We start from the raw sequence: 144,179 nt of genomic DNA, 5'->3' as shown, positions 1-144,179 counted from the left end.
CCAAAGTTAAATCTAGAATCGGCTTCCCATTTTGCAACAAAGCCTCCTTCAGTCATGCTGCCAAACATGCACTTGTAAAACGGACTATTTACCGATCCTTGACTTCGGCAATGTAATTTTACAAAATAGCCTCCAACACTCTACTCAGAAAATTGGATGCAGTCTATCACAGTGCCATCCGTTTGTCACCAAAGCCCCATATACTACCCACCATTGCAACCTGTATGCTCTCGTTGGCTGGTCCTCGCTTCTTATTCGTCGCCAAACCCACTGGCTCCAGGTCATCTATAAGTCTTTGCTCGGTAAAGCTCTTTCTTATCCCAGCTCACTGGTCACCCACCCGTAGCATACACTCCAGCAGGTATATTTCACTGGTCATCCCCAAGCCACCATCTTAGCCAGGTAGCAGTTGTAAATGAGAACTTGTTCTCAACTGGCCTACCTGGTTAAATAAAGTTGAAATAAAAAAGTGTTGCAGTCATTTCAGTTTCTGTAGTATAGTGTATAGTGTTGAGTCGTCACCATACATAGACATACTGGCTTTACTCAAAACCAATGGCATGTCGGTAGTAAAGATTGAGAAAGGTAAGGGACCTAAACAGTTACCCTGGGGAATTCCTGATTCTACCAGGATTATGTTTGAGAGACTTCCATTAACCTCTCTGGGATATGTGGGATGCTAGTGTCCCACCTGGCCAAAAGCCAGGGAAAATGCAGAGCACCAAATTCAAATAAATTACTATAAAGATCAAACTTTCATTAAATCACACATGCAAGATATCAAATTAAAGCTAGACTTGTTGTGAATCCAGCCAACATGTCAGATTTCAAAAATGTTTTTTGTCGAAAGCAAACGATGCTATTATCTGAGGATAGCACCTCCGTAAACAAAGAGAGAAACCATATTTCAACCTTGCAGGCGCGACACAAAACTCAGAAATAAAAGCATAATTCATGCCTTACCTTTGACAAGCTTCTTTTGTTGGCACTCCAATATGTCCCATAAACATCACAAATGGTCCTTTTGTTCGATTAATTCCGTCGATATATATCCAAAATGTCAATTTATTTGGCGTGTTTGATCCAGTAAAACACCGGTTCCAACTTGCTCAACGTGACTGTAAAATATCTCAAAAGTTACCTGTAAACTTTGCTAAAACATTTCAAACTTCTTTTGAAATACAACTTTAGGTATGTTTTAACGTAAATAATCGAAAAAAATTGAAGACAGGATGATCTGTGTTCAATACAGGAAGAAAACAAACTGAAGCATGCTTTCTGGTCATGGGCCTCTATCTAACAGTAAACTTCAAGTGACCCTCGTTCAAGATGGCTGTATTTCTTCATTACACAAAGGAATAACCTCAACCAATTTCTAAAGGCTGTTGACATCCAGTGGAAGTGATAGGAACTGCAAGAAGGTCCCTTAAATCTGGATTCCCAATGAAAACCCATTGAAAAGTGAGTGACCTGGGGCCTCCCGGGTGGCGCAGTGGAGCTGTACTGCAGCGCCAGCTGTGCCATCAGAGTCCCTGGGTTCGCGCCCAGGCTATGCCCGGCCGCGACCGGGAGGTCCGTGGGGCGACGCACAATTGGCCTAGCGTCGCCCGGGTTAGGGAGGGCTTGGTCGGTAGGGGTGTCCTTGTCTCATCGCGCACCAGCGACTCTTGGTGGCCAGGTGCATGGTGTTTCCTCCAGCGCATTGGTGTGGCTGGCTTCCGGGTTGGATGCACGCTGTGTTAATAAGCAGTGCGGCTTGGTTGGGTTGTGTATCGGAGGACGCATGACTTTCAACCTTCGTCTCTCCTGAGCCCGTACGGGAGTTGTAGCGATGAGACAAGATAGTAGCTACTACAACAATTGGATACCACGAAATTGGGGAGAAAAAGGGGTAAAATTCACACAAAAAAAAGAAAAGAGAGTGACCTCAAAAAAATAATCTGAATGGTTTGTCCTCTGGGTTTCGCCTGCTAAATAAGTTCTGTCACAGACATGATTCATACAGTTTTATGGATGTGGAGCGTTTGCTAAACTTGCCAATGAAAAAATCATAAGTATTTTGCAATATCAGTGGGTTTTGTGATGAATGAGCAATCTGATTCAATGAATGATGGAGCCGAGTTAGCCTTTTTCCACAAAATTTCATTTAAGGTGCTCCAAAGCTATTTTACTATCATTATTTAAATCTTTTGTTTTTGTTTCATAGAATAGTTTATATTTCTTATTCTTTAGTTCAGTCGCATGATTTCCCTCTCAATCATAAAATTGTTCAATTCCTCATGATAGTTTCGCATTTATAACTTTCTCACTCATTATTATTCACGACACAATACGTTATTTACCATTAATTTCTATTGTGCACAAAATAATCTAAAACACAACCAAAACAAACAGCAAATGCATCCCAAAAAATTGTAGAGTCACAAGCATGATGTAGTGCTTGATGTAGTGCTTGATTGTGCTATGAATATGGGACCAAACACTTAACCTTTTACCACTTTAATACACATGTAAGTGAATTTGTCCCAAAACTTTTGTTCCCTTAAAATGGGGCGACTATGTACAAAACGTGCTGTAATTTCTAAATGGTTCACTCGATATGGATGAAACGCCTACTATTTAGAATGCAAGTAACAGTTATTCAGACATGGCCATGCTCAACTCCTCTCTATTGGGCCTTGCTGTGCCTCTACACATTGTTGGACCATACTCTGTCATATAGTCTGCTACATTAGCTTGTAACACTGTTCACTACATTAGACTAACTGACAATAACACATGGCTGAAGTCTACATCATCTCATTTTACAGTACACTCCATTAGGCCCCATTAACTTCCATTAGCCGTGTGTGTGTATGTGTGTGTCTGTGTGTGTGTGTGCCCGGTCTGTGGGTGTTCTTCCACCAGCGTAATGTGTCCTGCTCATTGATGGCCATGAGAGTGTTTTGAAGATCATTATACACGGCATTCACACTGGGAGAAAGAAGGAAAGAGGGGGAGAGAGAAAGATAGAAAAGGGAGGGAGAGAGGGGTAATGAGAGATCAGGGCATGTAAGAGATGAGATAAAGAAAGAACACCCATATCTGCACACACCCTTCTAGCAACAGTCTGACAAGAGGTGTAGCCTACCTCTCATTATTAGTGACGTCAGTAGCGGGTCACTGCTGATCCTTTTCCTCTCCTCCTGCTGTGATTGGTCAATGTAGTGAGGGGTGTAGCGTGTCACCTACAGAGCATTCTCAAAGTGGGCTCACACCATTGGAGCAAGAGTTACACATTATTACACACTCCCACATACATAGTAGATAAAGGCAAGTTTCCAGTAGAACTGCCTTACCCCTATTTCTTGAACTGCATTGTTGGTTAAGGGCTTGTAAGTAAGCATTTTACGGTAAGGTTGAATACCTTTTGTATTCGGCGTATGTGACAAATAAGAACGCACTTGCCAGTTCACACAACATGGCTTACTTCAATGAAGATCCAGAGACACAAGTGATTGTAGATTCTAGTCCAGTGGGGTTAGGGGCTCTTGAGTAAGAAGCAAAAAGATGGTTCACACAGGCCAGTGTACTATACTAGCCGTGCTCTCACAGATGTAGCACAACGCTATTCTCAGACTGAAAGAGAGGACCTCACCATAGTCTGGATGTGCAAGAATTTATGTGTTTCATATGGCAAAGACGTTGTAATGGTAACTGGCCACAAACCCTTAGATTCAATTTAAACCACCAGCGAGGATGGAGAGATGGTCACTGAGAATGCAGCCTTACAGATTCAAGGTTGTATGCAAGCCTGGGCCTCAGAATGCAGCCAACTCACTGTCACGGTTGACTCTGAACCCTCCGGCATCTCTACACTACGGGGACCACCACATCTACTACGTACCCAAACAGCATCTCCACACTACGAAGACATACATCTAGTACAAACACGCAGTGCCATGTGCATTCACCCCATGAGAGCTGGAATAAATGTCAGCAAAGGACCAGATTCTCATGCCAATGGCAAAGTTGAAAGAGAACAGGACTCTTATCAAAGCAATCCACGCTGCTCAATGAGAAGGGAAGGATTGGAGCACAGAACTACAAACGTTTCTTATGGCCTACAGGAGTACGCCACACTCAGTCACAAGCCGCAGTCCAGCTGAACTTTTGTTCAACCACCAAATTAGAACCACACTGCCAGAGCTGTCAGCCGACATGCAGTCAGGAGCTGAACCACACGACAATGTCATGACCATCTCTCCATTCTCCAGTCGGCTGCATTCTGAGGCCCAGGCTTGTATACAACCTTGAATCTGTAAGGCTGCATTCTCAGTGACCATCTCTCCATCCTCGCTGGTGGTTTGGATTTTGGAGAATAAATTGAATCTAAGGGCTTGCGGTCAGTTACACGGCTTGCTGATGCTGAAAGGAAGGAAAAGGGCCGACAGATTTAGGAGAGCAACTGGGAGCACAATCCAGCAAAGTGACATGGTTCAGCTACAGCAACCGAAGCAGAACAAGTTGTCAACTACCTTCGAACCAGAGCCATACACTGTGGGCAGGAAGGGGAACTCTGTTGTCCTGAAAAGGAATAGCAAGAGGGCCATGCGACATGTTTATTTTGTAAAACTGTGGATACAACCACAGTCAGGACAATGGACTACAAGTGACACAGACACTGACTGGGCAGAACCTGACACACTGCTTAGACAAGTGCCTGCACCTGACGAGGCCTTCAACTACAGCCTTGATCCTGAAGACTCAGACAACAAGCTATGCATCTGAAGGACTATGTTAGACGTTGCCATAATAGGGCAAAATAATCTCCGGCAGAGTCTCAATGGCAGGTCAGTCTACCCCTAGCCATTACAGAAAAGTTCTGGCAAGAATTCTTGTCAAATAAACATTGTCAACAAAATAGTTCCATAAATGTAACCAGTATATCATGGTTGGTGGTTTATAGAAAGTAAAAGTAGACATTATAGTATGTTGTTTTAGAAGAAATTTAAATACTGTATGTGAGAGAGAGTTTATTTTGAATACTAGATAATGTTTTGTTACATTATAATGAATAGATCTACAGTTTGGAGATGTGTTATTAATAATGTTTAGTCAAACATCTAAGAAGAGGAGGGATGTAGTGTATTAGCGACACCTGGTGGTGCAATACCAGGGAGGCACTATGAAGCACATGAGGACGGATGGAGGCTATGCTTGGAGTATGCAGTTGGATGGGTTTTGAGATGAATAATGAACAGGTCAATGATTCCCATGAGTCTGAGTCAAATCGATACATTACACATAGGACTGGATGGTTCAAATACTAACATTAAATGTGAGGTGGTGGTGGTCTAGGCGAAGAGGCAGGAGCCTGCAGTGGAGGAGTGGCTGTGGATGTTGAGGTGGTGCCCATGTCAGACAATGCCCGAGGGCCTGAAAGAGCCGAGTAGATAGCAGCTGAGCTAGACTGCTCTGCCCTCCCTACAGACACTGGTAGAAGCAGCAACAACAACAGATCCAGGAATAGGTGAGAAATGAATGAGGGAGGACGATATAAAGAGAGAGACATACATGGACAGGTACTGTACTGTACTACAACAAGCAGGCTTAACATCCCCTCCCCAAAACACACACACCCACACACACAGACATGCATTTACTTATTTACACAAGGCTCATTCCATGGGAAACTAAATGTGTAAACGTATTTGATCAGGCCCTCTTTTGAGAAAATGTTTGAAGTTGACAGTCAGTCTGCAACTACCAGAAGATGGTCCTATCTTCTTTCATCCCATCCTGACTGATGTAACATGCCTGAACCACTACTACTTTAATTATATTATTTGAATAGTGAAATCTATTTAAATTCCCATCGATGGTCACGAGTTGTGGTCAGTAGTAGTGGTTCAGTAGTTGTGGTCAGTAGTTGTGTGTTTGTGGCCACTAGCTGTGGTCAGCAGTTGTGTGGTTGTGGTCAGAAGTTGTGGTCATGGTCAATAGTTGTGTGGTTGTTGTCAGTACTTGTATGGTTGTGGTCAGCAGTTGTTTTGTTGTAGTTACTAGGTGTTGTAAGCAGTTGTTTGGTTGTGGTCTGTAGATGAGTGGTCAGTAGTTGTGTGGTCAAAAGTTGTTCTGTGGTTGTGGTTACTAGATGTTGTAAGCAGTTGTGTGGTTGCGGTCAGAATTTGTGTGGTTGTGGTCAACAGTTGAATGGTCAGTAGGTGTTTTATCATAAGTTGTGTGGTTGTGGTCAATAGTTGTGTGGTTGTAATCACTAGATGTGGTAAGAAGTTGTATGGTTGTGGTCAGTAGATGTTTTGTCATTCGTTTTGTGGTTGTGGTCAGCAGTTGTATTGTTGTTGTCACTAGATGTGGTAAGAAGTGTGGTTGTGATCAGTCGTTGTGTGGTTGTGGTCAGAAAGTGTGTTTGTGGTCAGCACAGCTGGATGGTCAGTAGGTGTTTTATCAAAAGTTGTGTGGTCGTGGTTAGTAGTTGTGTGGTCGTGGTCCGAAGTTGTGTGGTTGTGGTCAGAAGTTGTGGTTGTTGTCAGTTGTTATGGTCACTAGATGTGGTAACAAGTTGTGTAGATGTGGTCAGAAGTTGTGTGGTTGTGGTCAGAAGTTGCGTGGTCAGTAGTGTTTTATCATTAGTTGTGTGGTTGTGGTCAGCAGTTGTATTGTTGTGGTCACTAGATGTGGTAAGAAGTGTGTTTGTGGTCAGTAGTTGTGGTCAGCAATTGAATGGTCAGAAGGTGTTTTATCATAAGTTGTGTGGTTGTGATCAGTAGTTGTGTGGTTGTGGTCCGAAGTTGTGTGGTTGTGGTCAGAAGTTGTGTGGCAGTGGTCAGTTGTTTTGTGGTTGTGGTCAGTTATTTTGGTCAGCAGTTCTGTAGTTGTGTGGTTTAGCTGTTGTGTGGTCAATATGTGTGGTTGTGATCAGTAATTTGGGTGACTATCTTCACCCTCACATTTTTTGCCCTCTTTTTTTTCATTTTTTTTTCATTTAATCTTTATTTAACCAGGTAAGCTAGTTGAGAACAAGTTCTCATTTGCAACTGCGACCTGGCCAAGATAAAGCATAGCAGTTCGGCACATACAACAACAGAGTTACACATGGAATGAACAAAACATAGTCAATAATACAGTAGGAAAAAAAAGAAAAGTCTATATACAGTGAGCACAAATAAGGTCAAATAAGGGAGTTAAGGCAATAAATGGGCCATGGTGGCGAAGGTTATTACAATATGGAAATTAAACACTGGAATGGTAGATGTGCAAAAGATGGATGTGCAAGTAGAGATACTGTTGTGCAAAAGGAGCTAAATAAATAAATACAGTATGGGAATGAGTTAGATAGATGGGCTGCATACAGATGGGCTATGAACAGGTGCAGTGATCTGTGAGCTGCTCTGATAGCTGGTTCTTAAAGCTAGTGAGAGAGATGGGAATCTCCAGCTTCAGTGATTTTTGCAGTTCGTTCCAGTCAGTGGCAGCAGAGAACTGGAAGGAAAGGCGACCAAAGTAGGAATTGGCTTTGGGGGTGACCAGTGAGATATACCTGCTGGAGCGTGTGCTACGAGTGGGTGCTGCTATGGTGACCAGCGAGCTATGAGATGGTGGGGCTTTACCTAGCAGAGACTTGTAGATAACCTGTAGCCAGTGGGTTTGACGACGAGTATGAAGCGAGGGCCAGCCAACGAGAGCGTACAGGTCGCAGTGGTGGGTAGTATATGGGGCTTTGGTGACAAAACGGATGGCACTGTGATAGACTACATCCAGTTTGCTGAGTAGAGTGTTGGATGCTATTTTATAGATGACATCCCAGAAGTCAAGGATCGTTAGGATGGTCAGTTTTATGAGGGTATGTTTGGCAGTATGAGTGAAGGAAGCTTTTGCGAAATAGGAAGCCGATTCTAGATAAAATTTTTGATTGGAGATGCTTAATGTGAGTCTGGAAGGAGAGTTTACAGTCTAGCCAGGCACCTAGGTATTTGTAGTTATCCACGTATTCTAAGTCCGAGCCATCCAGAGTAGTGATGCTGGATGGGCGGCAGGTGCGGGCAATGATCGGTTGAATAGCATGTATTTCGTTTTATTTGTGTTAAAGAGCAGTTGGAGGCCATGGAAGGAGAGTTGTATGGCATTGAAGCTCGTCTGGAGGTTAGTTAACACAGTGCTCAAAGAAGGGCCAGAAGTATACAGAATGGTGTCGTCTGCGTAGAGGTGGATTAGAGAATCACCAGCAGCAAGAGCGACATCATTGATGTATACAGAGAAGAGAGTCGGCCCGAGAATTGAACCCTGTGGCACCCCCATAGAGACTGCCAGAGGTCCGGACAACAGGCCCGCTGATTTGACACACTGAGCTCTATCAGAGAAGTAGTTGGTGAACCAGGCGAGGCAATCATTTGAGAAACCAAGGCTTTTGAGTCTGCCAATGTGGTGATTGACAGAGTCTAAAGCCTTGGCCAGCTCAATGAATACAGCACAGTAATGTCTCTTGTCGATGGCGGTTATGATATCGTTAAGGACCTTGAGCGTGGCTGAGGTGCACCCATGACCAGCTCGGAAACCAGATTGCATAGCGGAGAAGGTACGATGTGATTCAAAATGGTCAGTAATCTGTTAACTTGGCTTTCGAAGACCTTAGAGATGCAGGGTAGGATAGATATAGATCTTTAGCAGTTTGGGTCGAGAGAGTCTCCCCCTTTGAAGAGGGGGATGACCGCGGCAGCTTTCCAATCTTTGGGAATCTCAGACGATACGAAAGAGGTTGAACAGGCTAGTAATAGGGGTTGCAACAATTTTGGCAGATAATTTAAGAAAGAGAGGGTCCAGATTGTCTAGCCCGGCTGATTTGTAGGGGTCCAGATTTTGCAGCTCTTTCAGAACATCAGATATCTGGATATGGGTGAAGGAGAAAGGGTGGGAGCTTGGGCGGGCAGTTGGAAGTGATGATGTCAAAATGGGGAGCTTTAGAATGTTTTTAGAAAAAAGTAGAAAATATATCAATCTTGTATACAAGCAACTCGAGTGAGACCATGTTTTAAAGTTTGTACTGCGTTTCTAGCTTAAACGGTGTAGGAGGAGTAGCGTGCTGAAGAAGAAAAATAAGTAGTAGTTGTAGTAGGTTGAATATCTAAGCTGAGGCTTTTGCCGGGCAAGCCCCACAATTATTCCTTGTATAAATTGTAGCTAACTACATATTTTTTATCTCCTCAAACTCCTCAGCCGGCCATGACCGGGAGACCCATGAGGCGGCGCGCAATTGGCCCAGCGTCGTCCAGGTTAGGGGTGGGTTTGGCCGGCACGATAGACGGCCTTGTACCATCGCGCTCCAGCAATTTCTTGTGGTGGGCCACACACCTGCAAGCAGACTTCGGTTGCCAGCTGGGCCGTGTTTCCTCTGACACATTGGTGCTTGTGGGTTAAGCGAGCAATGTGTCAAGAATCAGTGCGAATTGGCAGGGTTGTGTTTCAGAGAACACTTAGCTCTCGACCTTCACCTCTATAGTGGAGTTGCAGCGATGGGACAAGACTGTAACTACCAATTGGGGAGAAAAAAGGGGTTAAAAAAATAAATAATAATGCAGTCCATACCATTCCCTCCCCGTGCGTTGACTTGTGGGACTCAAATCACAATTTACTACACTACTAAGTGTAGCCTACTGATTTTTTGTTGTTGTTGCCACATATACATTTCGCTGTTGTACAAAACCATTTGGGATTTGAGATCAAATTCATGAGGCAGCAGAAGAGAATGTCACTATTCTTTATTCATAAATAATTGGTTTTCTCCGTTTTAAAGATGAAAGCACTTTGTCTTTTTACAACAACTTGTTAACATTCCAACTAGATAGAATGCCATCCTTGACTTTGTCATTACCCACCTAGAGGACTTTTATAGTACCCCTACAACAATGTCACCTTTGGGTCTCAGTGATCATAATATTGTAGTTATCACACCCAAGTCTCATTTTGTCACTAACGCAACCAGGAAGAAAAATTAAACCAATGAAAGAGTCAAGCAGTAGAGCATTTAGTCAGTGGCTTTCCCTCCATAAATGGTTGGAAGTAACAAACGTGGAGAACACACTGCCAATGCTATAAATTAAAAGTTCTCTGTCACCTCACCACTAAACCTGTCAGACCTACCTGCATTCTTGCCAGCTATGCCATTCTCTACTGATGAATCATGGCAAATGCACAAGAGACTACTCTCTTGTGATCCTGACCTCATCTGTGGCAGATTCATTAGGGAATGTGCAGTTGAATCTCTAAACTATCTTACCTAGCTAAGATTCTAGAATCACTGGCTATGCTCTTTTCTGCCTGAGAATTGTATTTTAAATGTGCATCAATCAGGTTTTAGGCCAGGGTAAAGCACTGTTACTGCAACCTCAGTGGTTGTAAATTATATTGTCAACTCTTTGGATGATTAAATTAAATGTGCTGCTTTGTGGACCTGTCAAAAGCTTTTGATACAGTTGAACATGTTATTTTATTGAGTAAGTTGTGCTCAATATGCCTGAGCTCTGACGCCTGTTCATGGTTTCATGATGATCTTAGTCACAGAACTCAGGCCATTGTGATTGATGTGGTTAAGTCTGAATTTCTTGAAGTACATAAAGGTGTTCCACAGGGGTCGATACTTGGACCTGTTCTTTGACTGTTAATATAAATGCTGTTGGTCAATCTGCAAAAATGGTTTACATTTCATCTATATCCTGATGGTACTATTATATACGCAATTGCCCCGACTGCTGACCTGGCTATGACAAGGCTAGAGCCCGATATTGCAGTTGTGCAGGAAGCCCTTACTGATTTAGAACTCATTATAACTCATTACATTATATAGGCAAAACTAAATACATGTTGTTTCCAAGTTCTCATAAGGTTGTCTCAGATGGATTGCACCTTCAGATGGTTCTATAATTGAACGAGTCCCTGTATACAAATACCTTGGTATTTGGTTTGACAATGATTTATTGTGTAAAAAAACAGAAGACTGAGCTTGTTAACTTCTTGGTGACGGGGGCAGTATCGAGTAGCTTGGATGAATAAGGTGCCCAGAGTAAACTGCCTGCTACTCTGTCCCAGATTCTAATATATGCATATCATTAGTAGTATTGCATAGAAAACACTCTGAAGTTTCTAAAACTGTTTGAATGATGTCTGTGAGTATAACATAACTCATATGGCAGGCGAAAACTTGAGACAAATCCAACCAGGAAGTGGGAAATCTGAGGTTTGTGGTTTCGTTTAAGTGATTGCCTATCCAATATGCTGTGTCTTTCGGGCCAGATTTGACATGTTTGACATGTTTCTGTGGACATTATGGAAACTATTTGGAATTTTCATTTGCGTTGTCGTGACCGCTCTTTCCTGTGGATTTCAGAACATAACGCGGCAAACAAACGGAGGTATTTTAGATATAAAATTACAAAAGGAACGTTTGTTGTGTAACTGGGAGTCTCGTGAGTGAAAACATCCGAAGATCATCAAAGGTAAACGATTAATTTGATTGCTTTTCTGATTTTCGTGACCAAGCTTCCTGATGCTTAGTGTACTTAATGTTTTGTCGTGCGATCGATAAATTTACACAAACGCTTGGATTGCTTTCGCTGTAAAGCATCATTTCAAGATCTCACACGACAGGTGCATTAACAAAAGGCTAAGCTGTGTTTTCCTATATTGCACTTGTGATTTCATGAATATAAATATTTATAGTAATATTTATTGAATGTAGCGCTATGCTATTCAGCGGTTGTTGATGACACTTATCCCATTAGTGGGATTGCAGCCATAACAAGTTAAGAGCTTTGCACACGTGGATTGTACAATATTTGCCCATTATTATTTGTAAAATTCTTCAAGCTCTGTCAAGATGATCATTGCTAGACAGCCATTTTCAAGTCTTGCCATATATTTTCAAACCGATGTAAATCAAACCTGTTTCTAGGCCACTCAGGAACCTTAATTTTGTCTTGTTAAGCAACATGTCTAGATTTGGCCTTGTGTTTTCGGTTATTGTCCTAGTGAAAGGTGGATTTGTCTCTAAATGTCTGTTGGAAAGCAGACTGGACCTTACAGATAGTGCAAAACTGAAAGCGCAAACCACCGCATCTACCTATGGCAAGGTGACTGGGAATATGGTTGATTACAAACAGTGTAACTTTTCCCTCCGTATAGCAATCAAACAGGCAAAATAGCAGTACAGAGACAAAGTGGAGACGAAATTCAACGGCTCAGACACGAGATGTATGTGGCAGGGTCTACAGACAATCACGGATTACAAAGGGAAAACCAGCCACATCGCAGACACCAACGTCTTGCTCCCGGATAAGCTAAACACCTTCTATGCCCGCTTTGAGGATAACACAGTGCCATCGATGCAGTCCGCTGCCAAGGACTGTGGGCTCTCGTTCTCCATGGCCGACGTGAGTAAGACATTTAAGCGTGTTACCCCTCACAAGGCAGCCGGCCCAGACGGTATTCCTAGCAGCGTCCTCAGATCATTCGCAGACCAACTGGCTGGGATGTTTACGGACATATTCAATCTCTCCCTATCCCAGTCTGCTGTCCTCACTTGCTTCAAGATGTCCACCATTGTTCCTGTACCCAAGAAAGCAAAAGTAACTGATTTAAATGACTATCACCCCAAAACACTCACTTCTGTCATCATGAACTGCTTTGAGAGGCTAGTTAAGGATCATATCACCTCCACCTTACCTGACACACAATACCCACTTCAATTTACATAACGCCCCAATAGATCCACAGATGATGTAATCGCCATTGCCCTATTCCATCTGGACAAGAGGAATACCCATGTAAGAATGCTATTTATTGACTATAGTTCTGAATTCAACACCATAGTACCCTCCATGCTTATCATTAAGGTCGAGGCCCTGGGTCTGAACCCCGCCCTGTGCAACTGGGTTCTGGACTTCCTGACGGGCCGCTCAAGGAGGTGAAGGTAGGAAACAACACCTCCACTACACTGATCCTCAACACTGGGGTCTCACCAGGGTGTGTGCTCAGCCCCCTTCTGTACTCCCTGTTCACCCATGACTGCGTGGCCACGCATGCCTCAAACTCAATCATCAAGCTTGCAGACGACAACTGTAGTAGGACAGATTATCAACAACGAGAAATCAGCCTACAGGAAGGAGGTGAGGGCCCTGGTGGAGTGGTGCCAGGAAAATAACCTCTCTCTTAATGTCAAACAAAGGAGATGATCATGGACTTCAGGAGAAAACAGAGAGAGCAAGCCCCTATTCACATTGACGTGACCGCAGTGGAGAAAGTGAAAAGCTTCAAGTTCTTCGGCGCACACATAACTGACAATCTGAAATGGTCCACCCACACAGACAGTGTGGTGAAGAAGGTGCAACAGTGTCTTTTCAACCTCAGAAGGCTGAAGAAATTTGTCTTGGCCCCTAAGACCCTCACAAACCTTTACAGATCCACAATTGAGAGCATCCTGTTGGGCAGTATCACGCCTGGTACGGCAATTGCACCGGGGGCACACTGGTGAAATCCCTGAGAAATGTCTTCCTCTCCAGCAACTGAGTTCGGAAGGACTGGATAGTGACAGTAATGAATTACTTCACCATGCATTTAAAAAAATATATATATATTTACAAATTTACCAATTGGCACCTTTCTTTGAGAGGCACTGAAAAACCTCCCTGGTCTTTGTGGTTGAATCTGTGCTTGAAATTCACTTCTCGATTGAGGGACCTTACAGATATGAATAAACACTGTGCTGCCCACTTCATTGACCTGTCCAAGGCTTTCAACACTGTGGATCACACCTTACTTATTCAGAAACCCTACGATTGGCTTAGATCTGGCTGCTTGTAGCTGGTTTGAGAATTATTTAAAAGACAGAACACAGTGTGTATTTACTGACGGCGTTAAATCAGGATGTCTAGACATTTCTAGACATTTTGTGTAGTGCACCAGTTACTCCTGCAGCGATGCACCCCCACAACATGATGCTACCACCCCCGTGCTTCATGGTTGGGATGGTATTCTTCAGCTTGCAAGCCTCCCCTTTTTCCTCCAAACATAACGACGGTCATTATGGCCAAACAGTTATTTTTGTTTCATCAGATAAGAGGACATTTCTCCAAAACAGTACGATCTTTCTCCCCATGTGCAGTTGCAAACCATAGTCTGGCTTTTTCATGGCGGTTTTGGAGCAGTGGCTTCTTCCTTGCTGAGCGGTCTTTCAGGTTATGTCAATATAGAACTCATTTTACTGTGGATATAGATAATTTTGTACCTGTTTCCCCCAGCATCTTCACAAGGTCCTTTGCTGTTGTTCTGGGATTGATTTGCACTTTTTGCACCAAAGTAAGTTCATCTCTAAGAGACAGAACGCATCTCCTTCCTTAGCGGTATGATGGCTGCGTGGTTCCATGGTGTTTATACTTGCATTGTTTGTTTGTACAAATGAATGTGGTACCTTCAGGTGTTTGGAAATTGCTCCCAAGGACGAACCAGACTTGTGGAGGTCTAAAAGAAAATTCTGAGGTCTTGGCTGATTTCTTTTGATTTTCCCATGATGTCAAGCAAGAGGCACTGAGTTTGAAGGTAGGCCTTGAAATACATCCACAGGTACACCTCCAATTGACTCAAATGATGTCAATTAGCCTATCAGAAGCTTCTAAAGTCATGACATCATTTTCTGGATTTTTCCAAGCTGTTTAAAGGCACATTCAACTTAGTGGATGTAAACCTCTGACCCACTGGAATTGTAATACAGTGAATTATAAGTGAAACAATCTGTCTGTAAACAACTGTTAGAAAAATGACTTGTGTCATGCACACAGTAGATGTCCTAACCGACTTGCCAAACCTTTAGTTTAACAAGAAATGTGTTTGAGTGGTTGAAAAACGAGTTTTAATGACTCCAACCTAAGTGTATGTAAACTTCCGACTTCAACTGTACCAAAAGTACTTTCAGAACTAGGATAAACTGCCTTTAATTTTCATGCTCCGCAGAAATGGAAAATGCTGCAAAATGAGCTCAAGCTTAAACGCCTTGTGCCTTTAAATTAATTTAAAGCATTGATGTAGGATTTGCTTAAGGAGGAATATGCTTGTTGTATTTGCCTGCGTTGGAGTGCTTGGATGTTTTTGTTGTGTTTTGTGCGCTGAGACTTTTAATAATGTAAACAGGGCACACTTGTAAAAGAGAATGTTTTTCCCCCTGACTATAAAGGTAAATAGAAAAATTGTGTAGCCAGCGGCGTAGCGCAGTTTTGCATGACATCACTGATAAGGGAATTTATATGTTTAAAGTAATAAGAAAATCTGAATGACATTTAAGAGTAATAACTAAAGTATTTCACCCTAATAGTTACAGAAGTGTAGAAAATGTATTTAGACATAATACTAGAATATTGTGAGACAGTGGGAACATTGTGTTTGTGTGTGATGAAGAGGAACTGACAACATGTTTTGGTAATGTGAGACCAAGGACAGGAGATAAAGTTCCTCCACCCAGGGAGGAACAGATGCGCTTGTAGACTTGTCGGAGCTTGTAGGAGTTATATAAAAGGCTGTGCGCATTATATGATTTTTAGAACGTTCTCGTGAATAAAGGATCATACCTTTTGCATAAGCTGAGTCTTTGCCTAATTATTATCAAACCCAGGGTCTTACAAACCTCGGGAATTGGTCAAAGCTTAATTGATTGTTAGTTATTATCATTGGGATTGAAAATTCTCATGACAATCACCCATGTTGATGGTGTACTGTATGTAATTATGTTTTATTTGATAATCATACTGTAAATATGGCATTATTATACATAGTAGAAGTGGACACCATATAGGGTTGAATACTCTACAATACACATTCGCCACACACAGAGAAAGAGAGAGATTAGAGTAATAATCTTTTATTTGTGATCTCTCTGTATGTGTGTGTGTGTGTGTGTGTGTGTGTGTGTGTGTGTGTGTGTCCTTTGAGAGTGATGAGGATATGTATCTGACCATCTGTCAGATTGCAGCATATGGCTGAGCTGGTGGGAGATTTGGAGTGAAAAATTAGATTATGCTTGGGATCCAAATCTTCCTGGAAATCACACTACTGTGAGCGAGACAGTCAGTTAGAGTAGAGAATATGCATTAGTGAAATACTCAGTGGCAGCAAAATGGCGCCCAACCTTTAAGTTGGACTAGTTTGCCATCCATAATTATGTAAACAACTCTCCCACTCATAGGGCAGTTCACTTACAAGGACAGCCTACACCAGGGCCTCTCTATAGGAACACTGGTTACGACTGACTGACATTATGTAAAAATGCAGGAAGTTGTTCCTCCCTCACACATATAAGTAGGCAATAGCATAGTAGGCTGTGAGGCGCTCTGCATTCCTCCTTTTTATCTCTCTCTCTGAGTAGGCAGAGGCGTGGTGACAAGCCCCCCCACGCAGACAGACAGACACACACACACGCACTCTAGAATTGCCATTACCTCTTTCACCAAAGATGTTCAGTTTACTCACTTTACTAAACCAGTACATCAATGATATTTAACTATTTTGCTTGTTTCTGTATTGATAACTTTCTTATTACTTATACTTCAACATTCAAATAAAATAATTCACCAAATATGATGAAGGGCACAGAAGTTTTTTATGATGAAGCAGCATACATGTAGACGTGTTCCAGATCTAAAGGCACATTCAAAAGTAAAGTGGTCTGAATACTTTCCGAATGCACTTGCTGACAGAGCACACAGCCACACAGAGCACACAGCCATGCAATCTCCATAGAAAACATTGGTAGTATAATGGCCTTACTGAGGAGCTCAGTGACCTTCAATGTGACACCGTCATAGGATGCCACCTTTCCAACAAGTAAGTAAATCAAATATCTGCCCTGCTAGAGCTGCCCCGGTCAACTTTAACTGCTGTTATTGCAACACTCACCACCCAGTTCCAAACTGAATCTGGAAGCAACGTCAGCACATTAACTGTTCGTCAGGAGCTTTATGAAATGGGTTTCCATGGCCGAGCAGCCGCACACAAGCCTACGATCTCCATGTGCAATGCCAAGCGTCTGCTGGAGTGATGTAATTGGAGCAATGGAAATGCGTTCTCTGCGGTGATGAATCACACTTTACCATCTGGCTCTCTGACGGATGAATCTTCAGTTCAGCACTTCAGTTAGTGCTAAATATGGCTGCTAGAATCCTGACTAGAACCCCAACATTTGATCATATTACTCCAGTGCTAGCCCCCCTACACTGGCTTCCTGTCAAGGCAAGGGCTGATTTCAAGGTTTTACTGCTAACCTACAAAGCATTACATGGACTTGCTCCTACCTATCGCTCTGATTTGGTCCTGCCGTACATACCTACACGTACGCTACGGTCACAAGACAGGCCTCCTAATTGTCCCTAGAATTTCTAAGCAAACAGCTGGAGGCAGGGCTTTCTCCTATAGAGCTCAATTTTTATGGAATGGTCTGCCTACCCATGTGAGAGACGTAAACTCGGTCTCAACCTTTAAGTTTTTACTGAAGACTCATCTCTTCAGTGGGTCATATGATTGAGTGTAGTCTGGTCCAGGAGTGTGAAAGTGAACGGAAAGGCTCTGGAGCAACAAACCGCCCTTGCTGTCTCTGCCTGGCCGGTTCCCCTCTTTCCACTGGGATTCTCTGCCTCTAACCCTATTACAGGGGCTGAGTCACTGGCTTACTAGGGCTCTTTCATACCGCCCCTAGTGCGTCACTTGAGTGGGATGAGTCACTGATGTGATCTTCCTGTCTGGGTTGGCGCCCCCTCTTGGGTTGTGCCGTGGCAGAGATCTTTGTGGGCTGTACTCGGCCTTGTCTCAGGATGGTAAGTTGGTGGTTGAAGATATCCCTCTAGTGGTGTGGGGGCTGTGCTTTGGCAAAGTGGGTGGGGTTATATCCTTCCTGTTTGGCCCTGTCCGGGGGTGTCATCAGATGGGGCCACAGTGTCTCCTGAACCCTCCTGTCTCCGCCTCCAGTATTTATGCTGCAGTAGTTTGTGTCAGGGGGCTAGGGTCAGTTTGTTATATCTGTAGTACTTCTCCTGTCCTATCTGATGTCCTGTGTGAATTTAAGTATTCTCTCTTTCTTTCTCTCTCTCTCGGAGGACCTGAGCCCTAGGACCATGCCTCAGGACTACCTGACATGACTCCTTGCTGTCCCCAGTCCACCTGGCCGTGCTGCTGCTCCAGTTTCAACTGTTCTGCCTGTGATAATTATTATTTGACCATGCTGGTCATTTATGAACATTTGAACATCTTGGCCATGTTCTGTTACAATCTCCACCCGGCACAGCCAGAAGAGGACTGGCCACCCCACATAGCCTGGTTCCTCTCTAGGTTTCTTCCTAGGTTTTGGCCTTTCTAGGGTGTTTTTCCTAGCCACCGTGCTTCTACACCTGCATTGCTTGTTGTTTGGGGTTTTAGGCTGGGTTTCTGTACAGCACTTTGAGATATCAGCTGATGTACGAAGGGCTATATAAATACATTTGATTTGATTTTGATTTGAATCTAGGTTTGGAGGATGCCAGGAGACTGCAACCTGCCCCAATGCATTGTGCCAACTGCAAAGTTTGGTAAAGGAGGAATAATGGACTGGGGCTGTTTTTCATAGTTCAGGCAAGGCCCCTTAGATCAAGTGAAGGTAAATCTTAATGCTACAGAATACAATCACATTGTAGACAAATCTGTGCTTCCAACGTTGTGGCAACAGTTGGGGAAGGCCCTTTCCTATTTAAGCATGACAATGCCCCCATGCACAAAGTGAGCACAAATAACCCATCACAAATCACCCAGAAAAACAGTTACATTCCTCCACAAATAAGTCCCCGATCAATACTTTAAAAAATGCCAGAACAGCACCAGAATATCAGAATGAAATCTATTTAGAATTTTGTTCCAGCAATACAGTGCAATAAAATGAAAATCAGATTTACCTAGCTTGGTGGAGACCTTAAGAAACTCAAGAGTTAACCAATCCTGTTCGGCAACTTAGGTGTCTGTACTTCAACAGCATAGTTAGATAGGACAGACTTGTAAACAAAAAGGGAGGAATGTAGAGATCTAAGGGTCTTTATCGAAGTCCAGCCAACCTTTTGATTACAGGATGCAGTGATCAGTATCAAAATTGTCACCAGTAACAAAATGAAGGGTACTATTTTAGATGGCATCCAAAGGTTTAAGAGTAGTAAAAGCTGTACTTTGTATTTGTATTCATATGGATCCCCTTAATCCCCTACTCCGGCAGTTATACAAACACTACAATATATTCATAACTGATTTCACAACACACTGTGTGCGCCCTCAGGCCCCTACTCCACCACCACATACAGTGGGGAGAACAAGTATTTGATACACTGCCGATTTTGCAGGTTTTCCTAGTTACAAAGCATGTAGAGGTCTGCAATTTTTATCATAGGTACACTTCAACTGTGAGAGACGGAATCTAAAACAAAAATCCAGAAAATCACATTGTATGATTTTTAAGTAATTAATTAGCATTTTATTGCATGACATAAGTATTTGACACATCAGAAAAGCCAAACTTAATATTTGGTACAGAAATCTTTGTTTGCAATTACAGAGATCATACGTTTCCTGTAGTTCTTGACCATGTTTGCACACACTGCAGCAGGAACTTTGGCCCACTCCTCCATACAGACCTTCTCCAGATCCTTCAGATTTCGGGGCTGTCGCTGGGCAATACGGACTTTCAGCTCCCTCCAAAGATTTTCTATTGGGTTCAGGTCTGGAGACTGGCTGGGCCACTCCAGGACCTTGAGATGCTTCTTACAGAGCCACTCCTTAGTTGCACTGGCTGTGTGTTTCAGGTCATTGTCATGCTGGAAGACCCAACCACGACCGATCTTCAATGCTCTTACTGAGGGAAGGAGGTTGTTGGCCAAGATCTCGAGATACATGGCCCCATCCATCCTCCCCTCAATACGGTGCAGTTGTCCTGTCCCCTTTGCAGAAAAGCATCCCCAAAGTATGATGTTTCCACCTCCATGCTTCACGGTTGGGATGGTGTTCTTGGGGTTGTACTCATCCTTCTTCTTCCTCCAAACACGGCGAGTGGAGTTTAGACCAAAAACCTCTATTTTTGTCTCATCAGACCACATGACCTTCTCCCATTCCTCCACTGGATCAACCAGATGGTCATTGGCAAACTTCAGACGGGCCTGGACATGCGCTGGCTTGAGCAGGGTGACCTTGCGTGCGCTGCAGGATTTTAATCCATGACGGCATAGTGTGTTACTAATGGTTTTCTTTGAGACTGTGGTCCCAGCTCTCTTCAGGTCATTGACTAGGTCCTGCCGTGTAGTTCTGGGCTGATCCCTCACCTTCCTCATGATCATTGATGCCCCACTAGGTGAAATCTTGCATGGAGCCCCAGACCGAGGTTGATTGACTGTCATATTGAACCTCTTCCATTTTCTAATAATTGCGCCAACAGTTGTTGCCTTCTCACCAAGCTGCTTGCATTGTCCTGTAGCCCATCCCAGCCTTGTGCAGGTATACAATTGTGTCCCTGATGTCCTTACACAGCTCTCTGTTCTTGGCCATTGTGGAGAGGTTGGAGTCTGTTAACGAGTTCAAACCGGTGCAGTTAATACAGGTAATGAGTGGAGAACAGGAGGACTTAAAGAAAAACTAACAGATCTGTGAGAGCCGGAATTCTTACTGGTTGGTAGGTGATCAAATACTTATGACATGCAATAAAATGCGAATGAATTACTTAAAAATCATACAATGTCATTTTCTGGATTTTTGTTTTATATTCTGTCTCTCATAGTTGAAGTGTACCTATGATAAAAAATTACAGACCTCTTCATGCTTTGTAAGTAGGAAAACCTGCAAAATCGGGAGTGTCTCAAATACTTGTTCTCCCCACTGTATCTACAACATAAAATCAATGTGTACTTGTGTGTATAGTGCGTTAGTTATCATGTGTGTGTATGCATGTGTCTGTGCCAATATTTGTGTTGCTTCACAGTCCCCACTGTTCAATAAGGTGTCTTTTTTATCTGATTCTACTGCTTGCATCAGTTACCTGATGTGGAATAGAGTTCCATGTAGTCATGTCTCTATGTAGTACTGTGCATCTTCCATATACTGTTCTGGACTTGGGGACTGTGAAGAGACCTCTGGTGGCATGTCTTGTGGAGTACGCATGGGTGTCTGAACTGTGTGCTAGTCGTTTAATCTCTCTGGGATATTCGGGACGGTAGCATCCCACCTCAACAACAGCCAGTGAAAGTGCAGGGTGCCAAATTTAAAACAACAGAAATCCCATAATAAAACTTCCTCAAACATACAAGTATTTCACACCATTTTAAAGATAAACTTGTTGTAAATCCAGCCACAGTTTCCGATTACAAAAAGGCTGTACAACGAAAGCACACCAAACGATTGTTAGGTCAGTACCTAACAGAGAGGAGTCACAAAAAGCAGAAATAGCAATAAAATGAATCACTAACCTTTGATCTTCATCAGATGACACTCATAGGACTTCATGTTACACAATACATGTATGTTTTGTTCGATAAAGTTCATATTTATATCCAAAAATCTCTGTTTACATTGGCGCGTTACGTTCAGTAGTTCCAAAACATCCGGTGATTTTGCAGAGAGCCACATCAATTTACAGAAATACTCATAATAAACATTGCTAAAAGATACAAGTATTATGCATGGAATTTTAGATACACTTCTCCTTAATGCAACCGCTGTGTCAGATTTCAAAAAAGCATCTAAAAAAACAAAACGAGCCATACAGGTATCCGCCATGTTGTGGAGTCAACAAAGTCAGAAATAGCATTATAAATATACACTTACCTTTGATGATCTTCATCAGAATGCACTCCCAGGAATCCCAGTTCCACAATACATTTTTGCTCTGTTTGATAAAGTCCATCATTTATGTCCAAATACCTTATTTTTTTTAGTTTTTTTGCCCAGTAATCCAAATTTATTAGGCACGACCAGACAAATTCAAAAAGTTCCATTACAGTCTGTAGAAGCATGTAAAATGATTAATTAATTAATGAATTAATCTTTAGGATGTTTTTATCATAAATCTTCAATAATGTTTCAACTGGAGAATTTGTCTGTAGAAATGCAATGGAATGCAAGCTCTCTCATGTGAACTCTCACGTGAACACACGTGGTCAGCTCATGGCACTCTGGCAGACATCTGACTCATTCAGCTCATTCAGCTCCCATTCCCCCCTCCTTCACAGTAGAAGTATCAAACAAGGTTCTAAAGACTGTTGACATCTAGTGGAAGTCTTAGGAAGTGCAATCTGACCCCATAGACACTGTATATTCGATAGGCAAAGAGTTGAAAAACTACAAACCTCAGATTTCCCACTTCCTGGTTGGATTTTTCCCAGGTTTTTGCCTGCCAAATGAGTTCTGTTATACTCACAGACATCATTCAAACAGTTTAGAAACTCTTAGAAACTTCAAGAGTGTTTTCTATCCAAATCTACTAATTATATGCATATTGTAGCTTTTAGGACTGAGTAGCAGGCAGTTTACTCTGGGCACCTTTTTATCTAGCTACTCAATACTGCCCCCTTGCCCCAAAGAAGTTAAACAGACAGCACAGTGCTATCAACATGTCAATACCTCTCACAAATACAAGTAGTGATGGAGTTAATCTCTCCTCCACTTTCAGCCAGGACAGATTGACATGCATATTATTAATGTTTGCTCTCTGTGAACATCCAAGGGCAAGCCATGCTGCCCTGTTCTGAGCCAATTGCAATTTTCCCTCTTTGTGGCACCTGACCACACGACTGAACAGTAGTCTAGGTGTGACAAAACTAGGGCCTGTAGGACCTGCCTTGTTGATAGTGCTGTTAATAAGTTAGAGTATCGCTTTATTATGGACAGACGTCTCCCCATCTTAGCTACTGTTGTATCAGTATGTTTTGACTATGACAGTTTACAACCCAGGGTTACTCCAAGCAGTTAGTCGCCTCAAAATGCTCATTTCTACATTATTTTACAAGATTTAGGGTTTAGTAAATGATTTGTCCCAAATACAATGCTTTTAGTTTTTGCAATATTTAGAACTAAAACGTATTCCTTGCCACCCATTCTGAAACTAACTGCAGCTATTTGTTAAGTGTTGCAGTCATTTCAGTCGCTGTAGTAGCTGATGTGTATAGTGTTGAGTCATCTGCATACATAGACACACTGGCTTTACTCAAAGGCGTTCGTAAAGATTGAAAAAAGTAAGAGGCCTAGACAGCTGCCATGGGGATTTTCTGATTCTACCTGTTTTAATGTTAGCGAGCTTCCATTAAAGAACACCCTCTGTGTTTCGTTAGACAGGTAAAATCTTTATCCACAATATAGCAGAGGATGTAAAGCCAAAACACATTCTTTTTCAGCAACAGACTATGATCGATAATGTCAATTACCAAACTGAAGTCTAACAAATCAATTTCTCTCAGCCAATCAGTAATTTGTGAAAGTGCTGTGTTTGTTGAATGTCTTTCCCTATAAGCACCCTGAAAGTCTGTTGTCAATTTGTTTACTGTAAAATAGCATTGTATGTGGTCAAATATTTTTTTCCAAAGCTTTACTAAGGGTTGGTAACAGGCTGATTGGTCAGCTATTTGAACCAGTAAAGGGGTCTTTACTATTTAATATATATATATATTTCACCTTTATTTAACCAGGTAGGCTAGTTGAGAACAAGTTCTCATTTACAACTGCGACCTGGCCAAGATAAAGCAAAGCAGTGCGACACAAACAAATGCTGGTCAAATGCTGGTCATGGCTCACATCAACACCATCATCCCAGAAACCCTGGCCCCACTCCAATTCACATACCGCCCCAACAGATCCACATACCATACCGCCCCTATTACACTCCACACTGTCCTTTCCCACCTGGACAAAAGGAACACCTACATGAGAATGCTGTTCATTGACTACAGCTCAGATTTCAACACCATAGTGCCCTCCAAGCTCATTACTAAGCTAAGGACCCTGGGACTGAACACCTCCCTCTGCTATTGGATCCTGGACTTCCTGACGGGCCGCCCCCAGGTGGTGAGGGTAGGCAACAACACATCTGCCACGCTGACCCTCAACATGGGGGCCCCTCAGGGTTCGTGCTTAGTCCCCTCCTGTACTCCCTGTTCACCCACAACTGTGTGGCTGTGCACCACTCCAACACGATCATTAAAACTTCTTATGGCTGCAATCCAGTTAGCGGGATCGATATGACAACAGCCAGTGAAAGTGCAGGGCCCCAAATTCAAAGCAACAAATCTCATAATTAAAATTCCTCAAACATACATGTATTTTATACCGTTTTAAAGGTAATCTTGTTGTTAATCCCACCACAGTGTCCGATTTCAAATATGCTTTACAGCGAAAGAGCCACAAACGATTATGTTAGGTCACCACCAAGCCACAGAATAAACACAGCCATTTTTCCAGCCAAAGATAGGAGTCACAAAAAGCACAAATAGAGGTAAAATTAATCACTAACCTTTGATGATCTTCATCAGATGACACTCATATGACCTCATGTATGTTTGTTTGATAAAGTTCATATTTATATTTAAAAAATCTGAGTTTACATTGGCGCGTTACGTTCACTAATTCCAAAAACATCCAGTGATTTTGCATAGCCACATTGATTCAACAGAAATAGTCATCATACATGTAGATGATAATATAAGTTATACGCATGGAATTATAGATATATAGATATACCCCTCTTTAATGCAACCGCTGTGTCAGATTTAAAAAAAACTGTAGTTTTCAGAAGTTTTAAGTTTTCCGACGACACAAGGGTGGTAGTAGGCCTAATCGATGACGATGAGACAGCCTATAGGGAGGAGGTCAGAGCCCTGGCTGTGTGGTGCCAGCACAACAACCTCTCCCTCAATATGGGCAAGACAAAGGAGCTTATCGTGAACTACAGGAAACGGAGGGCCAAACACGTCCCCATTCACATCGATGGGCTGTAGTGGAGCAAGTAGAGAGCTTCAAGATCCTCGGTGTACATATCACTAAGGACCTATCATAGTTCAAACACACCAACACAGTCGTGAAGAGGGCACGGCAATGCCTATTGTAATGGTCTGTGTGTAGCTGGTGCAGATGAGTCAGGCGCAGGACAGCAGGGATGAGTAACACAAGTAACTTTACTCAAATATTCCAATAAATGGACCGAACATACATAAAACAATAACGCACAAAAAACATGGGAAAAATAAATAATGAACATGTAATTGGGGAATTGAAATCAGGAGTTTAAAACAAAGACAAAACTAATGGAAAATGAAAAGTGGATCGGCGATGGCTAGAAGGCCCGAACAAGGAGCCTGAGAGGGACCGACTTCAGAGGAAGTTGTGACACCTATTCGCCCTCGGGAGGCTGAAAAGATTTGGCATGGGCCCTCAGATCCAAAGGTTTTACAGCTGTACAACTGAGAGCATCTTGATTGGCTGCATCACTGCTTGGTGTCAGAGGAAGGCCCAACAAATGGTCAGACTCCAGCCACCAAAGGCATAGACTGTTCTCTCTGCTCTTGCACGGCAAGCGGTACTGGAGCACCAAGTCTGGGACCAAATGGTACCCGAACAGCTTCTACTCTCAAGCCATAAGACTGATGAACAGTTAATCAAATGGCTACCTGGACAATTTACATTGACCCACTTTTTTATTTATCTTAATTGTTTTGCACTGACTCCCTTGCACTCGCTCTATGTACACTCAGTAAACTCTACCCACACTCTCACACATACTACACTGACACACACACACACAATACATATGGATGCCACACACACACTAACACACTTTCACACTTCACATACGCTGCTGCTACTCTATCTATTATATATCCTGATTGCCTAGTCAATTTTACCCCTACCCACATGTACGCACAAGTATTTAAAATTTGTGTGACTTTCCTCGTCTATCAGTGTCTCCGTGTTTTGTTACTTGTCATGTTTAGTGTTTTTTATGTGGATCCCAGGAAGAGTAGCTGATGCTTCTGCATAAGCTAATGGGGATCCAAATAAACAGCACAGTTGTCACTGTATGACTTACTGTACAGCTGAAACAATGACACTGGGTTGGGGAATCAGAAGTTCTTGAACTGATACTGTACAATAAACACACAGAGATGGACATGCTACTCAACTGCAACTTGTTACAAAGCAGAGCTTCATGACAAGCGTGTGAGCGGAAATCAAAAACTGATGCTAATATTGCCTGGAACATTAAACATCACTGGGAGACTGAACACACCTCAGTTCTCCTGCTGGAGGCTGTTTTATGCTGTTTGTGGAACACAACAGAGATGGAACACAACTCAGCCACTGTCAACAATTATGTGCTGGTTATTGATCCAAACTGAACTACCATATTCAGTTAAGGACTAATATCTTTCCCAGACACTTCTGCCCCATGCTCAGAAGGTTTGGTGGGTAAAACGTGGCCTTCCAATAGAACATGTCTAATCACTCACCTCCCTTCAAACCTCCCTCCAAGCACATCATATGTCTGATGAACGGTGCGACGCCTCGCAGTTGCATGATTCGCCAAGATCAAATGTGACTCGTTTCAGGAAACTAGGCATATGTCGAGCGTCACCAGTTCACAGGAGAGAAATTGGAACGTAAACATTCATTTTTTTAATGGCGCATGCACACGGTCGCCAGGTGTACGGTGTTTCCTCCGACACATTGGTGAGGCTGGCTTCAGGGTTAAGTGGTCGTTATGTCAAGAGGCAGTGTGGCTTGGTTGGGTCGTGTTTCAGAGAACGCATGGCTCTCGACCTTTGCCTCTCCTGAGTCCGTTCGGGAGTTGCAGCGATGAGACAAGACTGTAACTACCAATTGGCTACCATGAAATTGGGGAGAAAAAAGGGGTAAAATTAAAGAAAAAAAAGTGTCAGCATGGCACGATCGTCCTCCAGAAAGTAGTCCATCACAACTTTTTACCACTGACCTTTGTCGATAGTGCCTGATAAATTCAGGGCAGCAATGTTATAGACACAAGATGCTACAACACCGAACAAACTAATTTCTCGGCATGTCCAGCCCACTCATTATCTCAGCCAATCATGGTTAGCGGGAAGGTTCCTGACTTTTTCTTTTTCTTTGGCTAAACCAACTAGGCTCTTTATTTAGCAACTTTATTACATCTTTCTTCTTTATCTTCATCATTCAGTTAATTCAAATTCAATTGTGAAGTCGTGTACAATCACCAGTTTCTATTTGGTTTATATAAATTGACAGCATTCATTTTGTGATGTCATGAAATACTGTAACTTGGAAAGTATATTCCCTTTATCTGTCAAGTTTCCATCCAATACGTTGTGCATATAATATAAAAAATGCTTAAAGTATTTTTGATTAAGATAGGAATGTGATTTTAGGAGGTATAAGAGAATCTATCTCCTATATACTGTGCATTAGTAAGTAGTCATGCCCCAAGTGAGGTCGGAGAGCGTGTCAGACGGACGGAGCCGTCCCCTTCGCCCAGAGTGCATAAAAAGCCTTGGTAACAAAATGAACAATAGACCAGGAAACATGAGGCGGGAGCTAAATGTTTGGAATGGTTGGAACTTTGAAACTCAACATGAGAGATGGCAAGCTGCAGCTCATGTCTATTGTGGTCTGAATCCTGACTATCAACACGAGAGGAAGACAAACTCCCCTCTAAGACAATCACTGGTACAAATGATTAGCTGTCCTGAGTAAAATATCTCAAACTCTTCAAACCATCCTACTACCCTTGTCAAATCACTGTAGTACACTACTCTCATCACCCCACTAGAACCATTGGCACGGCTGGCTTATCTTCAAATAAGCAACTTCAAGAGCGAATGGAACAGAGTGAAATCTGTAGTTCTGCTCAGGACTACACGATGGAGAAGGACACCCACACATAAATACATTCATGATTTCTTGTTCCAAACAGGTGGTGGTTGGTGTGCCAACGATATGATTAATGTGAGAATAATTCTGAAATGTATCGAAGATAAGTGTATTTTTCTCTCTCCCTCTCTCCATGTGGTTGGGTAAATGCCATATTGTGTCAGTCCGCTAGGGACCTTTGTCTCAGGTATTAAGTGTGTATGTTATCCTGTTTTCTTATTTTAGTTAGATAGTAAATAAATAATTAAACCAATAGGTGTAGTGCTGAATCATGAGAAAGGCTGTTTTTTTTTACAGATGCATGAGGTTATGAGTGTTCAGAATGATGATATGATAAGAAGTACTGATTAATAAGATGACTGTTTATTGATGAAATAGATATATACCTTTTATAGTTTAATTCGGGAGATGGCAACTCTTTAAACAACCTTCTGTGGTACCCAAATCCTAATGAGTTAATTGTTACATGATTAATTTAGTCGGGTAACAAAACATAATTAGTGGATGAAATAAAAAAGTCAGATTTAGTGAAAGTAAAGTCATGACACTGTACTGTATACCTTTGACTCGCAGCTCTGGGTAAAGTTGACTATTGGCTCAAATCTGGGATCAGCTTACTCTTTCCAAATCCGAATATGCACAATTAGAGGGGAACACAAAACTGACCATAGATCAGTGTCTTGGAGCAACTTCATCCTACTCCACCTGGACTCTCACACGGGTCCTGGATTTTGATTGGTCAGTCACTTCAGAAGTGCAACATATTGCAGTTAGAGAATGAATGATAAACAAATCTCAACAATAAATACATCCATGTGATTGACCTAAACGGTCAAATTGTCTTTATTTGAACATTTAATGGTTTCACATTTATATAGCAATAGTTTTTCAAAAAATAACTTTTTTGCCTTTTCTCTGTTTTTCATATGTATTCAAAGCATAATAAAACCTTGTATTACCGAGTACTGAAGTTGCCTCTCTTTCTGTGAAAAATATAAATTGTGACATGTTTTATTATTTTAGCCTAGTTAATTAATTTAAGTATTTTAAAATTCCATTCATGGTGTTTTGTGTATTTTACTTATGTGTTGAATTTCCTGACATTCTGTGCAATTTTGTCAACGTATAATGAAGGTATGCTTCTGCAAACAGTATCACTACCTCCACCAGAGAAATACAAATTGACTCCATGGCAGTTATAGCCAGACCAATGAGAGCTATTATGTGTTTATAAAAGAAGCTACACAGTTTAGTCCATCAGCTGTTTTGAAAAATGAAACCCAACAATTTCCCAGTAGTCCATTCTCATGTCCATGGTTCTGTAAATGAAAGAAACAAACCCCTGAAATCTAAACCCAACATATTTCTGAACATGACCTAGTGAGCATACAATGTCATAATGATGTAATGGTTGTGGTTGAAGTCTGTTTTTTTTATGTCAGATATCCAAATGTCTCAAGATGTCTTTTTCACGACCAATTGAATAAGTCTGGAAAAAGGCTGGACATTTTCTGAAATATGTATACAACAACCAGAATATGTCAGCCTGATGTCATTTCAACCAATGTGTCACATTGCAAAGCTGGTCAGTCTAGAAACTATTTTAAGAACTTTACTTAAACAGTGATCCCTTCCTGTAGTATTATTATTACAAAATGGTGATTACAAAACTTTTGAAATAGTGTCAAAGCTCTGAATTCTCCATACAATTTGGCAAATTCATCTCCACCACAACCACATATTGCATCACAATTGCGTCATCACACCAGCAGTACACCCTAGCATCATTATCCAAAACCGGAGGTACATCTAATTAAATAGCCTCCTCAATTTTGTTCAAAAATACTTAAATAATCCAAAATATTGCCAGCTTTCTCACAGCTTTAAATACACTCATACTTAAGTACCATAAGTTACAAAATAGGAAAACAAATTCTTATATCCTCTGCATTATCTCAGCAAAGCATTTCATTTTCATCATTCATCTCAAAATTAAGATATTGATTTCTGTAATCCAAAAACATACAGCAAAGCAACAGAAAATTATTTTTCAGATTTAACCAACTTTCTGTTTACACCCGAGCCCAAGTATAAAGTTATATTATACAGTATGTCTTATTTAATATACATAATATATACTGAATATAAAAATATATATAAACTAAGGACAGTTATTTTGTATTCATCGCAATCCAGGTCCATGGTGAAGAACTGCCCACGTGAAAAAATACTATGTGTACTATGGTATAACAATACTATAGTATTCACTGTAGTGTTTTTTGCAAATTGTAGTATACTGTAGTATCTATTGCAGTGTTTCTGCAGACATTACTGTAGTATTTATTATAGCATTTTTGTTTTATTATCTTTGACATTGAAGTGAAGGCTTTCTCCTTGAGAAAACCTACTGGAGAAATACTAACATTTTCCATAGCCTGACTGGCAGGCAGGCAGGTCTGCACAGAAAGTTCACCGCTCCTGCTGTTTTCTATACCCTGTAGTGAACGCATACTTGACATGTAGGTTTCTCATTTATGGGTAGCACAATTTGGGATATGGGGTTGGGGAATGGGCAGATATATGCTAATTATATACTACAGTATTTAATTAGTAGTATCTATATCAGGGGTGGGCAATTCCAGTCCCCGAGGGCCTGATTGGTGTCACAGTTTTGCCCCAGCTAACACACCTGACTCCAATAATCACCTAATCATGATCTTCAGTTTAGAATACAATTTGATTAGTCAGCTGTGTTTGCTAGGGATGGAGAAAAAGTGTGACACCAATCAGGCCATCGAGGACAGGATTTGCCCACCCCTGATCTATATAGTATATACTACAGTGTTTTTTTGCAGATAATACTATATTATACTACAACATTCTATAGCAGAGGAGGCTGGTGGGAGGAGCTATAAGAGGATCGGCTCATTGCAATGGCTGGAATGGAATAAATAAAATGGTTTCAAACAGCAAACATACGGAAACCACATGTTTGACTCTGTTCCATTTACTCCATTGCAGCCATTAAAATGAGCTCGTCCTCCTATAGCCCTCCCACCAGCCTCATCAGTTCTATAGTATGTAAAGTCCTACACATGATCAAGGGATACTACAGTGTGTAGTATAATATTCTACAGTATACAACAGTTTACTACATAATTCTATTGTAAGTACGGTAGTATTCTATAGTAAACCATAGTATTTTTTAATGTGGGTGTACCCAGTGTTTCTGAGACCAAAGAGTTTTAGGGTGCATCTCTTCCCCTTATTCCCCTTAAAGTGCAGTAGAGACACATGAATGGTACAGTTTTTCTTCTTTCCTTGCACATATGGCATTTATGCTTTGAGCCATATTATTATCTTTCATTTTAAAGTGCCGATGCATAAATGTCATACTATGCTTTTTTTATTGAAGAGTTACATAAATATACAACTATCTATCTTTCTAACTACCTATGTCTTTCTATGTATCTTTTAATAAGTAAAGCACTATATGAGGAATAGAGTGTCATTTGAGGTGCAGTCTTGGTGTCCGAGTCAGACCACTGAGTTGAATACCTGATTGTTAGATTAAAGTGTCTGTCATCCAGAGAATGTCTGGTTTTGCTCAGTGTGTATACAGACCTCTTTGTGCATGTGTCTCTCTAGACACATACACACACTCCAACACACTCAAGCAGTGTAGAGTTCAGAACCCATTCAGTAACACACACATTGCCCCAAGCTTTGCAGGAAGATAAGGTCAGTTCTCTGTTCAGGAGGAAGTAAGGGTGGATTCAGAATGTGTAAGATTTTAAAACATTTAAACATCTTTCAAATGAACAGGGCTAACTCTGAACTGCTTGAAACCTTCTGAAACGTTTCACCAAACCCCAGGTCCAATGTTTCCTCAAATTTTGGGGGGCACTGAGCAAATTTTAGGTCTTGTGAGCTGAAAATTGAACATTGTGAGAATTCTGTGCAATTTACAGTGTGCATTTACAGTGAACACTGAGGCTGTACCCTTACAGTTTTAGAAAGTAGCCAATAGGCTATTATGGCTATTTGAACTTAATGGTAGGCCTACCAACACAACCAATGGAGAAAATCCCATAACATTTTCACATGGAAATAGCTTTTGTTTTCTATGCGCTACAGTAGCCTATATGTGTTGTTCAATGCAGGCCTACACTTTGAGGCTTTTAAAAACGTTTTTACATTGACATTAATCAATTATTTTTTACTTGGTCTGTAACACCATGGGCCAAAAAGGTGATTGCATTGTGTTGTATGATGGAAGAAACCATTTCACAAAATAAAATGAATTACTATTACCATACAGAGAATTAGACAATATAGGCTACCCCTCTGTCTATTGGCCTATTTGCATATTCAAGCCTGACTCAAAATACTTTGCTCTTTAATTAAGACAAAAGCTTCTTATCTGACTTGCCTTTCAACAAGTGCTTGAAATGTAGCCTACAAGGTTTGTGCTCTTGTAGGAAGCAGTAACTCCCCATTGCTGACCTATACTTATCTGTAACTGGTCTAATAACTAACTATCAAAGAATATCAACAAATGTGCACTTGCACGGCTCTGCACTCTGATCTGAAATCATCTGAAAAGCGTATTCACTTGGTGATTGAAAGATGCTTGTGGGCTACCCCAGACAATATAATTCTACTCCGTTGTGCCCTGGCCTTGCCTACAACACAATCACAGATTCAATCTTGCAGAGTTTGATTTGTTTTGTTGCATTGAAAAGGGTGTGATATAATGTTGATTGAATCACAGGAAAGACGTTGATCTATATAGGGCGAACTCAATCTCTCGAGTGAATTTCAATCTCTTGCATCTCTGAGCACAGCATGGCATTTCTTCTGCGCTGCAGTCCTGGAGGAAGTGCGTGCAGTTTAGAGGGAACATTCCCCAGGTCTCTGGGGTTGGGCTGGTGGAATAAGAAGTGAGAAATCAACCAGTTGGGCTGGTGGAATAAGAAGTGAGGAATAAACCATAAAGACATTTCCCAGTCAAGAGTCAGTTTCCCAACTCTGAAACAGAGAGGTGCTGGGGCTGCCTTAATTGGCTTCATCTGCACCCAGGGAGCAGTTGTTGTTGGGGCTTAACTGCCTTGCTCAAGGACAGAACAGCAGATATTTCCACCTTGCCGGCTCAGGGATTCTAACCAATAACCTTTCGGTTACTAGCCTAATGCTCTTAAGCGCTAGGCAACCTGGAGTTCTAAATAAAGCATGACCAATGCTTCTGGAAGATTCTCTTGTCATAGTATACTATACTATTTTCATATTGCGAAGGTTCAGTCATACTCATGAAGACTTGAACATCAATGTAAACAGTACTCGAATTTACAGCAGCCTTTGTAAATCCTAGGCCAAGGTGTGTGTTTGTGTGTTGGACATGACTCCTGCTTCTGCTCTGTGGGTTTCAGTGGTTGATTTAGGGCTCTCCTGTAGTTCTGTGATTTTCAATAGCTCAGCGTGTTGTAATATGGTGCTGGCAACCTTAGATTTGTGGGTTTTATTTCTGCATGGGCCAGATACTGAATACTGTATATGAATTAACTGTAAAGCCGTATTCCTGTGAGTCTACCAGAAAGGGTTGCTGTTCTGTCAGTCTGCAAAGGATGTCGTTGCTCAGACATATGTTCAGAGAGTCCGCATGGGGCACCTGTTCTGTGTGTTCAACAGCTGAGGGCAGTGTGGCAGCAGCTGCAGGAGGTTATTTTGGAAGGAGAGGGTGCAGTTACAATACACCTAGGAGCCAATAAGGGGTGCTGTTCTATGTCATCAGCACTGGGTTATGTTGTTGTGTGGGTCTGGCAGCAGTGTATATTATTGTTCTATGGGTCTGGCAGAAGGTGAGAGTGCTGTTCTGTATGTCTAACATTAAGGGGCGCTGTGAGCCAGTGAGTTCTATAGGAGCCATGTAAATCATGTGGTGTATCTGTGTGTGTAGTTCTCTGACTCTGCCAGTAGGGGTCAGTGTGTCTGTGTAATTCAGTGTGTTGGTAGGTGGTGTGTGATTAACTAGCTGCCCTCTATGAGCTTGGCCAAGCTGTCCCTGAGCTCTGTCAGCTCAAATATCTTCCCATCCAGCATCTCCAGTAGGGTCCTTAGGCTCTTCCTGAAGTTCTCCTGCTCTTCCTGACTTTCTTCCAATCGCTGCTCAGCTCCCAGGAGCTGCTCCTCTAACACTCGCCCATGCAGCTCCGTCTCCTGTGGAGGGAAGAGAGGGGGGAGTGAGCAAGTCTCAAGTCACAAGGCCCAAGTATCAAGTCGAGTCCCAAGTAGAATGGGTCGAGATATATGTTGTTCAACAACAAATATTTTTCTATTTATTGAGGCTACAAGACAGCCCTTTTCACATTTTGATTATGTAATAATTAATTTGGGAAAAAAAGCTTCATAAGTAAACAGTTCATATTCTTGATCACCAAAATTTTGGGGAGCTGGAGATGCATATTAATTTATGGCAGTCCTCTCTCCCTACAATTTCACTTTTGCGCTGCACCCAATCCTATAGCATTTCAGCAAATCAGCAATTTGTTCAGTGGTTTTCAAACTTTTTGACCCGTGACCACCAAAAAAGAGTGATTCAAAGCTTGTGACCCTGCGCACGTGCACGTGTGCACAATCGCTGCGCAAATGTAGGCTATCATTACAGCCATAAACGGTGACAGATTTTCACAACGCAAGAATCAGAAATAAACTGTGTTTTTCACCTGCATTTTGAGCTGAAAGTCATTCATGTTAGCAGTCAATATCAATTAGGGATATCATGTCACATTGTCACTTCTCTGGAGTCCAGAGCAAGCAGGATCATACGTGACTTGTTTCGGGAAACTAGGGGTACTATGCATCACTACCTAACAGGAGATGCATTTTGCATATTTAATCATATTTAGTTTTGGGCGGAAATTCCTTCTGGAACATGTGAACTTTCATGTGTCTTAATAGCAAACTTGTATGCCATCTGTAAATACGAATAAAATTGTTAATTTACCAGTCTAGTTGGTTTAGCCATTGGAAAAAGACTGGAACCTTCCGACTAGCCATGATTGGCTGAGATAATGGATGGGCTGGACATTCCGAGAGATGACTTTGGATTGGTCTGCCATGTGGCACATGTCTGTCTATAATATGAGCTGAACAGTATGTGTAGGTAATCCTTTTTAACGCCACTTTTTTGAAAGATATCACGTAGTAGAACTGCAAAAGTTGCTCTTCACTTTCTGGAGGACCGAGTTTTGAAATCAGTGGAATTACAGTATGATAGTTAAGGATATAATTCTGCCATTTGATTGCAAATATACAGAGGGAGTCGAAAAGAGAACACACAGAAGGCTGTTGTATAGGTCACACATGGCATCCGTGACAGAGAGGGAGAAGTGTCCAACCATGTATACAGGTAAGATAGTCTAGCTTGCTACATTTTCAGATAGATTTAAGAAAGTCATTTTCCTTTCAAGTTAAAGCGCACCGTTAGCTAGCTATCATTATCTGACAGCCTCGCTAACTAACGTTACGTGTATGATCTGTGTAGTAATATTATTCGTATCTCAGAGCCACTTTATGAGTTGGGATTATGGTTAATTGTTTAGCTAGCTACTTACATGTCTAAACAAAATACTCCATTATGCAAGTAACTATTTCACTACATCTTCTGTATATGTGTATGTGACAAATAAACTTAGATTTAATTTGATATATTATGTGTTTACCAGAGACAGTAATGTGAAGAACATGACCTGCATCAAAGTCAAATTAGGATATAACGGGTGTGTTCATAAATTCAAACTGCAGTGCCAGAGTGCGCTCAGAGTGTGCTCTGGGCATTCGTAAATTCAGAGCATTGTCAGATTGTCCATTTGTAAATTCAGAGCATTTCGCACTTTGTTTAGAGTGACACTGGATGCTCTGGCCAATGATTAGGCAACTTCCAGATACAACTGAGAGAACACCTCACTCTGACCATTTTACTCGCACTAGCAGAGCTGGTTAGGCTGTTTTCATGTTATCCAGACCTTTGGTGAATAACTGTGCTGCTGGCAACAATTTAATTACACTTTTTTTGCCAACTTTTACTGACACCCTGGCCATATTAAACAGGTGTTGAGCGTTCGCAAATGTATCAGTTATTCTGCGGAGTATGTAGCCAGAGCAAATTTTCGAACACTAGGCCATTGAGACAGTGTTCAAGTTCTAAAATTCTCTAGTAGTGTCACGGCCGTCAAAGGAAGTGGACCAAAGCGCAGCGTTGTGAGCACACATATTCCTTTTATTTAGGATGATGCCGACAAAAACAATAAACAATACAAAACAGCCGTGAAGCTTAAGGGCTATGTGCCACAAACAAAGTTAACTATCCACCAAGACTGGTGGGAAAAGGGCTGCCTAAATATGGTTCCCAATCAGAGACAACGATAGACAGCTGTCCCTGATTGTTTTGGCCGGGTATGGTTCTCAAAGAAATACAAAACATAGAAAAATGAACATAGAATGCCCACCCAAATCACACCCTGACCAAACCAAAATAGAGACATAAAAAGCTCTCTATGGTCAGGGCGTGACAAGTAGAACGCCCTGCTTTTATTTTGTCATGGCTCGCCATTAACTAAATAACGATCTTGTTGTGAGTTTATCTTCCTGTAATAATGAAGACAAATGAGCTAAAGTGAAGACATTGTTAGCTATATATGGTCATTATATGAACTGATAGCAAGCTCTAGCTAACTAGCTAGAAATGAACTAAAACATTGTTTAGAAAGTTACATTTAGTTGCCTAGTTTGCTAGATTGACATATACTAAATTCATTTTTAAACGGTTGGGTTTATTGGTGTTAAAATACACTAGTTATGCTATTTTGTACACTAGGCTGCTGATGTCATGAAGCCTGTATTTTTTGTGATTCTACTTTTTCATAACGACAACACAAATTTGAAGGCGGATGACAATGTTCATGATGTCACTGCGACAACTAAACTCAGAAAAAAAAGAAATGTCCTCTCACTGTCAACTGCGTTTATTTTCAGCAAACTTAACATGTGTAAATATTTGTATGAACATAACAGGATTCAACAACTGAGACATAAACTGAACAAGTTCCAGACATGTGACTGAGTAATGCGTCCCTGAACAAAGGGGGGGATCAAAATCAAAAGTAACAGTGAATATCTGGTGTGGCCACCAGCTGCATTAAGTACTGCAGTGCATCTCCTCCTCATGGACTGCACCAGATTTGCCAGTTCTTGCTGTGAGATGTTACCCCACTCTTCCACCAAGGCACCTGCAAGTTCCTGGACATTTCTGGGGGAATGGCCCTAGCCCTCACCCTCCGATCCAACAGGTCCCAGATGTGCTCAATGGGATTGAGATCCTGGCTCTTCGCTGGCCATGGCAGAACACTGACATTTTTGTCTTGCAGGAAATCACGCACGAACGAGCAGTATGGCTGATGGCATTATCATGCTGGAGGGTCATGTCAGGATGAGCCTGCAGGAAGGGTACCACATGAGGGAGGAGGATGTCTTCCCAGTAACACACAGTGATGAGATTGCCTGCAATGACAACAAGCCTAGTCCAATGATGCTGTGACACACCGCCCCAGACCATGACGGACCCTCCAAATTGATCCCTCTCCAGTGTACAGGCCTCGGTGTCACGCTCATTCCTTCGATGATAAACGCAAATCCGACCATCATCCCTGGTGAGACAAAACCGCAACTCGTCAGTGAAGAGCACTTTTTGCCAGTCCTGTCTGGTCCAGCAACGGAGGGTTTGTGCCCATAGGCAATGTTGTTGCCAGTGATGTCTGGTGAGGACCTGCCTTACAACAGGCCTACAAGCCCTCAGTCCAGCCTCTCTCAGCCTATTGCGGACAGTCTGAGTGCTGATGGAGGGATTGTGCGTTCCTGATGTAACTCGGGAAGTTGTTGTTGCCATCCTGTACCTGTCCCGCAGGTGTGATGTTCGGATGTAACGATCCTGTGCAGGTGTTGCTACACGTGGTCTGCCACTGCAAGGACGATCAGCTGTCCATCCTGTCTCCCTGTAGCGCTGTCTTAGGCATCTCACAGTACGGACATTGCAATTTATTGGCCCTGCAGTCCACACGCCTACTTGCCTAAGGCATGTTCATGCAGATGAGCAGGGAACCTGGGCATCTTTCTTTTGGTGTTTTTCAAAGTCAGTAGAAAGGCCTCTCTTCATAACTGTGACCTAAATTGCCTACCATCTGTAACCTTTCCAAAAGTGCATGTTCATTAATTGTTTATGTTTCATTGAACAAGCATGGGAAACAGTGTATAAACCTTTTAGATGATCTGTGAAGTGATTTGGATTTTTACAAATTATCTTTTAAAGACAGGTTCTTGAAAAAGGGCCATTCCTTTTTTTTGCTGAGTTTATAAACCAGCCTATAGTCTTTAAATCTTTGGCTGTTTAGTACATAGCCACACATTACATGGACTCACAGAAGTTTGCTTTATTCACTGCTTTAGCACATTCTGCCGACCCAGATGTCTTAGCCGTGTCTGAATCCTGGCTTAGGAAAACCACCAAAACCCCTGAAATTTCCATCCCTAACTATAACATTTTCCGCCAAGATAGAACTGCCAAAGGGGGCGGCATTGCAATCTACTGCAGCGTTAGCCTGCAGAGTTCTGTCTTCCTATCCAGGTCTATACCAAAACAATTTAAGCTTCTACTTCTAAAAATGCACCTTTCCAGAAACAAGTCTCTCATCGTTTCCGCTTGCTATAGACCACTCTCTGCCCCCAGCTATGCCCTGGACACCATATGTGAATTGATTGCCCCCCATCTGTCTTCTGAGTTCATGCTGCTAGGTGACCTAAACTGGGACATGCTTAACACCCCGGCCATCCTACAATCTAAACTTCATGCCCTCAATCTCACATAAATTATCAATGAACCTACCAGGTACAACCCCAAATCCGTAAACACGGGCACCCTCATAGATATCATCCTAACTAACTTGCCCTCCAAATAAACCTCTGCTGTTTTCCACCAAGATCTCAGTGATCACTGCCTCATTGCCTGCATTCGTAATGGGCCTAGTGTCAAACGTCCACCACTCATCACTGTCAAACGCTCCCGAAAAAACTTCAGCGAACAGGCCTTTCTAATCGACCTGGCCGGGGTATCCTGGAATGACATTGACCTCATCCCGTCAGTAGAGGATGCCTGGTTATTCTTTAAAAATGCATGCTCCATTAAAAAAATGTAGAACCAGGAACAGGTATAGCACTTGGTTCACTCCAGACCTGTCTGCCCTTGACCAGCACAAAAGCACCCTGTGGCGTTCTGCATTAGCATCGAATAGCCCCCGTGATATGCAACTTTTCAGGGAAGTTAGGAACCAATATACACAGGCAGTTAGGAAAGCTAAGGCTATCTATTTCAAAAAGAGATTTGCGTCCTGTAGTACAAACTCAAAAAAGTTCTGGGACACTGTAAAGTCCATGGAGAACAAGATCACCTCCTACCAGCTGCCCACTGCACTGAGGCTAGGGAATACTGTTACTACCGATAAATCCACAATATTTGAGAATTTCAATAAGCATCTCTACGGCTGGCCATGCTTTCCACTTGGCTACCCCTATCCCGGTCAACAGTCCTGCACTCCCCACAGCAACTTGCCCAAACCTCCCCTACTTCTCCTTCACCGAAATCCAGATAGCTGATGTTCTGAAAGAGCTGCAAAATCTGGACCCCTACAAATCAGCCGGGCTAGACAATCTGGACCCTCTTTCTAAAATGATCTGCCGAAATTGTTGCAACCCCTATTACTAGTCTGTTCAACCTCTCTTTTGTATTGTCTGAGATTCCCATAGATTGGAAAGCTGTCGCGGTCATATCCCTCTTCAAAGGGGAAGACAATCTAGACCCAAACTGCTTCAGACCTAAATCTATTCTACCCTGCCTTTCTAAGGTCTTTGAAAGGTAAGTTAACCTCTTGATAAACAAATTACCGACCATTTCAAATCTCACCATACATTGTCCGCTATGCAATCTGGTTTCAAAGCTGGTCATGGGAGCACCTCAGCCACGCTCAAGATCCTAAACGATATCATAACCGCCATCGATAAGAGACATTACTGTGCAGCCGTATTCATAGACCTGGCTAAGGCTTTCGACTCTGTCAATTGCAACATTCTTATTGGCAGACTCAACAGCCTTGGTTTCTTAAATGAGTGCCTCGCTTGGTTCACCAACTACTTCTCCGATAAAGTTCAGTATGTCAAATCGGCGGGCCTGTTATCCGGACCTCTGGCAGTCTCTATGGGGGTGCCACGGGGTTTAATTCTTGGGCAGACTCACTTCTCTGTTTATATCCATGATGTCGCTCTCGCTGCTGGTGACTATTTGATCCACCTCCACGCAGACGACACCATTCTGTATAGCTCTGACCCTTCTTTGCACACTGTGTTAACTAACCTCCAGATGAGCTTCAATGCCATACAACTCTCCTTCCGTGGCCTCCAACTGCTCTTAAATGCAAGTAAAACTAAATGCAGGCTCTTCAACCGTTCGCTGCCCGCACCTGCCCGGCCGTCCAGCATCACTACTCTGACCGGTTTTGACTTAGAATATGTGGACAACTACAAATACCTAGGTGTCTGGATAGACTGTAAACTCTCCTTCCAGACTCACATTAAACATCTCCAATCCAAATTTAAATCTAGAATCAGCTTCCTATTTCACAAACAAAGCATCCTTCACTCATGCCGCCAAACATACCCTTGTAAAACTGACCATCTTACCGGTCCTCGACTTCGGCAATGTAATTTACAAAATAGCCTTCAACACTCTACTCAACAAATTGGATGCAGTCTATCACAGTGCCATCCGTTTTGTCACAAAAGCCCCATATACTACCCACCACTGCAACCTGTATTCTCTCGTTGGCTGGCCCTCGCTTCATACTCGTCGCCAAACCCACTGGCTCCAGGTCATCTACAAGTCTCTGCTAGGTAAAGCACCACCTTATCACAGCTCACTGGTCACCATAGCAGCACCCACCCATAGCACGCGATCCAGCAGGTATATCTCACTGGTCACCCCCAAAGCCAATTATTCCTTTGATCGCCTCTCCTTCCAGTTCTCTGCGGCCAATAACTGGAACAAACTGCAAAAATCTCTGAAGCTGGAGACTCTTACCTCCCTCACTAGCTCACAGCAGCTCACAGATCACTGCACCTGTACATAGCTCATCTGTAAATAGCCCATCCAATCTACCTCATCCCCATACTGTATTTATTTATTTATCTTGCTCCTTTGCACCCCAGTATCTACTTGCACATTCATCTTCTGCACACCCTACCATTCCAGTGTGTAATAGCTATATTGTAATTACTTTGCCACCATGGCCTATTTATTGCAGCTTTATGCAGCGGAGGTTGCAGGATCAGATGGAAAGCATGATCTGTCTCTAGCCTTTTTCTTCCTCACAAATATAGAATTAATTTGCCAGAATATGTTACATCGTCATCCCATAAGTATTGAAGGTACTGCATTGTTACAGCTAACTTTAGACATATAGCCAGTACCAATGAGGTATAACATTATAACTGACCCAAACACCTAGGCCTATCTGAAATATAAAAATGATCAACGAAATCACCAGGTAGCCTATTGTTGTGGCAAAGATGTGTTTATACAGATTGCTAAACGGTACTTTATATGGATAATATTAAAAAAGAGCTTGTCACGTCTACTCCGGCGCGCGACACACTGGAATACTAACCACTGGTCCTGGGATTCATCATCATGCACACCTGGCATCCTTCATTATGCGTACCTGCAGATCATCATGATTAACACCTAGACACCATTACCGTCCTCATTACCTCCCTTTATATGTCCCTCCATTATGTTCATTTTCCAGTTGATATTGTTTCCTGTCATCTCGCCACTGTCACGCTGTCTTGTTTCATGTTTTTTTATGAATTGTTTCACTGTAACGGTTCTCTTGGGGTGAAGTAGAGGCGGACCAAAATACAGCGTGGTTGTTCTTCATTGTACTTTAATAAAGAAACTGTACATGAATAAACTAACAAAACAACAAACGTGGAAAACCAAAAACAGCCCTGTCTGGTGCAAAACACAGAGACAGGAACAATCACCCACAAACACACAGTGAAACCCAGGCTACCTAAATATGGTTCCCAATCAGAGACAATGACTAACACCTGCCTCTGATTGAGAACCATATCAGGCCAGACATAGAAATAGACAAACAAGACATCCAACATAGAATGCCCACTCATATCACACCCTGACCAACCAAAACATAGAAACATACAAAGCAAACTATGGTCAGGGTGTGTGACATTCACCTGCACCTGCTTCTCGACTCACAGGGGAGAATGAATAGATGAACAATCAGATCAGTAGCAATTTACATCCAATCAAAGGTTGAATGAACTCACATTTGAATGAACTGCAGTTTACCACAGTGCACTTTGTTTTTATCATGGGTGAAAGGTTTTGCACTAATCACTGCTTCCTTTATCATAAAGTAGGATAGTCCTGTTTGATGTTGCATAGGTGAAAACTTTGCATCCTGTTAATTTATAAAGCCTTTTTGCAAAAACTCCTGCATTACTTAACATTGCTACTACTAACATTGCTACTACTAACGTACGAGATACCATACCCAGTCGCAGGGAAACTATCCGCCGCCATTGTCGCAACCCCTATTACCAGCCTGTTCAACCTCTTTCATATCGTCTGAGATCCCCAAGGACTGGAAAGCTGCCGCAGTCATCCCGCTCTTCAAAGGGGGAGACACCCTGGACCCAAACTGTTACAGACTTATATCCATCCTGCCCTGCCTATCTAAGGTCTTCGAAAGCCAAGTCAACAAACAGGTCACTGACCATCTCGAATCCCACCGTACCTTCTCCGCTGTGCAATCTGGTTTCCGAGCCGGTCACGGGTGCACCTCAGCCATACTCAAGGTACTAAACGATATCATAACCGCCATCGATAAAAGACAGTACTGTGCAGCCGTCTTCATCGACCTTGCCAAGGCTTTCGACTCTGTCAATCACCATATTCTTATCGGCAGACTCAGTAGCCTCGGTTTTTCGGATGACTGCCTTGCCTGGTTCACCAATTACTTTGCAGACAGAGTTCAGTGTGTCAAATCGGAGGGCATGCTGTCCGGTCCTCTGGCAGTCTCTATGGGGTGCCACAGGGTTCAATTCTCGGGCCGACTCTTTTCTCTGTATATATCAATGATGTTGCTCTTGCTGCGGGCGATTCCCTGATCCACCTCTATGCAGACGACACCATTCTATATACTTTCGGCCCGTCATTGGACACTGTGCTATCTAACCTCTAAACGAGCTTCAATGCCATACAACACTCCTTCCGTGGCCTCCAACTGCTCTTAAACGCTAGTAAAACCAAATGCATGCTTTTCATCCGATCGCTGCCTGCACCCGCATGCCCGACTAGCATCACCACCCTGGATGGTTCCGACCTTGAATATGTGGACATCTATAAGTACCTAGGTGTCTGGCTAGACTGCAAACTCTCCTTCCAGACTCATATCAAACATCTCCAATCGAAAATCAAATCAAGAGTCGGCTTTCTATTCCGCAACAAAGCCTCCTTCACTCACGCCGCCAAGCTTACCCTAGTAAAACTGACTATCCTACCGATCCTCGACTTCGGCGATGTCATCTACAAAATGGCTTCCAACACTCTACTCAGCAAACTGGATGCAGTCTATCACAGTGCCATCCGTTTTGTCACTAAAGCACCTTATACCACCCACCACTGCGACTTGTATGCTCTAGTCGGCTGGCCCTCGCTACATATTCGTCGCCAGACCCACTGGCTCCAGGTCATCTACAAGTCCATGCTAGGTAAAGCTCCGCCTTATCTCAGTTCACTGGTCAAGATGGCAACACCCATCCGTAGCACGCGCTCCAGCAGGTGTATCTCACTGATCATCCCTAAAGCCAACACCTAATTTGGCCGCCTTTCGTTCCAGTACTCTGCTGCCTGTGACTGGAACGAATTTCAAAAATCGCTGAAGTTGGAGACTTTTATCTCCCTCACCAACTTCAAACATCAGCTATCTGAGCAGCTAACCGATCTCTGCAGCTGTACATAGTCTATTGGTAAATAGCCCACCCATTTTCACCTACCTCATCCCCATACTGTTTTTATTTATTTACTTTTCTGCTCTTTTGCACACCAATATCTCTACCTGTACATGACCATCTGATCATTTATCACTCCAGTGTTAATCTGCAAAATTGTAATCATTCGCCTACCTCCTCATGCCTTTTGCACACAATGTATATAGACCCCCCCCCTTTTTTTTCTACTGTGTTATTGACTTGTTAATTGTTTACTCCATGTGTAACTCTGTGTTGTCTGTTCACACTGCTATGCTTTATCTTGGCCAGGTCGCAGTTGCAAATGAGAACTTGTTCTCAACTAGCCTACCTGGTTAAATAAAGGTTAAATTAAAAAATTTAAAAAAATAAAAGGGATGGCTAATACTTGAAATTCCGTCTGTTACTTTAGCTAAAAGGGTCATTCCACAAAAATAGTGCCTTTTGCGTCCCTTTGATATTTTAAGTAGACATGCACCAATATGGATTTTCAAAAGCCTGTTATATTAAATTAAGTGCCTTTTAATATAGACCACATGAGTCAATAAATCAAGATTATTTATATGAATAAAGACTTCCTAAAGTGCCAAGACTTTATATATGTCCCTCTGTGCAATTCTCGTTTGTGATTTTAACCCACTTAACCACAATATTTCTCCATGTTAAAGCACTAATTATTTTGTTTCTTTGACAGTCATTTCTGAAGATGATTATTTATGTGGTTAGTGATTCATTTACGTCTATCCTTAATTTTAAGGTCAACCCTGTTACGTGAACTGAACTCTCATTTTAATATGAAACTATTCATTTTTAAAATTGAAGCTAAAAGTCTAATCATAGTGTAAAAGCAGGTGGGCTGGTTCTTCTCTTTTTCTGGTGTTTTGTGAGTGGGTTGAGCATAACACGTCAACCCTGTTACCCATAGATACAGGCAAAAAATGTTTGAACATATACATTGTTTTTGTGAACCCTGTATTCAATTGCTGAAATGTTCAACCCTGTTACGGTCAACTCTGTTACTTTACAGCTGGATGCATTGGTGCCCTTTGGGCAATTCAGATTTTTGGTTGAAGACCTCTTTACATAGGAATGTGATTGTTTTTCATGATTGTGTTTTGTATTTTCTATGCTCCTATACTGCCTTGATTGTGTAATTGTTGTGTAATTGTTGAGATGCAGGGATCCCTTGCAAAAGAGACCTTGGTCTCAATGGGACTACTGTTACAATATAGGTTAATGGTTAAGGGCTTGATTCAATCCGTAGCGCTGAAGATCCGCATCATACGGTTGAAATTTAAAGGTCATTTTTCGATTGAGCCGACATATGCAGCGCTTACCGTGAATGCAGTCTCTGCAAACGCAGTAAACATGCCTTTGTATGGCAATCATGCAACAACGCAGCTCTTACACGCTACGGATTGAATTGATCCCTAATTACAAAACATACTGTGCAAATCAGAAGATAGGTAGAGAGAGTTGTAATGAGAGAAAATTGTTATTATATATGGGGTAGTTTAGTGTATGCACATAGATAGACAGCACACTACCACATCCACACCTCATCCCTATGTGGCAGTAGCATAGATTTATGTTTTTTAAGGCTAGTGTAAGGATATATTAAGTATGTTCACATTGGAGTTATTAACTTTAAAAAAGTAAGATGTGTTTTCAAAGCTTGTTAAATTAGCTACAGCTAGCTCTGGTCCAGGGTGTTATGGGCTGCTTACTGATGTGAAACATAAACAAATGCACATTGGTGCTGTTGTGTTCCTAACAGTTCGATTGTAAAGTTGCTATTTTTCCAAATAATTATCATCCATCATCCACAACTTGTGTTGTGAAATCTGTTGTGAATGTATTGTAATGTTTAAAAAATTGTATAACTGCCTTCATTTTGCTGGACCCCATGAAGAGTAGCTGCTGCCTTGGCTAAAGCAACTGGTACAATGTACTCACCTGTAGTTTCTGTGTCAAGGAGTGTCTCTGCTCTAGCAGCTCGTTAGCGTTCTCCACTTCCTCTTTCAACCGCTCCATTTCCTGTGGGTGAGACAGGGAGTTTCAGAGAATCAAGATACACATGGTTACAGATTGTTATTTGCATTGCAGTGCATTCGGAAAGTATTCAGACCCCTTCCCTGTCAAGGTGTGTCTAAAGGCGAAGTCAGGTGCAGGAGAGCAGAGTATTATAAATAAAGTGCACTTTATTAAAGTTCCAAAACGGGAGCACAACAAAACAAACGCGCTCAAAAACACAGAACAATAAAGTAAACCATCGAATTACACACAACACATGATGGGAAATATAGAGTTAAATACAATTAGATTGATTGGGGAAATGAAAACCAGGTGTGTATGAAAACCAGACAAGACAAATGGATATATATAAAATGCAGCGGCGATGGCTAGAAAGCCAGTGACGTAGATCGCCGAACGAACAAGGAGAGGAGCCGACTTTAGTGGAAGTGACATTCCCTTTTCCTATATTATGTTACGTTACAACCTTAAATAAAATGTATTACATTTTTTTTAAATCCTCATCCATCTACACACAATACCGCATATTGACAAAGCGAAAGCAGTTTTTTTTAAATGTTTGCAAATGTATTATAAATAGAAATACCTTATTGACATACAGTGGGGCAAAAAAGTATTTAGTTTAGCCACCAATTGTGCAAGTTCTCCCACTTAAAAAGATGAGAGAGGCCTGTAATTTTCATCATAGGTACACTTCAACTATGACAGACAAAATGAGAGAAAAAAATCCAGAAAATCACATTGTAGGATTTCTAATGAATTTATTTGCAAATTCAGACCCTTTGCTATGAAACTCAAAATGTCCATTGAACATTCTGAGATGTCTCTACAACTTGATTGGAGTCCACCTGTGGTAAATTCAATTGATTGGGCATGATTTGGAAAGACACACACCTGTCTACAGTGGGCTCCAAAATTACTGGCACTTCATAAACAATATTTAAAAGAAATATAAACAACACAATTATAGAGATAAACAAAAAATACCAACATGTGAGAAATACTGTACTTTATTAATGTTTCAATGGAACACACCAAAATCCTTTATTGATTCAATTAAAAATCAATGTCTGGAGTGGGGATAAAATGGCGCCTGAGAGAGAACACTGTTTTTCAGCTCCCGTGGCATTTGTTAATTTCTCTTTTTATATTCATTTTCTAGCTTGAAAAAGTGGTAGAATTTGCTAAATAAGTTATCCTACAGTGAGTCTTCACGGCTATTTCTCAAAGATTTCCGACAACATGACCAGCAGAACTACTAAGAACTCGACCAAAACCACCACCCCTGTAGATGTGCGGGAGGAGCTAGCTAACTTTAGCGAAGCTAACACCATTGCGGATCCAGGCACAATGGACCTGGTGATTCAAAGTCTTACGGATAACATTACTAAAGTGATCGATGTTAAGATAGGAACGGTCTTGGAAGCAATAGCAGGCCATTCAGCTGAACTACAGAGGGTTGTCAAGCGTGTGGATGAGGTGGAAGGAAGAATTGCTATTGTGGAAACTTCAACTACATCAATGGACACTAAGATAAAGGCACTTGAGAAACAGGTGCGCAAAATAGCGGAGTACATTGACCACTTGGATAATCAAGGACGCAGATGCAATATTCGTGTTGTGGGACTCCCGGAAAGTTCTAAAGGGACACGTTCAGTAAATATTTTATGGCTACCTACAAATGGACACTAAGGCTGGTCTTGTGAAGCTGGACAGAGCCCATCGCTCTCAAGCACCGATACCCAGTCCCAACCAGCGCTCACGGCCAGTGGTTATAAAGTTCCACAACTTCACCGACAAGCAACGCGTCATGGATGCGGCCAGACGTATCGGTTCTGATGGTAGTCAAGGTCCAAGGTTCTCATTCTTCAATGATTATTCCACAGCGGTTATACGAAGACGCAAGGCATTTGATGAGGTGAAGGATCGAATCAAGAAAATGAAGATGGACAACGCACTGCTGTACCCGGCCACATTGAAGATTATGGTCAACGGATCGCCTAAAAAACTACACACCTGAAGAGGCTTCTGCGTTTATTGACTCTCTCAGGTAAATAACTTTAAGCTGCACCTCCGCAGCATTGGATAACTTTTTTATTTGAATCTGATCATGAAGCAGTGATGTGAGTTCTCAAGTTCTCCTGTTCAGTAATAGGGGAAGAGGCATTGCCGTGCCCTCTTCACGACTGCGTTGGTGTGTGTGGACCATGATAGATCATTAGTGATGTGGACACCAAGGAACATGAAGCTCTTGACCCGCTCCACTACAGCCATGTCAATGTGAATGGGGGCGTGCTTGGCCCTCTGTTTCCTGTAGCCCATGATCAGTTCCTTGGTCTTGTTGACATTGGGGGAGAAGTTGTTGTCCTGGCATCACACTGTCAGGCCTACCAGCATCGTGTACTCAGCAAACTTAATGATAGTGTTGGAGTCGTGCACGGCCACGCAGTCGTGGATGACCAGGAAGTACAGGAGGAGACTAAGAATGCACCCCTGAGGGGCCCCCGTATTGAAAGGATATGTTGCCTACCCCTCACCACTTGGGGGTGGCCTGTTAGGAAGTCCAAGATACAGTTGCAGAGGGAGGTTGTCAGTCCCAGGGTCCTTACTTCAGTGATGAGCTTGGAGGGCACTATGGTGTTGAATGCTGTGCTGTAGTCAATGAACAGCATTCTGACATAGGTGTTCCTTTTGTCCAGGTGGTAGAGGGCAGTGTGAAGTAAAATAGAGATTTCGTCATCTGTGGATCTGTTTGGACGGTATGCAAATTGGAATGGGTACTGGGTTTCTGGAATGATTGTGTTGATGTGAGCCATGACCAGACTTTAAAAGCTATTTCTTACTACAGATGTGAGTGCTTAAGGGCTATAATCATTGAGACCGGTTACAGTACCTTGGTGTTCTTGGGCACAGGGACTAGGGTGGTCTACTTGAAACATGTAGGTATTAGAGACTGGGTCAAGGAGAGGTTGAAAATGTCAGTGTAGACACTTGCCAGCTGGTCAGCATATAATCTGAGCACATCTCCTGATAGTACGTGAATGTTGACCTGTTTAAAGGTCTTACATCGGCTATGGAGAGCATGATCCCAAGGTCATCCAGGACAGCTGGTGCTCTCATGCATTGTTCAGTGTTGGTTGCCTCGAAGCGAGCAAAGAATGCATTTAGCTCTTCTGGTAGGCTCGCGTCACTGGGCAGCTTGCGGCTGGGTTTCCTTTTGTAATCCGTGATAGTTTGCAAGACATGCCATTGCCTGTTTTCATTGCTCCGAGGTCATAGTCCGAATTAGTGTTCTCCGCCTTGAAAGAGGAAGCTCAAGCTCTTAGCTCAGTGCAGATGTTGCTTGTAATTCATGACTTCTGGTTGGGATACAGTGCCTTCAATAAGTCATCTTTTTATAAATATATATATTTAACCCTTATTTTACCAGGTAAGTTGATTGAGAACACATTCTCATTTACAGCAATGGGAATTAGTTACAGGAGAGATGAGGGGGGATAAAAATAAAAGCATTGTGTTTGGGGCAAATCCAACACATCACTGATTACCACTCTTCATATTTTCAAGCATGGTGGTGGCTGCATCATGTTATGGGTATGCTTGTCATTGGCAAGGACTAGGGAGTTTTTTAGGATAAAAAGAAACGGAATACAGATATAAGCACAGGCAAAATCCTAGAGAAAAACCTGATTCAGTCTGCTTTCCAACAGACACTAGGAGACTAATTCAACTTTCAGCAGGACAATAATCTAAAACACAAGGCCAAATCTACACCGGAGTTGCTTACCAAGACAAAATGTAATGTTCCTGAGATTGCCTAGTTCCAGTTTTGGCTTAAATCGTCTTGAAAATATACTTCAAGTTTTGCTGTCTAGCAATTATGAACAATCAACGTGACAGAGCTTAAAGGATTTTAAAAAGACAAATGGGCAAATATTGTACAATCGAGGTGTGCAAAGCTCTTAAAGCCCAAAAGACTCACAGCTGTTATTGCGGCCAAAGATGCTTCTAAAACATATTGACTCAAGGGGTGTAAACACACACGTAAATGAGACATTTCTGTATTTCATGTTGAATACATTTGCAAACATTTCTAAAACACGTTTTTGTTTTGTCATTATGGGCTATTGTGTGTAGATGGGTGAGAAAAACAATGAATTCAATCCATTTTGAATGTAACACAACAAAATGTGGAATACGTCAGGAGGTATTCATACTTTCTGAAGGCACTACAGGCAGTACCAGATTAATGTGCAGGAGTACGAGGTATTTGAGGTAGATATGTACATAAAGGCAGGGTAAAGTGACTAGGCATCATGATAGATAATAATAGTAGTAAAATAAAGAACAGAGTAGCATCGGCAAATGATGAGTGTAAAAGTGTGTGTGTATGTGCATTTTGAGTGTGTGTGTGTGTTGTGTCGGTATGCGTGTGTGTGTATCAATACAGTAACATGAGATCTGTATGTAAAATATTTACATTTTATAATTTGAGTCATTTAGCAGATGCACTTATCCATAGTGACTTTAGTCCATTCATCTTAAGGTCGCTAGGTTAGACAACCAGATATCACAGTCAAATATATAGGATACGAACATTCCATTCTAGCTAAACAATAAATATATAGCATTTTGCAACAAAACCCATTTTAATTCATACTAAAATGTATGAATAAGCAAATTTGAGAACAGTCATATTTTACACACTGATGAAGGTACCCATAAATATTTTCTGATTAAAAAACACAAATGTGAAAAATTGGTGAATATAGCATTGAACGTTACCCTGCTTATAAATATCTGGGTATCTGGATTGTCGACAATCTTCCAAAAATCATATTGATGGGTTAGTTAAAAGTTAAGAATTATAATGAGCTTCATTAAATAGTAGAAAACAAATTGTTCAGTTGACATTCCGGCTTTACACTATATCGTCTATATGAATGCAGCTACCACTGTATTGAAGGCAATGGACCCAGTGTGTCATAGCACACCAAGCTTTAATGCAGGCGATAGGTTCAGTACACATCACTGCATTCTGTATCAGAAAGTAGGTTGGCCATCTCCAGTCTCATAGATCAATGCCCTGCTCTCTTTTTGTTTATAAAGCCCTCTTGTGCAAACTTTCACCTTACCTTACCTTACCTTTCACCTCACCAGACACGATCAGAGGGATGGCTAATGCTAGATGTCACAATGATCACTATAGGTAAATCTGCATTCAGTTATTTTACAACCTATGTATGGAATGATATGCAGAGCTCTCTGCACCTTGATGCTCTGGTGCCTCTAGAGCAGTTCAAGTTGTTAATAACCTTTTGTGACTAGGTGCCAGTATTTTCATTTTTTGAGAAAAAAAACGTTCCCGTAGTAAATGGGATATTTTGTAAGGACAAGATGCTACAATATGCATATAATTGACAGCTTAGGATAGAAAACACTCTAAAGTTTCCAAAACTGTAAAAATATTGTCTGTGAGTATAACAGAACTGATGTTGCAGGCGAAAGCCTGAGAAAAATCCAAACCGGAAGTGCCTCATGTTTTGAAAGCGCTGCGTTCCAATGCGTCCCTATTGAGCGGTGAATGGGTTATCAACCAGATTACTCTTTATCCGTATTCCCGAAGGTGTCTACAGCATTGTGACGTAGTTATACACATTTATGTTGAAGAATACCCGTAGGCGGCGACATTGCGCAAGTGGTCACCTGATGCTCCCAGAGAGATTCTTGCGTAAAATAGGAACATTTGCTATCTAACTGGGAGTTACGATTTCATTTGATTGCTTTTCTGATTTCCGTGACCAAGTTACCTGCTGCTAGCTGGACAAAATGCTATCGATAAAAATGCTATCGATAAACTTACACAAATGCTTGTCTAGCTTTGGCTGTAAAGCATATTTTGAAAATCTGAGATGATAGGGTGATTAACAAAAGGCTAAGCTGTGTCTCAATATATTTAAATTGTGATTTTCATGAATAGGAATATTTTCTAGTAATATTTATGTCCGTTGCGTTATGCTAATTAGTGTCAGATGATGACAAAGGTCCCGTTCACGGGATGGGGTGTCACTAGAGGTTAATTGAGGACCTCTAACCTCTTTGTTAGGGAATGTGTTTGCTTCTTAAATTGCTTGTAGTATTGTACGCTCTCATTATGTTTAATGGTTGAATGTTGTAAATGTTGTAAATTGTGTTCATGCAGAGCTCCCTTGGAAAAGAAGCCTTGGTCCCAATGGGACTCCATGCTAAAATAAAGATCAAATAAAATAGGTGTCTCCAAATATGTCACACACGTACCTCTTCTTTATCCTTCAGAGTGCTTTCCAGTTCCTCAATGGTCTGGTTTAGCTCCATCTTCTGGGAATTGATCACAGGGGTCTGGGTGTTCTGGCACTCTAGCTCAGTCACCTAGACACACATGCACGCGCACACACACAGACAAAATAAATCAGAAATAAGATACACACATAAACTGAACAAATACCATTCCCATCTCCCATCTCTCTCCCATGTCTTCTGCCTCCTCACCCGTTTGTGGAGTCTCTCGGCCTCCTCCTGGTAGGCAGCCAGTTGTTGTTTCCACTGTTTTACGTTAGCTGTGGACTCCAGCAGAGTGGCTGTTAGCTTAGCATTGTTCCCCTTTAGAGCTGATAGCTCTGCCTCCCAGTGCTTATTGATGGAGGGGCTGGGAAAGAGGACACATTAACATGATTACTTTATAAGAACAGAACAAAAGGTAACATACTACAGTGGGGCAAAAAAGTATTTAGTCAGCCACCAATTGTGCATGTTCTCCCACTTAAAAAGATGAGAGAGGCCTGTAATTTTCATCATAGGTTCACTTCAACCATGACAGACAAAATGAGAAAAAAAAGAATTCACATTCTTTGTTGCTGATTTGTCCTGATTCCAAACAGCTTTCCACTGTGGATGTGATATTATGCTGGAATTGTAGGCTAGGGTTACAATTCAGTTTGTGATAGAAGTCACCTTTAGATAGTTGTCGGCGACATTCATTCATAGTCACATTTGTTTTGTATACAAATTCCTCCTCCTTTGTCACATTTTTTGGGGGATATTTGAATTATATTTTCTATGAACAAGTCTTATAAATTAATATATTATTTATACAGTACACCCAATATGTTCCCCCTGTTGATGATGCTTATTGTGCACTATGGTTGAACCAAAAGATTACATGTAACAAAAATGTAATGAAATTGTAAACAATTAAATATATATGTGAAATGTAATTAAACAATATTGTATATTGATGCTAATCTTATGCTAATGCTAGCAATAGCCTAATATATTCAATATGCTGTAAACTATTGTCTTTTAACAGTTCCACTCAATTCATTCTAATCAACCTAATAATTATGACACACCTCTCACTATTGTCATTGGTTGCACTAATTGCACTGTTTTGTCTACATAACCTGGTTCAAGCATTCATGACATTACCCTGAAGAAGGCACAGTGACGCTGAAACTTTGGTGGTTCACCCAATAAATTACTGGGAGTTTATACATAGAGTGTGCAACCAGCGTTGTTTTATAGCTTACAGTTTGTTCACCATTAGTCAGCACCTCTACACTAAATCATTTTCTCTGGATGTGGGCCAGCTCATGCTCTTTATTGGTTTATAAACGTATGATGGTATACTACGTTAACGCTATATGTATGGGCCATTTTGTTACTTGGTAGCTACTAGCAGCAGACCCTATGTTGTGGATAATCTACAGCTATTTTGGACTGTCCATACTGTAACGTTAACATTAGTTAGGCTTCACTAACTAGCGTTACTGTTTTAGGTGGAGCTATTCTTCGCTACTTTTCAAATGAATAATACATAATATTTCACATATCATCTTGATAGATATGACTTTTGTTGTGATATTTCACATAACATCTTGCAAGATATGCCTTTTGTTTTGAGAAATGGCAGAGAGAAGGCATGAGACACTTTGTTTTGTTAAGTGTCGCTTAGGTTAGACTGCTCCCTTTAAAGCAGTCTTAGAGGACTGTTTGACCTATGATGCCCTGACAGATTCGGGTTTGACTCCCTCATATCTCAAAATCCAGTAGTCCACCTTTCTTTTATCTATTTCAAGCAATTCCTTTGGCTCCACAACTTTTTATTTTTCCCAAAGATCAGAAAGATAAAAACAACCTAACTACAGTTGAAGTCGGATGTTTACATACACTTAGATTGGAGTCATTAAAACTTGTTTTCAACCACTCCACAAATGTCTTGTTAACAAACTATAGTTTTCGCAAGTTTGTTAGGACATCCACTTTGTGCATGACACAAGTCATTTTTCCAAAAATTGTTTACAGGTTATTTCACTTACAAACAATAGTACGCAAGTATAAACACCATGGGACCACGCAGCTGTCATACCTCTCAGGAAGGAGATGCGTTCTGTCTCCTAGAGATGAACGTACTTTGGTGTGAAAAGTGCAAATCAATCCCAGAACAACAGCAAAGGACGTTGTGAAGATGCTGGATGAAACAGGTACAAATGTATCTATATCCACAGTAAAACAAGTCCTATATCGACATAACCTGAAAGGCCGCTCAGCAAGGAAGGAACCACTGCTCCAAAACCACCATAAAAAAAGCCAGACTACAGTTTGCAACTGCACATGGGGACAAAGATTGTACGTTTTGAAGAAATGTCCTCTGGTCTGATGCAAAAAATGTTTAACTGTTTGGCCATAATGACAATCGTTATGTTTGGAGGAAAAGGGGGGATGCATGCAAGCTGCCGAACACCATCCCAAAAGTGAAGCACGGGGGTGGCAGCATCATCTTGTGGGGGTGCTTTGCTGCAGGAGGGACTGGTGTACTTCACAAAATAGATGGCACCATGAGGTAGGAAAATTATGTGGATGTATTGAAGCAACATCTCAAGACATCAGTCAAGAAGTTTAAACTTGGTTGCAAATGGGTCTTCCAAATGGACAATGACCCCAAGCATGCTTCCAAAGTTGTGGCAAAATGGCTTAAGGAGAACAAAGTCAAGGTATTGGAGTGGCCATCACAAAGCCCTGACCTCAATCCTATAGAAAATTTGTGGGCAGAACTGAAAAAGCGTGTGCGAGCAAGGAGGCCTACAAACCAGACTCAGTTACACCAGCTCTGTCAATTCACTCTAATTATTGTGGGAAGCTTGTAGAAGGCTACCCAAAATGTTTGACCCAAGTTAAATCATTTAAAGGCAATGCTGCCAAATACTAATTGAGTGTATGTAAACTTCTGACCCACTGGGAATGTGATGAAAGAAATAAACGCTGAAATAAATAATTATCTCTACTATTATTCTGACATATGACATTTTTAAAGTAAAGTGTTGATCCTAACTGAGCATAGACAAAGATTTTTACTCTGAATAAATGTCAGGAATTGTGAAAAACTGAGTATAAATGTATTTGGCTAAGGTGTATGTAAACTTCCGACTTCAACTGTATATGGCACAAAGTACAGCCATATCTGGGCAAATCCCCTGTATTATCCAGTTTTACACCAATTTGGGGCAATGACAATGTCACACATGGTAAAAATGACGGTGCTTAAAGAATGGGCAAGAAAAGTTATTGTTAAAGTAATGGACTTATACAATGAAAAAGGGGCTCATGTCGTTTGAGGAACTAAAGTGAAGATTTAACTTGCCACAAAAGCATTTTTTTAAATACTTAATTGAGAAGCTTTATTTTTTCCAGTGTAAAACAATCGGCCTTCAACCTCCTTTGACCCCTTTAGAAACGCTCTCTGTTAAAAGGTGACACTTTTTTTGCACTGAAACCTGCTGAGGGAAATTAAGGTTTTAACTAATTAAGCAACAAGGATTATGATCTACAAGATCAGTCTCTATGTGTAAAATAAAAAGTGGTTAGTGTGAACCTAAGTCACAGCTAAAAAAATGTAAAGAGAGCAATCCAATGATATTTGTTGCCTAGAATTTACTGCAAATGACACTCTTGAGAAAGAATAATACACGATTATTGCAGTTGGCCATGACAGCCTTTATAATAGAGTGTTTGTAACCACACACATTTAAATATTGCACTTGGGGAAAAAGTCTTAAAGTAGAAATAGAATGAAATAAACAGGCATTCTATTTTTGCTCTATTATAGTGGCCACTATAGTAGACATCGATCAAGTGCACAAGGCTACATGTGTGCAAAAATAATGTTTACTGAGTAAAACATTTTATAATCACCCCTCACTGACACACAAGTGGTACTGTCAAATTCAACACAACAAAAGCAATATCTTTGGGCTACACTGCACATTATTACATTGTACACTTTCTGCCTATGGACATCTGTTCTACAACGTGCCAGCAGGGCATGATACCGTTTGTTGGCATAATTGATCTCTTTCATGCAGAGAGTACACCAAGCAAACCCCTTTATATCCAATGTTTTGAAAAAGTGAGAAAGAGGCAGTGTGAGTTGTTCCTTTCAACCTCTATAGTGGCATCCAGCTTAAGCCAGGCCCAGCTCCAGCTCCAGTACACTTCATCCGTGAATCCACTTGTTTAACAAGCAATGCCTCATTTTCACCTAATTCTCTCATTCTGAAAAGTAACCACATACTGTAGAGGGAAAACATTAATTAACAGATAGTGGTTAGTTCTTTAGCTAGTTAACATTTCACACATATTGCCAGAGTCCAGTAAGCAACTAACGCGTTATAACTTGAGGAACGGCAAGGAGTCGTATACCAGTTAATACTGCAGCGAATTGGTTAGGTTACTAATGTTAGCTCATCCGATGTTGTAATGTTAGCTAGCTAACTTTAGCTGTCTGACTTTATTAGCCAGCTAATTTTCATAAACTCAATAATCTGATCAGATAAATTGGCTAATGTTGCTCAACATTTCTCTGGCTAGCTAATGGAGAATTCAAACCAGCTAGAAAGATTCTTAACCATGCTAACAATACTTGTTCCATAACACTTTCTCTCTAGCCTCAAACTTTCCAAATGCCAGTTGTTTTTCAGGTACAGCTCATGAAGTACTCTTCATCACCTTCTCACCCCCGTCTCCGTGGTCAAGCTTCTCACCTAACATTACCTCTTCGTTATCGTTCAGGATAAGTTAAATTAACTTCTTCGATATAGGGGGCGCTCTTTTAATTTTTGGATAAAAAAACGTTCCCGTTTTAAACAAGATATTTTGTCATGAAAAGATGCTCGACTATGCATATAATTGACAGCTTTGGAAAGAAAACACTCTGACGTTTCCAAAACTGCAAAGATATTATCTGTGAGTGCCACAGAACTGATACTACAGGCGAAACCAAGATGAAATTTCAAACAGGAAATGCCCCAGATTTTGAAGGCGCTGTGTTTCAATGTCTCCTTATATGGCTGTGAATGCGCCAGGAATGAGCTTAGACTTTCTGTCGTTTCCCCAAGGTGTCTGCAGCATTGTGACGTATTTGTAGGCATATCATTGGAAGATTGACCATTTTACACTACATCTACCAGGTGCTTGCTTGGTGTCCTCCGTCGCAATTATTGCGTAATCTCCAGCTGCGTGTATTTTTCCATTTGCTTCCGAGGAGAAACCCAACTGCCAGGAATGATTTATCATCGAATAGATATGTGAAAAACACCTTGAGTATTGATTCTAAACAACGTTTGCCATGTTTCTGTCGATAGTTTGGCGTTGTAATGACTGAATTTTCAGGTTTTTTTCTTAGCCAAACGCGATGAACTAAACGGAGCGATTTCTCCTTACACAAATAATATTTTTGGAAAAACGGAACATTTGCTATCTAACTGAGAGTCTCCTCATTGAAAACATCTGAAGTTCTTCAAAGGTAAATTATTTTATTTGAATGATTTTCTTGTTTTTGTGAAAATGTTGCCTGCTGAATGCTATGCTTAATGCTATGCTAGCTATCAATGCTTGTGTAGCTATGGTTGAAAAGCATATTTAGAAAATCTGAGATGACAGTGTTGTTAACAAAAGGCTAAGCTTGTGAGTGAATATCTTTCATTTCATTTGCGATTTTCATGAATAGTTAACGTTGCATTATGGTAATGAGCTTGAGGCTATGATTACGCTCCCGGATACGGGATTGCTCGACGCAAGAATTTAACTGGCAAGCTGCCTTTCCACTCTCCGCTGTCTTTCCAGAGAGCGCTAATGCTGTAACTAGCAAGTTTGTTCTCTCTTCAGTTGGTTCTCTCTTCAGTCACGTGCTGCGCTGCATTCTGTTGTTATGTGAACGATTGGCTGAGCCTTGAATACAGCCAGTATTGCTCCAAAGCCTCCTCCCCTCCCAAACTTTTCTCATCGGATCTACACGAATCACGTAGGTCAACAATTTTGGATTCAAAACAGTGACTTTCGCCAAAAGGTGACTAGTTTGCATCCCTGTAATATGTGTCATGGGAGAGGTCAAATTACGTTATTATATGGGAAAAGCTACTCATAAAGACAACTCTGATAGTAAGAGACTTCAGTAGATGCAAGATATGCCGGAAGATATTTCAGCAGAGGACTGGGGTATGATAGGCTTTAGAGCTCAGATACAGACAATAAACACCCGCCTGAGATTGTTGCAATAAAATTTTTCTGTTCTGTCATTTGTGTCTGGAAGTAGCTTTCGGATCTGTTTTGTGAGCAAGTTAGCTTGGGTGCTTGACTTCAGTTGTTAGTACAGAATGCTCGGATCAACCCTTAAAGAGATGGGTGGGGCTAAAGCTTAAGAGGGTGTGAACGAGGCTGAATGGGTGTAGACAAAGGAAAGCTCTCCAGTAATAGTACTAAAAGACTCAAAAGTGAGTTTACAAGTTTATCAAATTCCAAAGCAAAATGACTTTCCCATTGTTGCTCAACTGTAGTGTATAATATAACATTTTGTAGCTCTGAGTCTCTACTTTTATCCACTGTAAAAAACATAATAACATCAAATGTTGCTACATAGACCGATTTGAGCCGGTCGGTCACATATATCACCCCTGTGGATGATCCACAAATTTGACCCTAATATATCTTAGACCTGTGTGTTACATGTAACACACATTTAGGCACCTTGTGTATCAGTGTGCTGAGATACAAACGTTTTGGAGCTCAGTACTGCGCTATATCTCTGAGTCTAACCTAATACCACTAATCCCTAAACTTTGCATCCTAAATCTTTTCCCAGAGAATATCTCTTTACATATGAGAGAAAATAAAATTGTTGACCGCTGTCTATTACAAGCTAGATGTTCAATTGCTCTCCACTGGAAGTATGTCAGTTCCCCCTCACTTAGTCATTGGTTAAAATAATTAACGTCAAGACTGGCTCTTAAAAAATGTACTTATGTAAGTGAAAAAGAAAGCCCCAGAGTTTCATGATATTTCGGATCTGTTTTGTGAGTTTTAGCAAAACAGTGATATTGTAGAAGCTTTGAAATTGTAAATCTGTATATTAACTAGTTTTTAGGTGAATATTGGCTAAAATTGAAGAGTAATCTGCATTATCTGCAAATGTATATTATACTTTTTACGTGTTTTTATTATTGAAAATGTGATGTCTTCATAAAAAAAAAAATGTTATGTGATTTTATGTACGTTATGTTTTTGTCTCTTTGGGTTGGGGGGGTATGCATGGGGGGGGGTATATTTCTGAAATTGTTAATGGTCCTATTTGGAACGAATAAATATGTGTTTAAGAAAATGAAAATATCACATTTACATAAGTATTCAGACCCTTTACTCAGTATGTTGGCAGCAATTACAGCCTTGAGTCTTCTTGGGTACACCTGTATTTGGTGAGTTTCTCCTATTCTTCTCTGCAAATCCTGTCAACCTCTGTCAGGTTGGAGGGGGAGTGTTGCAGCACATCTATTTTCAGGTCTCTCCAGAGATGTTTGATTGAGTTCAAGTCCGGGCTCTGGCTGGGCCACTCAAGGACATTCAGAGACTTGTCCCGAAGCCACTCCTGCGGTTGTTGTCCTGTTGGAAGGTGAACCTTTGACCCAGCCTGAGGTCCTGACTGCTCTGGAGCAGGTTTTCATCAAAGATCTCTCTGTACTTTCCCTCAATCCTGACTTGTCTCTCAGTCTCTGCTGCTGATAAGGGTCTTCCGTCTGGCCACTCTACCATAAAGGCCTGATTGGTGGAGTGCTGTAGAAATGGTTGTCATCTCTCATGTCAACAGAGGAACTCTGGAGCTCTGTCTGACTGACCATCAGGTTCTTGGTCATCTCCCTGACCAAGGCCCTTCTCCCCCAATTGCTCAGTTTGGCCAGGCGGCCAGCTCTAAGAAGAGTCTTCTTGGTGGTTCCAAACTTCTTCCATTTAAGAATGATGGAGGCCACTGTGTTCTTGGGGACCTTCAATGCTTCAGAAATGTTTGGGTACCCTTCCCCAGATCTGTGCCTTGACATAATCCTGTCTTGGAGCTATATGGACATTTCCTAGACCTCATGGCTTGGTTTTTGCTCTGACATGCACTGACAACTGTGGGATCTTATCTAGACAGGCATGTTTCTTTCCAAATCATGTTCAGTCAATTGAATTTACCACAAGTGGACTACAATCAAGTTGTAGAAGTATCTCAAGGATGATCAAAGTAAACAGGATGCACCTGAGCTCAATTTCAAGTCACATAGCAAAGGGTCTGAATACTTATTTAAATAAGGTATTTCTGTTTTTATTTTGAATAAATGTACAAACGTTTCTAAAAACCTGTTTTCGCTTTGTCATTATGTGGTATTGTGGATAGATTGATGAGAAAAACTATTAAATTAATTAATCTTAATCTACCATAACAAAATGTGGAAAGGGGGAAGGGGTCTGAAAACTTTCCAAATGCACTGTAAGTGTGATATGTAACTCTTTTCAGGAAACTAGGTGTATGTCGCACGTCTTCACCGGAGAGGCATTTTATCAAAATGTGTTTTTTGGGCAGAAATGTATTCTAGAACATGTGCCTTAATAACACATTTTTATTCCTTCCACAAGTACAAATGAAAATGTTAAATTACGAGCCTAGTTGGTTTAGCCACATAAAAAGACAGGCACCTTCCAGCTAGCCATGACTGGCTGAGATAATGGATGTCCTGGACATGACGGGAGATGAGTTTGGATTGGTCTGCCATGTAGGCATTCTATTCTTCTGTTTATAAAGTGAGCGGCTGTCACACCCTGATCTTCACCACAAGAGAACCGGGCTGAATAATTTTGCACGCCCAATTTTTCAGTTTTTGATTTGTTAAAAAAGTTTGAAATATCCAATAAATCTCGTTCCACTTCATGATTGTGTCCCACTTGTTGTTGATTCTTCACAAAAAAATACAGTTTTATATCTTTATGTTTGAAGCCTGAAATGTGGCAAAAGGTCGCAAAGTTCAAGGGGGCCGAATACTTTCGCAAGGCACTGTATCCAGTACCACCTCCACAGCCCAGCCCTCCGGTAGCAGCTCCCCGCACCAGGCTTCCTGTGCGTGTTCTCGGTTCAGTACCACCAGTGCCAGCACCACGCATCAGGCCTACAGTGCGCCTCGCCTCTCCTGCGCTGCCGGAGTCTCCCGCCTGTTTAGCGCTGCCAGAGTCTTCTGCCTCTACAGCGTTGCCGGAGTCTCCTGCCTGTTTAGCGCAGCCAGAGCTGCCAGCCTGCATGGAGCAGCCAGAGCTGCCAGCCTGCATGACAGACTGACAGCCAGAGCTGTCAGTCTGCATGGAGCAGCCAGAGATGTCAGTCAGCATGGAGCAGCCAGAGCTGCCAGTCTGCATGGAGCAGCCAGAGCTGTCAGTCTTCATGGAACAGCCAGAGCTGCCAGTCTGCATGGACAGCCGGAGCTGTCAGTCTGCAAGGAGCTGTCAGTCTGCAAGGAGCTGCCAGTCTGCAAGGAGCTGCCAGTCTGCAAGGAGCTGCCAGTCTGCAAGGAGCAGCCAGAGCTGCCAGTCTGCATGGAGCAGCCAGAGCTGCCAGTCTGCATGGAGCAGCCAGAGCTGTCAGTCTTCATGGAACAGCCAGAGCTGCCAGTCTGCATGGACAGCCGGAGCTGTCAGTCTGCAAGGAGCTGTCAGTCTGCAAGGAGCTGCCAGTCTGCAAGGAGCTGCCAGTCTGCAAGGAGCTGCCAGTCTGCAAGGAGCAGCCAGAGCTGCCAGTCTGCAAGAAGCCGCCAGAGCTGCCAGTCAGCATGGAGCAGCCAGAGGCGCCAGTCAGCTTGGAGCAGCCAGAGCCGCCAGTCTGCATGGAGCAGCCAGAGCCGTCAGTCTGCCAGGATCCGCCAGTCAGCCAGACTCTTCCAGATCCGCCAGTCAGCCAGACTCTTCCAGATCCGCCAGTCAGCCAGACTCTTCCAGATCCGCCAGTCTGCCAGACTCTTCCAGATCCGCCAGACACTTCCAGATCCGCCAGTCTGCCAGACTCTTCCAGATCCGCCAGTCTGCCAGACTCTTCCAGATCCGCCAGTCAGCCAGACTCTTCCAGATCCGCCAGTCAGCCAGGATCTGCCAGAGCCTTCCTCCTCTCCTGTGCTGCCGGAGTCTGAAGAGCCCCTCTGTCCCGAGCTGCCCCTCTGTCCTGAGCTGCCCCTCTGTCCCGTGTTATTAAGTAGGGTTGCCGTGGCTAGGAGGTCACGGAAGCGGACAAGGTGGGGGAAGACTACGGTGAAGTGGGGGCCACGTCCAGCACCAGAGCCGCCACCGCGGACAGATGCCCACCCAGACCCTCCCCTATAGGTTCAGGTTTTGCGGCCGGAGTCCGCACCTTGGGGGGGGGGGGGGGGGGGGGTACTGTCACACCCTGACCATAGTTTACTTTGTATATTTCTATGTTTTGGTTGGTCAGGGTGTGAGCTGAGTGGGCATTCTATGTTTCATGTCTAGTTTGTCTATTTCTATGTCTGGCCTGATATGGTTCTCAATCAGAGGCAGGTGTTAGTCATTGTCTCTGATTGGGAACCATATTTAGGTAGCCTGGGTTTCACTGTGTGTTTGTAGGTGATTGTTCCTGTCTCTGTGTTTGCACCAGATAGGACTGTTTCGGTTTTCGTTACGTTCATTTACATTCTTTGTTTTGTAGTGTTTGTATTGATTCGTGTTTTTACGTTTGTTTATTAAACATGGATCGCAATCTACACGCCGCATTTTGGTCCGACTCTCCTTCACCACAAGAGAACCGTTACAGCGGCTGAGTTTGTGTTGATAGCCCTTTCTCCACGCCATTTTTGAAAGATATAACGTTAGCCATCAAGAACTACAAAAGTTGTACTACTTTTCTCAACAACATTGATGCCCTGAATTTAGCAGGCGCATTTGACAGATCGGTTGGAAAAAGTGATGGGCTACTTTCTGTACACACCACAGTCAGTGTGAACCAGAGTGACTTGACACAATACTTCCCAAACAAGATGTAGCTACAAACAAAACGGAGTTGAATGGTTCCAGTCTGCCATGAAACGTTCATCCATGTATACAGGTAAGAGTCTAGCTACATTTTCAGATACTGTACGTTTCTAATTTTGTCAGAAAATCATTTTCATTGGAAAAGCGTACAGTTCGCTAGCTAGCAAATGTTAGCTTGCTGGCTTGCTAGCTAAAGTTAGTTGTATGATCTGTGTAGTATTATTTTTTTATTCAGAAATCCATATGCATTGCTAGTTATAGCCTAATGTTAGCTAGCTAACATTGAACCTGGTTGGTTAGCTTTAGCTACCTGCAGATTCATACTATAGCTATGACAATGTTTCTATTGGTAGTAGTATGAGTTGGGATTATGCTGATTCATTATTTAGCTAGCTACATGTCTAAACAAAAGACTCTACCTTGCCAGATGATTACATGACCCATCAAGTTAGCCAGGTGTGTCTGGGGGTGATTATGGCCATCTATTGTATTTCATGAACATGTGTACATGTCTAGACAATAGTGACCCATCCACGTAGCTAGATGTGGCTGGGTGGTTGTTATACCACTTCATTTACATAACCAATCCATTTAAAGTGTGTCAAGTAAGCGTCAGCTAATAATGATCAAATATTTATTAAATAATTTTATCTGGATACTCTGTTTTTGATATCGCAACTATGCAAGTAACCAGTTCACTGTATCGTTTACACCTTGTGTATCCTGTGCATGTGACAAATAAAATGTGATTTTATTTGATAAAGTGTGTGTTTACCAGAGACGGTAATGTGAAGAACAACATGACCTGCACCAAAGTCAGATTAGGATATAGGCCAAGGACTAGATAACTCCAGGTATACATACACTTTATTGTAGGCTACTATTTTTAACACTTTTAATCTTACTACTAAACTACACTACCTTACTCACTCTGTTTAGCACATGGCCTCACATGTCAATTCTTAAAGAGATGGGTGGGGCTAAGGTTTAAGAGGTTGTGAACGATGCAAAAAGTTGGTACAAAACCCGTCGCGCACCAACTCACAAACATACAATCAAACAAACAATCTCCGACAAGGACATGAGGGGAAACAGAGGGTTAAATACACAACATGTAATTGATGGGATGGGAACCAGGTGTGAAGGAAGACAAGACAAAACCAATGGAAAATCATTTAAAAAAATGGATCAGTGATGGCTAGAAGGTTGGTGACGTCGACCGCCGAACACCACCCGAACAAGGAGAGGGCCCGACTTTGGCGGAAGTCAGAACACAGAAATATTACTGGCAAACGCTTGGTAATTAATACCGGTCCAACCTGCTGTCCTGTGCCAGCAGCCACTAAGCATAAAAGCAGGCCACAGTCAAATAGTAAAGAATAATACACGTGGTCCTTTGGGAATACAAACTTGCAGGCATTAAACATGCCCACAGTATACTGGTAGGGTATCCTATTAAGGCATGGAAATATAAAGTTCAGTGGCTAGTCTTAGGTAGCAACTAGACTAATTAGTACTGCACCATCTAGGCTGTCCAGCTGCAGCTAGTTGGTAAAAGCTCATTTTGCCATGTCAATAAAATACTATATTGTCCTTGTAAAAACATGCCACCACATACATACCATCCTTGTTTATAAAGTGGAAGAATAATTGTCCATTTTGGCAGGTTGGAGGCACCTCTCTCATCAAGAGATGAGTTCACTAGTTAGGTGGTCCTTAGTCACGTTAGAATGCCTAGTGTATTAGGGCCAGGGGCAAAGTACGGGCCTACAAAGGCTAGCTAGTCATATACCGTCTGTCCTGTGGATGGATGTAGGTGCATGACGATGTATTCTTTGGCCCTGGTTGGGTCCACGAATGTCTTCTGCTCACCGGAGGGAGTAGTGATCTTTAGCACTAGTGGGTAGAGAATGCTGAACTTGGACTCCCGGTAGCGATCTAGGAGCCCCCTCACCTCGTTGAAGGCTGACCTCTTTGTGGGTGATGGGAGCCGTTCGATGATGCCTTACGAAAGACACCATCCTTCTACTGAAAGTAGTGGAATTTGACTATGATGGGTCTGGGCGACTCCCCATTCTTCGGTGCGGACTGTAGGCTTCTGTGCGCACGGTCAAGGGTGTGGGCGTAATCGAGGCCTAGGATTTCCTGTAGCTGTTTAGATACGAACAGGCTAGGCCGCAATCCGCCTACGGTCTTAAGTCCCTCTCTCACGCCGAAATGGCGACCGTTCCCTCGGTGCTGTCTGTTCTCGAGGTCCTAGACCTTGGAAGAAAGTTTGACAACATCTGATGATAGCCGTGTGACTTGCTCTTCCATTGTCACCACTTTGTTGGAGTAAGTATTTGCGCCACCCTCCAGGCAATAAAGGCATTTTGCCAAATCTTCTTTAACAGAGTTGATCTTTGTTTTGACCTCGTTGGCGAGAGTTGCTATTTGTGCGGATAGGTCAGTGGATAGTGACTCCACCTTAGCCAGCACAGTCTGTTCAGACTTAATGATAAACAACATTACCTTAGCTAGGTCGTGGGGGTCAGAGTCCATGTCAGTGTCCGGTGAGCCCGAGGCTTTAGCAGAGGCCTGCTCTTTTGTGACTCATGGCCATTGTTGTTTCAACATTTTACGATGAAAAGGCAAAACTGTCTGGATAAAATGCCAAATTAGTGAATTGGGTTTGATTCCTAATTAAAGGTTACAAAATGAATATGGTAGGGGAGGTGTTGGTGAAGTATTAATAGTAAATAGTTTGCCCTAGATAGGAGCACCGAGAAAACACGTATTCACATGTTGCTACTCACCAGCACCCCTTGTGATTACATAATGATGCATCGTTCGCTTCCCCTCACTCATCAACTCATCAACTCACCCATTCTCACCCTTACTCCCCATCATACTTTACATTGTTTATTTAATATGAGTGAGAGGGAAGGTGGAGAAGGAAGACTGAACAGAAGAACTTTCATTCTGGTCTCAACAACTCTATTTTGGGCTACACGAGCTTCAGCTCATTCCTAAATTCCTTGGTAGGAAGGAGGGTTGCAGGTTTAGGTAACAAATAAGGACAGCTGGCATCACAAATATACCATATTTAAATTTAAACAGTCACAAGGATGTCTTTTTAGATTGTATTGTCTTTTACATTTTATTGGTCACATAAACATGATTAGCAGATATAATTGTGAGTGTAGCGAAATGCTTGTGCTTCTAGTTCTGACATTGCAGCAATATCTAACATGTAATCTAACAATTCCACAACATCTGCGCTGTGCCGTCAACACCACCCTCTGGAGAGTCTTGTGGTTGTGGGCGGTGCAGTTGCCGTACAAGGCGGTGATACAGCCCGACAGGATGCTCTCAATTGTGCATCTGTAAAAGTTTGTGAGGGTTTTAGGTGACAAGCCGCATTTCGTCAGCCTCCTGAGGTTGAAGAAGCACTGTTGCACCTTCTTCACCACACTGTCTGTCTGGGTGGACCATTTCAGTTTGTCCATGATGTGTACACTGAGTAACTGAAACCTTTCCACCTTCTCCACTGATGTGGATAGGGGGGTGCTCCCTCTGCTGTTTCCTGAAGTCCACGATCATGTCCTTTGTTTTGTTGACGTGCCCTCACCTCATCCCTGTAGGCTGTTTTGTCGTTGTTGGTAATCAAGACCACTACTTTTGTATCGTCTGCAACTTGATGATTGAGTTGGAGGCGTGCATGGCCACACAGTAATGGGTGAACAGGGAGTACAGGAGGGGGCTGAGCACACACCCTTGTGTGTTTTGAGCATCAGTGAAGTGTAGATGTTGTTTCCAACCTTTACCACCTGGGGGCGGCCCATCAGGAAGTCCAGGACCCAATTGCACAGGGTGGGATTCAGACCCATGGTCTCAAGTCTAATGATGAGCTTTGAGGGACCTACAGTGTTGAATGCTGAGATATAGTCAATGAACAACATTCTTACATAGCTATACCTCTTGTCCAGATGGGATAGGGCAGTGTGCAGTGTGATGGCGATTGTATCATCTGTGGACTTATTGGGGCGGTAAGCAAATTGAAGTGGGTCTAGGGTGACAGGTAAGGTAGGGTGGAGGTGATATGATCCTTGACTAGTCTCTCAAAGCACTTCATGATGACAGAAGTGAGTGCTATGGTGCGATAGTCATTTAGTTCAGTTACCTTTGCCTTCTTGGGTACAGGAGCAATGGTGGCAATCTTGAAGCATGTGGGGACAGCACACTGGGTTAGGGAGAGATTGAATATGTCCGTAAACACACCAGCCAGCTGGTCTGCTCATGCTCTGAGGACGCGGCTAGGGATGCCGTCTGGGCTGGCAGCATTGCAAGGGTTAGCATGTTTAAATGTCTTACTCACATCGGCCACGGAGAAAAAGAGCCCACAGTCCACATGGGTGGCACTGTATTATCCGCAAAGCAAGAAAAGAGGGTGTTAAATTTGTCTGGAAGGAAGATGTCGGTGTTCGTGACGTGGCTGGCTTTCTTTTTGTAGTCCGTGATTGTCTGTAGACCCTGCCACATACGTCTCGTGTCTGAGCCGTTGAATTGCGCCTCCACTTTGTCTTGATTCTGACATTTCGCTTGTTTGATTGCCTCGCAGAGGGAATAACTACACTGTTTGTATTCGGCCATATTCCCAGTCACCTCCCTATGGTTAAATGTGGTGGTTCGCGCTTTCAGTTTTGTGCGAATGCTGACATCTATCCACAGTTTCTGGTAGGTTTTAATAGTCACAGTAGGTAAAACATCTCCAATACACGTCCTTATAAACTCACCTCACCAAATCAGTGTATACGTCAATATTATTGCCTGAGGCTACCCGGAACATGTCCCAGTCTGCATGATCAAAACAATCCGATTGGTCAGACCAGCGTTCAATAGTCCTTAGCACGGGTACATCCTGTTTGAGTTTCTGTCTGTAGGAAGGGAGGAGCAAAAGTCAGAGTAGCAGTGACCCAGTGTTTTACCAGTGCGAGTGCTACAGTCAAAATGCTGATAGAATTTAGGTAGCCTTGTTCTCAAATTTGCTTTGTTAAAATCCCCAGCCACAATAAATGCAGCCTCAGGATATATGGTTTCCAGTTTGCATAAAGTCCAGTGAAGTCCCTTGAGGCCGTCATGGTATCGGCTTGAGAGGAGATATGCACGGCTGTGACAATAACCGAGGAGAATTCCCTTGGGAGATAATGTAGTCAGCACTTTATTGTTAGGAATTCTAGGTCAGGTGAACAAAAGGAGCGAGTTCCTGTATGTTGTTACAATTACACCATGATACATTAATCATGAACCATACACCCCCTTCCTTCCTTCTTCCCGGAGAGATGTTTATTCCTGTCGGCGCAACGCACATACAATCCAGGTGACTGTACCGACTCTGACAGAATATCCCGAGAGGGCCATGTTTCCATGAAACAGAGTATGTTACATTCCCTGATGTCTCTGGAAAGCAACCCTTGCCCTAATTTTGTCTACCTTGTTATCTAGAGACTGGACATTAGCTAATAATATACTCGGAAGCGGTGGGTGGTGTGCGCACCTCCGAAGTCTGACCAGAAGACTACTCCGTCTGCCTTTTCTCCGGCGGCGTTGTTGTGGGTCAGCCTCTGGAATCTGCATAAATGCCCTCGGTAGTCCAGACAAAGGAGCCGCTTTGGGAAAGTCGTATTCCTGGGTGTAGTGCTGGTAAGTTGACGTCACTCTGATATCCAATAGTTCTTCCCAGGTGTATGTTATAACACTGAATACTTTATGGGTTAATAATGTCAGAAATAATACATAAGAAACATCAAACATTACTCTACAGTCCATCTTCCTCACCCGATTCACCTGTTGAGGTAATACTCATTCAGCCTGTATCTCAGCACATATGGATATGCAGCTGTTAGAGTGGAAAATAAAGACCTTAATGCTGAAAGTCCTTTTGAATAGGAGTAATTTCTCCCACACACTCTGCAGTATCTCCTCTTAGTGGCATATACACACACACACACACACACACACACACACACACACACACACACACACACACACACACACACACACACAATGTAGTATTCCATAATGACAAACTCTCACAATGCCTTGGGCTCTTACACAACACAGCCACCCCCTCAGTGTGTGTGCGTACCACATGACGCCGATGAGAGAGACAACACCTCGTCCCACACACACCCACTGTGAGGCTGTCACCTCCACACACAGCCACACAAATGTAAAAACCGCTCACACGCCTCAACCAGACTCAAAGAGAGAGAGAACATGTGAGGTGAAGGAAGAGAGAGAGAAAGGCATAAGAGATGGAGAGAAAGGGAGAGCTTTCACAACAGAAGGACCTGACAGTTTTAAGATGAGGAAGACTTCTGTTATTTTACTTAAACCCACTTGCTTGTGAACTGGATCCATCTACTCTGCAGACAGCGACACACACACAGAGAGAGAGCAACACACATCGAGAGACCTCAGCGTGGTAAGTGAGCTGTTCCTACATCTGAGAACATTAGCCTTCACATATGAATAGCATCACCTGAAACACGCTCTCCGCCTGTGTTGCTATATGAATGCAAATATCCCCATGTTGGGCAATCAAGTTTTATTGTGTTTCATTGTTCTTGGTGTGACTGTATCCCTAGTAGAAGTTTCAATCTAAAGATACAGCTATTCTGTGACAGTGGAGCCTGTTATGTGGTAAGGTATTAGTATAATGTTTCTGGTCTGCCAATTTATATGAACAAAAAAATAGGACAACTAGTTGTTTTATATACTGTATACATGTTTTATTTTATTGGACACAGGAGAGATATTGGGGAAGATAGACAGAGAATGTGTCAAAGGCAGTGGTGAATGATTTGAACCCACGCCGACCGGATGTGTACAAACATGCATGTGCTGTAGGGGGTGACACTAACAGTTAGACCGCCGAATCCAATGGGAACAACTGGTTAACTTTAAACTCACTTTAAATACAAATATCAATCATGTATGTCACAGAACACAATCCGTTCTAAATTACAACAATAACCATACAACGCATACATACAGTGCCTTCAGAAAGTATTTACAGCTCTTACAACTTTTTGCCTACACACAATATCCCATACCGTCAAAGTGGATTTTTTTGTTGTTGTTGACATTTTCAGAAATGAATTACAAATAAAAAGCTGAAATGTCAAAAGTATTCAACCCCTTTGTCATGACAAGCCTAAATAAGTTCAGGAATAACAATTTGCTTATTAACAAGTCACATAATAAGGTGCATGGACTCACTCTGTGTGCATTAATAGTGTTAATATGATTTTTGAATGACTACCCCATCTCTGTACCTCATATATATACAATTATCTGTAAGGTCCCTCAGTCGAACTTCTGAAGTGTTTTGTGATTCTTTCTGGGTAATCGCGTCCGACTTCTTCACTGTTGAAAACATCTTTAGTTTGTCAATGAAGTTTGAAATTAATAAAGTTCCATTGTAACGCTTTATTTGACACTTGCATCTGAGCATCACAGTTATGATAGAACCATTATTCCTTTATAATGCCATGATGACTGCAAAAGAGCTCCGTGAATATCTACACTACAGTGTTATAGGAATCACTCCGTTCAGCCCAACGGGCTAGTTTAGGAGACCATGGAGAGAAAACTAACTACAGTCGTGGCCAAAAGTTTTGAGAATGATACAAATACTAATTTCCAAAGTTTGCTGCTTCAGTGTCTTTAGATATTTTTGTCAGATGTTACTATGGAATACTGAAGTATAATTACAAGCATTTCATAAGTGTCAAAGGCTTTTATTGACAATTACATGAAGTTGATGCAAAGAGTCAATATTTGCAGTGTTTGACCCTTCTTTTTCAAGACCTCTGCAATCCACCCTGGCCCATTCTGGCATAATCAATTATTGAATAATCAATGCTTGGAGTTTGTGGGTTTTTGTTTTTCTACCCACCTCTTGAGGATTGACCACAAGTTCTCAATGGGATTAAGGTCTGGGGAGATTCCAGGCCATGGACCCAATATATCGACTGTTCCTGGATGGTTGGGAGAAGTTGCTCTCGGAGGATGTGTTGGTACCATTATTTATTAATGGCTGTGTTCTTAGGCACAATTGTGAGTGAGCCCACTCCCTTGGCTGAGAAGCAACCCCACACATGAATGGTCTCAGGATGCTTTACTGTTGGCATGACACAGGACTGATGGTAGCGCTCACCTTGTCTTCTCCGGACAAGCTTTTTTCCGTATGCCCCAAACAATCGGAAAGGGGATTCGTCAGAGATAATGACTTTACCCCAGTCCTTAGCAGTCCAATCCCTGTACCTTTTACAGAATATCAGTCTATCCCTGATGTTTTTCCTGGAGAGAAGTGGCTTCTTTTCTGCCCTTCTTGACACCAGGCCATCCTCCAAAAGTCTTGCCTCACTGTGTGTGCAGATGCACTCACACCTGCCTGCTGCCATTCCTGAGCAAGCTCTGTACTGGTGGTGCCCCAATCCCGCAGCGGAATCAACTTTAGGAGACAGTCCTGGCACTTGCTGGACTTTCTTGGGCGCCCTGAAGCCTTCTTCACAACAATTGAACTGCTTTCCTTGAAGTTCTTGATGATCCGATAAATGGTTGATTTAGGTGCAATCTTACTGGCAGCAATATCCTTGCCTGTGAAGCCCTTTTTGTGCAAAGCAATGATGACGGCACGTGTTTCCTCGCAGGTAACCATGGTTGACAGAAGAACAATGATTCCAAGCAACACTCTCCTTTTGAAGCTTCCAGTCTGTTATTCAAACTCAATCATCATGACATAGTGATCTCCAGCCTTGTCCTCGTCAACACTCACACCTGTGTTAACGAGAGAATCCCTGACATGATGTCAGCTGGTTATTTTGTGGCAGGGCTGAAATGCAGTGGAAATGTTTTTGGGGGATTCAGTTCATTTGCAAAGTCCTTCTTTGCCATGCAATTCATCTGATTACTCTTCAAAACCTTCTGGAGTATATGCAAATTGCCATCATACAAACTGAGGCAGCGTATATTGTGAAAATTAATATTTGTGTCATTCTCAAAAAAATTTGGCCACGACTGTACATGGAGTGTGATCAATGCTTACTTTACAAAGATGTTAAGACTATTCTAGCCTTGATTTCCACGCTACAGACCGAATGTCAGACACTATACAGCGTCTAGCTTAGCGAGATTAAGGGCATTCTTTTTTGAAGGAATCAGAAAATAACTATTCTTTCACCTCACAGGCAGTTGGGAATTGGGAAGGATCGGGTTTCTTTCTCTTTCTGTATAACTAAATAAAGAACACCATTGTAAAACATATATGTGTAAAAATAAAATATCTTGCAGAAAAAACACCATTACTTTCGCTGACAACAAAGAAGAAATGATGCAGTAATGTGGAGAAGATGAGCGTCAATTGTGTAGTTTAAACAGTTGTAACTGTTTAAAGTGGTTCTTTAAGTGTGTTGTTGTTTACCAGGAGAGTTGGTCAGGTAAGTTCTCCTTTTATGGACCTTCCGCTGCTGGACCCAGGTAATACATCACCATGATAACACCAGAAGGACATCCAGATGTTCAACTGGCCAATGGAATCCTGATTTATGATTTATATCTCTGCTTACACACACCTTTGGAACACACACAGCTACACCCGCTATAACACAATACCTAGGCCCTGATTCAATCCAAACCGTGCTAAAGCGCAGCTGTGCTACAAAGCAGCTGTGCTACATACACATTAACATCATCAATGTCTTCATTTACCTTCATTTCATCAATGTCTTCATTTAATTTGCATTTCATTGCATGACAAATATTTGATCACCTACCAACCAGTAAGAATTCCAGCTTTCACAGACCTGTTTGTTTTTCTTTAAGAAGCCCTCCTGTTCTCCACTCATTACCTGTCCACACACTCAATCAAAAAGACTCTCCACAACAGACTCTCCACAACCTCTCCACAATTGCCAAGACCAGAGAGCTGTGTAAGGACATCAGGGATACAATTGTAGACCTGCACAAGGCTGGGATGGGCTACAGGACAAATGGCAAGCAGCTTGGTGAGAAGGCAACAACTTTTGGCGCAATTATTAGAAATTGGAAGAAGTTCAAGATGATGGTCCATCACCCTCGGACTGGGTATCCATGCAAGATCTTAACTCGTGGGGCATCAATGATCATGAGGAAGGTGAGGGATCAGCCCAGAACTACACGGCAGGACCTGGTCAATGACTTGAAGAGAGCTGGGACCACAGTCTCAAAGAAAACCATTAGTAACACACTACGCCGTCATGGATTAAAATCCTGCAGTGCACGCAAGGTCCCCCTGCTCAAGCCAGCACATGTCCAGGCCTGTCTGAAGTTTGCCAATGACCATCTGGATGATCCAGAGGAGGAATGGGAGAAGGTCATGTGGTCTGATGAGACAAAAATAGAGCTTTTTGGTCTAAACTACACTCGCCGTGTTTGGAGGAAGAAGAAGGATGAGTACAACCACAAGAACACCATCCCAACCATGAAGCATGGAGGTGGAAACATCATTCTTTGGGGATGATTTTCTGCAAAGGGGACAGGACTACTGCACCGTATTGAGGGTAGGATGGATGGGGCCATGTATCGCGAGATCTTGGCCAAAACCTCCTTCCCTCAGCAAGAGCATTGAAGATGGGTCGTGGCTGGGTCTTCCAGCATGACAATGACCCGAAACACACAGCCAGGGCAACTAAGGAGTGGCTCCGTAAGAAGCATCTCAAGGTCCTGAAGTGGCCTAGCCAGTCTCCAGACCTGAACCCAATAGAAAATCTTTGGAGAGAGCTGAAAGTCCGTATTGCCCAGCGACAGCCCCGAAACCTGAAGGATCTGGAGAAGGTCTGCATGGAGGAGTGGGCCAAAATCCCTGCTGTAGTGTGTGCAAACCTGGTCAAGAACTACAGGAAACGTATGATCTCTGTAATTGCAAACAAAGGTTTCTGTACCAAATATTAAGTTCTGCTTTTCTGACGTATCAAATACTTATGTCATGCAATACAATGCAAATTAATTACTTAAAAATCATACAATGTCATTTTCTGGATTTTTGTTTTACATTCCGTCTCTCACAGTTGAAGTGTACCTATGATAAAAATGACTGACCTCTACATGCTTTGTAAGTAGGCAAACCTGCAAAATTGGCAGTGTATCAAATACTTGTTCTCCCCACTGTATGTCAGCAATGGTGGTAAGCAAAACTAGGTCTATGACGACGTCGTTACGGAAACCACACCGGAGAGGGAAGTTCATCAGACTGTGAGCATAAAGAAGATGGTACAGGTAAACACACATGCTTTGCAGAGCAAACGGGTAAATACAGGTAAACACAGACCCAGACATATCTACTGGACTTCCACAGACTGGAAATAACAACCATCACAGATGTCAAGAAGCTGCGCTGTACATGAGGAGCTGTTCTTGAAATCATAACTCTTGAAAAAGAGTGCATTTCAATGAGACTAATCTGGATAAACTAAATAAACAAATGTTAAATAAATAATAAATCACAAATAACACAGAGAGACCATCAGCTACACACAGTAAATCAGTAAATCCTGTCAGCTATACTGTAGTTAATGCCAGGAGTTTCACCAGCCCATAAGATAGTCTGAAAACAAGCAGCACACACAGCAAAATTTGATCGGTAAATAGAACACTGTGCTTGTTCAACTAAACACTTTTGAAGTGTTTATATGAGAAACACCAGAAAGTGTTGAATTTACACTTTTCAAAGTGTTGCCCTTTTAACACCGATACTTTCCAATGCCAAAGCCTAATATAAATATTTGAAATAAATACAGTACCAGTCAAACGTTTGGACACACCTACTCATTCAAGGGATTTTCTGTAAGTGTACTATTTTCTACATGACATAACACATATGGAATCAAGTTGTACCCGAAAAGGTGTTAAACAAATCAAAATATATTTTATATTTGAGATTCTTCAATGTAGCCACCCTTTGCCTTGATGACAGCTTTGCACACTCTTGGCATTCCCTCAACCTGCTTAACAAGTTAGTTACCTGGAATGCATTTCAATTAACAGGTGTGCCTTATTAAAAGTACATTTGTGGAATTTCTTTCCTTCTTAATGCGTTTGAGACAATCAGTTGTGCTATGACAAGGTAGGGGTGGTATACAGAAGATAGCCTTATTTGGTAAAAGACCAGGTCCATATTACGGCAAGAACAGCTCAAATAAGCAAAGAGAAACGATAATCCACCATTACTTTAAGACATGGTCAGTCAATCAGGAAAATGTCATGATCTTTGAAAGTTTCTTCAAGTGCAGGCGCAAAAACTATCAAGCTCTACGATGAAACTGTTTCTCATAAGGAACGCCACAGGAAAGGAAGACCCAGAGTTACCTCTGCTGCAGAAGATAAGTTCATTAGAGTTAACAGCACCTCAGATTGAACATCAACTGTTCAGTAGACACTGCGTGAATCAGGCCTTCATGGTCGAATTGCTGCAAAGAAACTGCTACTGAAGGGCACCAATAAGAAGAAGAGTCTTGCTTGGGCCAAGAAATATGAGCAATGGACATTAGACCGGTGGAAATCTGTCCTTTGGTCTGATGAGTCGAAATTTGAGATATTTTGGTTCAAACCGCTATGTCTTTGTGAGATGCAGAGTAGGAGAACTGATGATCTCCGCATGTGTGGTTCCTACCGTGAAGCATGGAGGAGGTGTGATTGTGTGGGGGTGCTTTGCTGATGACACTGTCAGTGATTTATTTGAATTCAAGGCACACTTAACCACCGTGGCTACCACAGCATTCTGCAGCGATACGCCATCTCATCTGGTTTAAGCTTAGTGGGACTATCATTTGTTTTTCAGCAGGACAATGACCCAAAACACACCTCTGGGCTGTGTAAAGGATATTTGACCAAGAAAGAGTGACGGACTGCTGCATCAGATTATCTGGCCTCCACAATCACCCGACCTCAACCCAATTGAGATGGTTTGGGATGAGTTGGACTGCAGAGTTAAGGAAAATCAGCCAACAAGTGCTTAGCATATGAAACTCAATTCAGGAAACTAGGCGTATTTTGTGGGTCACTACTTCACAGGAGAGCCATTTGAACAAACTTTTATCAAATCAAAATGCATTTTTTTGGGCAGAAATGTCTTCCGGAACATGTGAACATTCATGTGCCTTAATAACAGATTTGTATGCCATCTGTAAATACGAATAAAACTGAAATTACGAGCCTAGCCACATAAAAATTCTCCAACCTTCCCACTAGCCATGATTGGCTGAGATAATGAGTGGCCTGGACATGCCGAGAGATGAGTTCGGATTGGTCTGCCATATAGGACGTTTCTGTCTATTTGAGCTGGTCAGTGTGTGTTGGTAATCCTATCTAACATGGCTTTTTTTATGTATCACGTAGTAGAACTGCATGTGTTGCTCTCCACTTTCTGGAGGACCGAGTTTTGAAATCAGTGGAATTGGAGAATGATAGTTTAGGTGACGGAGAAAACACCTGTCTGCGGCTTACATCTTAAAACTAATGGCAACCATGGCATCATCATTTCAAGTTAAAGTGTACTGTTAGCTAGCTAGCTAACATTAGCTGGCTGTCTCGCTAGCTAACATTACGTTTATGATCTTACTATTTGTATCTCAGAGCCATTTGCGTTGCTAGTTATTGCCTAATGTTAGCTAGATAACATTGAACCTGTTTTTGTTTAGCTATCTGCAGATTCATGCAGGGTAGTAACGTCATGAGTTGGGATCATGGTTAATCGTTTAGCTAGCTAGCTAGCTACCTACATGTCTTAACAAAAGACTCCCCTATGCAATTAACCATTTCAATAGAATGTCACTACGACAACTGTTGATAGACGTAGCTGGTAAATCTCGGGCTATCTACTCAGATTTCAGAGCGCTCTCGTCTAAGTGTGCCAGAGCGCAGAATAACTGATGAATTTATGAACGCCCAACACCAGTTGAATATGGCCAGTGTCAGTAAACGTTGGCAAAAAAGTGTAAATTGATGCCAGCAGCAGTTTCAGTCACCAACGCTCTGGATAACATAAAAACAGCCTCATCAGCTCTGCTAGGGTGAGTAAAATGGTCAGTGAATGGTTCTCATGTTAGCTTGAGTGCTTGACTGTTGTTAGGACAGAATGCTCGGATCAACCATTAAAGAGATGGCAGGGGCTAAAGCTTAAGAGGGTGTGAACGATGCTGAATGGGTGTAGATAAAGAACAGCTCTCCAGTAGGTACCAAAACATTCAAAGGCCATTTTCTCAAAAGTGAAGTTACACGTTTATCAACTTTCAAAGCAGAATTACTTTCCCATTGTTCCTCAAAGCAGTGATATACAATTTTGTAGCTCTGTGTCTCTACTTTTTTTTCAATGTAAAAAACACCATTTCAAATTTGCTACTTATGCTACATAAGACCGAATCACAGAGGTCGGTCACATATGTGGGAACTCCTTCAAGACAGTTGGAAAAGCATTCCTCATGAAGCTAGTTGAGAGAATGCCAAGAGTGTGCAAAGTTGTCATCAAAACAAAGGGTGGCTACTTTGAAGAATCTCAAATATAAAATATATTTTGATTTGTTTAACACTTTTTTGGTTACTACATGATTCCATACTTTTCATTTCATAGTTTTGATGTCTTCACTATTATTCTACAATGTAGAAAATAGTAAAAATAAAGAAAAACCCTGGAATGAGTAAGTGTGTCCAAACTTCTGACTGGTACTGTATATTTTAAGATATATTTACATATGACATAATAAGTTATAAGTTGACATATATTTACATATAAGTTATATATTTCATAAATGTATTTTGGACAAACTGTGTACATGTAAATACATTTTTAATTCCCCAGCATATACAGTACCATGTCAAAAGTTCAAGTTCAAGGGTTTTTCTTTATTTTTACTATTTTTGAATAATAGTGAAGACATCACAGCTATGAATAACACATATGGGATCATGTAGTAACCAAAAAAGTGTTAAACAAATCAACATATATTTTACACTATGTCTGCATTGCAGTCTGCAAGTAAAAGTTGTCAAAAATATCATTAGTAAAGTAGAGATACCACAAAATCTACTTAAGTACTACTTTAAAGTATTTTTTACTTCAATATTTTACACCACTGCTGCTGGGTTGGGAAGACTAAAATATGAGACTACCTAAAGCATCTAAACTGAAACACCCATTTCAGTAACGGGTACGTTAAGTTCAAGTAACAGATTGGGGGGGGGTGGGCACAGTTTAAATGCGGCCTTACTGCTATTAGCCCATACAAATGCATTGAATAACAGATTCACAATGTGGAACAATAGATAATCCCCAAAAAGGAGTCATATTAGTGTGTAGCACAAACTGTTCGGATGCTACAGACAGAAGTTGTCAGAGGGGTCATACTAGTTTGTAGGCCAAACCGTTCAGAGAAGACCAATGTTTCAAGGTCTGACAAACACTGCTCTAGCTCTGCCCCTGCAGATGTGGAAGTGCAACAGGCTGATGAGGTGGATTAAGACACATCCAATGTAAACTGATGTCTCTAGCTTAAACTGACGGACTTTGATGGGGATGTTTCTTATTATACTAATTATATACTTTACCATAAACATTTCTAAAAAGCAACCTTCAAAAGAGCATGCTGGGAAATATGATAATGATGGGCGTAGTTTTGGTTTAACACTTGTTATTAACACCAACAGTTTTTTAAATGAAACACATGAATCAACACTAGAAATGTAACACAGAAAAATCAACACTAGGTAACACTGGCCAATTTAACACCCTGATTGAACAATAGCTTAATAAGCAACAACAGCTGGTGTTCACAAAGTAACACCACATCGTGTGTGTGTGTGTGCAGGTGTTTGCATGAGTGAAAAAAATCAGTCCTGACACCCACACATGCAGCAATCTGCACCAAAGTGTTTGTGCTTGTGTGTGTGTGTGTGTGTGTTTAAAGAGCACCTCTGCAAATTCTCACAAAACGGACTGCACTACAGAGGGGGTTAATACAGTTGCTGAATATCAGCTAATAGACAAACTGATAAATCGAAGAAGAAAAAATAAGAAAAAAAAACATTGATAAATTGATTGATGACTTTAATCAATATGAACCACAATCATAGTGATTTTATTGCCAGGGAATACATCATTTTTGAATATCAGTAAGGTCTTATGCATTCTACACAGTGAAATGTCAATAGTCTCCAGTGGGTACTCGAAAATATTATGAATGCCCTACTGGGATGCTTGACTACACATACAGTATTTGAAATCTGTATTAGTGTGGTCATTGAAATTGTTCATGATTATTTATGTTGAAAATAAAGTTTTATTTGTCTTTATTGTGCAATAAAAAAGTACAAATCAATTCTGATTATTGGTGCAGTATTTGTGTAGTGTAGTGTAGTGTATGGTGTTTGTCTGTGTGTGTGTGTGCGTATCTGCAGTGAGCTCATGTTTAGGTTGCAGTGACACACACAGGCCCTTAGACACTGCACCTCTCGCTCTCCCTCTCTCCTTCTCTCCCTCCCTCTACCCCACCCCCCACTGCATATGTTATACAAGAGTTACATAAATCCTCTATCAACCCCTTCAGGAGAATAACCTTAAAACTAGTCCCTGCATGGTAGGACTTGGGCTATTTAATTAAATATTCAGTCATCATTATTCAATATCTATGAACATAATCAATATGTAGTATCTAATCATAGACCCAGAAATGTATAGACGGCAGCATTCTTTGCCCCACATCTTGACATACTGTAAACTACTGTATGACATCATAAAAACAACATGCCAGTTTTAAAAAATGTGAATACAAGAGAGGTAAGACAATTTGTCCTTTAAGAGATGACACAACATCACAAGAATATACACAGATTAACAACAAGTCTCTGAGGGCCAGCTAAGCAAGTTCAATTTCTAAACAACATAATTCTTACAAGTATAGAGATCAATGGAAAAATTGTGGAAAGTGCCAACTGGACTAATAATCATTTATTAAAATCTATTTAGAAAAGCTATTTTTGCAATAAAGATGGAGCTATAATAGCATTAAAATAAAGACATTTTGATATAATAACGTAATCTATTACTATAACATTTACACTGAACAAAAATATAAACACAACATGTAAAGTGTTGGTCCCATGTTTCATGAGCTGAAATAAAAGATCACCGAAATGTTCCATGTGCACATTTCCCCTTTGCCAAGATAATCCATCCATCCAACTCCAACGTCTCTGCGGCCTCACAACCACAGAGTACGTGTATGGTGTTGTGTGGGCGAGAGTGTGATTTCTCTTAACTCAAGTTAAGTACAGATGTTGGAAATGTGATTCCATCAGTGTGCTACAGTAAAGAGGTGCTATAGTCAAGATGTTAGTGGTCTAGTAGCTATAGAGGTTGGTGTTGGTAGGGTAGGGTAGGAAAGAGCTCCTATTTCAGAACCTGTATAGCATGCTATCAGAAAGAGCAGACCCGACGGGCTTTATACTGCTCCCTGGAAAGAAAAGATACAAATAGAGGGGGTTTTAGAAAAATGTGAGTCTTCATACAATAAAGTTTAAACAAAACCAAGATTTGAAATGATATATGTGGCACACACACACACTTACCCCATCATACACACAGACACTGAGTGACACTCTTCTGTCCTTCCAACTATATACAACTACTGCCCAGTGCCCAAACACACACCTTATCTTATTCAGCCTTGCACACTTCTGTCTTATTCTGCAAACTGGAAGCATCTACCATTTATGCATAATATTGAATTGCATTCCTCAAAACAGCCTCAATTCATTGGGGCATGGACTCAACGAGGTGTCAAAAGTGTTGCACAGGGATGCTGGCACATTTGGACTCCAATGCTTCCCACAGTTGTGTCAAGTTAGTTGGATGTCCTTTGGGTGGTGGACCATTCTTGAAACACACGGGAAACTGTTGAGTGTGAAAAACCCAGCAGCGTTGCAGTTCTTGACACCCTCAAACCGGTGCGCCTTGCACCTAATACCATACCCCGTTCAAAGGCACTTAAATTGTTTGTCTTGCCCATTCACCATCTGAATTGCGCACATACACAATTAATGTCTCAATTCTCTCAAGGCTTAAAAATCCTGATTTATAACCAGTCTCTTCCACCTAAATCTACACGGATTGAAGTGGATTTCACAGGTGACATCAAAAAGGGATCATAGTGTTCACCGGGTCAGTCCATAACCAGGTGAGCATGCCCCCATTCTCATCGACAGGGCTGTAGTGGAGCAGCTTGAGAGCTTCAAGTTCCTTGGTGTCCACATCACCAACAAACTATCATGGTCCAAACACACCAAGACAGTCGTGAAGAGGGCACGACAACGCCTGTTCCCCCTCAGGAGACTGAAAAGATTTGGCATGGGTCCTCAGATCCTCAAAACGTTCTACAGCTGCACCATTGTGAGCATCCTGATTGGTTGCATCACCGCCTGGTATGGCAACTGCTCAGCCTCTGACCGCAAGGCACTACAGAGGGTAGTGCGGTACGGCCCAGTACATCACTGGAGCCAAGCTTTCTGCCACCCAGGACCTCTATACCAGGAGGGGTCAGAGGAAGACCCAAAGAAATCGGCAAAGACTCCAGCCACCCTAGTCATAGACTGTTCTCTCTGCTACCGCATGGCAAGCGGTACCAGAGCACCAAGTCTAGGTCCAAGAGGCTTCTAAACAGCTTCTACCCCCAAGCCATAACAGCTAATCAAATGGCTACCTGGACTATTTGCATTGTCCCCCACCACAACCCCATTTTTATGCTGCTGATACCCTCTGTTTATTACCCATGCATAGTCACTTTATCTCTACCTACATGTACATATTACCTAAATCACCTCGACTAACCGGTGCCCCCACACATTGACTCTGTACCATTGCCCCCTGAATATAGCATCACTACTGTTCTTTTATTGTTGTTTTTTATTGTTATTTTTCGATTTGTCTTATTTATTTATTTTTCTTAACTCTATTTTTCTTAAAACTGCATTGTTGGTTAAAGGCATTTAAGTAAGCATTTTACTCTAAGGTCTATCTAAGGCTGTTGTATTTCGGCATGTGACAAATAACATTTGATTTGATTTTGACATTGCAAGTGTTTTGTAAACTCAGTGTTTACACCCACACACACACACACACAAACACACACACACACACACACACAGCACAACCCCTTATTAACACCCCTGTGTGTGTTACCTGTGTGTGAAAGCCAGTGCGTTCTGAGACGGTTCAGGACGGGGCTCGGGTGTGATGTCACAGGGATCATCTGTCCCGTTGATGTTGTCCATGGCGGGAGGAGTCACAGGAGTCAGAGGTGAAGAGAGTTCACCTGCTGGCGATTCCTACATACAGGACAAGCAATCAATCCATCAATCAACATATAACTAAAGAATTGTTTACAGTGCTTCTTATAAACCCATTAGTCTGAAAGTGCTGAACAGTGATTCTGGATTTATCTAGCAAAGAGCAAGCATTGTATGAGAATGAAATTAGTTCAAATGAACCAAGTCATTTTTTCATGAGGAGATTCAGCAGTCATCTTCTATCTCTGTTCGGCGTGAGAGAGAGATCGAAATAAATAAATAAAGAGAAAACAAATAGAGAGAGACGGATAGGAGAATCTGGTGATAAGCTCCTAGCTCTGTATTACCAAGAGGACATTACTGAGCTGTTCTGCCTGCCAAAGCTTATTGTAGCTCAGAGAAATTGCAGATAAACGTTTATCTTTATTTCCCAAACAATTAAGCCTATGTGACCAAACTAAACATTTACACACTTGAATTACATGAAACAAAACAATTAAGGGGTTATAAACTGGCCATTGTACACACTCAAACCATGCACCACTTAGGCCTGACGGACAGAGATAACTGAGACTTAAACACTGTAGGAAATTACTTTCAGGACATTCCCATTGAAAGTATAATTTCATAATCTACATTTATAAATGGCCTTATTGAAGAAGGCTGGGTTAATGTATGCTTATCATACTCTCAATGCTGTTCTCAGACTTCTACATGTGCCACAATGTCCATTTCCATTGTGCTGACATATTTAGTGTAGCATCAAATCATTTTTGGATGGAGGAATCGGATGGAGGAACCATTCATCAGCATCCTGTTTTCTGTGCATGTAATGATGTGATGTAAACTGATGCAATGTGTAGTAAAATAGCAGGGTTTCCCTGGACTAGAGAGGGTGTTAAGCTGGTTTTTGAAGTGGTGGGACTCTGGGGATTGAATCTTAAAAACAACCTCATTTCTTCCATTTCTGTTCAAAGGAGGACAATTAAATATGCAGCGAAAACACAATAATCTAACAAATGCAGGGATTTCCAAGTTCATATGTTTGTTGCGTGGTTCTCTTTTTTTCCAGCTGTTAACTTATGAAGTACCACAGGAGAGTGTTGTGACCTTTTTAGTGTGAGTACCTAAGAGGGAGCAGTGGCTGTGTTTTTAGTGTGAGTACCTAAGAGGGAGCAGTGGCTGTGTTTTTAGTGGTAAATACCTGAGAGGGAGAGGTGGCTAGTTCCATCTTTCCATCTTGACTTTTTCCCTTGGCCTGACGTGCTGCCTCCTTATACTCTGAAAACTTCTCTGCAAACTGGAGAGAGAGACAGAGACTGGTCACATACTCTGAGAGGTAGAATGTCAATTTCTAGTTCTAATACAAAATATTTGTCACTTTAGGGTACACCTGTGCACACACAAAAAAAACACACTAGTATGTTAGTATTAAGAGGGTAGAGGAGGTTGTCATTAGCGACCAAATGGGAGGCATCTGATTTGACGTCCAACATTTGGGCTATGGAATGGAGGCCCCTACCCATAATGCCTCGGTAGAAATGTGAGCGATGTACGTCAACCAGAGAATGGCACAGTAACCCTTACAGTAAAACCCATGCCAGTACGCGGACACAGGCGTGCACATAGAGACATAATAACATCATAGGAACATTAGAAACGTAATTAAACACAGACAAACTGGGTAAACTCCTCTTTCTCGATTCGCTCTCCCTCTCTCTCCCTTGTGGGAGGGGCTTAATTTATATTATGTCACCAGCTGTTCTCTGTCACACTTTGATCCAAAGTGACTTACAGCTTTGTCATACATTGTGTCATGACTCTATTGTGAGGATCCAAAGGATCAGGTTACAGAGCTCTACAGAGCTCTCTCTGATGTGGGATTGATGTGGGGTTTTTATGACACCTTACATCAATCATAAATTGTAAGTCAGCAGACTCCTAGTCATATAAACCCCTACTAGAATATCTAACAGTTAGTCATATAAACCCCCTACTAGAATATCTAACTTGAGTTTAATGGCCCCGACAGAGATGGCCGCTTCGTGTTGCTAAGAAACTATGCAGTATTTAGTTTTTTTACGTGTTATTTCTTACATTGGTACCCCAGGTAATCTTAGGTTTCATTACATACAGTCGGGAGGAACTACTGAATATAAGAGCAACGTCAACTCACCATCATTACGACCAGGAATATGACTTTCCCGAAGCGGATACTGTGTTTTGCCTTCCACCCAGGACAATGGATCGGATCCCAGCCGGCGACCCAAAACAACGACACCGTAAAAGGGGCGAAGCGGTCTTCTGGTCAGGCTCCGGAGACAGGCACATCGCGCACCACTCCCTAGCATACTACTCGCCAATGTCCAGTCTCTTGACAACAAGGTTGATGAAATCCGAGCAAGGGTAGCATTCCAGAGAGACATCAGAGACTGTAATGTTCTTTGCTTCACGGAAACATGGCTCACTCGAGAGACGCTATCGGAGTCGGTGCAGCCAGCTGGTTTCTTCACGTATCGCGCCGACAGAAACGAGCATCTTTCTGGTAAGAAGAGGGGCAGTGCCTTATGATTAACGAGACGTGGTGTGATCATAACAACATACAGGAACTCAAGTCCTTCTGTTCACCTGAATTCCTCACAATCAAATGTCGACAGCATTATCTACCAAGGGAATTCTCTTCGATTATAATCACAGCTGTATATATTCCCCCCCAAGCAGACACATCGATGGCCCTGAACTAAATTTATTTGACACTATGTAAACTGGAAACCACATATCCTGAGGCTGCATTCATTGTAGCTGGGGATTTTAACAAGGCTAATCTGAAAACAAGACTTCTATCAGACTTCTATCAAATTCTATCAGCATATCGATTGCGCAACCAGGGCTGGTAAAACCCTGGATCATTGTTATTTTAACTTCCGCGATGCATATAAGGCCCTCCCCCGCCCTCCTTTCGGAAAAGCTGACCACAACTCCATTTTGTTGCCTCCACCCTACAGACAGAGACTAAAACAAGAAGCTCAGGTCTGTTCAACGCTGGTCCGACCAATCTGATTCCACGCTTCAAGACTGCTTCAATAACGTGGATTGGGATATGTTCCACATTGCATCCAACAACAACATTAACGAATACGCTGATTCGGTGAGCAAGTTCATTAGAAAGTGCATCGGCGATGTTATACCCGCAGCAACGATTAAAACATTTCCAAACCAGAAACCGTGGATTGATGGCAGCATTCGCGCAAAACTGAAAGCGAGAACCATTGCTTTTAACCAGGGCAAGGTGACCGGAAACATGACCGAATACAAACAGTGTAGCTATTCGCTCCACAAGGCAATCAAACAAGCTAAGCGTCAGTATAGAGACAAAGTAGAGTTGCAATTCAACGGCTCAGACACAAGAGGTATGTGGCAGGGTCTACAATCAATCACGGATTACAAAAAGAAAACCAGCCCCGTCGTCTTGCTCCCAGACAGACTAAATAACTTCTTCGCTCGACAATACAGTGCCACTGACACGGGTCGCTACCAAAACCTGCGGACTCTCCTTCACTGCAGCCGACGTGAGTAAAACATTTAAACGTGTTAACCCTCGCTGCAGGCCCAGAAGGCATCCCAAGCTGCGTCCTCAGAGCATGCTGGCTGGTGTGTTTAAGGACATATTCAATCATTCCTTATCCCAGTCTGCTGTTCCCACATGCTTCAAGAGGGCCACCATTGTTCCTGTTCCCAAGAAATCTAAGGTAACTAAATGACTACCGCCCTGTAGCACTCACTTCCGTCATCATGAAGTGCTTTGAGAGACTAGTCAAGGACCATAATCACCTCCACCCTACCTGACACCCTAGACCCACTCCAATTTGCTTACCGCCCCAATAGGTCCGCAGACATAGCAATCGCTACCACACTGCACACTGCCCTGACCCATCTGGACAAGAGGAATACCTATGTGAGAATGCTGTTCATCGACTACAGCTCAGCATTTAACACCATAGTACCCTCCAAACTCATCATCAAGCTCGAGACCCTGGGTCTCGACCACGCCCTGTGCAACTGGGTACTGGACTTGACGGGCCGCCCCCCAGGTGGTGAGGGTAGGTAGCAACATCTCCACCCCGCTGATCATCAACACTGGGGCCCCACAAGGGTGCGTTCTGAGCCCTCTCCTGTACCTCCTGTTCACCCACGACTGCGTGGCCATGCACGCCTCCAACTCAATCATCAAGTTTGCGGACGACACTACAGTGGTAGGCTTGATTACCAACAACGACAAGATGGACTACAGGGAGGAGGTGAGGGCCCTCGGAGTGTGGTGTCAGGAAAATAACCTCACACTCAATGTCAACAAAACAAAGGAGATGATTGTGGACTTCAGGAGACAGCAGAGGGAGCACCCCCCTATCCACATCGACGGGACAGTAGTGGAAAAGGTAGTAAGTTTTAAGTTCCTCAGCGTACACATCACAGACAAACTGAATTGGTCCACCCACATAGACAGCGTTGTGAAGAAGGCGCAGCAGCGCCTCTTCAACCTCAGGAGGCTGAAGAAATTCAGCTTGTCACCAAAAGCACACAAACTTCTACAGATGCACAATCGAGAGCATCCTGTTGGGCTGTATCACCGCTTGGTACGGCAACTGCTCCCCCTACCACCATAAGGCTCTCCAGAGGGTAGTGAGGTCTGCACAACGCATCACCGGGGGCAAACTACCTGCCCTCCAGGACATCTACACCACCCGATGTCACAGGAAGGCCATAAAGATCATCAAGGACAACAACCACCCGAGCCACTGCCTGTTTACCCCGCTATCATCCAGAAGACAAGGTCAGTACACGTACATCAAAGCTGGGACCGAGGACAGCTTCTATCTCAAGGCCATCAGACTGTTAAACAGCCACCACTAACATTGAGTGGCTGCTGCCAACATACTGACTCAACTCCAGCCACTTTAATAATGGAAAGTGATGTAAAAAATGTATCACTAGCCACTTTAAACAATGCCACTTAATATAATGTTTACATACCCTTGCAAATAAATTAATAAAAAATCCTACAATGTGATTTTCTGGATTTTTGTTTTTCATTTTGTCTGTCATAGTTGAAGTATATTACAGGCCTCTCTCATCTTTTTAAGTGGGAGAACTTGCACAATTGGTGGCTGACTAAATACTTTTTTGCCCCACTGTATACTGTACTCGATACCCTCTACTGCATCTTGCCTATGCCGTTCTGTACCATCATTCATTCATATATCTTTATGTACATATTCTTTATCCCTTTACACTTGTGTGTATAAGGTAGTAGTTGTGGAATTGTTAGGTTAGATTACTCGTTGGTTATTACCGCATTGTTGGAACTAAAAGCACAAGCATTAACATCTGCTAACCATGTGTATGTGACAAATACAATTTGATTTGATTTGATTTCTGGTCTCTAGTATGGGTGATTGGAATATCTGTCTGCCTTATGAAGAGTTTATCGCTCAAAACTACAACATCCAACAATGGACACAGGGACAATTATTTCATCCTCCGAATTGTGTGAACACCTGCAGGTACCACGTTCATCTGCACAAACAATACTACGCAAGTACACACACCATGGGACCACGCAGCCATCATACCGCTCAGGAAGGAGACGCGTTGTGTCTCCTAGAGATTAACGTACTTTGGTGTGAAAAGTGAAAATCAATCTCAGAACAATAGCAAAGGATCTTGTGAAGGTGCTGGAGGAAACTGGTACAAAAGTATCTATATCCACCATAAAACGAGTTCTATATCGACATAACCTGATAGGCCGCTCAGCAAGGAAGGAACCACTGCTCCAAAACCACCATAAAAAAAGCCAGACTATGGTTTGCAACTGCACATGGGGAAAAAGATCGTACTTTTTTGGAAAAATGTCCTCTGGTCTGATGGCCATCGTTATGTTTGGAGAAAAAATTGCGTGCAAGCTGAAGAACACCATCCCAACCGTGGGGTGGCAGCATCATGTTGTGGGGGTGCTTTGCTGCAGGATGGACTGGTGTACTTCACACAATAGATGGCATCATGAGGAAAGACAATTATGTGGATATATTGAAACAACATCTCAAGACATCAGTCAAGAAGTTAAAGCTTGGTCGCAAATGGGTCTTCCAAATAGACAATGACCCCAAGCATACTTCCAAAGTTTTGGCAAAATGGCTTAAAGACAACAAAGTCAAGGTATTGGAGTGGCCATCACAAAGCCCTGACCTCAATCCTATAGAAAAGTTGTGGGCAGACCTGAAAAAGCATGTGCGAGCAAGGTGGCCTACAAACCTGACTCAGGTACACCAGCTCTGTCAGGAGAAATGGGACAAAATTCACCCAACTTGTTATTAAACCATCTAAAGGCAATGCTATCAAATACTAATTGAGTCTATGTAAACTTCTGACCCACTGGGAATGTGATGAAATAAAACAAAGCTCAAATAAATAATTCGCTCTACTATTATTCTGACATTTCAAATTCTTTAAATAAAGTGATGATCCTAACTGACCTAAAATAAGGAATTTTTACTAGGATTAAATGTCAGGAATTGTGAAAAACTGAGTTTAAATGTACTTGGCTGAGGTGTATGTAACCTTCCAACTTCAACTGTATTCTTGAGTTAGCTTCGGAAACAGTAACTCATTGAATAAACTTTTCCCATGGTGCCCCAGATTCCTAAGTTAGTTGTTACATGACTAATTTAATCAAGTATTAACTAAACGTAGGAGGCAATTATTTGATTAATAGCAGTCATCACATTAATTATAGTCATGTCACGACAATTGAGTACGTTTATATTCAGTAATACAGTATGTGTCCCATTGTTACGGTTTTCTTCCGTCGAAAGAGAGTCGGACCAAAATGCAGCGTGTTTAATACGATACATGTTAAATAACGAATAAACACGACAATACAAAAACAACAAATGGAACGTGAAAACCTATACAGCCTATCTGGTGACAACTAACACAAAGACAGGAACAATCACCCACGAAACACTCAAAGAATATGGCTGCCTAAATATGGTTCCCAATCAGAGACAACGAGAATCACCTGCCTCTGATTGAGAACCGCCTCAGGCAACCATAGACTTTGCTAGAACACCCCACTAAGCCACAATCCCAAAACCTACGAAAAGCCCCATAGATAAACACAACACAAAATAAACCCATGTCACACCCTGGCCTGACCAAATAAATATAGAAAACACAAAATACTAAGACCAGGGCGTGACAGAACCCCCCCCCAAGGTGCGGACTCCCGGCCGCACACTAAACCCATAGGGGAGGGTCCGGGTGGGCGTCTGTCCACAGTGGCGGCTCCGGCTCGGGACGTGGACCCCACTCCAACCAAGTCTTAGTCCCCCTGTAACGCGTCCTTTGATTGGCGACCCTCGCCACCGACCTTGGCCTAATAACCCTCACCAAGGACCCCACTGGACTGAGGGGCAGCTGGGGACTGAGGGGTAGCTCGGCACTGAGGGGAAGCTCGGCACTGAGGGGAAGCTCGGCACTGAAGGGAAGCTCAGCACTGAGGGGAAGCTCAGCACTGAGAGGATGCCTAGTACCGAGAGGAAGCCCAGTACTGAGAGGAAACTCAGGCAGGTAGTAGGCTCTGGCAGATCCTGGCTGGCTGGTGGTTCTGGCAGATCCTGGCTGACTGGCAGATCCTGGCTAGCTGGTGGTTCTGGCAGATCCTGGCTGACTGGCGGATCCTGGCTGACTGGCGGATCTGGAAGATCATGGCTGACTGGCGGATCCTGGCTGACTGGCGGATCTGGAAGATCCTGGCTGACTGGTGGATTCTGGCTGACTGGCGGATCTGGAAGATCCTGGCTGACTGGCGGATCCTGGCTGATCCTGGCTGAATGGTGGATCCTGGCTGAATGGCGGATCTGGAAGATCCTGGCTGACTGGCGGATCCTGGCTGACTGGCGGATCTGGAAGATCCTGGCTGACTGGCGGCTCTAGCTGCTCCATGCAGACAGGCAGCTCCATGCAGACTGGCAGCTCTGGCTGCTTCATGCAGACTGGAAGCTCTGGCTGCTCCATGCAGACTGGAAGCTCTGGCTGCTCCATGCAGACTGGAAGCTCTGACTGCTCCATGCAGACTGGCAGCTCTGGCTGCTCCATGCAGACTGGCAGCTCTGGCTTCTCCATGCAGATTAGCAGCTCTGGCTGCGCTGAACAGGCAGGAGACTCCGGCAGCGCTGGAGAGAAGGAAGGCTCTGGCAGCGCTAAACAGGCGGGAGACTCCGGCAGCGCTGGAGAGGAGGAAGGCTCTGGCAGCACTAAACAGGCGCAAGACTCCGGCAGCGCTGGAGAGGAGGAAGGCTCTGGCAGCGCTAAACAGGCGGGAGACTCCGGCAGCGCTGGAGAGGAGGAAGGCTCTGGCAGCGCTAAACAGGCGAGGCGCACTGAAGGCCTGGTGCGTGGTGCTGGCACTGGTGGTACTGGGCCGAGGACACGCACAGGAAGCCTAGTGCGGGGAGCTGCCACCGGAGGACTGGTGTGTGAAGGTGGCACAGGATGGACCGGACCGTGAAGGTGTACTGGAGAGCCTGAGAGCAGGACTGGCACAGGACGTGCAAGGCTAGGTAGGTACACAGGAGGCCTAGTGCGTGATGCTGGCACACTCTTCACCAGCCGACTAACACGCACCTCAGGACGAGTATGGAGCGCTGACCCAGGTGCCATCAAATCCCCGACACGCTCAGTCGGGCGAATATCGTATCTAAAGCACCAACCTAGCAACTCCCTCATAACTCTCTCCTCCACTTTCCCCATTAACTCCTTCACAGTCTCTGCTTCACTCACCTTCCAACACCGGTTCTGGTTCTGGTCTCCTCCTTGGCTCCTCACGATAAACAGGGGGAGTTGGCTCAGGTCTGAACCCTGACTCTGCCACACTCTCCCTGAGCCCCCCCCCCCCCCCCAATACATTTTTGGGGCTGACTCTCGGGCTTCCATCCGCGTCGCCGTGCTGCCTCTTCATACCAGTGCCTTTTTTCCGCTTTCGCCGCCTCCAGTTCTTCTTTGGGGCAGCGATATTCTCCAGGCTGTGTCCAGGGTCCTTTTCCGTCCAATATCTCCTCCCACGTCCAGAAGTCCTGTGATCGCTGCTCCTCACGATAAACAGGGGGAGTTGGCTCAGGTTTGAACCCTGACTCTGCCTCACTCTCCCTGAGCCCCCCCCCCCCCCCCCAAGAAATGTTTGGGGCTGACTCTCGGGCTTCCTTCTGCGCCGCCGTGCTTTTCTCTTCAACTCCATTCTCCTATAGCCCTCCTCGCACTGCTCCAGCGAATCCCAGGCGGGCTCCGGCACTCTCTCTGGGTCGACCGCCCACCTGTCTATCTCCTCCCAAGTAGTATAGTCCATACTCTTGCTGTCCATAACGTCCTCCCATGTCCATTCCTCTTTTCGCTGCTGCTGCCTGTCACCACGCTGCTTGGTCCTGGTGTGGTGGGTGATTCTGTTACAGTTTTCTTCCGTCGAAAGAGAGTCGGACCAAAATGCAGCGTGGTTAATACGATACATGTTAAATAACGAATAAACACGACAATACAAAAACAACAAACGGAACGTGAAAACCTATACAGCCTATCTGGTGACAACTAACACAAACACAGGAACAATCACCCACGAAACACTCAAAGAATATGGCTGCCTAAATATGGTTCCCAATCAGAGACATGGATAATAACAGAGCGTAGCGGCAGTGTAAACGGAGGGGGGGGGGGGGCATTTGATTAGATGTTACGAATCTTATAGCTTGGGGGTAGAAGCTGTTTAGAAGCCTATTGGACCTAGACTTGCTGCTCCGGTACCGCTTGCCCTGCGGTAGCAGAGAGAACAGTCTATGACTAGGTGGCTGGAGTCTTTGACAATTTTTTGGGCGTACGCACTGCCCTCTGTAGTGCCTTGTGGTCGGAGGCCGAGCAGTTGCCATACCAGGCAGTGATGCAACCCGTCAGGATGCTCTAGTGGGTGCGAGTGTGTGTGCGCGCGTGTGTGGATGCGTGTGTATGTGTGGGTGCATGCGTATGTATGGGTGCGCGTGTATGTGTGGGTGCGTGTGTTATTTTTTTATTTCACCTTTATTTAACCAGGTAGGCCATTTGAGAACAAGTTCTCATTTACAACTCGTGTGTGTGTGTGTGTGTGTGTGTGTGTGTGTGTGTGTGTGTGTGTGTGTGTGTGTGTGTGTGTGTGTGTGTGTGTGTGTGTGTGTGTGTGTGTGTGTGTGTGTGTGTGTGTGTGTGTGTGTGTGTGTGTGTGTGTGGATGGGTGCGTGTGTGTGGGTGGGTGCATGTATGCATATCCGTCTTGTCTGAGAGTAGGGCTGCTGTGAGCATCCCCCGGCTCACGACATAGCTTAATCATACTGCAGAGGAAAGAAGCACCCGCCCACATACACACACACTGACACACACACAGTGCCTCATTAGAGCTAAAAGTGGAAGAGCTACCCGGCGAGAAGAAAGAAAGAACAGTGAAGAAGAGAGAGAGAAAGGGCAGAGGGAACCACTTTTAAGGGATGCGTGTGTCTATGTACCTTGGTCAGGTGATGTTCAGTAGAGAAGCCCAAGCCATAAACAGTATTAGCTCTGCTGTCGGCCCACTGGCCAAACTTCTGAGACGTCTTTGTGAAGGTCATGTTGGGGCTGATGGTGCTGTTGATTATCGCCTACAGGAGCAAACACACACATTAGATCAAATTACAACAAATCAAACCCACAAGACTAAAATACCCAGAGAGGAGAGTGGACTCAAGTCCAGACCTAAAATGGACCCTGTCCCTATCACACAGTAAGACGTTCACGCACACCTATTAGGGCACTCCTGGCTCTGTTTGACACATGAGCTGAATAAAACACATTCTAGATTCCGGCACTCGGCTGAATCATGCCAGTGTTAGCTATGCTGTCCACCCACTGACATGTGTGTACATTAGATTGTCCATTAACACTAGACAAACCCACTAAACTGGAAGTGTTAAAATGGTGCTAGTTATCTTTCCCTTGGCATTGGATGATGGTGCAGTCACCTTGTGTTTAATGTCTTTAGAATGTGTTAGAGCTTTCCAATGAACCAAATCATTTTCCGAGCTACAGCCTACAAAAAGTAATGACCCTTCTACTATGCTTTTTAAAGATACTTGTCTCACATGTAACTTACTGGCCTGCTACACTAGACACGTAACTTTTTAGGAGTGTGAGACGCTCCAATTCAATGAAAACTGGGCGGAAGCAGGGCGGCTCTGCAAGATGCTCGTGCTGCTCAGCGTAAACTTACACTCTGGTTCAATTTTCAAGATTTCGGGCATGCAGCTCACAATTGAGAACACTTGAAGTAGCTCACACTGCCCATGCTGGACAAAAGTTATGCTTCCAGTGTAGCAGGTGAAAAACCTACTGCTTTTTCAATATCACAGTGCAGCTCCTATGTTGTACTCAACCAACTAAAATGAACTTCTAACAATGTCCATAAAGACCTGCACAGTGTTAGAAAAAAATACCTGCAAGTGGCCATAGCATAGAGGCATAACAGGAGTTTCAGTATCTCAGGAGAGTTATACGTGTTATAAGCACTATAAGTAGCCTTTACCTTGGTGCCGTCGAGGCTGATGATGCGGTAAACGTTGCGGGTGCTGTCATAGAAGTAGGACACAGTGACAGCGTGTTTACTGGTGGGCACCCAGTTCTTCTTGGTGTTGGGGTCAATCTGGAACGCATGGGCCCGCGTGCTGTAGATCGGCTGCTCCCTGAAGGGGGCCAAGAAGAAGTGGTGAACCTCTTTGTGCCTTAACACCATTGTCTGGCCAAACTCGCCTAACCCAAAGTTACTGTTGCCGTTGTTGTCCGGGGAATGGGATCGTCCCGGTAACCGAATCACCAACTCGCTACCGCCTTCCATGACAACCACAGGGAGGGCAGCGTGTGGTTAAAGTTCACAAACTGATTGACTGACAGTCAATTCGCACACACACACACTTACTGCCTACACACCACCTTCTCCACACACACTATCTTCTAATATACACAGACCTCCTATAAACATACACAGACCTACTACACCCACATACAGGCCACATACACACCACTCATGCTGCACATACTAATACATGCCGCAGGTAGCGTAGTATAAGAGCGTTGGACCAGTAACCGAAAGTTCGCTGTGTTGAATCCCCGAGCCGACAAGGTAAAAAAATCTGTAAATGTGCTCTTGAGCAAGGCACTTAAACCTAATTGCTCCTGTAACTGTCTCTGGATAACAGTGTCTGCTAAATGGTACTTCCTATACATGTAGGCTATACAAGTGCACATCCACGCAGTCTCTCCTCTGAATGGCAGTGCTGTCTCTCCCTGCTCTGATTTGGGAATGCCAGTGGTATGGTGAGAGAGGGGCTACAGGCTAAATATAGAGAACCGGCTAAATATAGAGAAAAGTTATGAAATCTCACATAGTATCAAACGTGGCTGTGGGGTCATAGAAGCTGCAGGCACAGTGATTTGAGCTATCCGAATGGCCAGCAATACACTTGAATTTAAAATAAATAGTGGTGCAAGGCTTTATCGGCTTTTCTACAGAAATGTTAGGTGATCGACTAGGGATGCCTTGTAGATTGACCAGTCGACTGCGATCGACCGGTTGATAACCACTGCTGTACATAATCAACAAAGAGAGGGGGAGGAGGAGAGAAGGGAGGGAGGGAAAGCAGTGGTTGTAAATGTGAAGTTCGAAAGCCTGAGGAAGTTCATATTGGAAACTTTTCTAATACATATGAATGGAGTGCAGATTGCCAGCGGCTGCCAGTGAAAGTATTTATTGGCTGTGAGTAGATTTTTCAAAAACATCCACCACTCCTATCCCTCTTCAGAAGCAAGTAAGCTAATTTACTGTGCTAGCATCACTAGCATGGAATATTTTTGAAAATGGACATTTCGGAAATTTTCAATATCCACTTCTGTTTGAACGTGCCTATTCCAGTTGTTGGGAGAGGCAAATGTGTCAAAATATTTATGATATTTCTACTGGAATCTTATATCAAAATCCTATTGGACTACATTTTCCTATGGGAAATAAAAAGTGATCCTATAATAGGATTCTTGCAGTCCTATAGGATATTGTGTCACCTGTATCAGAATCCTATTGGAATCCTATTGAACTACTTTTTTCCTATTGGAAATCAAAAGTAATCTGATTGGATCCTATAGGTTTTTGACAAGTCTGCTAGGATTTTGTCACCCTAATCAGAATACTATTTTTCCTAAATGACCCCAATAGATTACAATTTGCTGTCATAAGTTCCAGTACAATACAACAACATTAATTACAACATTTTCATTGATCGGAAAACAACAGTTGTATACACATTTTTGTTTTATTCACCTTTAAGAAAACCTGAGTGACTGATGACGTCACAGCTAGCACGGGCATGCAGTGTTAAATAAAGAGTTCAGCTCGCCGCCTGTGGCTGCGCATAGAATCTCTGGTTTTCTAACATCATCATTCTAACTGTTTTATCCTTCATTGTGCATGAATGCAATAACTGAGTACAGTATTTATTTCCTTATGTTTCCTGACGAAGTTGTCAATGTTTTAGTCATATTTTCATCATTGTGCAGCATTTAATGCACGCATTTTTAGGCTTTCGACCTGGCCAAGGCTCTGTCAATCACCAAATTTTTATCGGCAGTCTCAACAGCCTTGGTTTCTCAAATGCCTGCCTCGCCTGGTTCACCAACTACTTCTCAGACAGAGTTCAGTGTGTCAAATCAGAGGGCCTGTTGTCCGGACCTGTGGAAGTCTATGGGGTTGTCACAGGGTTTAATTCTCGGGCTGATTCTTTTCTCTGTATACATCAATGATGTCACTCCTGCTGCTGGTGATTCTCTGATCCACCTCTACGCAGACTACACCATTCTGTATACTTCTGGCCCTTCTTTGAACACTGTGTTAACTAACCTCCAGACGAGCTTCAATGCCATACAACTCTCCTTCCGTGGCCTCCAACTGCTCTTAAATGCAAATAAAACTAAATGCATGCTCTTCAACCGATCACTGCCCGCACCTGCCCGCCCGTCCAGCATCACTACTCTGGAGGGTTCTAACTTAGAATATGTGGACAACTACAAATACCTAGGTGTCTGGTTAGATTGTAAACTCTCCTTCCAGACTCACATTAAGCATCTCCAATCCCAAATTAAATCTAGAATCGGCTTCCTATTTCACAACAAAGCATCCTTCACTCATGCTGCCAAACATACCCTGCCGATTCTAATGTCAGACCATAGAATTAGGAATTAGAATACTAGAGTTGACATGAACCTTCTTATGATGGTCCAAAGGTCAGCCATGTTGGTCAGGAAGTTGTACAACCATGGTTTGCCAGTGCTGTGATAGTGTAAAACAATGAATGTGAAGAATTTATTGGCACTGTATGTGTTAGCTAGCTAGCCAGACAGATTTAGAGGACTGATTCCATTCATTTTTCAAATTAACTGCCAATATGCCAACATTACATTCAAACAATGCAATCAATCCACTATGGAACGCTGTTTGGGTCTTTGTGTGTCAAAAAAGATACACGTCAAATTACACTATTTGACGCCTCAAATAAGCTTTTAATTTGACACAATTCTATTATTGATTGTTGTTTTTGCTGAATTTGCATGTACAAGCCAAGCGCCATCATTACGATCACTGTCAAAGCTGTACAATACTGCATTGATAATAAGGCATTATTTGTTCGACCGAATGGGAATACGTCCGTGTGAGCATTTGAAATTAGATCAAGATCAAACGAGCAGGATAAAAATGTTTTGCAAATATCTTTGATAGAGATGTTATTAGCAACTTCTGGGGTAGCTAGCTAGCTCGCTAGCTTTAGCTTGGTACCTAGCTAGCATCAATGCAACCAGCCTGAAAACAATGACCAGTGGAAACTGCAGACATTTTCAATATTGTTAGCAATGATTTAGGAATCCATGTGAGTAAGTATTAGCTAGGTAGCCACTTGTTGTTCTCCTATTGAAATAACTAGCTTGACAGGTACTTAACCCTGTTGCCCAAAACTAATTTTATAAGCAGCCAGCCAACTTCCTCTGACTAGTATGGCTTGACCGGACTGGGTTATGTATTGTGAAGCTAGTCATAATAAGGGGTAGCCACAATAGTGGAATTTGCATTTCACCTTTGAGATACAAGTTCCCATTTGAAAGTGATGAAGAAAGTTACAATTGGTGGAATCATGCCATATTTAGACTAGATCATGTTAAACAAGGTTGCAGTGTTGGAATGTGGAGCAATGAAATGGGCTGTCAGTCTACTCGGTGACACCCACAGAACACAACTGTGAAGAGGTTACGCAAATATTAGCGTCTTAGCTCTTATTGCGGGACTTTGACTGTGGGAAATCAAATCAAATTTTATTAGTGACATGCACCGAATACAGGTGTCGACCTTACAGTGAAATGCTTACTTACAAGCCCCTAACCAACAGAAAGAACACCATACCTACTGTGAAGCATGGGGGTGGAAACATGCTTTGGGGCTGTTTTTCTGCAAAGGGACCAGGATGACTGATCCGTGTAAAGGAAAGAATGAATGGGGCCATGTATCTTGAGATTTTGAGTGAAAACCTTCTTCCATCAGCAAGGGCATTGAAGATGAAACGTGGCTGGGTCTTTCAGCATGACAAAGATCCCAAACACACCGCCCGGGCAACGAAGGAGTGGCTTCGTAAGAAGCATTTGTGGCCTAGCCAGTCTCCAGATCTCAACCCCATAGAAAATCTTTGGAGGGAGTTGAAAGTCCGTGTTGCCCAGCAACAGCCCCAAAACATCACTGCTCTAGAGGAGATCTGCATGGAGGAATGGGCCAAAATACCAGCAACAGTGTGTGAAAACCTTGTGAAGACTTACAGAAAACGGTTGACCTCTGTCATTGCTAACAAAGGGTATATAACAAAGTATTGAGATAAACTTTTGTTATTGACCAAATACTTATTTTCCACCATCATTTGCAAATAAATTCATTTAAAAAATTCTGGATTTGTTTTCTATTTTTTTTTCTAATTCTGTCCGTCATAATTGAAGTGTACCTATGATGAAAATTACAGGCCTCTCTCATCTTTTTAAGTGGGAGAACTTGCACAATTGGTGGCTGACTAAATACCTTTTTTCCCACTGTATTTGAATTTATTAAGAATCCCCAGTAGCTGCTGTACTCTTCCTGGGGTCCAGCAAAAAATAAGGCAGTTATATACATGATAATAAAACATGTAAATATTAAAATACATTTTACAACAGATTTCACAATACATTATTTGGGTGTTTGGATTGATGAAGAACTAATGTTTAAAAAACATATGGAAAAGCTAGTTAAATAGCTATGATTTAAAGTGGGCTTCTTTTTTAGAAATAGATCTTGACAACTTTCCTGATAGTTTTGGACTATGGTGACACCATTTTAGCAAAACGCAGCAGACACCACTCTAAAACCTTTGGCTGCTGTCTCCATAGCGCACTTCCCTTCATCACAGGTGACAGGTTTAATATTCATCACTACATCCTGTATAAAAGGGTCGGCTGGACCTCACTAAAGTCCCGTACATAACTTCAATACTCCCTGTTTGTTCACAAAGCTATTCTGAAAAAGCTTCCAACCTACCTAATTTCACTGTTTAAAATAAACAAATATGATACACCAAACCCGTTCACAGGGATGGTTAACTCTCGAGGTTAAAATAGTCCATACCGATCGGGGTAGATCCACTTTCAGTTCTAATGCCTCCCATCCTTGAAATAGCCTGCAGATCTCCTTGCATCTTGATTCCCTGGTTCCGCCAGGGCAGTTTAAGACTCCAGTATTAGTGTGTTGAATGAGAATTGCAGATGTTTTGATTGAATGAAGAGATTGTTATGAGTTGTACCTTGAATTTTTGTAATATTTTCTATCCTTGTTAGAATGATCATTTTGTACTATTGTATTACTGTGCTTAGGGCACCTTTGAAAATGAGACCCTGATCTCAATGGGTATCGCCTGACTAAATAAAAGTTAAATAACAAATATCCCTAGCACAATAATTAGGATAACATGATGCATTTTCTTTATTTCTCTCTTTTTACATATAATATCATATAGAGTGTATTCGGAAAGTATACAGACCCCTTGACTTTTTCCATATTTGTTACGTTACAACTTTATTTTAAAATGTATGAAATAAAACATTTTCCTCATCAATCTACACACAATACTCCATAATGACAAAGCGAAAACAGGTTTTTAGAAATGTTTGCAATTTATTTAAAAAAAACAGAAATACCTTATTTACATAAGTATTCAGACCCTTTGCTAGGAGACTCTAAATTGAGCTCAGGTGCATCCAATTTCCATTGATCAACCTTGAGATGTTTCTACAACTTGATTGGAGTCCACCTGTGGTGAATTCAATTGATTGGACACACCTGTCTATATAAGGTCACACAATTGCCAGTGCATATCAGAGCAAAAACCAAGCCATGAGGTCAAAGGAATTGTCCGTAGACCTCTGAGACAGGATTGTGACGAGGCACAGATCTGGGAAAAGGTACCCAAAAATGTATGCAGCATTGAAGGGCCCCAAGAACACAGTGGACACCACCATTCTTAAATGGAAGAAGTTTGGAAGCACCAAGACTGGCCAAACTGAGCAATCGGGGTCGGGGAGGTGACAAAGAACCCGATGGTTACTCTGACAGAACACCAGAGTTCCTCTGTTAAGATTAACCTTTCAGAAGGACAACTATCTCTGCAGCACTCCACCAATCAGGCCTTTATGGTAGAGTGGCCAGATGGAAGCCACTCCTCAGTCAACTTGGAGTTTGCCAAAAGTCACCTAAAGGACTCTCAGACCATGAGGAACAAGATCCTCTGGTCTTATGAAACCAAGATTGAACGCATTAGCCTGAATGCCAAGCGTCACGTCTGGAGCAAACCTGGCACCATCCCTATGGTGAAGCATGGTGGTTACATCATCATGCTGTGGGGATGTTTTTCAGCGGCAGGGACTGTGAGCGGCAGGGACTGGGAGAAAAGTGAAATACTTACTTACAAGCCCTTAACCAACAATGCAGTTTTAATAAAAATAAGTATTTACTCAAATAAACTGAAGTTTAAAAAAAAGACAATTAAAAAAATAAAGAAAATAAATATAATAATTAAGGAGTAACAATACAATAAGAGTAGCGAGGCTATATACAGGGGGTAAGGGTAAATAATCTATGTGCGGGGGCACAGGTTAGTCGAGGTAATTGAGGGGGGACAATGCAAATAGTCCGGCTAGCCATTTGATTAGCTATTCAGGAGTCTCATGGCTTGGGGGAAGAAGCTGTTTAGAAGCATTTTGGACCTAGAATTGGCGCTCCGGTACCGCCTGCCATGTGGTAGCAGAAAGAACATCAGAAAGAACCCCCTAGGGTGGCTGGAGTCTATGGTAATTTTTAGAGCCTTCCTCTGACTCCGCCTGGTATAGAGGTCCTGGGTTGCAGGAAGCTTGGGCCCCAGTGATGTACTGGGCCGTACTCACTACCCTCTGTAGTGCCTTGCGGTCGGAAGCCGAACAGTACCATACCAGGCGGTGATGCAACCGCTGGTGCAGCTCTCGATGGTGCAGCTGTAGAACTTTTTGAGGATCTGAGGATCAATGCCAAATCAAGTCACCTGAGGAGGAATAGGCGTTGTTGTGCCCTCTTCACGACTGTCTTGGTGTGCTTGGACCATGATAGTTTGCTGGTGATGTGGACACCAAGGAACATGAAGCTCTCAGCCTGTTCCACTACAGCCCCATCGATGAGAATGGGGGCGTGCTCAGTCCTTATTTTCCTGTAGTCCACAATCATATCCTTTGTCTTGATCACGTTGAGGGAGAGGTTGTTATCCTGGAAGTGTCTCTGACCTCCTCCCTCTAGGCTGTCTCATCGTTATCGGTGATCATGCCTACCGCTGTTGTGTCATCAGCAAACTTGATGGTGTTGGAGTCGTGTTTGGACATCCATTCATGGGTGAACAAGGAGTACGGGAGGGGACTGAGCACGCACCCCTCAGGGGCCCCCGTGTAGATGATCAGCATAGCAGATGTGTTGTTACCTACCCTTACCACCTGGGAGCGGCAAGTCAGAAAGTCCAGGATCCAGGGAAGTGTTTAATCCCAGGGTCCTTTAGCTTAGTGATGAGCTTTGAGGGTACTATGGTGTTGAACGCTGAGCTGTAGTCAATGAATAGCATTCTCACGTAGGTGTTCCTTTTGTCCATGTGGGAAAAGGTCGTGTGGAGTGCAATAGAGATTGCATCATCTGTGGATCTGTTGGGGCGGTATGCAAATTGGACTGGGTCTAGGGTTTCTGGGATAATGGTGTTGCTGTGAGCCATGACCAGCCTTTCAAAGCACTTCATGGCTACATATGTGAATGCTACGGGTCGGTAGTCATTTAGGCAGGTTACCTTGTTGTTCTTGGGCACAGGGACTATGGTGGTCTGCTTGAAACATGTTAGTACAGACTCGGTCAGGGACAGGTTGAAAATGTCAGTGAAGACACTTGCCAGTTGGTCAGCGCATGCTCGCAGTACACGTCATGATAATCTGTCAGGCCCTGCGGCCTTGTGAATGTGGACCTGTTTAAAGATATTACACACATTCGACTACGGAGAGCGTGATCACAGTCGTCCGGAACAGCTGATGCTTTCATGCATACTTCAGTGTTGCTTGCCTCGAAGCAAACATAGAAGTTATTTAGCTCGTCTGGTAGGCTCGTGTCACTGGTTAGCTCGCGGCTGTGCTTCCCTTGGTAGTCTGTAATAGTAAGACCTGCCACATCCGACGACTGTCGGAGCTGGAGTAGTATGATTCATTCTTAGTCCTGTATTGACGCTTTGCTTGTTTGATGGTTCGTCAGAGGGCATAGCGGAATTTCTTATAAGCGTCCGAGTCCTTCTCCTTGAAAGCGGCAACTCTAGCCTTTAACTCAGGGTTGCCTGTTGCCATGGCTTCTGGTTGGGGTATGTACGTACGGTACAAGACACAAGACACAAGTAATTTTTCTAACAATTGTGTACAGACAGATTGTTTCACTTATAATTAACTGGATCACAATTCCAGTGAGACAGTAGTGTACATACAGTACGTTTACTGTGCCTTTAAACAGCTAGGAAAATTCCAGAAAATTATGTCATGGCTTTAGAAGCTTCTGATAGGCTAATTGACATCACTTGAGTCAATTGGAGCTGTATTTGTGGATGTATTTAAAGACCTACCCTCAAACTCAGTCCCTCTTTGCTTGAAAACATTGGAAAATCTAAAGAAACCAGCCAAGACCTCAGAAAAATTATTGTAGACTTCCACAACTCTGGTTCACCCTTGGGAGCAATTTCCAAACGCCTGAAGGTACAACATTCATCTGTACAAACAATAGCACGCAAGTATAAACACCATGGGACACGCAGCCGTCATACCGCTCAGGAAGGAGACTCGTTCTGTCTCCTAGAGATGAACATACTTTGGTGCGAAAAGAGCATATCAATCCCAGAACAACAGCAAAGGACCTTATGAAGGTGCTGGAGGAAAAAGGTACAAAAGTATCTATAAGCACAGTAAAACAAGTCCTATATCGCCATAACCTAAAAGGCTGCTCAGCAAGGAAGTAGCCACTGCTCCATAACCGCCATAAAAAAGCCAGACTACGGTTTGCAACTGCAAATGGGGACAAAGATTTACCTTTTTGGAGAAATGTCCTCTGGTCTGATGAAACGAAATATAACTTTTTGGCCATAATGACCGTCGTTATGTTTGGAGGAAAAGGGGGATGCTTGCAAGCTGAAGAACACCATCCCAACCGTGAAGCACGGGGGTGGGAGCATCATGTCATGGGGGTGCTTTGCTGCAGGATGGACTGATGCACTACACAAAATAGATGGCTTCATGAGGAAAGAGAATTATGTGGATATATTGAAGCAACATCTCAAGACATCAGTCAGGAAGTTGAAGCTTGGTCGCAAATGGGTCTTCAAATGGACAATGACCCCAAGCATACTTCCAAAGTTGTGGCAAAATGGCTTAAGGACAACAAAGTCAAGGTATTGGAGTGGCCATCACAAAGCCCTGACCTCAATCCTATAGAATATTTGTGGGAAGAACTGAAAAAGGGTGTGCGAGCAAGGAGGCCTACAAACCTGACTCAGTTACACCAGCTCTGTCAGGAGGAATGGGCCAAAATTCACCCAACTTATTGTGGGAAGCTTGTGGAAGGCTGCCCGAAACGTTTGACCCAAGTTAAACCATTTAAAGGCAATGCTACCAAATACTAATTGAGTGTATGTAAACTTCTGTCCCACTGGGAATGTGATAAAAGAAATAAAAGCTGAAATAAATCACTCTCTCTACTATTATTCTGACATTTCAGAAAAAAATATTATTCTTAAAAAAAAGTGGTGATCCTAACTGACCTAAGACAGGTATTAAATGTCAGGGATTGTGAAAACTGAGTTTAAATGTATTTGGCTAAGGTGTATGTAAACTTCCGACTTCAACTGTATGTAACGTACGGAGATGACTGAGTGACACCACGAAAAATACAGCGCTATACAGAACAAAAGCAGAAAAATACTAAGCGCACAATTCCAAACAAGTTGAAATTGAGCAGTCATTTGAAAGAGTAAGAACATTTCAGCGAAACAACTCAAAGGTTGAAATACATTAATGCCAAGATAATGGAATTCATTATGCTTCATATGGGCGTCACGACTGACATTTGGACCAGCGATGTCGGCCACATGAGCATGCTGAGTCTGACAGCACAGTGGGTCGGTGAGAATTTCGTACTGAGGAAAGCCGTATTGCATGCTCAAGAATGTGCTGGTTCTCATACCACTGCTGCCATTTCAATTACATTTGAGAACATGTTTGAAACTTGGAAACATGAACACACTCCTAGCGCCATTCGAACAACTGTCTCAGAGAAATAAGCTAATCAACTTAATCATCTGCAGCAGACGTGATACCCTCGGTCAAGGCATTGAAACACCTGCTCAAAAAAACTGCCGACACAGGCCGTGGGGTTAACTTACAAAAGTACTCGAGGCGATCCGGTGGTATGCTCTCTGAGCCTCTTTACTGTATCGCCACCATGCTCGATGCTAGGTACAAGGACCGCTACTTCGATGCAGACAAAAAACAGGGTTTACGTGAAATGTTACATAGACAGTTGGACAAGATGAAAACGGACACAGTGACAGTGCGCACAAAGGAAGAGGCCATGGACAGACAGAGCTGAAACCACTGCTTGACATGTATGATGAAATCCTGGTTGAGAATGAAACGACTGAACAAATGAACGAAACAGCACAGCACGTAAGGGAAAGAAACAGGTTTTGATTATGTTTTACTGGTAATGGGAACATACATAAATGCCAACAAAATAACTTTTTGGTCAGCGTGGTGTGTGTGTAACCTGTATTTAACTAGGCAAGTCAGTTCAGAACAAATTATTATTTACAATGACTGCCTACCCCGGGCCAAACCTGAGCCAGTTGTGCGCCGCCCAATCATGGCCAGATGTGATACAGCCTGGATTCGAACCGTAGTGACGCCTCTTGCACTGAGATGCATCCGTGTGTGTGTGTGTTAACTATTTAACTCTACTAGAATGCTTAAAAGGGTGTTACAATTTAAAATATTGGTTATTGGTATCGGTATTGTTTTTTAGGCAAGGAAAATGTTGCATATCGGTTTCGGCCAACAATGTAATATCGGTGCATCCCTAATCTTAGTGTATTGTTATTTCTCATTTGCAGTAAAGTCAAGGCAACAAATAACATTGGATTGCTTTCTTTAAAAAATGTTTTGCTGTGAGTTAGGTTCACATTAACCACTTTTTATTTTACACACAGAGGCTGATCATGTAGATCATATTCTTTGTTGTTTAATTAGTTAAAACCTGGCCCTCACACGTTTGCCTCTTTCCTTCATAAATACACACACACTTCATTTGAATTACAACCTGTCACCCACTTACAGTCCCTCTCTGACCTTCTCCCAGTCTATGCCCTCTCCCACTTACTCTGCTCCCTCCGCTGGTCTCCTTGCCCCCAGCCCCCCCAAAAGAACTCCTAAAAACACACTTCTTCAAGGATGCCTATAATTTATAGCCTATGGTCCATGATTTACTCTGTCCAAACCACCCTTCTGTTCCTTCCCAGTATCCCTATGTGTCCCTGCAACCCACACCCTTACCTTAAACCGGGTCCGTATCCTATTCCCAACCCTACCCCCTAAACCTAAACCTCTTACCGTATCCTCTACCCAACCCCTCCATCCTTTTTTTATCTGTGCTGTTCAATCCATTCCTTTAATTTAAATTGCATTTCAATTGATACACTTGATTTTATGTAGGCCTACTTTTGATGTAAGATGTCCTTGAGAGCCCTGAATGGTGTCTGCCAAATAAGATCTATTATTATGTATTAAACATTTGAACAGCCATTTGCATCAGAGGCAAATGGAGAAGTGTCATCTGCTGTCTGGGAAACTATTCTTATGACAAATGATCTGTCTAACATATTTCCCTTATCTGTTGTGTTTAGTTAGTGGCGACATTAGCCGTCCCCAGCTCTACAGTACTCTGCAAACTCCACTTTTGCCACTTAGGCCTATATAGACTTTCATTTTTTTTGACACACTATCTAAAGTGAGAACTCCTTGACACTCACTCTATCATAGGAAGAGATGGGGCTAGTGAAAAGGTAATTCACCAGAGAGCTCTCCCTTTCTCATCTCCCTCCTTCCCTCACTCATCCCTGTATAGGAGTTGTTCCTCTCCCCTGAGCTGTTTATTCATTTAACAGAGTAGAGCTTAGAGCTCAGAGGCTTTTATTTTAACCAGAGAGGGGTCATTAATAAGAGAGATGGGTCCGCCTCACACACACACACACACACACACACACACACACACACACACACACACACACACACACACACACACACACACACACACCACACACACACTGTCAAATACACAGTGTCCTCAGGAGTCCATCACATCATTGGATTACTCACAGAAAAACTGCACTACGGGTTCAATAATAATCTTGACACTGTATATTAAGGACAGGTGTGGTTTTAATATCCAATGGCAATGTCTGCAAGGGGAACTAGCTTGCCGGGATGTGTCAATTTCAACACGGTTAACACCCCTGATACACATTAACCCATAATAAGTTGTTCCTATATTTGCAACTGACTGATTGTAACTTCATTCCCATTACAATCCCACTGTATTTATCTTTGGTGGAGACACTCTAGTGTGTTCAATGACTGAAGAGGGTTTGGGGAAAGGTTGCACATTCATATCCATTTATTGATACCGTTAATGATGCCAATCAAGCTAGCAAGCAAGCAATCAATCCATCAATCAAATGTAAGGTGGGGAGGACATAGGCAGGACTGGCTCGAAGTCAAGCAGGGCTGGACTCCTGATAAGTGGGCTTTGTAGAAGTGTTAACTTTAAGTGTACTACAGGTTTCCATTCCATCCTTCATCAGTAGTCACAGCGGAGAATACCTGTACATCTGTAGCAGCTAGCAAAGCTTGCTCATATGTATTCATGAGGGGACCACCACCAGATACAGAGCCAGGAATTTGTGGAGCTAAGGGAGCTAACTCTATCCATCTCTCTCTCCTCAACTTTCTGTTAGCTGATTTTATAGTACTCAATCGCATCAAGAATTTGTTTGTTTTAATTAACTGTATCTTAATGTGTATATTGTCTATATTTACGTGTATCTATACTTGCCTGTTTGTGCTTGTTTTTTTATTGAGCAGGGCAAGTTAAATAAAGGTAAAATACAAGTTATAAAAGAGACTTCTTAGAAGGTAAATCAACTTTCTTATACCTTAATAACATTAAGGTAAATAAACACACACACGCACACAAACACAGTGAGAGATGAGGCGATGGCTGCTGTGTTACGTGCTCCGGCCCAACTTTGCTATTTTGTGGGTATATCTTTTGCACGAAATGTGACTCATTTCAGGAAACTAGTCGTGTGTCACTACTTCACCAGAGAGCCATTTGAACGTAAACTTTTTTTTATCAAAATACCTTTTTTTTGGTCGGAAATGCCTTCTGGAACATATAAACTTTCAGGTGCCTTAATAACAAAAGTATATTGCATCTCTAAATACGAATAAAATAGTTAAATTTCGAGCCTAGTTGATTTAGCCACAGAAAAAGACAGGTACCTTCCCGCTAGCTATGATTGGCTGAGATATCGGATTGGTCTGCCATGTAGCCCGCTTCTGTCTATAATATGAGCTGGTCGGTAAGTGTAGATAGTCCTTTCTAACGCATCTTTTTTGAAAGATATCACTTTGTAGAACTGCAAAAGTGTTGCTCTCCACTTTCTGGAGGACTGAGTTTTGAAATCAGTGGAATTAAGAGTATGACAGCCAAGGAGATGGAGAATATTTTGGCGTTTTATTGCAAATATGCAGAAGGAGTCGGAAAAAGGAACACACAGAAGGCTATTGTATAAAACACCTGTCTCTGGATTATATCTTCAAGCTAAGGGGAACCATGGCATCCGTGACAAAAAGGGAGAAGTGTCCATCCATGTGTATGGTAAGATAGTCTAGCTAGCTACATTTTCAGATAATAAACATTTAAACTAGTCAGAAAGTAGTTTTCATTTCAAATTAAAGCGTACCTACCGTTAGGTATCTAGCTAACGTTAGTTGGCTGGCTCGCTAACGTTATGTATGATCTGTGTAGGAATATTAGTTGTATCTCAGATCCATTTGCATTGCTAGTTATGGCCTACTATTAGCTAGCTAACATTGAACCTGGTTGGTTAGCTACCTGCAGATTCATACGGGGTAGTAAGGTTATGAGCTGGGATTGTGGTTCATTGTTTAGCTAGCTAGCTACATGTCTAAACAAAAGACTCCACTATGCAAGTAAACATTTCAATAGAATGTTCATGATGTCCCTGCAACAACTGTCGATAGACTTAGCTGGTAAATTCGCTCTGGCTATGTACTTCGATTTCAGAGCACTCTCGTCTGAGTGTGCTAGAGCGCAGAATAACTGATGAATTTACAAAATCTCAAAACCGTTGAATATGGCCAGTGTCAGTAAAAGTTGGCAAAAAAACGTAATTACATTTTGCCAGCAGTCACCAACGCTCTGGATAACATAAAAACAGCCTAACCAGCTCTGCTAGGGCGAGTAAAACGGTCAGAGTGAGCTGTTCTCTCATTTGTGTCTGGAAGGAACTAGCCAGTTAGTTTGGGTGCTTGACTGCTGTTGTGAGGTCAGAACACTCGGATCAACCAGAGTGTCCCGTATGCGCTCTGAATGCTCCGAGAGCGAAAGGCTCTGAATTTACAAATGAACAATCTGACATCTAATCAAATGGCTACCCAGACTATTTGCATTGCCCCCCCTTACAAACCAGACAATTTGCACCCCCTCATGCTACTCTCTGTTATTATCTATGCATAGTCACTTTAATAACTCTACCTACATGTACATATTACCTCAATTACCTCAACTAACCGGTGCCGGTACCCCCTGTATATAGCCTCACTATTGTTATTTTACTGCCGCTCTTTAACTACAGTGCTGTGAAAAAGTATTTTCCCCTTCCTGATTTCTTTTTTTTTTGCTCATTTGTCACACTTAAATGTTTCAGATCATCAAACAATTTTAAATATTACACAAAGATAACAAAAGTAAACACAAAATGCAGTTTTTAAGTGATGATTTTATTTATTAAGGGAAAAAAGCTATCCGAACCTTCATGGCCCTATGTGACAAAGTAATTGCCCCCTAAACCTAATAACTGGTTGTGCCACCCTCAGCAGCAACAACATCAAATCAAGCATTTGCGATAACTGGCAATGAGTCATTCACATCGCTGTGGAGGAATTTTGGCCCACTCTTCTTTGCAGAATTGTTTTAATTCAGCCACATTGGAGGGTTTTCGAGCATGAAAAAGGGCAGCAGCGTAGCCTACTGGTTAGAGCGTTGGACTAGTAACAGGAAGGTTGCAAGTTCAAACCCCCGAGCTGACAAGGTACAAATCTGTCCCTGAACAGGCAGTTAACCCACTGTTCCTAGGCCGTCATTGAAAATAAGAATTTGTTCTTAACTGACTTGCCTAGTTAAATAAAGGTAAAATAAATAAATAAAATGAACCACCTTTTTAAGGTCATGCCACAGGCCACCCCAAAACCTTCATTTTGTTTTTTATGAGCCATTCAGAGGTGGACTTGCTGGTGTGTTTCGGATCATTGTCCTGCTGCAGAACCCAAGTGCGCTACAGGTTGAGGTCACGAACTGATGGCCGGATATTCTCCTTCAGGATTTTTTGGTAGAGAGCAGAATGCATGGTTCCATCAATCACAGCAAGTCGTCCAGGTCCTGAAGCAGCAAAGCAGCCCCAGACCATGACACCAACACCACCATATTTGACTGTTGGTATGATGTTCTTTTTCTGAAATGCTGTGTTACTTTTACGCCAGATGTAAAGGGACGCACAACTTCCAAAAAGTGCAACTTTTGTCTCGTCAGTCCACGGAATATTTTCCCAGTAGTCTTGGGGATCATCAAGATGTTTTTTGCCAAAAGTGAGACAAGCCTTTGTGTTATTTTTGGTCAGCAGTGGTTTTCGCCTTGGAACTCTGCTATGGATACCATGTTTGCCCAGTCTCTTTCTTATGGATGAGTCATGAACACTGACCTTAACTGAGGCAAGTGAGACCTGCAGTTCTTTAGATGTTGTTGTGGGTTCTTTTGTGACCTCTTGGATGAGTCGTCGCTTTCGCTCTTGGGGTAATTTTGGTAGGTCGGCCACTCCTGGGAAGGTTCACCACTGTTCCAAATTTTCTACATTTGTGGATAATGGCTCTCACCGTGGTTCGCTGGAGTCCCAAAGCTTTAGAAATGGCTTTGTAACTCTTTCCAGACTGATAGATGTCAATTACTTTGTTTCTCATCTGTTCCTGAATTTCTATGGATTGTGGAATGATGACTTGCTTTCTGAGATCTTTTTACTTTCATCCAATGTAAAAAACACAATTTAAAATGTTGCTACATAAAACCGAATCGAGCCGGTTGGTCACAAATGTGTCCTCTATCATGACCAACAACAACTTTTTAACATCAGATCGGCAGTTACTAACCTAAATTCCAGCTTCAACTTCAAATTTGACTCATCTGCCCTGGGCTCTTTGTGTAATTCCGACCCAATTTTCAAACTACCCAAGAGGAAATGGCAGTGAAAAAAAGGCTTGAGGGGGAGTCTTGGCGAGATTAATGCGAAATGGAAAACGGACACCTCTTCCCTCCATTCTACTGGCCAATGTATAGTCACTTGATAATAAGATGAGCTCCGATCGCGAATTTAGTCTCGTAAAAATGTAATATTATCTGCTTTTCTGAAACATGGCTTTCGGACAAGATGCCCCCCATGGATATCCAAATCGATGGATTCTCCATTCACCAAGCGGACATGATATTGGATTCAGAGAAATCAAGAGGGGGAGGGGTATGCCTCTTCATCAACAGCAAATGGTGTGCTGACTCAACCCATTGTTCATCCGTCTTGGAATACGTGATTGTCAAATACTGACCCTTCTAGCTCCCAAGAGAGTATTCAGCTGTTATCTTGACTGCAGTATATATTCCACCTCAGGACAAGAAAAAAACTTAAACTGTACAAGGCTATAAACAAGAAGGAAACCATGCACCCGGAAGATGCTTTCCTTGTTGCTGGGGATTTTAAATTCAGCATCATTAAGACATGTAATGCCCAACTTCCATCAACAAATCTCTTTTGCCACTAGCGGCCATAAAGTCCTATACCACTGTAACTCTACCCACAAGCATGCGTACAAGGCCCTCCCTCGTCCCCTTTCAGCAAATCAGATCATAACTCTACACTCCTGCTTCCTGTCTGCAAGCAGAAGCTCAAACAGGAAGTACCTGTGACACGCTCCATAGAGAAATGGTACTCGAGTCCACTGATAGCATGGACAAGGAAACCACCTCAGTCACCGGTTTCATTAGTAAAGGCATTGTTCGCTACTTCGCCAATCAAAAGCCCTGGATTAACACATCATTTGGGGCTAGGACAAAGGACAGGGCTATCAGACACAGGGCTATCGCAGCCAACCCTGAGGCTACGACTGAGGACACAAACAAGAAGTCCCGCTACGACCTCTGCCGAGCCATCAAACAAGCAAAAGGACAATATAGGAACAAGATGAAGAACTATTATATAGGCTCCAATGCCCGCCGGATGTGGCAGGGGCTACGATCCATTAAGGATTACAAAGGAAGACACATACATGACCTGCCCACCAATGTTTCTCCTTGTCCCAGTTTGTTATCCCCATGTCTCAAGCTGACCACCACCATTCTTGTTCCCAAAAACTCTAAGGCTACCTGCCCTGTAACTCTAATGACTACCGCCCTGTAGCACTCACATCATGAAATAATGCACACATCAACTCCATCATCCCAGACCCACTCCAATTTGCATACCACCCCTAAAGATCCATATACAATGCAATCTAAATTGCACTCCACACTTCCCTCCCCCACCTAGATAAGAGGAAAACCTATGTGAGAATGCTGTTCATGGGCCTCCCGGGTGGCACAGTGGTCCAACAATGCAGTTAAAAAAAATATGAATAAGAAATAGAATTAACAAGTAATTAAAGAGCAGCAGTAAAATAACAATAGTGAGACTATATACAGGGGGGTACCGGTACAGAGTCAATGTGCGGGGGCACCAGTTAGTCGAGGTAATTGGGGTAATATATATATATATATGTAGGTAGAGTTATTAAAGGGACTATGCATAGATGATAACAACAGAGAGTATCGGTGTAAAAGAGGAGTAAGGGAATGCAAATAGTCTGGGTAGTCATTTGATTAGATGTTCAGGAGTCTTATGGCTTGGGGGTGGAAGCTGTTTAGAAGCCTCTTGGACCTTGACTTGGTGCTCCGGTACCGCTTGCCACGCGGTAGCAGAGAGAACAGCCACATCTGACGAGCGTCAGAGACGGTTTTAGTATGGTTCAATCTTAGTCCTGTATTGAGGCTTTGCCTGTTTGATGGTTCGTTGGAGGGCATAGTGGGATTTCTTATAAGCTTCCGGGTTAGAGTCCCACTCCTTGAAAGAGGCAGCTCTAGCCTTTAGCTCAGTGAGGATGCTGCCTGTAATCCATGACTTTTGGTTGGGAAATATACGTACGGTCACTGTGGGACGATGTCTTCGATGCACTTATTGATGAAGGCAATGACTGATGTGGTGTACTCCTCAATGCCATCGCAGGAATCCAGGAACATATTCCAGTCTGTGCTATCAAAACAGTCCTGTAGCTTAGCATCTGCTTTATCTGACCACTTCTTTATTGATCAACTCACTGGTGCCTCCTGCTTAGATTTTTGCTTGTAAGCAGGAATCAGGAGGATATAATTATGGTCAGATTTGCCTTATGAAGGGAGAGCTTTGTATGTGTCTCTGTGTGTGGAGTAAAGGTGGTCCAGTTTTTTCCCCTCTGGTTGCACATTTAACATGCTGATAGAAATTTGGTAAAAACGGATTTAAGTTTCCCTGCATAAAGGTCCCTGGCCACTAGGAGCGCCGCCTCTGGGTGAGTGTTTTCCTGTTTGCTTATTGCAGAATACAGCTCATTCAATGCTGTCTTAGTGCCAGCATCAGTCTGTGATGGTATATAGGTATATAGGTATACAGCTATGAAAAATTCAGAAGAAAACTCTCTAGGTAGATAGAGTATCTCATGATAAGCTGTGGCCCACACTACCTCAGGCAAGCAAAACCTTGAGACCTCCTTAGATATCGTGCACCAGCTGTTATTTACAAAAATACATATTCCGCCGCCCTTTGTCTTACCAGACACCGCTGTTCTATCCTGCAGATACAGCTTATCAGCCACGACCCCCCGTGAAGCATTGTACGTTTGCTAGCAGAATGGGGTTTTTTCGATCGCCTACGAATGCTCAGAAAGCAGCCCTCAGAAATCGCAGTACTGATGTCCAGAAGTTATTTTCGGTCATAAGAGACGGTAGCAGCAACATTATATACAAAATACGTAAAAAAATAAGTTACAAACAACGCAAAGAAACGAAGAAATAAATAAACATTTTTTAGGAACACGTAAAACGTCAGTCTTCTTCTCCGGCGCCATCTTTACATCACATACTCGCCGAAAATTAAATATGAGTTAGAAAAAGAAATCTCCATCTTAGAAAAAGCCCATAAAAAATATTTCCAAGGCAAAGAAGAAAATAACATTTCTGAACTTAGGCAGAAATATGACCTTTCACTTTTGAAGAGAGCCAACAACTACATGTAAAACTCACAGACCTTAAAAAAATACACGTGAGGATACAAATGCTTTAATTAGAAACAATGCTATTAATGACAATTTTAAAAGCTTCTATGAAAATCTATATAAATCAGAATTAAACAACAGTTGAACTGATCTTACAGCCTTCTTAGACAACACAATCATGAAGCAGCTATCACCAGACAAAAAAATTGAACAAATTAATATTGCAACACTTAAAACATTTGCGCAAAGAAAAGCACCAAGTATGGATAGCTTTCCCATATAATTGTATTGAACATTCTAGACAAAGTAGCACCCCATATTTACACAGGACAACATACATCACTCAATTCAGTACTTCCTAGTTCTATGTATTTGTATATTTTAGGGATCCCCATTATTATTAAAAGCAGCAGCTACTCTTCCTGGTATCAAACATACATTACATATAAAACAAAATATAAAACAGTACATCATATAATATTATTACACATCAACAACACAAAATCTTTAATACCACCATACAACAATGCATACGTATGCATGCGTCTACCTTTGTGAGTGTCTCTTCACAGTCCCCATTGTTCCATAAGGTGTATTTTTACCTGTTTTAAAAAAATCTGATGCGGAATAGAGTCCCATGTAGTCATGGCTCTATGTAGCACTGTGCACCTCCCTTAGTCCGTTCTGGACTTGAGGACTGTGAAGAGACCTCTGGTGAAGAGGTCGACCGATTATGATTTAGAGGTCGACCGATTATAAATCGGTATCGATACCGATATCGATTATTGGAGGACAAAAAAAAGCCTATACCGATCAATGACTACTTTACGCACCAATCATTTTAGCGAAGCTTCGTTGATGGACTGTATTTCTGCCCAATGACCACTGATCTTCTTGAAATCTAGCTGGGTAGATAGCCAATGAGCTGAGGTAAACGCCAGTATGTAATGGTTTTGGGTTGGACCACCATTCCTTGTTTGTAATCGCACGCGTAAGGAACTCCATTCTCGCCTTGACTATCAGAGGAGTTGCTGTGAGGCTTGTTACGCGCAGCTGTATTTCGGAAAGTTGTATTTTCAACGATTTCATTGAAGATATCATGGCGAATAAATCTGGAAAAGCGAAGTCAAAGTCTAACGTGAAAGTGAAAAAGTGAAAGTGAGACAGATTTTTTGTTTGAGGAATCTTTGAGTGTTATGATTCAAACAGGAACTGAGGAGCTGTTTCTGCAAGGACAGGACGTACTTCTGTACGGGTAAGTGCTAATGCCATTTTATGGAATATAAATATATATATATATATATATATATTTTTGCTAAAAAAAATATATATATATATATTATTATTTTTTGCAATGAAATGTGTGGTTTGTTTGGGTGTGTGTGTGTGGATATATTTTCCATGTCAGATTATATTTTCAATTATTTTATTCAAATGGAATGGAGTAGAACAGCAAACATAGCCACTGCGCCTGCTACTCCTCTTCATTTCCATATGAAATAGGGGAGGGCAGGCCCACAACAATGGCCGGAGTTGAATGGAACAGAACTTCACCTTAGTGACTGTTCCCTCTGCTCTATACAATACATATCTGTTTATTTTATGTGATGATAAAAGGATCATACAATACAAATATTTGTTTAATGTTTTCTTTCACAGTGATAGCGACTATGACTGGGAGACCCTGGTGCCAAGCTGCCCGCTCTACCTCTGCCCCCAGTGGTGTTCATATGCCACAGTTCATTACTGCAGGCATGACTGTGCCTCAGGGCCAAAAGGGCACAGCATGGAGGCGTCGTTGTGTTCTGTGTCGCATGAACTGCACCACTTGTTCAGTTTGCCTCTGCTTTACATCAGAAAGAGACTGCTATGGGACATGGCACAGGCAGCAAAATATTGTGACGAGGACTTCCAAGGGGTGTACTGTTTTTTTTTAAATGTTTTTTTTCTACTATATTTTTAAAAAAAAAATTGTGTGTGTGTGTGTTAGAATTGCTTTTTGATATGTTGTATATAGTTATTTGCACTGTTGTATATAGTTATAGGTAATTTCACCAATTCACCCACTTGGGTACATTTGGTCAACTTGTGTTAGACACCTGGGTGACTTCATGCTAAATATCATGTAGCTCACCCACCCAAGTTATCAGTCTGAAACTTTGCTCAGCTACAGTTGCCCTCTTGTGTTATCCATCAAAATTATCTCCAGCATCCTATCTGACTGTGTGGCTATTCGAGTACATGTGAAAGATGACGCTACAACAATAAAAAACAGAACACGTATGCTCTTTCTTTCTCTTTTCTTCCACCAGATCTACTGTGTTATATTCTCCTACATTCAATTAACATTTCCACAAACTTCAGAATGTTTCCATTCAAATGATACCAAGAATATGCATATCTTTGGCTCTGGGGCTGAGCTACAGGCAGTTAGATTAGGGTATGTCTTCAGGCGGAAATTGAGAACAAAGGGATGCAGCGATAACAGGATAACAGAATAAAGGCAATATTGAATGATCCCAATGATACATCGCATCTCCCAAAAACATTTTCAAAATACATTCTGTAAATTGATAGTCTAGAAACTAAAGATGTGGTTGTCTTCGTCTCAGGCTTCCAAGTCTTCTCCCTGGACCTCATCAATATCCACCTCTTGAACATCTGACTGAGAACATCAAACTCTGAGGCCTCATCTTCAATGTCACTTTCCAAACTTGATGAGGATGGCTCGATGTCAGGCTCAAAAAGCTTCAAATTTGCCCAGATGGCCACCAATTGTTCAACTCTTGTGTTGGTCAGCCTGTTGTGTGCTTTGGTGTGTGTTCCCAAACAAGGACCAGTTGCGCTCTGAGGCGGCTGATGTTGGTGGGATTTGGAGGATTATGAATGCAACAGGGGGAAAAGCCTCAGATCCACAAAGTCCCTTCCACCAGGTATGTTGAGATATGTTGAGATGAGTGAGATATGTTGGGGATTAATCAGAATTAGTTGGGTAACATAGATAATATGATTTATTTTCATGATATGCTTGTGAGTTACTTCTCATCAGAATGTATTTTGTTGTACTATAGTGGTGGCCATTTGCAGTCATCTGTTCTCTGTCAGGGTTAAGTTACTTGGGCCGCAGAGAGGGGAGAGGTCAAGTTTGTCATCATGTGTAAACGTATATTTTAAACCATGTGAAGGGATGATTGATGTGGAACCAATTATCTCTTGGCTCCACAATGTCTGTGTGCCAGTCACTCCCTACTTTTCCCATCGGGGAGAGGAGGATGGCAGTGTCTGGAACCATTCTGTGTTCCCTCTCTCGTTGCCCCTATCTTGACCTAGAGGCTCACTTTCCTCTCCGTGAGCTTGTCCAGAATTGGTTGTATTTGGGATGGGACTATCTAAAATGACAATTGATATATATCATTGGGTGGGGGTAATGTCTTGGTACCATTTTGTACCAAGAACGAGATAAGAGCTTTGTTTAGGAGACCAAACTGAACGATAATTTATAGCCAATGCTGTCTGGCTAGGGGATATTCCTCTCTGAAGTAAAGCCTTTCTTTGTGTAAGTTCCTAAGACCTGTGGTTTGTCATGTCATCTAGAGGGGGTGGATCTCTGCTATAAAAGATCTCAGTTGCCATTATGTTGACCACTCTCAACTTTTCATTAGAGATACTGAACTGTTGAAAGTCAAAATGCTATTGCAAAAGCTTAATTATTATTAAAGGTGAAGATTAAGCATAACTCTGACTGGTGTGTGATTTGCTCTCTCATCATTTGGTAATTAAGGACATTTCCACAACAGATGCCATGAGATATGTTGGCACGACTGCCATATTGCATCTCCATCCCAAAGCCCTTGCTTGGAAGTGTACTTCGCCAGACTGCCAATAAACTTGCCCTCATCCAGGCCAAGGTGGCGAGACACGGTAGTGATGACACCATAGGCCTTGTTGATCTCTGCACCAGACAGGATGCTCTTTCCATACTTGGGGTCCAACATGTATGCTGCGGCGTGTATGGCTTCAGGCAGAAGTCTTTGCGCTTTTTGATGTATTTCAGAACTGCAGTTTCCTCTGCTTGGAGCAACAGTGAAGTGGGCAGGGCAGTTCGGAATTCTTCTCTTCTCTTCTCTGCAAGCAGAGTCTGAACATCAGACAGGGTGGCATTTTCTCCCTCAATCCGTCCAATGGCTCCATGCTATAGGTTTCAGGAGTTTTAGGCTGCTTACCACTCTCTCCCAAAATATGTCATCCAGGAGGATCCTCTTGATGGGGCAAACTGTGATATGGCCATTTCATGGAGACTCCTTCCCCTTCAGGAGACTGTCAAACATGAAGACAACACCACCCCAACTGGTGTTGCTGGGCAGCTTCAATGTGGTGCTCATATTCTTCTCACTTTGCTTGGTGGGGGAGATTGCTACTATAACTTGATGACCCTTCACATACCGAACCATTTCCTTAGCTCTCTTGTAGAGTGTATCCATTGTTTTCAGTGCCATGATGTCCTTGAGGAGCAGAGTCAATACATGAGCAGCACAGCCAATGGGTGTGATGTGAGGGTAGGACTCCTCCACTTTAGACCAAGCAGCCTTCATGTTCACAGTATTGTCTGTCACCAGTGCAAATACCTTCTGTGGTCCAAGGTCACTGATGACTGCCTTCAGCTCATCTGCAATGTAGAGACCGGTGTGTCTGGTGTCCCTTGTGACTGTGCTCTTGTAGAATACTGGTTGAGGGGTAGAGATGATGTAGTTAATTATTCCTTGCCCACGAACATTCGACCACCCATCAGAGATGATTGCAATACAGGCTTCTTTCTCTATGATTTGCTTGACCTTCACTTGAACTCTGTTGAACTCTGCATCCAGCAAATGAGTAGATAAAGCATGTCTGGTTGGAGGGGTGTATGCTGGGCGAAGAACATTGGAATGTCTTCCAATACACATTGCCTGTGAGCATCAGAGGTGAAACAGTTCCATATAGAGCTCGAGCAAGACATTCATCAGCATTTCTCTGACTACGTTCCTCCATTGAGTAAAAAAAAAACTTCTGATTCCAGGAGGACCATGAGCTGTTGCTATCGATAAGGTGACTGATTCATAATTTTTTACCTTGAATAGAAGTACAGGGACTTTTGTTAGAGGTTGCTGGTTGTGAGCGCTGAGTGAACTTTATGCACTTGACCAGATGATTCTGCATCTTTGTTGCATTCTTCACATATGATTTGGCACAGTATTTGCAAATGTACACAGCTTTTCCTTCTACATTAGCTGCAGTGAAATGTCTCCACACATCAGATAGTGCCCGTGGCATTTTCCTGTAAAGATTAGGGGGGGAAAAAATTGTTTAAAAAAAACAAATACAATTCCATGTACAGATAAATTGTTAAGTAGTTAGATGAAATAACTCCTTTGTAAGATACATGTTTTAAAATGAAACGATTTCGATTTGAAATCTTGAAGAAATCCTACTTGAGTCAGAAAATTATATGCATATGACAGGTAAAATATACAAAACCTTTCAGAGAGCCTATCCAACTGACTACCTCTTGGAAAACAATATAAACTATTGGAACCATGACTTAATAAGGATCAGACCCTTTTTTGCCATTTTCACCTAAAATGACACCCAAATCATATTCTTGATACCATTTGAAAGGAAAAACTTTGAAGTTTGTAGAAATGTGAAAGGAATGTAGGAGAATATAACACATTAGATCTGGTAAGAGATGATACAAAGAAAAAGAAAAAGAAATTATTATCTCTCCTTCATTTACATCTTTGAAATGCAAGAGAAAGGTCATAATGAATTATTCCAACCCAGGTGAAATTGACTTTGGCCACTAGATGGGAGCACTGTATGTGCAACATTTTAGAGTGATCCAGTGAATGTATTGCTCATCTATTCAAAATGTTGTATCAATACTGCCCAAATATGCCTAATTGGTTTATTCATACATTATCAAGTTCATAATTGTGCACTCTACTCAAACAATTTGCATGGCATTCTTTCACTCTAATAGCTAATGTAAATTGGACAGTGCAGTTAGATTAAGAATAATTTAAGCTTTCTGCCTATATCAAATATTTTTTTGTTTCTTACTACCTCATGCTAATCACATTAGCCTAGGTTAGCTCAACAGTCCCGCGGACGGGACACCGATCCTGAAGAAGTTTTAAAAATAACTGATATTGGCACAAGATGGAAGGAATCTTGGAATATAACTAATGAAATTACAAGTAACAAAAATATACTCTTAATCCAGTATACCCTAATGTACAGAATGTATTATAAAATAAACCAAATTCACAAATTCTACATCACGACAACAGGAGTCATGTCTTAAGTGTAAAAACAATGACTCAATAATCCATGACTTCTGGGAATACTATAAAGTCCAGAAGTTATGGAAGGAGTTAGAAAGTTGTCTTTTAGAAGTATTACAATGGAAATGTACTTTTAATCCATCTGTCTGCATATTTCAAGTCATGGGATATGGGGGGGGGGTTGAGATACCCAGTGGATTGGTGATACCCTTTTGTCAATTATCTTGAGAAAACATACTTTAAAAACTGGAAATCAACCAATCCTCCATCATTAAGACAATGGAAAAACCATATCCTTTATTATCTAAAACTTGAGAGTGTTGGAGACGGAGAGAAACAAAATTGTGAAATTTGAGTACATGTGGCGGAGAGTAGTGCAGGCACTGGAAATAGGGGCTAGAACAGGTGGGTCTGGGCAGGAGTGATGTTGACGTTTGAGTGAGTATGAATGTTGTATTTTGTATGTGTATGTTTTGTTTTTAAAATATATATAAGTAAAATATTTGTTTTTAATTATAAGCTCTTACATCGGCCACGGACAGCATGATCATACAGTCATCCGGAACAGCTGGTGCTCTCACGCATGGTTCAGTGTTTCTTGCCTCAAAGTAAGCATAGAAGACATTTAGCTTGCTTGGTAGGCTTACGTCACTGGGCAGCTCATGGCTCGGTTTTCCTTTATAATCTGTGATGGTTTGCAAGCCATGTCACATCCGACAAGCATCAGAGCCGGTGTATTAGGATTCGATCTTAGTCCTGTATTGATGCTTTGCCTGTTTGATGGTTAGTCGGAGGGACAGCTCTAGCCTTTAACTCAGTGTGGATGTTGCCTGTAATCTACTGCTTCTGGTTGGGATATGTAAGTATGTATGGTCACTGTGTGGACGACGTCGTTTATGAACTTATTAATGAAGCTGGTGAAGGTGTTGTAAACTCTTCAATGCCATCGGATAAGTCCCGGAACATTTTCCAGTCTGTGCTAGCGAATCAGTCCTCTAGCTTAGCATCCGCTTTATCAGACCACTTCTGTATTGAGTGCGCCACTGGTACTTTCTGTCTGTTGTTTTTGTGAGCAGGAATCAAGATAGTTATGGTAAGATATGTCAAATGGGAGAGCTTTGTATGCGTTTCTGTATGTGGAGTAAAGGTGATTGAGTTCTTCCTCACCCTTTAGTTGCACAGGAGACATGATGGTAGAAATTAGGTCAAACGGATTTCAGTTAAAATCACCGACCACTAGGAGCACCACCTCTGGATGAGCATTTTCTTGTTTTCTTATGGACCTATACAGCTTGTTGTGCAAGGTCTTATTGCCAGCATAGGTTTGTGGTGGTAAATAGACAGCTACAAAAAATATAGATCAACTCTCTTGGTAAATAGTATGGTCTACAGCTTATTCTAACTCAAGTGAGCAGAACCTCCTTAATATTAGCAATCGCACACCAGCTGTTGCTCACAAATACACACACCACCACCCTTGAGCTTACCCAACGCTGAAATTCTGTTCTGCCGATGCATAGAAAACCAGCCATGTTCTGAAAAACTTAAGATAAAACAGTTCTTCAGGTCCCGTTGATAAGATCGTCTTGAACGTCGCTAGTTCAGTTTGTTCTCCAGTGATTATATAAAAAGCTGATTAAACAGCATAAACATGCCTCCCGGGTGGCGCAGTGGTCTAAGGCACTGGGGCTTGGTTGGGTTGTGTTTCGGAGGACCCATGGCTTTCGACCATCATCTTTCCCGAGCCCGTACGTACGGGTTTTGTAACGATGAGACAAGATAGTAACTATTAACAATTGGATGCCATGAAATTGGGGAGAAAAAGGGGGTAAAACATTTACATTTTAAAAACCAGCATAATCATAATTGCTGGGTAGAATAAAAGTGGGGGTGTTTATTGCTGTATACATACAGCAGGTGGGTTGCAGAACTTGCAGAACTTACTCTGAAACATACAAGCTGTGTTTCCATTGTCAACTTCTGTCTGCAATTGCATTAACCAGTTGGATTAAGGGGGCGCTATTATAATTTTTGGATGAAAAACGTTCTCGTTTTAAACAAGATATTTTGTCACGAAAAGATGCTCGACTATGCATATAATTGAAAGCTTTGGAAAGAAGACACCCTGACGTTTCCAAAACTGCAAAGATATTGTCTGTGAGTGCCACAGAACTGATGTTACAGGCGAAACCCAGATAAAAATCCAACCAGGAAGTGCCGCATTTTTTGAAACCGCCTCATGCCAATGACTCCTTATATGGCTGTGAATGAGCTATGAATGAGCTTACGTTTTCCACGTTTTCCCCAAGGAGTCTACAGCATTGTGATGTCTTTTTAGGCATTTCCATTGAAGAATGGCTGTAAGGGACCATATATGGCATGTGGTCACAAGGTGTCTCCCGCAGAAAACCTTGCGTAAAATACTGAGTTAGACATTTTTCCAATCGCTTCTTATGAGAAACCAACTGCCTCGACGGATATATTATCGAATATATTTGTTAAAAACACCTTGAGGATGGATCCTAAACAATGTTTGCCGTGTTTCTGACAATATTATGTAGCTAATTTTCTTATTTTCGTGAAAATGTTGCCTGCTGCCAGCAGAGCCTAGCATAGCATTATGCCATGATAAACTTACACGTGGTTCTTGTTGGCTGTAACGCATATTTTGAAAATCTGAGATGACAGTGTTGTTAACAAAAGGCTAAGCTTGTGTTTGAATATATTTATTTAATTTCATTTGCGATTTTCATGAATAGGAAAAGTTTCTAGGGGTATTTATGTCCGTTGCGTTATGCTAATGCATTTGAGGCTATGATTACGCTCCCGGATACGGGTTTGCTCGTCGCAACTTTAATAAAGGTTTAATTGATTTACTTAAAGAAGATATTGTCTGACTGCTGATTTCACCAATAAGCCAATGATTGACAAGGAACATGGAACCTACCCCGACAAAATCCTGAGGCCTATTGTGAGGCCCATTTTTTTAAAGGTATTTGTGACCAACAGATGTATATCTGTATTCCCAGTCACGTGAAATCCATAGATTAGGGCCTAATTTATTTATTTCATTTGACTGATTTCCTCATATGAACTGTAACTCAGTAAAATCTTTGAAATTGTTGCATGTTGGATTTATATTTTGTTCAGTATACATTTGCCAATAGAACAGAGGGTAGAGGTGGAATATTTACTTGTCGCCATAGTTTCACAGGGTACCAGCCCGTCGGCCTCTATATTACCGTCTCTTTCTCTTCCGAGTGTCAGGGATTAGGGCCTGGTCCGGGGTGTCCTGTGCTGCCGACTAATTGAAGTAGAAATCTTCAGAGTGGATGAACTGCCTGCTACCGGACACTCCAACTCTTTGACTGGAAGGAGAGCGAATGTGCAAATTTGCTTGAGTGAATTGTTTGTCGTAGAAAGTTAAGTTTAACAGGCTAGAGTCTATTTTGTTTAATAAAAAATGATTGGGTGTATTTACAGATATTTTCATTCTCCTCTACACCACATGCTGGATGCCGCACCAATGTGTCACCGTCATGTCAACACTCCTTGACTTAATGGTGCAATTGTGTGACCAGGCAGTGATACAGCCCGACAGGATGCTCTCAATTGTGCATCTGTAAATGTTGGTGAGGGTTTTAGGTGACAAGCCAAATTAATTTAGCATCCTGAGTTTGAAGGGGCGCTGTTGCGCCTTCTTCAGCACGCTGTCTGTGTGGGTGGACCATTTCAGTTTGTCCGTGATGTATATGCCGAGGAACTTAAAACTTTCCACCTTCTCCACTACTGTCCCGTCAATGTGGATAGGGGGTGCTCCCTTTGCTGTTTCCTGAAGTCCACGATCACCTTTGTTTTGCTGACGTTGAGTGTGAGATTATTTTCCTGACACCACACTCCAAGGGCCCTCACCTCCTCCCTGTAGGCGGTCTCGTCATTGTTGGTAATCAAGCTTACCACTGTGGTGTCGTCTGCAAACTTGATGATTGAGTTGGAGGCGTGCATGGCCACACAGTCATGGGTGAACAGGGAGTACAGGAGAGGGCTGAGAATGCACCCTTGTGGGGCCCCAGTGTTGAGGATCAGCGGGGTGGAGATGTGTTAAGTGTGCCTTGAATTCTAAACAAATCACGGACCGTGTCACCAGCAAAGCCTCCCCACACCATCACTCCTCCTCCTCCATGCTTCATAGTGAGAACCACACATGCGGAGATCATCCGTTCACATACTCTGCGTCTCACAAAGACACGGCAGTTTGAACTAAAAATCTCAAATTTGGACTCATCAGACCATAGGACAGATTTCCACTGGTCTATGTCCACTGCTCGTGTTTCTTGGCCCAAGCAAGTCTCTCTTCTTATTGGTGTTCTTGGTAGTGGCTTATTTGCAGCAATTCGACTATGAAGGCCTGATTCACATACCTCTGAACAGTTGATGTTGAAATGTGTCTGTTACTTGAACTCTGTGAAGCATTTATTTGGGCTGAAATCTGAGGTGCAGTTAACTCTAATGAACTTATCCTCTGCAGCAGAGGTAACTCTGGGTCTTCCTTTCCTGTGGCGACCCTCATGAGAGCCAGTTTCATCATAGTGCTTGATGTTATTTGCGACTGCACACTTGAAATTTTCCGGATAGACTGACTTTCATGTCAGTCAGTAATGATGGATTGTCTTTTCTCTTTGCTTATTTGAGCTGTTTTTCCATAATATGGACTTAGTATTTTACCAAATATGGCTCTCTTCTGTATACCACCCCTACCTTGTCACAACATAACTGATTGTCTCAAACACATTTAGATGGAAAGAAATTCCACAAATTAACTTTTAACACGGCACACCTGTTAATTGAAATGCATTCCAGGTGATTACCTCATGAAGCTGGTTGAGAGAATGCCAAGTGTCCAAAGCTGTCATCAAGGCAAAGGGTGGCTACTTGAAGTATCTCAAATATAAAATAGATTTTGATATGTTATACACTCTTTTGGTTACTACATGATTCCATATGTGTTATTTCATAGTTTTGATATCTTCACTATTATTCTACATGTAGAAAATAGTCTAAATAAAGAAAAACCCTGGAATGACTAGGTGTGTCCAAACTTTTGACTGGTACTGTATCTACAATCAAAATCCATGTGTGTGTATAGTGTGTATGTTATTGTGTGTATGTATGTGTCTGTGTCTGTGCCTATGTTTGTGTTCCTTCACAGACCCCACAGTTCCATAAGGTGTATTTTTATCTGTTTTTTAAATCTTGCATTAGTTACTTAATTTGGAATAGAGTTCCATGTAGTCATGGCTCTATGTAGTACTGTGCTCCTCCCATAGTCTGTTCTGGACTTGGGGACTGTGAAAAGACCTCTTGTGGCATGTCATGTGGGGTATGCATGGGTGTCCGAGCTCTGCGCCAGTAGTACAAACAGACAGCTCGGTTCGTTCAACATGTCAATACCTCTCACAAATACAAGCAGTGATGAAGTCAATCTCTCCTTCACTTTGAGCCAGGAGAGATTGACACGCATATTATCAATGTTAGCTCTCTGTGTACATCCAAGGGACAGCCATGCTGCCCTTTTCTGAGCCAATTGCAATTTTCCTGAGTCCCGTTGTGTGGCACCTGACCACAGCTGGTTACTCCAAGCTGTTTAGCCACCTCAACTGAATTTCCACATTATTCATTACAAGATTTAGGTTTAGGATTTAGTGAATGATTTGTCCCAAATACAATGCTATTAGTTTTAGAAATATTTAGGACTAACTTATTACATGCCAACCACTCTGAAATGAACTGCAGCTGTCTCCTGACCCCTCCTCCAGTGTCTCCTGACCCCTCCTGTCTCAGCCTCCAGTATTTATGCTGCAGTAGTTTATGTGTCGGGGGGCTAGGGTCAGTTTGTTATATCTGGAGTACTTCTCCTGTCCTATCTGGTGTCCTGTGTGAATTTAAGTATGCTCTCTCTAATTCTCTCTTTCTTTCTCTCTCTCGGAGGACCTGAGCCCTAGGACCATGCCTCAGGACTACCTGACATGATGACTCCTTGCTGTCCCCAGTCCACCTGGCCGTGCTGCTGCTCCAGTTTCAACTGTTCTGCCTTATTATTATTGGACCATGCTAGTCATTTATGAACATTTGAACATCTTGGCCATGTTCTGTTATAATCTCCACCCGGCACAGCCAGAAGAGGACTGGCCACCCCACATAGCCTGGTTCCTCTCTAGGTTTCTTCCTAGGTTTTGGCCTTTCTAGGGAGTTTTTCCTAGCCACTGTGCTTCTACACCTGCATTGCTTGCTGTTTGGGGTTTTAGGCTGGGTTTCTGTACAGCACTTTGAGATATCAGCTGATGTACGAAGGGCTATATAAATAAATTTGATTTGATTTGATATTGATTTGATTTGCAGTTCTTTGTTAAGTGTTGCAGTCATTTCAGTCGCTGTAGCAGCTGATGTGTATAGTGTTGAGTCATCCGCATACATAGACACACTGGCTTTAGTCAAAGGTAAGGCAGGTAGCCTAGTGGTTAGAGTGTTGGGCCAGTAATTGAAAGGTTGCTATATCAAATCCCTGACCTGACAAGGTAAAAATCTGTTGTTCTGCCCCTGAACAAGGCAATTAACCCCCTGTTCCTAGGCTGTCATTGAATATAATTTGTTAAATAAAGATTGAAAAAAGTAAGGGGCCTGGACAGCTGCCCTAGGGAATTCCTGATTCTTCCTAGATTATGTTTGAGAGGCTTCTATTAAAGAACACCCTCTGTGTTGTGTTAGACAGGTAACTCTTTATCCACAATATGGCAAGGGGTGTAAAACCATAACACATATGCTTTTCCAGCAGACTATGATCAATAATGTCAACAACAACAAAAAACATGCAGGGCTTGACATTAACCTGTTTATCCACTTGTTCTTCAGACAAGGAGATGACTGAAAATGTTGCTGTGTTGTTTGATGCAAGAAACCACTTTACAAAATAAAATGCATTATTATTCCCATAACATTATTACAGAGAATCAGACAAATTATGCTACCCTCTGCCTATTGGCTACTTATAGCAGCACCGTGTATTTTTATTTAATCTTTATTTATTTAACAGGGAAAACATATAGAGTCCTCGATCTCTTATACAAATGTGACCTCTATTTACAATGTAAATATACACAGTATTACAACATTTACAGTCAGGAGGCGCAAATAAAACATCACAAAATCACTCAGAACATTCCTCCACAAATAAGTCCCCAATCAATACTTTACATTTCCAGAACGTCACCAGAACATCAAGATTAAATGTATTTAGAATTTTGTTCCAGCAATAGAGTGCATTAAAACTAAAAGCAGATTTACCTAGCTTTGTGGAGACCCTAGGAACCTCGATAGTTAACCAGTTCACAGGATTGGTTAAATCAGTTGTCTATACTTCAAAAGCAAAGATAAGATGGAAGTTTATGAAGAAGGGCCTTGTAAACAAAAAGTGAGTCATGTAGAGATCTACGAGTCTTTAGCAAAATCCAGCCAACCTTTTGACACAGTGATGAGTATCAAAACTGTCATCTGTAACAATCTCTTTACCTGACTCGCTTTTCAAAGATGTCTAGAAATGTACATGTTTTGTGCTCCTGTAGAAAGCAATCACTCCCCTATTGCTGACTACAAAGAATTTACAACTGGGCTAATAACTCACTCAACTAGGAAAGGAAATTAACTAAATGTGCACATGTGGATACATGCAGCTCTCGCTTTGATCTCAAAATAAGCTGCATCTATTGACCGATTATGCTGTAAACACATTCCAGTTCAAAGTAAATGGCACAGATCCATACAGTACCAGTCAAAAGTATGGAAACACCTACTCATGCAAAGGTTTTTCTTTATTTTGACTGTTTTCTACATTGTAGATAATAGTGAAGACATCAAAACTATGAAATAACACATATGGAATCATATCATAACTAAACATGTGTGAAACTAATTTTATATTTGAGATTCTTCAAAGTAGTCACCCTTTGCCTTGATGACAGCTTTACACACTCTTGGTATTCTCTCAACCAACTTCACCTGGAATGCTTTATCAACAGTTTTGAAGGAGTTCCCACATATGCTGAGCACTCTTTGGCTGATTTTTCTTCCAAATCATCTCATTTGGGTTGAGGTTGGCAGATTGTGAACAGAGAATGTGAAATATTCCTCGATATTAAAAATGACCCAAGCCGCTAATAATAGCAACAATGCAAGCCTATCGACACACTTTCATACTCATGCATTACTGCTGTAATGCTTGTTATAGCGTTGAGTGGAAATAAGAAGAATGCGCAATAGATTGGCTTATAAAAGTGTTGAATACAAAGTGTTGACAGAGCTGAGTAAGAACTTAAACAGCAGCTCTTTGCTGTATTCGTTGACAGTCTCTCTCTAGTCATGATTTTAAACGTTTTTAAATCTCACAGTATAAACTTTGTTGTAGCTTTCATTTATGTAAAAAGGTTTAATATGGGCTATGATGGGGCCAGAGTTTTTCTAATCAGGTCACATGGTTTTAAAACAAATCCTGGAAAAACTCCTGGCCTTTGGGAGGATGAAAAAACTCTGTCAAACTGCAGCAACCTTGTACTTGTTAATATTAATTATATTTTAAAGAAGGAATAGGGGAGTTTCCTACACACAGACACAGAGAAAGCAACATGATTGGACAATACATCTCACAGGGCTGAGTTTGCTTTATGCAGGTTTGCATCATGTAGTCCTGCCCTATGCAAACTATCCAGTTAATAAGTTTGGATTGAAAATGTCTAGGTAGCCTAGTCAGCCCAAGTTTGAATATAAACCAAATTTGATCCCATTCACATTCTCACAAACAAATGGTCTAAAAATACACAATATTACAGCTCAATTTACACTGGCCAGAGGGACAAGGCGCATAGTAGGCTGATCAACTGTTTGTAGGTTACAGTCGACCAGACTGAAAAATAGTCTTGTTTCCATGCAATAAAGCATGTCAGATCGCTAATGTTTAGATGTGGGTTGCTACATTTATGTAAGAGTTTTTGCTTGTGTCAGTCGGGAGTAATGTGTTATCACCAACGGTATTATAGTAAATGAAAACTGAAATAAAATCATTAACAAATCCATTTGAAAAACTAAACCAATACAGAAGCTTTTAACTTTGATTCCAAAACTAACAAAAAAGTATAGTAACATCATGAATTATATTCAGTTTTACTTTTTTTGGGGGGGGGGGGGGGGGGGTTGAATGGCATTTTGAAAAAAACACTTGAATTGGATGTTTTTTTTAACCGCAAAGCTCAGACCAACATGGCAGTGTTGGCATAAAATATTTTCTTTATAATGACAAACTAAACATGTATCTAACCCCCATATTACACACTGAAATCATAATATAATATTATGGATGTACACATTGTACAATCAATCAGTGAGAGAGATTCTCCAATATCACATTTATTGGTAAATATCCGCTGTACGCATAAATCATGGCAAAATGGTTCCTGTTTCAGTCATGTCTTTCATCATGTTTGCGTGGGTCAAACAAAAACAAAAAAGGTGATTATGTTCACTTTTTTATGGAAAGGTGTCTATGTTCACTTTCAGTTGTTGTCCAACAGTAATGTATCTTCTCTCCCATTACTATTATAGCTGTAAGTTGTTTGGTTGTGTGCCAGAATGTTTAGGGTGAAATATGACTTTGTCATAGAACTTTACATTATAACATTACTGTAGGACAGCCAGAGGCAGAGACAGCACTTTCTGCTGCACTTACAGAGGAGAGTTTGACTAGCTCACGTGACCCTCACAGCTGAGCATGGGTACAATCAAACAACACAGATAATAGAGGCACACACAGCTGAGTGTGGTTACAGTTACAGCATCATTAGATTAGAAGTACCAAAGCTGGCTGTGGTTCAGAGCAGGATCACACACACATGTATGCACATGCACACACATACAGCACACTCCAGATATAGGAGTTAAGTACAGTCAAGTCCTGAGAAGTGCATTGTGACTGTCGTGAATTCATGTACATATCCTGAGAAATAAAGAAAAATGTAATTGCTTTGGGCCTGGGCGTGCGTGGACTGAATCTCCTTATCAAAACCATTGTGGGTTAATTAAATCATTGATGCAGTTGCGTAACGGAAACATAGTCACCAGCAGAGTTGGTGTGTCCTGTGTGTGTGGGGGGGACGGGCTGGCATTCAAATTTCTTCACTCAGTCTACACTAGTCTTAACCGTGCTTATAGGTGAACAACAGTAGGGCTAAATACCACAACAGACCTTTCTGCTCTGTGTAATTAAGAGTGCTTCATCACAGACTGTGGCTGAACCTGATTCAGAGGGGTTGGGTTAAATACAGAAGACGCATTCAGTTGTACAACTGACTAGGTATCCCTCTTTCCCTTTCCTTTGGGGGATGAATAGCCTGGTTCCATTCCCATTTCTCAATATTTTACCCCAAGGCCCCTACCCTTCTCTTGCCTAACCCTATCCCTTCTGCTCTCCCCCTAGTCTTTCAATTCACATCTCATGCCTGGTGAGGCGACATGAGGAGAGAAGGAAGGAGACTAGGAATAGGATGTGAATGTGAAAGAATTTCCAATATATTACCAATATGAATTACCAATATGAATAGTGAATAGTGGATACAAGAGTTGTGCTGATGCCTGTACCATACCATTATATCTCAATCCCAACCAATATAACCACAGAACTATTTACTTTACAGAGCATTAGCACTATAATCCTGGTTGGTATAGATTGGCACATTCGTTTTTGGTGTCCTCACTGACCAGTAGTGGATATATGTTTGATAGACATTCTTGGATGAAGACGACACTTTCTAACCATAGATATGATCCTTCTCATAAACCCTCACCCCTAACCCTACATAACAACAAATAGCTCATATAATTACATTGCTATATATATTGCTATATATATATTGCTATGTACTGGTGTCACAGGAAGTTAGTGGCAACTTAATTGGGGAGGACGGGCTCGTGGTAATGGCTGGAGCAGAATAAGTAGAGTGGTATCAAACACATGGTTTCTATATGTTCGATGCCATTCCATAAATGCCGTTTCAGACACTATTATGAGCCATCCTCATCCTCAGCAGCCTCCACTGACTGGTGTGTTACGGAATAACTTATGACAGTCACTAATATCTACAATAGAACAGGTAGCCTGCTTATCGAGATGAAACATGACAAGCGATAACAAAATGCGTTCCACCAATTTGGAACACATTCTCAGTATAATATTATGGTAGGCTACATTTTGAATGATCTTGGCCATCATTGCTGCATTGCATGTCAAAGGCATGGCGATGCTTTGCTTGTCGAGTCAGATTTGTAATATAAGTCTCTGATAAATAACAATCCCTTTACATTGTAAATTAAATCCAGAAGAATGAATGATGTTTAAATAATGTTTACTAACTGCTTTACTCATCTCATATGTATATAGTGTATTCTATTCTATTGTATTTTAGTCAATGCCCCCCCGACATTGCTCGATCTAATATAACTATACTTCTTAATACAATTTTATTACTTACTAGATTAGTGTGTATTGTTGTGAACTGTTAGATACTACTGCACTGTTGGAGCTAGGAACACAAGAATTTCGCTACACCTGCAATAACATCTGCTAAATATGTGTATGTGACCAATACAATTTGATTTGATTTGGACAGATGAATACCAAATAGCTTAGTCAATCAAAGCCAGTCTCATTCATGTGATTGTAGGCTATTACACAAACTTACCCCATTGTTATTGTAGGTAAACCAAATCAGCAGATGAGCAGATGGAAAATGTTCTCTGGCCAAATTCTGGACGTTGTTTCTGTTGGTTTGGCGCGGTGATTGCCCTCTATAATAGGCGTGTTTCTGCCTCTTCACCGTAGCTCGTCCGAAATAAATTCCAAGGCAAATACTGCATTGTCACATTCACAACAGTGTGGAACTACACATAGCAGAACAGATGTTAATTCACTCGAGATTAATGCACATTGCCAGTACCTAAACTACTGTGTTGAAGCGGCGTCCGGAAGAGCCATAGAGAGTTCGATAGAGAGAAATGTGTCCGTCAGACAATTGTCGGGTGTATGAAAACAGGAGAGATGTTATTTCGTTGTTTTCGCTGTTTGATCTCCAAACGCCCCCTGACAAGTCCAGTCGATCGGTATAGCACAGTGCCCACTGTCCACCCCATGAGCTCTCTCCTCTCCTCTACGCCCTCTGGTCCCTGCTCTCTCGACCGGACACCTCCTCAGTCCTTAGCAATGTATGTTGCCATAGACGAAGAGACAAAGCAGGATGGACTGAGCACATAATCGGTCGTTTCCAGCAGGTGGCGTTTATTCGTTTATTTCTCTCACCAAGCGAGGAGTTTTTGTTCGGAGGTCAATGGGATAATTTATTTATTTTGTATTTATTTAACCTTTATTTGTTTAACTATGCAAGTCAGCTAAGAACAAATTCGTATTTACAATGATGGCCTACAAAAGGCAGGGTTGGCATTAAAAATAACAATACAAATATAGGACAAAACACACATCATGACAAGAGAGACCCCACAACACTACATAAAGAGAGACCTAAACCAACAACATAGTATGGCAGCAACATGTGAAAACACAGCATGGTAGCAGCACAACATGACAACAAGATGGAAGCAACACAAAATGGCAGCAGCACAACATGGTAGCAGCACAAAACTCGGTACAAACATTATTGAGCACAGACAATAGCACAAAGGGCAAGAAGGTAGAGACAACAATACATCACACAAAGCAGCCACAACTGTCAGCAAGAGTGTCCATGATTGAGTCTTTGAATTAAGAGATTGAGATAAAACAGTCCAGTTTAATAATTAAAAAAATCAGCTCATTCCAGTCGCTGACTGCAGCGAACTGAAAAGCAGAGTGACCCAGGGGTGTGTACTTTGGGGACCTTTAACAAAATGTGACTGGCAGAATGGGTGTTGTATGTGGAGGATGAGGGCTGCAGTAGATGGGTCAATATCACAAAACAGTACCATTTGGACCAGTTTTATTTCAGAATTTGTATTCCTTTTATGTTGTACTATAAAAGGGAAATATTAGACTTGTAGACTTAGAGTTAGATAATTATAAACAGCAATATGGTGTCCACCCTGTTACAGACATGCACTTAACTGTCTTTAATGACTTTCATTGGACTATTTTTTATAATATTTACATTTTCATAAAGCTATTGTGTCCCCTTGTCAACCATGTCCATTTGTTCTGATCAAATTATAAAGAAATAACAGATTGTGTATACATTGTGGGTTTTATACAGAACTTCATCTAATTTGCACCGTATCTTTCTAAATTGAGACAGGTATTAATTATATTTTATCCAAGTTTATAATTGTCTGGTGTTGGTCGTGTCTGACTCTTTAATAAACATTACACAAATTCTTGATATTTGACAATGTAACTGAATTCATTTGAAAAAGATGCCAAGATAACAGGGTGGACCAAGGTATAACAGAGTGGACAGCTATACATGGGACAGAACATAAATTAAACCCTGAATACTGAACACTGACTAGACATCTACATAGTAATACATGTAGTAACAACACTGGAACTGCTATTTAGTTAAATATTCATTGTGAAAAACAACAATACATTGCTAGTACAAAATCATTGGAATTAGCATTAAAACACATTCCTGTGCCTCTCTTCCTCTCCCCCTCTCTCGCTCCCCCTCTTTTACCCCAATGCTCTTCCACATACTTCCAGGTGGATTTTTCCATCTGCACAGAGTGTTTATTAACAGCCTGTGGCTCTGGCATCAGACAAATTATCTGTCCATCAGAGTACCAACAAATATCTTCCTTTGGACTTGGCCAGAATAATTTGTTGATGCCATTCTGGTGCATGCACTTCACCTTAATGTGATGTTCCTCTACATCCATGATGATGCCAGGGTATCCTTCATGGTCATAATTGACAACACACCACTCCCCTACGTGATTAAGTTCAATGGTGCCAGGTCGCCATGTGGTGTCAGCCCTGTCATGAGATGCAGAGGGCTGGTTAGATGCTGCAGGGTCACCCAGAGTTGCCTCTTTGAGCTGAAAACAAGGACAGTCCAACATGCCACTATCCTTCTTGCACAGACAAATAATGTCCCTGTATTTTATCTGGCCTGGTTAGACACTGATAACCTGATGAAACTTTATTGTTCCTTTAATGGCATCTAAGGCAGGCATCTGAGGTGAGAAGAGATAGTATATGATAAGATATAAAGAGTAACAAACACCTTACACATTTCGATACTCAACTGGCTACTGTACAATAAAAATGTATGTATGTGTGTATGGGGAGGAAGGAGGGTACACCTCTGCTCTTGCCTCAACATCACTCTCAGTAATGAAGAACATCTCCACAGAGGAGACCCTTTAGGACATTGTACAGGGCCTGTGCATCTGGGATATCCTTTCCATGGTGCACTGCTCTATCTGCAGATCTCTTGAGGCTCCAACACCATCGTGTGCCGCCTTGCAGTGGCTGGACCAAAATAAATTCCAGTTGACCTCTTGAAAGCCTTGTTTGTGTGGTTCTGTGGCAAGTAGGTAGAAGTTCCCTTATTGCTTGTATTGTGTAGCCAGTCCGTCACTAAAGAAATGAAGCCTGCAGTCTTCAGGGTACTTCTGCTTCAACATAGGAAGAACGGGAACAAGGTGGGCCCAAATGGCGGGTGAATCATGTCTGCGTGATGGTGAAATGGAGCAAAAAGCAATTGATGGTTGGTCTGCAGCAGTGTAGAGCGGCTTGCTGGTGAGATCCTCCAAAATGCACGGACTGGCTCTCTTGACTGTATTTGCATGAATAGTTTTCACTGAAGTCAATGTGTGGCAAGCATTCATTGTTCTTCAGACTCTGACTAAGCTCCCTATAGGCCCTGTATTGCCACTTGATATTAAAGATGTACTGCCTAAATTTGGCGAGTCTATCTTGAAACTGACTGACCAGTTCAGATTCTGTTATTGTGACCTCCTTCTTCACGGTTATCATGGAGCACTAAACTTCATCTTTTTGCATCTTCTCCCCAAGGTCCATTGTGTCAGAGGAACTTCTACATTCCCAGCAGGTTTCAGAGGTTTCACGTATTCTAACCTTGAAGGCCCAGGCTGATTTTTAGGAGTTGAGGGAGGTGTTTGGGACTGCAGCAATGCACTATCCTTGGCCCTGGCTCTGAGTATCCTTTTTGAATCATCAAATCAAATCAAATGTATTTATAAAGCCCTTCTTACATCAGCTGATATCTCAAAGTGCTGTACAGAAACCCAGCCTAAAACCCCAAACAGCAAGCAAAGCAGGTGTAGAAGCACGGTGGCTAGGAAAAACTCCCTAGAAAGGAATCTCTCCATTGCTTCCTTTCTGCACGCTACACTCTGTCACTGAGTTCAGCTATTGTATTCTTCTTCTTAAGGAAGTGACATACTTTCCTATTTGTGATGTCATTGTAGAAAATATATATTTTCTGAAAGTGCCAGTAACCACAATGTAACAGGGTGGACAACGACTTTGAGAATGTACAGAAAATAGTCAATATTCTTAGAAAAAGTGCAGCATTTAACCTAAAAAGACTATACATAAGATAACATTTAATGAAGAAAATTAGGAAATATTTTTTTTATGTATTATTTTATTCCTAATTATTCTCATTCGAGTTGATTGAGCAGCAAAATTGCCTCCTTCCACTGAAATAAAATAGTCTAAAATCTATTTTAAAAAATTACTTTGAAGTCTATGTCATTATGCTTTTATTATCATGAAGGCATACACACATAAGGATCCTTTTGAAATGTGATCCAATGTATATTTTTTTATATAGAATTTTGAATGATTTACCTTGAGGACCAAAAATAATAATTTTAGTGATTTTGACCCAGGTTTCTCAGATAGGGGGAGTGAGGCCTAAGAGGGTTTTATAAAGAAGCATCAACCAGTGGGTCTTGCGACGGGTATACAGAGATGACCAGTTTACAGAGTAGTATAGAGTGCAGTGATGTGTCCTATAAGGAGCATTGGAGGCAAATCTGATGGCCGAATGGTAAAGAACATCTAGCTGCTTGAGAGCACCTTTACCTGCCAGTCAATAAATTACGTCTCCGTAGTCTAGCATGGGTAGGATGGCTATCTGAATCAGGGTTAGTTTGGCAGCTGGTGTGAAAGAGGAGTAATTACGATAGAGGAAACAAAGTATAGATTTAATCTTAGCCTGCAGCTTTGATATGTGCTGAGAGAAGGACAGTGTACCATCTAGCCATACTCCCAAGTACTTGTATGAGGTAACTACCTCAAGCTATAAAACCCTCAGAGGTAGTTATCACACCGGTGGGAATAGGGGCATTCTTCATACCGAACCACATGACCTTTGTTTTGGAGGTGTTCAGAACAAGGGTTAAGGGCAGAGAAAGCTTGTTGGACACGAAGAAAGCTTAACAGAAAATGCGGGGAGGGGCCAACTGAGAATAAGACTGTATCATATGCATATAAATGGATGAAAGAGCTTCCTACTGCTTGAGCTATGTTGTTGATGTAAATTGAGAAGAGCTTGGGACCTAGAATCGAGCCTTGGGGTACTCCCTTGGTGACAGGCAGTGGCTGAGACAGCAGATGTTCTGACTTTATACACTGCACTCTTTGAGAGAGGTAGTTAGCAAACCAGGCCAAAGACTCCTCAGAGACACCAATACTCCTTAGCCGGTCCAAAAGAATGGAATGGTCTACCGTATCAAAAGCTTTGACCAAGTCAATAAAAATAGCAGCACAACATTTCTTAGAATCAAGGACAATGATGACATAATTTAGGACCTTTAAGGTTGCAGTGACACATCCATAACCTGAGCGCAAACCAGATTGCGTACCCGAGAGAATACTAGACACGTCAAGAAAGCCAGTCAGTTGATTATTGACAAGTTTTTCCAACACTTTTGATAAACAGGGCAAAATAGAAATGGGCCTATAACAGTTAGGATCAGCTTGATCTCCCCCTTTAAATAAAAGATGCACCGTGGCTGCCTTCCAAGCAATGGGAACCTCCCCAGAGAGGAGAGACAGGTTAAAAAGGTAAGAGATAGAAAGGGTCTAAACCATATGACCCAGATGTTTTTGGGGGTCAAGTTTAAGTATCTCCTTTAGCACCCTGGACTCAGTGAGGGAGGGGGAAAATGGGGCAGGGGGAAAAGAGGGAGGAGAATCGGGGATAGTCTCATTAGAAGGGGTGGGAGATGAGGAAATGTTGGGAGGGTAAGGAGGCATGACCAAGTCAAATAGGAATCCTGACTTGATGAAGTGGTGATTGAAGAGCTCAGCCATGTGCTCCTTGTCAGTAACAACCACATCATCAACATAAAGGGACATGGGCAGCTGTAACGAAGAGGGTCTTATTCTCCAGGTCTTTATCCATTTACATATAATTTTGCACGCCCAATTTTTCAGTTTTTGATTTGTTAAAAAAGTTTGAAATATCCAATAAATGTCGTTCCACTTCATGATTGTGTCCCACTTGTTGTTGATTCTTCACAAAAAAATACCGTTTTATATCTTTATGTTTGAAGCCTGAAATGTGGCAAAAGGTCGCAAAGTTCAAGGGGACCGAATACTTTCTCAAGGCACTGTATGTATTCACCCCTTTAGGGGCTCCTAAATAAGATCGGGTGCAAACAAATACCTTCAGAAGTCACATAATTAGTTAAATAAAGTCCACCTCTGTGCAATCTAAGTGTCACATGATCTCAGTATATGTACACCTGTTCTGAAAGGCCCCAGAGTCTGCAATCAAGCTAGTGGCACCAAGAAGGCCAAGGAGCTCTCGAAACAGATCAGGGACAAAGTTGTGGAGAAGTACAGATCAGGGTTGAGTTATAAAAAAATATCTGAAACTTTGTACATCCCACGGAGAACCATTAAATCCATTATTAAAAATGGAAAGAATATGGCACCACAACAAACCTGCCAAGAGAGGGCTGCCGACCAAAACTCACAGACCAGGCAAGGTGGGCATTAATCAGAGGTGCAACAAAGAGACCAAATATAACCCTGAAAGAGCTGCAAAGCTCCACAGCGGAGATTGGAGTTTAAGCCGTACACTCCACATAGCTGGGCTTTACGGAAGAGTGGCCAGAAGAAAAGCCATTACTTAAAGAAATAAATAAGCAAACACGTTTGGTGTTTGCCAAAAGGCATGTGGGAGACTCCCCAAACATGGAAGAAGGTACTCTGGTCAGATGAGACTAACTGTAGCTTTTTGGCCATTAAGGAAAATGCTATGTCTGACGCAAACCCAATACTTCTTATCACCCCGAAAATACCATACCATGTTTTTCATCGGCAGGGACTGGGAAACTGGTCAGAATTGAAGGAATGATGGATGGCGCTAAATACAGGGAAATTCTTGAGGGAAATCTGCTTCAGTCTTCCAGAGATTTGAGACTGGGAGGGAGGTTCACCTTCCAGCAGGACAATGACCCTAAGCATACTGCTAAAGCAACACTTGGGTGGTTTAAGAGGAAACATTTAAATGTCTTGGAATGGCTGAGTCAAAGTCCAGACCTCAATCCAATTGAGAATATGTGGTATGACTTAAAGATTGCTGTACACCAGCGGAACCCATCCAACTTGAAGGAGCTGGAGCAGTTTTGCCTTGAAGAATGGGCAAAAATCCCAGTGGCTAAATGTGCCAAGCTTATAGAGACATACCCCAAGAGACTTGCAGCTGAAATTGCTGCAAAAAGGTGGCTCTACAAAGTATTGACATTTGGGGGGGGGGCAATAAAACATATTTTGCATCTTCAAAGTAGTAGGCATGTTGTGAAAATCAATTGATACAAACCCCCCAAAAATCAATTTTAATTCCAGTTTGTAAGGCAACAAAATAGGAAAATGCCAATGGGGTGAATACTTTCACAAGCCACTGTATATGTAGGACACGTTACATCCCAACAACTTTGAGATAAAACACTTTATATCGAAGTTGTGCCATCTCTAGTTACCGCAGCCACAGAGTTATAAACCCGCCTATTTCTAAAATGTTTCTTCTTAAAATGTGATTTTAAACCTAACCCTATCCTCAACCACACTGATAACCTCATGCCTAACTATAATTTCAATGAAAAGCAAAAAGCACATAATAAACCAATTTTGACTTTGTGGTTATTGTGGTTATCTAGTGGAAACCATTGTGCCTGAGCTCCTCACACATCTCTGCCCTCTCATTGGCTAGAATGGTCCAATCTGATCTTGCCTCCTCCCGACTGCCTTCCATTTTCACTGATCACTTTTTCATGCACATCAATGTCCATTTACTTTTCGGTATACTCAAGTATTTTTCTTTTTGAATTGCCTCAGGTAAACATAAAGTAACCCTTTTACAATAACCCAAAAAAAACTTGTATCTGTCGTGGAATATTCTAATCAAGCGAGATAGATTTTGTCATTTCTTCAAACAATCATCTTTATTCAATATCAATTAATTGTTGCAATAACTCCAAAACAGAGGAAAGATTGGTCCTGAGCAAAATGACCATCTATAAGGAAATTAAACACTGAGAAAACTATGAAACGTTTCTGATAAGACTTCAGGTTGTCCTGGGTGCATATTTTATGTGGTTGATATACTGTCTGCTTGCATAACAGTGTCAAAGATAACACATTACATGGGCATTCACATGTTCTCAAGAGATGCTAAATATACAGCTCTGGAAAAAATTAAGAGACCACTGCAAAATTATCAGTTTCTCTGGTTTTACCATTTATAGGTATGTGTTTGGGTAAAATTGACATATTTGTTTTATTCTATAAACTACTGACAACACTTCTTCCAAATTCCAAATACACATATTGTCATTTAGAGCATTTATTTGCAGAAAATGACAACTGGTCATTTTCTGCAAATAAATGCTCTAAATGACAATATGTTTATTTGGAATTTGTAATACATTTTCAAGACAATCAAAAAAGATGCACAGTGTTGTCAGACCTTGAATAATGAAAATAATATATTAATCACAGCTTTCATGCGTCTTGGCATACTCTCCACCAGTCTTTCACATTGATGATCAATGATCACATTGTGACCATCCATCTTCCTTTTGATCACATTCCAGAGGTTTTCAATGGGGTTCAGGTCTGGAGATTGGGCTGGCCATGACAGAGTCTTGATATGGTGGTCCTCCATCCACACATTGATTGACCTGGCTGTGTGGCATGGAGCATTGTCCAGCTGGAAAAAACAATCCTCAGAGTTGGGGAACAATGTCAGAGAAGAAGGAAGCACGTTTTCTCCCAGGAAAACCTTGTACGTGTCTTGATTCATGTGTCCTTCACAAAGACAAATCTTCCCGATTCCAGCCTTGCTGAAGCACCCCCAGATCATCACCGATCCTCCACCAAATTTCACAGTGTGTGCGAGACACAGTGGCTTGTAGGCCTCTCCAGGTCTCGCACCCACTGTGAAATTTGGTGGAATTCCTTTGTCTCTCCTTCTCCTGCTCTTTCTTTCCCCACCCCTTTCATTGTGTAACCAGCCGTCATATTGGGTTAGTCCACTAGGGACTTTTCATTGCATTATGTTAGTAATCAATTCAACCTATACTGTGTGTGTTAATGAATTTCTGTGTAATTGTTAAATTAGTTAGTAAATAAATAAGCCAATTTGCGTCATCATGTAGACTAGGGTTCGTGCAGATTAATAGAATATTATGACATTCAGAATGAGACTGATATGAGGTAAAATAAATACATTAATAAGTGACTGCTATCTATAGATATGAATATATCTTATAAGAGCCCAATTTGGGAGATAGTAACTCGTTAAATAAGTTTTCCCGTGGTGTCCCAAGTTACTGAGTTAATTGTTACATGATTAATTGAATCACATAATCAATTAAACATAGTTAATTCATTTGATAAGATAATAGTCATCGCATTAATGATAGTCACGTCACGACACCATCATGAGGGTGCTACAACCTAGCCTATGAATTAAAGTTTACAACTTTGCTGCACACAGGTCGAGAGAAAATGTTGAGGTGACAGACAGTGACACATGGATAGACAGCGACACATTTAACACCGCCTTGCACACTCTTGCCTGCATCTAGCTGATCTAGGGTGTAATCATTAGTCCAACAAATGCAAACAAGAGTTTCTATTGGACAAATTCAGATATGTTTATCCCCATTTCATTTACGTTTGCCTCCATTTAAGAAACGTTTTTCAACAGAGTCGGCGGAATGAATGACACGTAAACAGTTCACTTGTTTTCCCTTCATTTGTGGACTTGCATCAGCAGTATGTAACCAGGCGAAAAAACCTTTCCAAGCCAAACCATATCCTAACCACTACACACAGCCTACATCGTTGTAGCTAAAGTAACGTCCTAGTCAACATAGCTAATAGAACTAATGTGTTAGTAAACCCCCTACAATCATGCAGTATAGCGGTTACACCGGCAGCCCCATTTTTTTCCTTTCTTCTCTAGGGAAAAGTCACTTGGGGCCCAGAGAGGGGAGAGGTCAGGCTTGTCTCTTACATGTCTGGTAATAGGCAGAATATCAGAAAGGGAGAAGTCAGGTTTGAACATTGTCTTCATAATGAATATATCTGTTAAACCATGTGATGGGGAGATGTCGTGGAAAATTGCAAGATTATGTTATAGTGCTTGTAAGATTATTTTATAATCTTTGTATTGCATTAGAATATTGTGTGTGTGTGTTCCACTGAGGATGGGTCTCTATGAGACAGCACTGACAGAGGAGATTTACGATGTCTTTGGCCAATAAAGCCTAAAGAGCATTCCAGATAGTGAGGTAATGTCTTGGTACTATGAAGTACCATTAGATTAGAATCTCGTTTTAGTGACCAAACTGAACTATAATTTAGAGCTAATGCTATCTGGCTATGGGATACTTCAAGTAAAAGGCCCTTTGTGAAGTTCCTAAGATCTGTGGTTCGTCATTGTGAGTTGAGAGGGGTGTATCTTGGCTATAAAATATGAAGTATTCTTTTGTAAGCACTCTCAGAGAATTCATTTATATACACTGAATTGATCTGAGAGTCACAGGGCTATGGTGAAGCTCATATTATTAGAATATTTAAGTTTAAGTATAACTCTGACTGGTCAAATCAAATCAAATCAAATTTATTTATATAGCCCTTCGTACATCAGCTGATATCTCAAAGTGCTGTACAGAAACCCAGCCTAAAACCCCAAACAGCAAGCAATGCAGGTGTAGAAGCACGGTGGCTAGGAAAAACTCCCTAGAAAGGCCAATACCTAGGAAGAAACCTAGAGAGGAACCAGGCTATGTGGGGTGGCCAGTCCTCTTCTGGCTGTGCCGGGTGGAGATTATAACAGAACATGGTCAAGATGTTCAATGTTCATAAATGACCAGCATGGTCGAATAATAATAAGGCAGAACAGTTGAAACTAGAGCAGCAGCACAGTCAGGTGGAAGTTGAAACTGGAGCAGCAGCATGGCCAGGTAGACTGGGGACAGCAAGGAGTCATCATGTCAGGTAGTCCTGGGGCATGGTCCTAGGGCTCAGGTCAGTTGAAACTGGAACAGCAGCATGGCCAGGTGGACTGGGGACAGCAAGGAGTCATCATGTCAGGTAGTCCTGGGGCATGGTCCTAGGGCTCAGGTCCTCCGAGAGAGAGAAAGAAAGAGAGAAGGAGAGAATTAGAGAACGCACACTTCGATTCACACAGGGCACCGAATAGGACAGGAGAAGTACTCCAGATATAACAAACTGACCCCAGCCCCCCGACACATAAACTACTGCAGCATAAATACTGGAGGCTGAGACAGGAGGGGTCAGGAGACACTGTGGCCCCATCCGAGGACACCCCCGGACAGGGCCAAACAGGAAGGATATAACCCCACCCACTTTGCCAAAGCACAGCCCCCACACCACTGGTGTGTGGTTTGTAACTCTCATTAATTACTAATACATCAAATTACCACGACACTACACCATGGTGCTAACCTACAGTGTGCTGTTGAGGCTAATGTAGACCTTTATTTCAAAACTGTGTGTTTTAATCAATTATTTGGTAACATTAATATATTTAGTATAGTTTTACTATTTTAATTTTTATGGAATTCAGTGAGGAGGAAGGTCCTGCTCTTGTTCCTCTGAGGAGCCTCCACTGGCATTAGTCCATTCACAAAATAGTAAATGTACATGCACACTAATACATCGATATTAAACTGACTATGGCAGTAGGCCAAGTATGGAAATAGTAACACCATAACCTGCATATTCCGAATAAAAACCTGGAATTATTAGTATATGTAATGAGCTTAATCGGAGTTCCAGGGTCCATGCTATCCGAGATCCTTCGGAAGTCCCTACCCCATTGAAGAATTGCACTGATCAGCGTTCTAGTGGTGTATTTGATCAGCACATGCATATTAGAAATACAAGCTTTGTATGTACGAACTCAGAATCAAATAGGGTTCGCAAAAAATAACATGGTGACTGCGGTAGAACGTTTATTTTGATTGGTGATT

At 42.0% G+C, this 144,179-nt stretch overlaps 1 protein-coding gene across 3 annotated transcripts; it reads right to left on the bottom strand.

Annotated features, from left to right (window-relative positions):
- Window positions 1-28,756: 28,756 nt before the first annotated feature.
- Window positions 28,757-132,916, bottom strand: homer1b (homer scaffold protein 1b). Of its 3 annotated transcripts, none has more exons than XM_020476575.2 (9): window positions 132,386-132,916; window positions 94,487-94,643; window positions 93,435-93,566; window positions 84,062-84,157; window positions 82,751-82,896; window positions 52,660-52,816; window positions 52,429-52,539; window positions 46,054-46,134; window positions 28,757-34,158 (listed from the first exon to the last, which is right to left on the bottom strand). In XM_020476575.2, the coding sequence occupies exons 1-9, from the start codon at window positions 132,388-132,390 to the stop codon at window positions 33,970-33,972; spliced, it is 1,074 nt and encodes a 357-aa protein (XP_020332164.1). In that variant the 5' UTR covers window positions 132,391-132,916; the 3' UTR covers window positions 28,757-33,969. The 3 variants fall into 3 exon arrangements, with proteins under 3 accessions (XP_020332164.1, XP_031663840.1, XP_020332158.1); XM_031807980.1 differs by lacking the exon at window positions 132,386-132,916 and adding an exon at window positions 94,998-95,244; XM_020476569.2 differs by lacking the exon at window positions 132,386-132,916 and having other exon boundaries at window positions 94,487-95,244.
- Window positions 132,917-144,179: the final 11,263 nt, after the last annotated feature.

The sequence above is a fragment of the Oncorhynchus kisutch genome, linkage group LG3, assembly GCF_002021735.2.
Source record: "Oncorhynchus kisutch isolate 150728-3 linkage group LG3, Okis_V2, whole genome shotgun sequence".
In the NCBI taxonomy this organism is placed as follows: Eukaryota; Metazoa; Chordata; class Actinopteri; order Salmoniformes; family Salmonidae; genus Oncorhynchus; species Oncorhynchus kisutch.
The sequence above is the reverse complement of the archived record's forward strand: the minus strand, read 5'-3'. Positions and strand labels throughout refer to the sequence as shown.

What these genes read in the sequence shown, in the direction of transcription:
- homer1b (XM_020476569.2), bottom strand. Translation starts at nt 94,795, where the DNA reads ATGGAAGGCGGTAGCGAGTTGGTGATTCGGTTACCGGGACGATCCCAT. An exon ending in CTGAACATCACCTGACCAAG is followed by an intron (nt 84,158 to 93,434) that starts GTACATAGACAC and finishes CTCTCTCTCCAG; the next exon opens with TTTGCAGAGAAGTTTTCAGA. An exon ending in CTCTGAAGGATAAAGAAGAG is followed by an intron (nt 46,135 to 52,428) that starts GTACGTGTGTGA and finishes TCTCACCCACAG; the next exon opens with GAAATGGAGCGGTTGAAAGA.